The 142761-nt window shown below is 45.4% G+C and overlaps 1 protein-coding gene across 15 annotated transcripts; it reads right to left on the bottom strand.

Moving 5' to 3' along the window:
- Window positions 1–30244: 30244 nt before the first annotated feature.
- Window positions 30245–138107, bottom strand: SCML4 (Scm polycomb group protein like 4). Of its 15 annotated transcripts, XM_028104119.1 has the most exons (9): window positions 137895–138107; window positions 101081–101292; window positions 85832–86046; window positions 70046–70175; window positions 67660–67860; window positions 63124–63303; window positions 44354–44644; window positions 34024–34169; window positions 30245–31467 (listed from the first exon to the last, which is right to left on the bottom strand). In XM_028104119.1, the coding sequence occupies exons 2-9, from the start codon at window positions 101115–101117 to the stop codon at window positions 31342–31344; spliced, it is 1326 nt and encodes a 441-aa protein (XP_027959920.1). In that variant the 5' UTR covers window positions 101118–101292; window positions 137895–138107; the 3' UTR covers window positions 30245–31341. The 15 variants fall into 15 exon arrangements, 12 of the variants coding, with proteins under 12 accessions (XP_027959920.1, XP_027959928.1, XP_027959922.1 ...); XM_028104127.1 differs by lacking the exon at window positions 85832–86046; XM_028104121.1 differs by lacking the exon at window positions 101081–101292.
- Between the last annotated feature and the right edge of the window lie 4654 nt (window positions 138108–142761).

Raw genomic sequence — 142761 nt, 5'->3', positions numbered from 1 at the left:
GCCATTTGGTTCAGCATCCCCTTCACATACAGCAGTTGGATTACGCTCAGGACCAAAGGCCAGGCATGCAAGAAGATACTTTTGTACTTATTGATTCTTTAAAAAAGAGTTTGTTTTCATGAAACTTTAATTCACTTTTTCTTCTTTTTCTTTCTTTCTTTTCTTTTTTTCTTTTTCTTTCTTTCTTTCTTTCTTTTCTTTTTTTTTTTTTAGCTTTTTAGCTTAACTGCTACACATCTTATCCCTGTTCTTTGTGAAATGCTAATCCAGCCCGGGGTTTTCGTTTTCCGGGTGTAACTTTTCAGAAATTGTATATCTGCATAGCAACCCAGCAAGGGCTGCCTATGTCACGGTATCACATGTCAGAAAGATGAAAAGGACTCCAAATCTAAGCTCTCTACAAACTTGGCCCTCCAGTCCTGCAGCAGAGAGCTCGCTGGCCTTAATATAAATGGCAGGAGAGCCATTTCAGGGCCAGAGAGGTGCAAACTTTTATCTTGTTGATGACAGAAAACGACACATGACCTCAGCTCCGCTCGGTGGGGACGATCAAACCAGAAACAAAGGCCGTATTTTCTTCTGCTCTCGTCCCTGCTGTCAGCTTCCAAGTGCAACCTGAGCCCGGATTCCGAACCCAGTGTCCAGATTAGAGATTGTTGACTCAGATTTAGTGGTGAAACGTGAGCCCGACTCTGTTGATGGCAGGCCTTGAAGGAGCAAGTTTACTGAAGCCAAAAGAGAGATTGTGTGTCAGACGAGAGCCTGGCTTCTCTTTATCACAAACTTCCTGATCTGCCTCTGTTTTAATAGTTTCCACCGCCACCACCACAAGAGAGACAGAGACAGAGAGAGACACAGAGAGAGACACAGAGACAGAGAGGAGAGCGAAGAAGCACCGCCCCACCCCCACCTTCTCAGTGTCATGAATCAGGAAATTAACAAGTGTGCGCCTGGCCTTCGCTGCAGTCGAAGACAACGAGCTTTTGTGCTTCTTACTGGTGGCCAGCACTTAACAAAATCAATGGAGAGCTCCACTCAGAAAGGATGAAAAATGGGGGCTTGATCTTACCGTTTACAAGGATATTTCCCAATACTCAGGCACATGGCTTTTATGAGGCTCAAACATGGCTTAGAAACTCGCCCTCTCGGTCATTAAGAGAAATCATTATAATTGCTTTCCCTGTCTCTGTCTCTCTCTCCATTTTTACTTTGGCACCCTCCCGGCTTTTCCTTGGCTTCTGATTTCATCCCTCTTTTAGATTCTCCATGCCTTCAGTAATTTATGTGCAAGATATTTTCCCAACCTCCAAATGTTTTTCCATTTGGCAAACCACGTCTCTAAGCTTCCACACAATGTAGCTGCAGAGTCCATTTATACTAGAAAACATAAGCTTGGTTAATGGAAAAGCCTACCACGCCAGTGTTGGTGACCCTGGGAGCCTGGGCCGCAGCGTGGACAGAGCCTCCAGGCCACCCCGGGGATGCAGGGGGGTGAGTGTCGGGGAGGAGTGTCCTTTCCAGGTTGCCACAGATGCTTGGCTTCTACCCTCCTTGTCTCCAAAAAGGAAAGAATTCCTTCCAAGCCTCTCTCTCATATAGCTCTTGGAAGCTTCAGGGCACCATATGGAGAATCATTTCATGATTCTCCTGATGGCTTTTACGTGAGCAGCTACAAATTTGATGGTTTCCTTCAGGTCTGATATCCCTATAGTACCTGCTATGGATTGTTGGGACTAGGTACTGAGTATGTTAGTCCCGTGCTGTTCTTGATAGAAAAGAAAACCCAGAACCCCTTTTGGTAGGAGACACTGTCACTTTGGGAAGTGACAACTGGGGAGGGGGTGGGATGGGGTGGGGCATGCCTTTCCAATTGGTCATTAGGGTGCTTTGCCCCAGTGCCTTTTTCATTCCCATGTCATGGATTTAGGACCGAGGTAGAAGTTGAAGTTAGTGCCTCTTCCCCAATGCAGTGCTCATGGGCTTCTCCCCAGGGCTCTTAATAAGCCAAGCCAGGCTGGGCTGCCCCGTGAGATACAGCAGGGGGGCTGGGGGTGGGATTTACGTCCGGTCACTCGTCGGGCATTTCTAGACAGCACTTTGGCCTCTAAAGTATGAGCTCTAGTCACTGAGACGCCAGTACCTTTTCTTCCCAAACAGTTGTAATGCAGTGCTACAAACTCCCTGCATCTTACGTTTTTAAAAAGGTGGCTCGTGAGGTGATTGACCCAATGCTCTGTAGATGTAATAAGTAAATCAAAGGCAAAAAGAATCATTCTAATAAGGATAAGACTGTAGACATGTCTTTTTAGGGTGTTTATTTTGCTTGGATAGCATTTCCTTAACTCATTGAATTTCTTTGGCCCTCTCTGTCGGTGCCAGGAGGGCAGAGGTTGGTTAATATGTTCTATTGACCATCAATGAGTGAGGAATCAAGCCCTTGAAGTGTTTCCCAAGCACGTCTTTAGAAAAAAGAGAAGAAAAGAAAGGCCATAAAAATCATAGTGCTAAAGATTGGTTGGCGCTGGGAACTCATTCACTCGGATGTATTTTTAGGCTTTTGTTTATCTTTCTTGATTGATAAAGTAATTATCAAAATGCGTTAGAAAATAATAGCCAACTGGTGAGAAAAGGAACAGTTGGGGGAAGCGAAGCAATGGAGGAGAAGCATCCACAGACTGTACTTTAGGCTTTCCAATGAAACCCCATGAAAATTCATCTTCTCTTTTGCCTTTCCCTTCTTTGGGAGGGGCAGCTGGATAAAGCCCCACCCTAACCCCGCCCCACGCCCCATCACACAGTATCTGATGAATTACCCCAGAAAGGCTGCCCTCGGCTTCCCTTCCCTGAGTTCTCCTCCTCCTTTCCTCACCTTTCCCTGTGCCTCTCCACTCTGAAGTCTGCCACAGGCCCACCAGAACCCCAGCAGATGTTTGTGTTCTACGGGCCAAATGGGAACCTGAAGGATCAACCAAATATCAGCCCCGCAGAGAGGTGGAACGAGGCCATCTGACATTAGAAACACAGAACACCAGTCCGTCCAGCAGGCTGGGTCTTCCAGGGAGCAGGAGGAGGGCCAGATAATTAGCTGGCACAGGCTGCCTATTGGCCCATTGCTCTGCCTTCTGAAGAGCACACAGAGGTCTTTCACGGAGGCTCGGGGAGGCTGGGTGAGACCCTGCATGGGTCTACCGCCCCAGCTGGCAGTCCTGACCCACGATGGCCTCCCCTCATGCCAGAGCACCATGTGGCACCCTGACTGTGGCTCTTGGCACAGGAATGAACAGGAGGTTAAGCACCACTACCATTGGTAGCTTGGAAGTGCCATGTGGCTCAGGAGACATCCCTGCCCCCCACACCACTGCAGGACCAAATAAGAGAATGGACAGAGTCTGGGGGTACAGATGGAAGATCTAAGTTTCTGTTTCAGCTCCACAATTTACCATTGTGTGTTATTGGCTGGATTGGTTTTTAAGGTCTCTGAGGCTTGGTTTCTCCATCAGTGACATGGAGATGATAATACCTACTTTGGGGGTTACTTCCAGGATTAAATGATAACATGTATGCTAGCTCTGGAAAACTTCTCTTCCCTCAGGCCCAGTCCGTACCTTTCCCTGCTCTGCTTTGTCTAGCAGGGGACCCGGCCCTGGCTATAGTCAACCAACGGGAACGTGGAAGGAGGGAAGGAGGTATCCCCTTCCTTCTCTCTCTCTGCCTCAGGCCGCTTCTCCAGCAGCAACCTCCTTTCCTCTGTGACTAGTCTCCCCTCGAAAGCCCTTGGCATTGCAGCTTCCACTACTCCTCCCTTTGTGCCTTCAGCCTCAGGGTTACCTCGCTGTCCCCTGTGTAACTGTTCAGCTCACCATCACCTGTGCAGCCAGTCCCCTTCACTGAGTTGCCTTGCATGAAAATGGCTGCGGTGCTATCTGTTTTCCTGGTGGGACCTTGGTTGATAGAGTGTGCGAATGTACCAACAGGTCACCTGCCTGCATGGAAGCAGGCCCCCTGAGGACCTCCTTCCACAAAGGGCACGGGGGCAGGGCTCCTCCCTTGGCTCTTCGCACCCAAGGCAGCAGATCCGGGACTCGACCCACAAGGCCCGGATCTTCCCGGGCCAGTCAGTCAATCTGAAACAATTTCTAAAGAGGTTCTTCAGCTTGGGGAATTATGAAGACAGAAAAGAAATAGGATAAGAATTATGAATGCTTTTTCATCATAGATTAGTTTAAAATATATACTTTAATAAAAAAAAATATCCAGGGGCCTTCCGGTATGCCTTCCATTTACTCTCGGCTGAGGAACATAGAGGTGATGGGGTCTAGTCTGCCTCGGCTCTCCTCGGTTTGCTGACCTTTCTGTGTGTCTCCCGCTGTTGCACACCAGCTAGTGTTTTCTTGCTGCCCAGCCTCGTCCGTCGTCCCGGGTTTCCGTGAGTGAGTGTTGAGTTGTGTCATTGTACCGCCGAAAAGGGCGGTGTCTGTGGAGCTGCCTGCTCCGTCCCTTCCCCTGTTTTATGCTCGGCCCTCAGCGCTGTTCTCTCAGTCTGCCTTCTATCTTCTGGTTCTGCTGAGCTGTGGGAATGGAGAAGGTTGTACCTCCTTTTGGCAGGAAGAGTAACTTCCTCGTTGAGGTCAGGATTGAAAATGAATTTCCCCATTGGGCAGAAAGGAGGAGGTTCACACTTCCTGTATAGGGTTATTACTTGGCCGCCCCTCCCCTGCCTGTGGCAGCTCTGGATCTGGACTGGTGCGCTTAACCATTTCCTGCCCAACGGGGGGGGGCGGGGGGGGGAAGGGGGGAAGGCTACAGATGCGTGCGGGAGCTGTAAAGTGCTTTCTGTGTAATGAGACTTTGTGGGCCATCGCTCTTGGGTATTGAGCTATTTGCACTAGCCCTGCTCCTTCCCCGGGGGGGGGGGCGGGGGGGGGGGAGAAGTCAGTGCCCAAGATGTCCCATGGGAGCAGGAAAGCCGAGTTCAGAAAGAGAGGGGCTGAGGCTGAGGAAGATAGGACAGCAGTGCCCTCGACTGAGGAGCATACTTATTACGTCTTTCTCACCCCCATCCCCACAGGCAGAATTATGTTATTTCATCTCAAACAGATAGGCCTTGAAAGACATTCTTTATAGGTAAGTCCTCTCTCCTCTCCCTTTCTAGGATTCATGTCATTCTTATTGAAGTAACCAAACAACATGGGAGCATTTTAAACATATCTGTGACTTCACATATGACATTTGGCACTGAAGTGTAGAGTTGGGAGTCCTTAGGTTGGTACATTTGTACACCCCAAACCTCCTGGATGGCATTGCTGTGACTTACAAAGTCATCCCTTTCTCACAGGTTCCTAAATCATCAGTTTAGAGCCAGAATGGACTTTACTGTTCATATGGCTCAGTGCACCCACTTAGGCACATGGAGGAGCTGAGGAAGGCTGAGTAGGTTGCCAGATAGCTAGCGAGTGGCAGAACCAAGATGACAACCTGGGTCTTCATGGACTCTCAATCCACGGGCCACCACGGCAATGAAAACTGACTACAGGTTTTGTAGCCTTGATGGGGGTGAGCTGTGTTCCACGGAAGTGAAGCTCAGAGAAGATTAATGGTACACTGGTAAATGTGTAACTATGGGCTCTCCGGGGGAGAAACGTGTACCTGTACATACACAAGTGTAATATAAATTTTGCTGATATTAAGGGTGAGTAGCACACAATTTACAAAGAATAGGAAATATGCAACACTCTTTGTTATAAAGTCCATAGACCAAATTGATTCGCTCAGAATTCTTTTGTTGATTTTTGCTGAATTCTTGTACCTATACTTGGTTGAAATTGCTGAATGGGTGTTCAGTGACAGTTTCCTGTATGTTTTAACATGAGACAAAAGTGCAAGCACAAAGACATAGGCTGGAACTTTGCTCATTCACCAATGACATGGGTGACTTCTTTTCTACATCAGATATTACTTTTCATATACTGGGAAAATATTTCCTCAAATTTTTGTGCTATCCACAATGTAACAGCCATAGATATGACAATGCTTTTAAGGTTAATTCTCATTATTAACATTTTCCATCACTTTCTTAAGTCTAGACAATTAAGAGAATAATAAATCAAGCCCTGATTTCTAGCATATGCTGATTTCCATGGTGTAAATTTTTTCTTGGCGTGCAAAAAGTGGTTTTATTGAAGCCTGGAGACAGGACCCATGGGCAGAAGAGTTGCTGTATGGTGTAAATATTTTCACTACAATCAATTGCAAGCTAACAAAGTGATGCCACTGAACTTGGAGTTGGCAAGATCCCATACACAGTGGCACCTCATTATATAATATTTCCACTATTTAGATACAGTGGGTATAAATAACATCAGGAGGATAGATGATAGCATAATGTAGTAAAATAATTGGGAAATGATGAGTTCGGGTATCTATTAATTTTGTTTTTAACAAAACTTATTTAATTATAATGTGTATAATTTAATTTTTAATAATTCCTGTATTTAACAAAATATTCCTGAAAATGGAGAATCAGCTCCTGGGAGCTGATAGGAGGAGCCCCCAGCCCACACCAGCAGCTTCTTCTCGGTTTCTGCCCAAGGCCACTGGGCTGAGGCCAGGGACAGTGGGCATCTGAGTAGAAGGCTGGGGCAGAACTCAGGCTGAGGGATACAAGGGTGGATTTAAGAACAGGGATCAGATCGCAGGTAGTAAGTAACTCAAGGTGGGTTTTTGGGTACGTCTTTCCAAAAGCTACCAGAAGATAAAGGGGGAAAGAGGAGAGAAACAGGAAGGAAAATAAGGACTGCTTTTTAAAATGCCTTTGATTAAGAAAGTGATTTGCTGACAAAAAATCCCAGGCCGGCTCTTGTGGACATCCGCAGCCCTGCCATGCGAGTGCAGGGATGGACGGTCCCGGCCCCACCCGTGGGCCCTCCCTCCGTGAGGACCTGACCTCTTACTGCTTTGGAAAGAGAGGATGAGATTACCAGAGCTTCGGATCCATTTTTGGATCAAATGAAAACGGCAGGCTAATCCTTGGTGCGCTGCTCTCCTCTTACAGATGCTGGCTTCCCTGTCGGGGCGGGGCTTCAGGGCTCTAAGCGCCCGGCCCCAGGACTGTGGCTGAAAGTCACACGTAGCTCACGGTGTGGGCAGAGCCGCTCCTGACCTCCGTCAGCGGCTCCTTTTGTGCCCCTGGTGAATCCATCTTCCCAGACAACGCCAGCGTCCCTCCCCTTGTGGAGCCTTCAGGGATGAAATTCCCAGGCACTCCCCACCCCCCACCCCCCACCCCGCCCCTCCGCCTTTCTGCCCCAGCATTTGTTGTCACTCACTATATCTTTTTGTTCACTTGTCCATGTTCCCAACAGGACTGTGGGCTCTTGGAGGGGAAGAGTCTTCTCTTGTCAGTTCCAGGTGCATACTAGGTTCTCAATAACTCTTAGACACTGGATCACCTTGTTCAGTGATTCTCAAACATGTGTATATGTGAATTACCTGAAGAATGGGTTCAGGGGCGCCTGGGTGGCTCCGTCGGTTAAGCGTCCAGCTCTTGATTTGGCTCAGGTCATGATCTCAGGGTCCTGGGACCAGGTCGTGTTGGGCTCTGTGCTCAGCGGGGAGTCAGCTTGAGGATTCTCTCCCTCTCCCTCTGCCCCTCTCCCTGCTCATGCATGCGCTCTCTCTCAAATAAATAAATCTTAAAAAAAAAAAATGGGTTCAAATGCAGATTCTCAGACCGGAGAGGATTCTCTCTCCCTCTCCCACTGCCCCTCCCCCCACTCATGCGCTCCATCTCTCTGTCTCTCAAGTAATTAAATAAATCTTAAAAAAAGAAGAACAGGTTCAAATGCAGATTCTCAGGCCTCAGGTGAGCAATTATGAAATCTGGGTCTTTAATTAAAGATCAGGTGATTCTGATGCACACATGTTCACAAACCACACTTAAGAAATACAGATTTGTTCAAACTTTTCATTTTATAGGTGGGGAAACAGAGGGCTGGAGATGCAGTGACCTGCTTCAGGACGCTTAGCTACTTAGTGCAATAGGACATCATGGTGCTTTGAGATAGAACTGTCTTAAATTCTTATGATGTGAATTAAGCGAATCACAGCCACACTGATGATTACTATTAGGAACATTAAAAATACTTTGAGCTAAAATAATTGCACACCACATCTTAAGACAGTGACAAGACTCTCTGCAGTCAGATGCCTCTACCATAAGGGTACTTACATGGATGTCAGAAGGTACCTTTCTGCCTATTAGGAGCAATGTCTCCTTAGAAGTTGAAGTGTTTTCTTGCTGACGTAAGAACAAGTCCCTCAATGATTTCTGCCTCTAAAGTGTCATTTGCCTCCATGGCTGTCACAAAAGGCCTTTTGGGACAAGCTCCATTTCCAGCAGGTGTCCCCTGCCCACGTTCTGAGGCTCAGCTGGCGGCAGCAGACACAGGGCCCCAAAGTAGATCCAGTGTTCAGGTGTCTGGTTCATGCCTATTTTTATGAGCAAAGCCTTGTTTCATCTGTCAGTTGTTTGGCGAGGGCCATGCACGCTGGTTACTGCTTTGGGCAGCAGGTGCCATCTAGAGGGCCCTGTGACTGCCACCGTGGCTTGACAGGAACTAGGCAGCCCGGGCCCTGCGGAGGCTCTGCAGTGACCCACTAAGGGTTACACCAAAGCAGCCCTGACATTTTGGGTTTAGAGGAGACAGTTGCCAGAGGAGCCCGGGAAGGACAGAAGGAGATCTGGCTGGTTCCTAAAATTCAGCCTCCTTTCTTGGTGTGACTCTGATGGGAAATGAGCAGGAACTCTGTTTCTCGGCCGCAAGGTGTCAGTAGTGGGCTGGCCAGGTGCTAGCTCCGTGCGCAGCCCCAGGAGGAAGCTCCCGCGCACAGAGAAGGGGTCGCCAGTTGCCCTTTGAAATTTCCTTGTTTGGAGAAAGTGCCTTTCTTATTAGTAGCGGCACCCTGATTAAGTTACCAAAAGACCCTCCCTTGGTCTTGCCTGTGGACTGACCACAGATCTCTATCTGCCTGCCGAAGAGCAAAGCCGCGGCTGCAGGGCATCTCGACCAAGCCGAACCGCACGTGGAAGAGGTCGGCACAGGTGGGGATGGGGGGTGACGGCACAGAGAGCAGTGATGTACAGTGTGGAGACAGAAGAGAGTAGGACGGTTATTTTTTAAAAAGCTGGACATGAGTTCTGGCTTGTTTTCTTACTAGCTGTGAATTTGGAGTCTGGGTTTGTTTCCTTCTCGGTAAAATGCCATATTCCCCATTTTTCAAATGGCAATAGTCACAGGATTGTTATGTAGATCAAGGGACACAAAATGATTTGCAAACGATGAGGTATACTACCTGCACATGGGTGCCGTTGTTGGGGCTGGGCTTTTGGCCGGAGCTGTGTCACGCGGCTTCCTCCGGACTGGAGGGACAGACACCGAAGCCGGAGAGGGGGCCAACTCTGCTCCATGTGGGTCACCGGAGTCCCCTGCGTGAGCTGCCACCATAAACTCCTGATCTGGCCTGATAGAGTCATCTTCCAACAAGATTCTTCCTGGATGCCTTTCCATGGCTTGGGTCCAAGCAGAATGCTGGCCATGACCACTCACTCTTCCTTCTTCACTGAGTCTGCTTTTCCATATTGGAAGAAGATGAAATGCACATTTCAGAATGTAAGTTTTTCCTGCAGGACACTATCCCCAATGGTGGAGTGATGGAGAAAAATATTAGATGAAGTCAGGGGATAACTGAGTAACATACTGATTTATAAACTCATGGAATGAAATGAAGGCGTTTTTTCCACTGGTGGGTTATTTATTATGTCCTACCTGGCCAGATCCCAGGGTTGAAGAGGATTTGGTTCCTGAGCAATAGAAATAGCAGGAACCAATTTTCTCCATTGCTCCTCTTTCAAAAAAAAACAGAGCTCAGCTGAGGCTGAAATATAGCCGGTCATAGACCCAACTCAGGACTCTCCTGCTCATCACCTTATTGGGGTGAACAGGAACCGAGGCCCAGGGGTGAGGCTGTTGCCACGGGTCACTGTGCTGTGGCCCATCCCTTGGTGGAAATGAACGACCCTGGAAATACCCCATGAAAAACTCTGGTGGGATTTCAATTGTAATTTTACTAAGTTATATATCGATTTATGGAAAAGTGGCACCTTTATGATACAGAATTTTTCCTTCATGAACATGGTGCTTCTTTCCATTTCTTTTCTTTATGTTTCAATAAAAAATTCTGTTTCTTTGTAAAGACTTTGCACATCTTATGTGAGATTCATTCCTAGATAAATTATAGCTTTTTATTGCTATTGTGATGGTATTATTAAAAATATCTACATTTTCTAGTTGTTGCTGGTACATAGAAAAGTGTGTGTGTGTGTGTGTGTATTGATAGCGATTAACTGAGGCCTTATTACTTCTATAGATAGTCAACTGCTTTGGATTTTCTGTGTAAATGATCATATCAACTAATGCCAATATTATTAATTTTTTCTTTTTGATCCTGATATGTTTTATTTCTTTTTGTTTTCTTACAGTACTGACCAGCATTCTGAGGTCATCCTGCAGACAATGATTTGTTTAGGATTTGGGGGGTATAAGTCCATAAGTGAGATTAGTTTACAATTTTCCTTTCAGTCTCAGTTCTCTGCCCCTAAAATACAAGGGCTGGGACCTAAGAAGCCAGGAATACCTTCATTTATCACTAGGGAAGGTCAAACATGCAGGTTACTGCCTTTAGAAAAAAGGGATATGGTTAAGAACAGAGAAGCAAGGGGAGGGAATGGTAACCATGCTGGAGAGAAGGAGGGGGAGTTTGGGCTAATTCAAAGTGAACCCCCAGCCTACAAAACAGCTGCAAGAACTTTTCTCACTTTACTGTCAAGGTCTTCCCCACACATCCCTTAGAACAAGGGGAAGGAGAGACACACTTCATGGGGAGGCACCTCCATGCTGCTTAAGAGACTTGGTTACAGAATAAGTGCTCTGTATCCTATGTGCATGGGGTGGGCACTTAGTTTTGTTTCCTCTGTCTTCCTTCCTCCCTTAGACTTTCTTCCTTTAGAGAATTGCTCCTCCATGCCTATGTCATCGGTTCTGATGAGGCCACCAGTCCCTTCATGCTGCCTCATGCCCCTCGACAATGGTGGGCGTGTGGCCCAAGCTTGGCCTGCTCTCTGGTCTTAATGATCAGTGCATATGGTGGAGAGGGGACTCAAGCAGATCTCATCAGAGTCCTTCATGAGATGAAACATGCTGATGGTGTTAGTGGATCTACCTTCCTTCCTCTTGGATCCTGAGCTGGCAGGGCTAAGTCTGGAACTGTCCTCCCTGGTGGAAGGAATTTCTTTTCTTTTTTTTAAATTTTTAAAAATTTATTTATTTATTTGTTTGTTTGTTTGTTTGTTTGGAGGGGGAGGGGCAGAGACAGAAGGAGAAGCACACTCCCCACCGAGCACGGAGCCTGATGCAGGGCTTGATGCAGGGCTCAATCCCAGGACCCTGGGATCATGACCTGAGCCAAAGGCAGATGCTTGCTGACTGAGCCACCCAGGTACCCCTGGATGAAGTTTCTTGAAGGAAGAATGAGATCAACAAAAAGAGAGAAGCTGAGATGGAAAATGGAGAAATAGTCCTGCTGCTGGACTTTGAGTCCCTAGCTCTACCTCTGTACCCTCCTGTTAGATAAGCTGAACGTGACCCCCCCTTTTGGCTTAAGCTACTTGGAGTTGCACCCCCTGACTTACTCATGAAATCTGAATGAGGTCAGGAGTGAGGGTAGGGAGCTGCTTCTGTGTTCTCGGTACAAATCCCTCTTGTAGTCCGTGCCGTGTACACTCGGGTGTCCTTTTGGTCATTGCTTATTGTGTTTAGAAGAGGGTGATACCTTGCAGGGGTCCCTCCCTCAGGGAGGCCACTGTTGCCAAGAATTATTTAATAACGGAGTGGGCTGGGGGAGCCAGCTTCCAGTGAGTGGGAGCTTTGTCTGCCACAGAATGCCCCTGCACCCCGACCCGCCACGAGCCCAGGCACGCTGGTGTGCCGCCGGGTTTACTGTCCAATCGTGCACACTACATGCAGAAGACCCAGGTGAGACCACGAGGGGTCATTCTACAGGGTAGTGATTTCTGTTCACTTTTTCTTGTGATGCTCAGTGTGGTTTTAAAGTTGCGTGATTTACCTAAGGCCAAAGAACAAGGTTTCTTGAAAATATCTTAATTTTTTCTGATAATAAAATATACAAACAACACTAAAAAAACTGCAATAAAAACTAAGCAAATAGCTATAATCTAAAATCCCATCACCCACAGATCAGCAGCCTTTACATTTGGGTGTGTATCTTTCCCAGACTTACTGCTATCCACGAGCAAGCTTAGAAGCAGAATCCGGATCAGAATTGAGGTCTCCTGGTGCCTTCTGAGAATATTTGTTTTTATTTATTATGACATATTTCAAATATATGATAAGTATTGAAAAGTGTGGTTCAAAAATCTATGAACCAAAGGTCCACACATAACAAAATTAGCATTTCTATATTTACTTCAGATACCTTTTGTTCTAATAAACACAATGTTGCAAATTTTTGACACCCCTCCCCAATCCCTTTCCTCTCCCCTGGAGATAACCAATATCCCGAAGTTGAGAGTTTCCTTCCCATATGTGTTTTATACTCTTTTAATGTATGTTTGCATGCTTGAATTAAATATGGTATCATTTCTGTGTTTTTTAAAGATTTGTACAAATGATATCAATATGTATATCTCCTTCAGCTTTCTTTATTGCACTCACCATTATATTTCTGGCATTTATTCATACTGATACATCTATATCGTTTTAGTTACTGTATAGTATTCCATGAAATGAATATATCAGAATTCATTTATCCATTCCCTTGTTGATAGACTTGGAGGTTGTTCCTCTGTTTTGCCATTCCAGTGTTACCATGAATAGATTGTTCTCACCTTGTGAACATCTGTAAGAACTTCTAGAAGTGGAATTTTGATGTTGTACTATAGGCATATTTCCAACTTTATTAGATATGATCATATTGCCCTCTAAAATAGTTGTACATTCTGAACCAGATGTAGGTACTGGCCACCCAAAGCCACACATGCTACTTGGATTTGGGTTGGCGGGACTCTAACTGCAACTTGTGCTGTCCCATCTGTCTTGGGGCCACGAGGCTGTGGCTGCCTCCACCACTGCCACGGACCAGGGGCCTACTTGCAGGCATGAAGTGACAATGCTCACTTTACAATGTTTATAAAGGCAGCTGCGAAGGTCCCCGGCATCGCTATGTGTCTGCCCACTGCGGCGCGCCTCTCTTACCCCTTCCATCCAGAGCCCTATTCCCGCTTCCTTGAATCTGAGCCTCGTGACTTCTTTGACCAAGAGAATGGGCAGGAGTAATCCTGTGTGACTTCCAAGCCTTAGCCTCTTGTCCCCCTTTTGGAATATGATGCTGCCATGTCAGAAAGCCCAGTCTGGCCTCCTTGAGGGTGAACAGTCGAGTGAAGAGAGACACCCTGCCACCGGCAGGCAGCAATTGCCCGACATGTGAGCGTGGCCATCTTGGACCAACCAGTCCCAAGGGAGCCCCAGGTAAGCCAGCAGATGACTGCAGCTATGTGCATCCCGCCCCTGGAAAGACCAACAGAGCCCCTCCCCCGAAACCAGCCCAAACTGCTTGTGAACAGAAGAAGTGGCTGTTGGTTTAAGTCCTTAAGTTTGAAGGGGGGGTTGGTGCCCCAGCCATAGACAACTGATGCAGTGCCTCTCCCATGCCACACTGCCCATTTCTTGCCTCTTAGCTTCTGCTATGGGGCTTTCCTATCACTACTGAGATGCAAGATACTAGGGGAGCCACTTGATGCCCAAAGAGACGCAATCCAGAAATGGCAACTGGCAAACTGGGACCAGTGGGAGATGGGAGTCAGACACGAACTCCCTCTCCCTTCTTCCCCTGGGAAGGACTGTTTGAGGATGGGTGGTGTCATATGGTCTCTCTGAGATAACCCTGCAGGACTGAGCAATCAGTTCAGCATGGAGCTGTGGCCAGCTGGAAAATGCACCTCCTTGTATTTGCTCTGTCTCTTGCCCTCTTTCTTATCTTCTCTTTTGCTTCCCTGGAATTCCATTCTGCAATCAAGTCTTAGCCTATAAGCTTTTGCTCAGCCTCTGTTTTCTAGGAATGGGGACAGAGAGAGTTCCAAGAGTGGTCCTAGGAAGCAGCCCCTCAGGGTGGGATTTTGGAGTTGAATTGCCCACCTGTCTGAAGGCAAAGCGCCTGGTAGAAACCCCTGGTGTGTAGCAGTGCAATGAGGCTTTCACCAGTGGTTAAGAACAATAAAGTAGATGTGGAAGATGAGGCACTGATGAGGCAACATGCCAAGATGGGAGATATGTCTGTGGTTTCCAAATTGCTCCACATTAAAATCACGTAGGAAGTTTTTAAATAACCCATGCTTAGGTCCCACCCCATACCTATGAGATGAAACGGTCTATGGGTGGAAGCCAGGTGTCAGTATTTTTAGAAGATCAGCAGGTGATTCTTATATGCAGAAAAATTTAGGAACCGCTGGGATATGCACTTGCCGTGGCTTTTGACTGATAGAATGAGCTAATTAGAAGGATTGTGGTAGGTGCTGGCTGCTATCGATGGCATTGTGACGTGTGATGAGTGTTGAGGACAGCTACGGCCAACCCACAGCATGCTGGGAAAGCCAGAGCTCCTCTGGTGCGGCCCGTAACTTTATGTCCTGTACCTATGGGACAAACTGTGCTGAAAATCAGCCCCGAGGTCTGATAATAGTAGCAGAGCTGCAAAGTATACTGAATGTGCAGCCTTGGGTCTCGCATGTCAAATTCACAGCGCTAAAAGTGAAAAAGAGTGGGTCCCCGAGACTTGGGATAGGGACACTGATTGCAAGCACCTAAGAATCTTCATGACCAATTCTCCTTAATTCTCCAGGCCAGCAGCAGCAGGCCGCTGTTATGTGGCGTAGAAAAACAGCTTCCCGGGCATCTGGAGACAATGTAAAGACATCTTCCAAAGCCTCACGAGATGATACGTGTACTGCTTCCTGATCTCTACCCCAACCCTTACTGTCTCCAGGTCAATAGCCAGACTCAGGTCTCAACATCAAATGAGGAAATACGGTCCCTGCTTCGGGGGGAAAGTGCTTACACGCCAAGGTTTGCAGGACCTGACTCATGTCTGCTGATGGAAACAGTATGTGCTCATGTGAAGTGAATCTTGAGCAGGTAGACTGAAGAGGAGGGACTGCAGGCTAAATAAGGAAGACTTGATTGCCATCAGTCTGTGTCTCAGGATTCAGTATTCTGGCAAGGATGTTCATCCTAATAGTTTGCTCGAAAGTTAGATATGACAATGGTCTATAGTAAAGGATGGGGCAAATCTACTGCTGCGCTGTGTGTGTGTGCGCGCGTGTGCGTGCATGTGCACTCCTGCTGAGAAGGTGTTTTATCCTTGGCTTCCTTCAGGTGGGCCAGGTGGCAAAAAATAGAATCTCTGTCTATATTTGTGCTTGGCATCTTGGCAGTTTTTAGAGGCTTTTATCGAAAGTCTCTGAAAGATGTAAAAAGTGTCCACCCGGTCTGAGGCCTGGACTGTGAGAGGTGAACATTGCCTAAGACACAGACCCAATCACAAGACCAGACCACCCAGCCTTGGGTCTTCGTGGAGGCACCAAAGGTTTTACAGGGAGACAGGGGCTCCTGCCAGTCCAGCAGGACTTGGTTTGCCCCAGAAATATGCCTTGAGCCTTTCTGCCATGTGCCCATAGAGCAGAGGCGTTTGAGGAATCAGCGAGATGTTTGTTGTGCGTGGATCACCCAGGGCCGAACCTGGCTCAGAAGAAGGGCCAGTTTGTTGCCTTTTTCTCGCCTGCTTTCAGCCAGGGTTAAACAACCACTTTCCCAGGCCCTGAGTTTCCTAAGGCCCTGCCCAGAAGTTTCCTCTAAGCTCCCATTGCATGCTGCTGGTCCAGTGAAAACCCCCAGCTGGGAACTGGCTCATGTCGAGAAACCTGCCTGTTAGAGGGCGTGATGCCGCCCAGCTGCATAATCAAACATTAGGAGCCCAAATGAGAAATTGCAGCTTGGAATTACATCCAAAGCCTCAACTAGCTCTGCAAGTCATAAATCATATTATGTTCTCCGAGAACAGTGGGTCATGAGGACCTCCAGGCACCCCCCCCACACACACTAGCTGTTTCCAGCAGCAGTCAGTGGGAGCAATGAGAAAGGAAGGCAACAACCCATCACGTTCAAAACCTCCCTGCCCCACGGGGGAGGAATTCTGTGTCAGAAAGAAGGGGACAGAACCCCGGTGTCCTTGGTCTTAGCCTTTCCCAAAGCCCAGGCCTCCTTCTGGCCCCCTGGCCAGACAGAGGCCCATTGGGAATTCTTGGAGCTTTTACTGAATGCCTCCCAAAGTGTCTAATTTTAATGAAGAAATCTTTCATCTTCCATTCTGGTTCCAGGAGACAAGTGTGGAAGGAATTTTCACAAGTCACTAAGGCCCTTGGAAGTGTGTCTGCTGGTGGAAAATGTAAGGCTGAGAGACATGCACAGAGATGTTCTCAGTGGGGTGGAGGCCGAGGAGGCAAGAGTAGGAAATAAAACCCCAAGAGAAAAAAATGCTTCAATAGCCAAGTGTGGGAAGGATGCAGAGGTGCAACCGAAGGGGGAAAGTCACTGGAAATGTCTGAAGACTAATTCAGCCAGAAAACACAAAGTCCCTCCTGGGGGAAATGATATGCAGCTCTAAGAAACCCCGCGGCCTACTGGACGCGTGGGAACCGGTGGGCAGGAGCCGGTGGGCGGGGAGAGAAAGGGCAGGGTGGGGGGGGCAATAAATACGCCATCAACCGCTGGCCCGCGGCAGGGACGCTCAGCGCGTGCGCATAACACACACCTCCCAGGAAGATCTTCGAATCCCTCCCGTCTGAGCTTTTTGAGGCAAAAGGAAAAAATCAGCAAACAAAACAAAACAGCTGAACTGAAAAGTGGAGCACTGTGGGGATGGAATAGCAGGACTGCTGGGTGTATATCCGTGAGTGGAGGGGTGGTGCTCGGCGGCAGCCCTCCAGCCCTGGAGGTGGTGGGGCATGAAAGTGCCCCTGCTCGTTATCCTGCCTCCCAGACGCCTTTCCCCGCAGCACCCCTTGTGCTGTATTGTGCTTAAAGGGAAGAGCTTCCCTTGCCTCCCTTCCTGAGGGGCTCCTGCAGCACTTCCCGTCGGCTGCGTGACACACTCACCGCGACACCGCCTCCCCTTCCACATGGGACGTGGCGCCATCTTGGGAGGAGGTCGACGCCGATGTGTTTGGCGCCCTCGGTCCTGCTCTGAGGTTCCCAGGCCCCGCGGGAGGAGTGATGGGTGAATATGTGTGAACGCGCACGGAGGACGTTTGGCGGAGGAGGCTGTGGGGGATTTACACACAGCAGGAGCCAAGGGGTGGCGCGGGGAGACGCAGTTCATGGGCTTCTCGAAGTGCCCTGTGCCGAGATGCCAAGCGAGAGTCGTGGGGGTTAATGGAAGCGGTTTTGGTGAGAGAAAGCAGCTCTCCTGGATCACGATATCACTAAATCACTGGAAAGCCTCCTTCAAGGCTGAGGAGCAGACAGACCAGGGGATGGAGGTGACTTAGCGAAGCTTCTACAAGCCCGTGAATTTAAACCCACCCTCCCGAGTGGGTTTCCTGCAGCTGGTGATGAACAAAGAAGCCATTTCCTACCTGTCTCTCATTCACAGTCCATACAGGCACCAAATGATGAGGGAGAAGGGAAGCGGCAGGCTAACATGACTGAAATATTTGGATCAAAACGTCAGCCTGAATCGCACACAAATGTCATTTTCAGTGTGCTTCTGTTTACCTGGTTTCTGCTAACAAGATACTACTTGTCGATGCAAAATTTTAAGGATGTTATCGTCAGCCTGGAGAGAAAGAAACTGTAATTTGCAGCTTTTGCTAAGAGTGATAACCTTATTAAGTAATGGGATTCACTGATTAACTGCTGCAAACAAAACATCATTGCCAAACCTGTTAGTCTGAAACCAGCAACCAACTGAGCTACCGTTCGGAGCCCCTGCTCCGCCTTCCAATCCCAGGGGTTTTTACAGAAATATTTCTCATTTAAATAGCCTTTGCCTTTCAATGTTTTTTATTGCTCCCACTAACAGGTTAACAGTAAGAAGCTACTCCTAGATGCACATCGAATAAACCTTGGTGAAGAGTTCAAGGAGAAAAGCAATTCTGCTTTAAAAATGCTTTTTTGAATGAAAGGAGTAATGGGAAATCGTGCAAGTTCATTGAGCACTAAAATGAATGGAAGTTCTTAGAGATCAGAAGGCAAGATCTGTCTGTGCTCAATGTCTGTGATGGCGCTTTAAATTCCTATGGGGGAAGTTCTCTTTTCTGGTAACCTGCCTGAGAAGATCAACTCCATTTGATCTTAAAGACAACTCTCCCTCATGGGTTCTTAGGAGAGACCCATGAGGTAGGTGGTCATCTCAGTCTCCGCCATCTAAGCTCAGGGCTGTCAAGACCATGAAAAAGGGGGTCTAGTTATAAATGACTTATTCTACTGCTAAGGCGCAGACTCACGGGCTCTTGGAGAGAGCAAGGGTAGGCATGGGGGAACATGGACCTCAGTTAGTCCAGCTCCCTGGTGTCTGGAAGAGGAAAGCATGTCCGATGGCCTCAGTCGGTCAGTGGGAAGGCCAGGGCTAAACCCCAGGTGTGGCTTCTGGTCCAATCTATCTATCTTCTGTCTCTTACACAGAGAATAAGGCAGGGGCAGTGCACGTACATACACATGGTGAGTTGGGCACACACCTGTACATCAGCTTCAAACCTGACCCTGCACACCAGCTGTACTGTTCCTGCCCTTCAGTGATGGCTGCTTCACACCACACAACAGCTTTAATCCAGGGCGCGATGCCTCCCTTCATCATGGTGTTCCCTCCTTCCTCTCTGGGTCTGTAAGTGTTCAGGTTGCCAAACCTATGTTCAGATTTGGCAGAAAAACCTATCACGTTGACTTTGGGATTTCTTCCCCAGTTGGACCTTTTATAATTAGGATACTACAGTTGGTCCAACAACAAGAAAAAGCTAGTAATGGAAGCTGGATTTTCAGAGCTTGGGTCCAACTATTAGAGGAAAGCAGGCTCAGAGAAGGGGCCCTTCGGACCAGAGTATGCGAGGGCACTGGTAGGTTGGTTTTTTGGGGTGACTCAGGGACTTCACAGACACACGAGAAAGGCTACCTAGTTGGGATCTGTGCTAGAGGAGAGAGGGAGGGAGATGAATTTGGGAATGGTTTTGTTTGAGGCAGGGCAAGTAGCAAGGTTAAATATTTTCAGAATCTATTAAGTTTTAAGCAAAGCAAGGGCAAATAGTGAGAGAAGGTTGTGGGGGTCTGTGCCCCCAACCCTCCCCAAGAGCTGTCCTCAGGTCTTCCTTTGGCCTTACGCAGCCACAGAGAGCTCTGGCATGGGAGGACCCCTCCCTGCCCCTGAATTGTTTCATTGAGAACCATGCTGCCTTTGTGAAGGATCCTTGCAAAGCACCGGGGACAGGCTGGTGGCCTCTGAGAGGGAACTGGCAGGTCAGGGTGAGAGCAGGACCAAAATACAGGAGCGGCCATGACCCCCAAACAGCCAGACTCACAACCACCCCACTGCAGTAAACAGCTGGAATAGGTTTCCAGATTCAACTAACACTGTTCGGGAGGTTTTACAAGCACTGTAATTTATTTCAGTCCTCCCAAGTACCAGTGAAGGCAGCCCTCTTCTTGTCCCTGATTATTAACCAGGAAGGAAGTCCTAGAGGAGAGACTGGTCCAAGAAGACCCTGGGCAGACACCGGGTACCCGGCTCTCTGATCAAATCTACGTTCCTCCCCGGCCTTGGGCTGCCCCCTTGTACTCACTGGCCAGAATAGGAAGGTCAGGGGACAGGAAGTATAGTCAATAGAGAACCCTGGGCGCCTGTAACAAGTCGCTCCCAGCCAGCTCCGTGCCACCAATGGAGGTGCTGCAGGCAGCTGTGAATCGGGACTTTTCAGCCTTGGCTGTCAAAAGTCCCCCCTTTTGAAAGGCTTTTCCTTGCTATCCACCCGTGGGAATTAGGTCTAATGAAATAATAATGAACATAGGGAAGCTGATCAGAGAAAAGATACACAGTCTCACATAAATTCCATTCTTTATTAAAATACAGAAATACTTTTTACAGCGTGAACAGAAAATACTGCATTGTCTTGGAATCTTAAGATTTAGAAATTTTATTGAATCACTCTCAGGCCCACAATACACTGTACTAGAAAAAAATACTGCATCAAAAATAAAAGCAAAAGCACCCCAAAATATTAAAATCATTAAGGCCAGTAGCGTTTACTTAATGAAAGTACACATCTGACTACAGTGTACCTACTGGTCACTATTTAAAGGAATATATTAAAAATAGACCTCTAAATAATGAAAGAATTGACCTGAAGGAAAAAGCTCACATACAATGACAAAAAGGCTTTGAAAAATTAAAAGCACATTTTGATATGGTGCTTATATATAATCGTCTACTTGTTAGAACACCGTACGTTGCAAAAAATGAGCACATCGACCCACTCCTAAAGAACATGCTTGCTTGGAGCCTGCTTACTGCAAAGAGAGATCTGTAAATATATGCGATAAGAATACATACATGTTTATAGACAGATAATTATCTGTATGAACAGCATGTGATGCAATTAAACTAGAGGATAAATAACTTTAGTAAACTACATTTGGAGGCACACGAGGAATAAAATCCAGACTCTAAGTTATGGACACAGCATCTTTCCTCCCCTCTGTTTTTTGTACCTTAGTGTAATGCTCATTTGCATTTAACCTAGTTATCTTATGTTTGCATGCATTGCAAACTGAATTACAGAACCAAATTGCCTATTACAATTTACCATTATATGACACAATTACATAGGAACACTTTGAAGGGAGAGAGGATTGTCCCGATGTTAAGAAACACTGATTACATCATGCTTACAAAGAGCGAAAATTAAGGAGAGGCTCTTTCCCAGGTGACAGAGTTTGCTGCTCTTTGTCTCCAGTGTAAATGCTGTTCCCCATTACAATGAGTTTTATTCATTGATTTCTGGTCTGCAAAATTAGATCCATTGAAATTTTTAAAAAGAAAGAAAAAAAAAAGCTAGGCCCTAAAACTACACCATTTCCTAAGCTCAAAGCTCCACACTCTCCAAGCACTTCTAAATAAAGCATGGAATTGAAGTAATGTTCCAGAATTCCATTATGTCCACAAAAAGTGAAAGCACAATGAATTTTCAAGTATTTAAAGTACCTGTAATACATATACCAGGCCCTCCGTGCACACACATGTGCCTCGGCACGAGCAAATGATGCATTAAACTTTCACTGGATGACCTTTAGCTCAAATTGCTAAACCCAATCATAAATACACACATGAATATGCATACACACACCCTTTTAAAATCTTTAGTTAAAAGGGAGGGAGACCATCTAAGGCAATGTAATCAACCCTGTTTTTCTTTTTTTTTTCCTTTTTTTTTAACCCTATTTTTATTTTACCGAGACAGGGAGATGACCTGTTTGTACCCTTGGTTTCTGGCTCTTCCATGCAGTGCATGGTTAAAGACAGAAGCTTTACCAGGAAAAGGGTTCGGCTGCCACTCTCCCAGGTGGAGAGAGATCAGGAAGCCTCCTGCGTGGGCACAGCAGTGTAGAGAAGTAGAATAAAGACGTGGAAACATGAGATCAACTGAGCCTGAGTTGAAAGAAAGAATCTGACAATAAATCCCTCAACTTACAAAACAAAAGGCATAACATTTCAATCACCATCATTCAATCTCACAGGCTTGGAGAACGTGGAATTTCACTTGCTCAGATGCCCTTGTTATCTAGCAAGAGGCTTGTCAGATAATTACAGCCTGGCCTAGCTAGGAAAACAAAAACCTTCTGGCCCAGTGACGCTTTGTGACATTACAATGGCACTTAATTAACAAAAAGTTTTCACTGTTAGTGTAAAGAAAAAATGGCAACAGAAGACAATTATCATGGAATGATTTTGTTTCACCCATTTTTATTTAGTTTTATTGTGTGTGTATAGAATAAAAAGCTAGTTTATTGGCAAATGTACTTAAAGGAGAAAATATATTAATAAAATTACATCTAGGTATCTGCAGGAGAGAAACGCTGTAATCAACCAATGTCTATAAAATGGAAATATTTGCTATATAAAGCAACTGATCTTTCAACATTTCTGGAGGATGAGATGAGAGGAGCTCATTTTTGTTTTTTAATCCTCAAGTGATCAAAGGTATAGCCAGAGGATGACAGCAAATTAAATACTGTGGTTTCGAATATGATGGATAATAAAAGAAATTAAAGTCCTTCAAATTCTCACACTTAGGCAGAAACACTTTCAGATCCTGTGATGGAAACAAGTCTGACTTCTAGGAAGACCTTGAGGGTGTGTGATTGTGCTGGACAAAGGCCAGGAATAGAGCACCCCCTTTCCAGAATTTTGCTGCCTTTCTCTCTCTTCTAAACCACATTTTCCTTTGAGAAATATATCATTGTCTTTCCCTACCCAGACTTACTATCGCACACTTCTCAGCAGACTTGTGAATGTCTAAAAACAAAACCTTACCCCAGAATGCCTCTGAGATAGGTGATCCTGCCTCATCTTTGATCCGGGCTGGCCCTCCTCATTTACACTGAGGCACTGGCCTGGCTTTGGGCACGGGGGGTGCAGCCAGTGTTAAGTGGGTCTGGACAAAGCTACATGTTCCCTAAAGAACTGTGGAACGATCGGAATTGCTACTGGATGTCAGAGTGACCCATGCAGATTGCAGGAGGCAGCATGGCTGGGAGAAACAACTCATGCTTTTCAAGAGGTATGTCAGATTGTCTCCAGGTCACTTGGCTCTTGACCTTCAGGACTGAATGAGGAGGAATCCCTAGACGGATGGGCATTTGGGCCTGTGCTTAAGGAAGGTTGATGAATTGTATAGGGAGATGTCTGGGTGAGTCACAGAATGAAGCATTTAAAAAGGACAGGACTCAAATGGAAATAAAAATCAATGGAACAGGATTCTTGTTCCCAAACGCAAGGACAGACCGAGAAGGCTAGACCTTGAGAAATGGAAGGATCAAGTGGAGATCAGGTCGGGAACATGACAGAGCTGAGGAATGCTGTGGGCGGGTAATGACAGGACAGTGGAAGGCAGGCAAGGGTCAGGACTGCTGGACCAGGGAGGGAAGAGACTACCTGTTAGTTATTTCTCTCTCCACCCCCGTCTCCTTCCCAAAAAGCATTTGAACTAGTGGAATGGAGAAAAACAGAAAGGGGTAAACAAAGAATCATAGAGGAAGAAGGAAGGAAGGAAGGAAGGAAGGAAGGAAGGAAGGAAGGAAGGAAGGAAGGAAGGAAGGAAGGAAGGAAGGGTAGAAACGAATGAGAAAGGATGGCAAAATCACACTTATGTGGCTTTGAGAAAGAGTTATGGGCCCATGAGAGAAGAGGATAAGAAAGTATCTAGATGAGGTCAGACAGGGGGAGAAGTAGAAGCCACAAGTCATAAAACACAAGAGTGAGGAGCCAGCAGCCGCGCTGGTCTTTGCTGAGAGTAACTACTGTCACTGCCTTTAAAGGTCACTTGGATGCCCCTTCCTTTTCCTGCTGAGGAGATGAGGGTACAGAGTGGGTCATGCAGAGAGCTTGTTTCTTTTGCACTGCCTCATCATCTGCCCTCACAGAGTTATGTGGGACCCAGGGGAGATGACATGGAGAAGGTCCTACACTGGAGATGAGCTGTCCAGGTGTCCCTAATGCTTCTTCCTCCCAATTCCTCTGGATTTGGGGGCTCTAGGTATAAAAACAGGGTCTGTATATTTGCATACGCTCATGATACACTGAGGTTACCATGCCCAAAGATACAGCGAGATTACTTTAAAATGAACATGGTGGATGTTATACATCCAGATGATGCTGCCCTTCCAAGTTGTCTATGCATTGCAGCTCCTTATACCAATGCCTGCCTAATATCTTTAAGTTGAGAAATGAATTGTGGCTGTTCTTGCTCGAAGTTTTGGACCAACTGAGGAAACACACAAGGAAAAGACAAACTAATGAGTATGGAGAGATGCCTTTTAAAATCTCAGATGGATTACCAGACACCACCCCAGTGGCTTTGGCTTGTTCCGAAAAGAAAAAAACATCCACTCCCAAGGGATGATGGGTATGCTTCCAACCACACTTTGAAAGGAAAGTGTTCTGGCTTCTAAAGATGACCCCAGAAGAGATGAACTAAAAAATATCTGGGCAGTGATAACATCCTTGGAACACGTGCCCAGGCTTTTAAAGGTGATTTCCTTGAAGGTGGAATACTCTAAGTTTTGGTGTGGTTATGAAAAAAAAAAAATTGGTCCTATGATTGTTTTACATAACCACTTGGGAAAAGAGAGAAGTCCCAGATATTTCTGAATCTACTCTCAAGGACGGAGGTGGGTAAAGCATGGCAGAGGACAGGGGAAGCTCCTCTTCTATCCATCTCCTACGGGCTGTGTCTTCCCGAACAGGCTTGCTGCCATTGGCATGTATGACAGAGTGGCTTGCGCGGGAGGCCCAGTTTGGTGGACCGGCCCTCTCCAAGGTGAGTGAGGTTCTGGGAGTGCGGGGGTCATGGAAAGAACTTACCTCCCTGTGCAAGTTTACCCATAGATGGAAACCCTACTCACTTGTGAGAGGTGTCACAGATTGTGAAGGAGGAGGAAAAGGTGTTTTAAAAAGTAAAGTTGTAAATACTACCCTCTAATGCTTGCAATAGACCACAAGGCCAATCGGAATGTGAGATCTTAAGACAAAGGGAGGCAAGTGAAATGAAAGTTGGTGACTGCAGAGGTTGGGAGAGCCAGGAAATAAAAGGCAGCATGCTCTGCTTTGGCAATTCTCTTTTCAATAAAGATAATGGGGTTCAAAGAGAAATTAGTGGCTTTTTGACAAAAATATGAAAACTGGTCACACGTGTTCATTCAGTTCATTAACAGGGTGCCTTTTTTTATGGCAAGTGCTATGCAAGGTGCTAGCTAATATCTACTTTTTCCAAGCACCAAGATTTAAGCATTTTTATAGAGAATCTGCTCCATAATCCAGAATTTTACATAAGTAAGCTACATAAACTACATTTTTTATTTAGTTTGGGGTCTGATTTCTAAATCATTGCTAGATAGTTCTTCTGATTAAGACAAAATGTCCCAGAAAGCAAAATCTCCCTTTGCGATCCCTTCTCAAACATCCCTCAATTCCCACTTCTGGTTGCATGAACTCACAAATACACACTCATTCGTGCATGCACATACAAGCACGAAATGCAGCTTGGGCCTGGGGTCATAACTGTGTCACTCTTTCATACCTTCAGGGCAGACCATGTTTATTTTTCTATCATCGATTATAACTTATTTTTATCTAAACTAAAGCTTTCTTAGTTCATCATATCACTAATGAGTACAATTAAGAGATAGGCCCTCAGCGTCTCATAGCATTTTCTTCACAGTTAATGAAGCGCATGGTCTTATAGATCCATTCACACAAGCCTAGGTAACTCACATGCCTGTGTGACCACAGCCAGGTTCACAGCTGCACTGAAGCTTCTCCCAGGACCCCCTTTTGTGCGTGTGTGAGGCCACAAGAATTTCGCTAGTTCTTCACGACAGGGCTGATGAATCTGATGGCCATGACCTAGCTAAGTTCTACATTTATATAAAGTGTCTGCTCCTCTGTCCTCATGTAGCAGAGCTGGGATCTACTTGCCAAGTCGGTTTGTATTATAGGTGCGGTTACTGCATGGGCGAGCTCTGTTAAAAAGAGAAAGATTGCAGAGTTGGCTTCATCTCAAACGTCTGTGTGTGATTCACAGACATCTGTGTCTCCCTGAGAAATAACTTTTTCACAACCAGAGCTGTCCAACAGAGAAACAAGCCACTTCCTATGGGAGTGAACTCCCCCTAATGGGAAGTAGTCGGGCACAGCCGTTTCTCAGGGCTGTGGGAAGGCCATCCAGCACTGCCGGCGGGAGGCGGGGGGAGGCAGAGCCTTCCTGAGATTTGAGGATGCTACATTTATGATGGAGGCAGCGTCCAGTCACACAGGCGACGGGGATAGGGCACTCCATTCGGGTCTGCTCTTGCACGGTGAACTGTTGGGAAAAGCAAGGCACCGGGTGTGTTCCAAAGTAGGATCTAATGGAGGATGTTTGTGTTGGCCTTTTGAATCAAGCATCGGTGCATGGAACCAACTCTAAGTCTCAGGTAATACGGTGGAGCGACAGAGCCGAGCCTGGTGGGCTGGCAGCCCAGAGCAAGTCTGAGTGGTATACTGAGACCCTTTGGACAGAAAGATGCTGCAGTCCCCACACTGGCTGACGTCGTCACTATTTGATCACCTGCTGAGCCACCTCTTCGCCTTTGGATGTGTCTTCACTCCTCTCCTGCCCACATGCTCTTAATATCAACTCTGGGTATGGCATCCTCACCCGAGGAAGGCGTCATTCTTAAGTTCTGCTTTCTGCTTTTCCCCTGGAGGAACTCAAACTCAGTGCTGAGGAGACCCGCCCTCAGGCTCTGTATGTAGGATTTGAAAAGCACAGGCCTGGGGGCCTGCTTGAGGAAGCAGGGTGTGAAGAAGAGCAAATCTTCCTCTAAAAATGTGCTTTTGCCCAGAACTGTTTCTAAGTTAGGGGAATTTCCTGAAGTCTGAGAGAGCCAGAGTGAACGTTCTTCTTAAGTACAGCGTTTTGGTGAAGTCCATGTGTGATAATACCACTGTAACCACAAAGGAATTTACCACAGGAAGTATCCCAGCTGTTGCTTATTAGCATTAGAACAAATTACACAAAGCAAATTGTTAGCAGACATGTTTCCATAATATTTAACTGGTGGCAATAAATAAGCGAGATTCTCTTTCAAGTAAACGTTAGATTTTCAAAAATCCAGCTTCCAATTGTCCATGAAGGAATCGTCTTCGATTAGGGTAAGCAACGGAGGGAAGGACTCCTTGGAAGCTGAGGCTCCCAGAGCTCTTCCCTGGACAGCCCAGCCCGCAGTGGTGCTGGAAGCTGAGCGGCTGTGTGTGAGTGCAGCGGGGCGTCGGCCCTGGGGTGACATCACAAGATGGAAACCGGAATGGCGGCATCTCTAGACGTCTGACCATCTGCGGGATTCACCTCTGGGGTTCTCAAGTGGCCTTCTCATGCCACCGGGGATAGGGGACATAGCAAGACCACAGCAGAGCTGGGCAACCACTCGGTTCTTGGAGTGTGTTTATAACAAAAAATAAACCACATCCACCAACAGGCTTTCTTTTGCTCCTCTCCTTAACAAAACATTGCAGCTTTACAAAGTTCATCTACTCCCTCACAATCCCATGTCTTGTTATCAGAGGTTAGGAAAAAAGGTGAGTCCAATCTCTTCATCCTATCACCCCTCTAGGGAAGAGCTGAAGAAGTGCCCTGTCAGAGCATTTGTCACCTGCTCACATGTATGAAAACCTGGTAGAAATAAAGCAGAATATTTCCATCTTTCAAGACCTTCTGACAGTGACTAAACTCAAGTCCTTGGTCACCTCTGGGCGGTTCCAATTATCTCCAGAGATATGACAAAATTCTCCTCAAGCAATCTCAAAAAATAATTTAAAAAATGACTTTAATTTTAAAAAGTAAGAAAGATTCCATACAGCACATAAATACAAAAATAGGTTATTGCAGCTTCAAGGGTTGGGATTGTGAGAGGAGGTGCTCTTTTATCGTTTTCCTAAGAAATTTATAGTTGGGTCTTCCCTCTCTCACCGGTTTCCTTCTCAAGCAAACCAACCTTAGCTCAGGACTCCTTCCCAATAGATTTAAATAGCGTATTTGGCTCTCCTGAGGAGCTCTTCACTCCTTCCTGATGAAAGGGGAAAAACCTTGGCAGCCCTGCTGGAAGAGAAATGGTGAGAGCCTGGTGAACGCTCTGGTGGGCCCTAAACAAGGCGCTCAAGACGCCTGTTCCCTGCCCTGCGGGCTCCCCGCCCCGAGGGGGCGCTAGGCAGCACCTCAGGGAGGCCGGCCCAGAGCCCGACACCGTCCCCAGCTGCCTCCACGGCGCACCCTGCTGGCAGTAAAGGGGATACCTCGTCCCAACCGCCGAGAGCGGGTTCGGCCTCCAAGTTCCAAACTGGGGAGGCATTTTAAACCAAGCAAACCGAATAGCTGACACGCTCTCAGCCTCTTCCTTAGGCTCTTCCAACCACTGTGTTAGGGGACACACACACACACACACACACCCTACATCTTTTACCTGAAGTCTTCACAAAGGGATTCATGTACTTATGAAATATTTAAAATGAATTTAGGCAATAGAATTGTCTCTAGATTTTTTTTTTTAAGTGTTTAACAGACACGGGTGATTGGAAATGTCTGGACATGAACACACACACTCACACACTCTAATTTGGAATTATGCAAAACTATATCATTATTCACCACAACCTGAAATACAGCTACCGCAGTGGAATGACAAGTACCGTATCCATACGAGTGTGAGGCTCCCGAAATAAGCTCACATTTGGACGAGAGTGACACACATGGCCTGACTCTTTAAGGTCCATTTAGAGGAAATGGCCTGGCATGTTTTACATTTGCTGAGCTATTTAGCTGCTCGGTTTGACAAGATTTTTGAAAGGGGTGAAAATTAATTATAATTGCAGTATTGCTACAATAATTTGGTTGGCTAATTGCATTTCAGTGCAAAAACAGGCAAGGAGGAATTTCCTCCCTGGGTTATTTTCTGATATGGCAGATTCATTTTAAGAGTAATGAGATTTTTAAAAAGTCAAACCTTAAATATCATGGCTTCAGCAATCTGTCCTGCTTAAAGTTTAATGCAAAATGAGATCGCACCTCCGTGAGAGCAGTTACACGTGAACATGGATCCAGTTTTCTCCTAGACTTGAGATGAAAAAAATCTCTCTCCTCCGAAAACTACTCAAAGTATCTCTTTGACATTGTTTGGGGATGATTTTAATTTGGGAGCACCAATGTTTATGCTTTTGTAGTGAGCGAGGCACTGGTGAGGATGGGTAGGAAGTTTTGAAAGTCTCTCAACGAGGTATATGTTGATGAAAGAGGCATGACGAGTTTCAGAGGCCTGAGCAAAAAACAGCGGATGGGCTGTCATGGCGTTTTCTGGATCTCACCGTTTTCACACTGGCAGCTCTGAATACATAAACTAGCCGTGGCCTTTTGAGGGGACTTATCTAACTCCAGACCATCCATGAGCACTCATAATGAACAAACTTTGAGGGGCAGAGTCATTTTGTCACTTTAGAATCTTGGAAGACTCTGTCCCCGAGGCCTGATTCAAGGTAGTATTGTCAGGTGCCGAAAGCAACCGACACTAAGCCCTTCCACAACCTGATGACTCAAGCTCAGTTCGGTGAGCAGGGGTAGGACATGGTCCTCCTTCCCGCCTCTGTCATGCTTTAAGTCCAGCCACCATTTGTGTGTCTGAAAAAGGATTTTGCTAGGATGTGCTTTCTCAAATATTGCTCATCAAAGTGGGTCTAACAGCATGGCATGGAATCTTCCTTAGGGTCTTCCTCTAAGTTCTAACTGATTTACAGAAGATCAGTATGCAAATCTAGCCTGGTTGGCCTCAAGGCTGCACAGCTCCTGTCCTGCACAAGGGCACCCGGTTGAGGGGGAGGGGGAGGAAATCCCCCCCCCCCCCCCCGCTCCGTTCATCACCTGAGACCCCCCCCTGCTCGGCTGCATCCCCGGAGAAAGGTGTGCTTTTTCTAATTTGCATTTGGGCCAAGGGAGGCCCTGAGTTTTCTTTGATCCTCACCCTCCCAGAGATTGCAGAGTCTAGTATTCATCTCCTCACTTCTAACACTGTGGATGTTTTTAAGGAAGAGGATTTGCCCGTGGCAAAGGTGAATTCATTTTGAAAATCTGTTTCCTCTTCAGCAAGGGAGGACGGATAAAAGGAAGAGGGAAAGAGAGAAAGAAGGATAAAAAGAAGAATGGAGATGAGGTTGCCCTCTGCCTCGTAAACTGGGGACGCGTCATCCTTGCTTGGACACAGCTGCAAAGGGGTGAAAAATCGATTTTTTCCTATTACTCCACGACGAGGAAGGAAAACCTATTTGTAAATGGAATTAAACCCAGTAACAGCATGTCCGTGTATTTGTTGAGAACTAGAAAGATTTGCCAGCGGTACAACTACACAATCCAGAAATGTAACAAGAAATCAACACTCTCCCATTTCAAAGCTTATCTGAGACATTTTTCTAATTTTTTAAAAGAAACACCCATGGGCTAAATGTCACTAAGACTCTTCAGCGTGCCAACACATCAACACCCCGGTAAGGACTCTGAAAGGGAAGGAACTCCAAAGCTCCATCTGGGAAGAACATACTTCCACATTTTTGCCTTTGCTGCTTGGGCATCTCAGTCAGTCAATAATGACTGGATATGAACTAGAACATTCTAGAAGATAGTTTCTTCCCCAAGTTGCAACCCGTGGTGCTGACTGTGGAAGAAATTCTCCATGTCTGTGTAGGCTAGATCTTGCTCACAGAGACCCTAACCGGTCCGCTGAGTACTAAATCAGCAGGCTGCTGCTGGGAGGGTCCTGAAACTTCATTAGCAGTCTGCCCTCTAGTGGGACAACACAGTACTTCAGATAACTAGGAATAGAAAAAGATTTTTTTCTTCTCTTTCAGAGAGCAAAAGAATTCAAGTTTTCCAGATAGTGCAAGGTGAGGAGGCATGTTTCCTCAGAAGACAGCTTCCAGAGCTGAATTAAGCAAGGCTCACAATGACAGGTCCCTGGGGCAGAGTTAAAGACAGGTGGTGCTATGGTGGAGTCCCTGTAGAGACAAAGGTCTTTATTCTCACCTCCTTGGAACCCTCCAGGGTTCTCCGTGGTCTGTAGCACTGGGTTCCCTGATCTCTCATCACAAAAATAGGACCCATTCTCAGAGCAACCAACCTATCAGAAATGCTAAAATAATAGGCTTTTCCATTATTTTTTTGGCAAATCATTAACACAGAAGAGCCTTTCAAAAGGGCCATGTTGAATTTTTTTTAAAAGGCAGAGATGCACAAGGTTTAAAAAAAGACCCAGTCTTTGTGGCTGTTATTTTTCAGGAGAGAATCCATTTTGTGATGGTGGCTGGATGTTGGTAAGGCAGAAGATGATCTTGAGACCTGTTGTCTGGATTTCGCTTCTATCTTTGTAAAAACCTTCAGAATTTGGCTTGCTTCAGTTTATCAATATGGTAGCAGAGTTTCAGCGCGGGTCCCAGTTTCAGACCCAAGTACTTCATGATCATGTCGCTCTTCAGCAACAAGAGTGCATTGCCATCAATCTCCTGGTGGAACAGGATCAGAAAAAAGAAAATCCAGAAGATGGTCAGATTTATCAAACAGTGGCTATGGTTAACAGGGGGTCAGGGGATGAGGTAAGGGAATATGGATTCACTCAGGCACACATTCTTTTAGTCCCAAGGCAATGTCTTCTTTTAAAAAATAGAGCAAACAAATACTGTGTTCCTCTTCCCATAATCTCCCTGAGGTCATATGACACACTGGATTTTTCATATTCCTGCTCCCAATTGAAGGAACAAAACATAAACCCCAGTTATGTTCCCAATATGCCCCCTGTGATGTTTATCTCCTTATCTGCTTTAGGGCTAAAGGAGCAAAAAGTTTGCAATGGACTTAATGTTTGTGTTCCTCACCCAAATTCAAATGTTGCAATCCTACCCCCCCCCCATATGACGGTATTTGGAGGTGGGGGTTAGCCCAAACTAGAAGGCAGGTCAGCCTGAGTTCAAGCCCCAGGCAGATGTGACGGTATTTAGAGGTGGGGACTTTGGGAGGTAATGAGGTCATGAAGGTGGAGCCCTCAGGGATAGGATTAGTATCCTTCTACAGCAAGATGGCAGTCTGCAACACGGAAGGAGGCTTCTCACCCTGATCTTGGACTTCAGCCTCCAGAACTGAGGAATACATTGCTCTTGATCATAAGCCAGCCGGTCTATGGCACTTTGTTATAGTAGCGTGAACAGACTAAGACAAAGCGTCATCCATCAGTTGGACCCTGAAACTAGCAATTACCCTTCGATCTCAGGTGCTGGGTATTCTGTCCATCACCTTAATCTCTTGTTCTTTTCTTGGTAAGCCCACCGACCTTGAGCTGATTACCAAATTGCTAATTACACTTCAGGAGGGATTTCAGGTGTTTGGCCCTGTTAATAATACCAGGTGGCATACAACTAAATAATGCATCTGCTTCATCTCGGGGTTTAGCCCAGTGAACTACTAAGGGGATGCTAGCCCCTTGAGGTCGTGGTCTTGGTATTGTTCCCATTTGTCTCTGAAGATGGTAACCCTCCAGAATGCATGTTCAATTCATGAACCTAGTAAGGCTCGGTTTCCTCACTCACCTATACTGTTATTTTCAGGCCACAAGAGACAAAGATAGTTTGAATGCTCAGGTCGGGGGAAGAGGCAGTTACAGGACTCCTACAACTATGTGAGGGCCCCCCCCGCCCCTCTCATGCATCTAGGCTGCCAGCCAGAAGCACCCACTTTGTATCACTCACTCTCTGTGTCGTTGGCAAAATGGCAGAGTGGACCAATCTCATCTGTGGACCTGATCTTCTCTCTTACCCCCACCTCCTAGACTTCCACCGTCCCCTACCACTCTGGAAGGCAGCCAGACTCCTCCCACTCAGATCCGTCTCAACGTAACCCTCTGGGGTGCTTATTCTCAAGGCCCTGCTGTCCAGTGACATCAGATATATTGCTAACGAAATGTGAGTGTCGGGTTAGAGGAGGAGTCTCCCCAGATCTGAGAATATGGTTTCTATGCCAGAATCGCCAAATTCAAGTGAGAGACAGGAGGATATCGTGGTAACTGTGGTAGGCCAGAATGATGCTCCCTCGCTTCCCCCCCCAAGACATCTACATCCTGCTCCCTGAAGCTGGGAGTACGTTAGGTTACCTGGCAAAAGGCAATTAAGGTTGCTAATGAGCTGGCTTTAAAATAGGGGGAATATCCTGGATTACCGGGTGGGACAGACAGTGTAATCACCAGGATCCTCAAAAGTGGAAGAAGAAATCAGAAGAGAGAACTGGAGTGGGCAGCCTGGGAAGGACTCACTTGATGCTGCTGGATTTGAGGACAAGGGCCGAGCCATACAGGGCCAAGAAATGAGGGTGGACCCAGATGCTGGAAAAGGCAGGGAAACGAATTCTCCCTAGACTTTCTAGAAAGTAATTGTCATCCCTGCAGACACCTTGCCCTCAACCCACTGAGACTCTGGTCAGACTTGTGACCCACTGAACTGGGAGATGATAAATCTGTGTTGTTCTAAGCTAGGTGTTCGTGGTAACTGGTGATAGTAGCAACGGAGAACTGACATAGTAAGCTGGGCAGATGCAGTATTAATTACTACCTACCTATTTTTTTTCATTTACCACATTTATGTATTTCGGATTCTCCTAGTTTTGTGAATACATGTGAACTGAAGGCTAGCTACAAGCCAGGCACTGTGCCGAACACCTGACGTGCGTTTTCTCATCGAATCCTCCAAGCAGCTTAGGAATCAGTGCTATTACAGTCTGCCTGGCATATTGTAGGTGTGCTACAAATGTTGAATGACCAGCTGGACGGATGGATGGGCAGGAAAGCAGGCACTCCTAATAAAGGTCAAAACGGGGGAAGAGATGGGACAAATACCCCTTCTTAAAAACAAAACTATGTGGTTGTTCTGCTCTGAGCAGCCTGTGGCTCCATCTGGCCTCCCCAGCGCTTAGTTTAGCCCACCCCCTTCTACAGCCCCGGGGCTGCCTGACCCTCAGCCTTCGTGCAGCCCTCCACCCCCCTGCCCCGTCCCGGGCCGGGCCCACCCTGCGCCTACATGCTTTCTGAAGAGCTCCACGTGAGGACCCAGAGCCTGCGGGTCAGCGTCCTTCACAAACCAGACCACATCCTCCACAGTCCAGGTGGACGGGTTCCTGCTCCTCGGCCGCCTGGCGTCCTGCCCGTCGGGGGAAGGGCTCGAGGCTGGATGGGTGGGCACAGAGAAGAGCATGAGACACGGGGACGAGGGCCTCCCTGCTTCCCCGGTGCCACCTGCTCCCACCTGGCCCAAGTGACCTTCTGCGCCAGAGGAAGTCTGGAGTGGCTGCTCGCATCGGGAGCCTGGAGCACGGGGAGGCCACTTCTGGAGGCAGAGCCTCCCATCTGTGCAAAACTCCTCTGTTCTCCCAGGGAGTAACTTGTTAGAAAATGGATCTCCTTCAACAGGCTGAGATTCTGATCCACGCTCGAGTTTTAAAAACCCCTCCTGCTCAGCTCTGTGTCAGTGAGCCCCGGGCCTCCTGTAGCTGGGTCCTTGGTGACCAGAGAAAGCTGGCTCAGATCAGTGTCCCTGTGGGCCCCTGCCGCGCTGGGGGGCCAGAATGAATGCAGCTCCTCCCTGCCTCCCCGGGGACACCGTGACCATAGAGATGTGGCCAAGCTGAGGTGCATTTGGGTCCTTGTTCGGGGTCTCTGCCACCCACGCTTGGAACCCCTGTCTGTGAGGGCCCTGAGCAGAAAGGAGACGTGGTCTTGCTGCTGCAAGCGTGCCCTGAGTGCCTTCACCGCCCCCCTGCTCTTCTGAGCACTTGCTCCAATCTACCCCTCAGCCCGGGAACCCCTTGACAGCCAAGGACCTACTCCTGTGCCTGGTGTGTAGCTGGTCCTGGAAAAGCGATGACTGCATGAGTTGCACTGTTGCATCCGTGAGTCTCCCACATGGCAGGTTAAAAGGTGCAGGACAAGTGAAGGCAGAGGAAGGTAGTGAATCAGACACCTGCACTATTTAGGGATTGACTTTTTTTGGTATGCCCCAGATTAACTCATCCTCCTTCCCCTGCACCAGCTTCTCCCCCTGCCCCTCAGGTTTCTGAAACCACAGTGATGTCTCTACTTCTACCCCTATCTCTAGCATCCCTTATTCGCTCCCCACATGAATTATTCTAAAGCTCTTAGAAGGAAGCCTCTCACATGGGATCCTCCCTTCCATCCTGGTTCCCCTAGCTGGGAACCTCTTACCCAAACCCCTGCAACGGTTTTCTATGGGCATCCTTGCCCTTGGATCGCTTCCTTCTAGAGCAAAACTGTCTACTGCCTCAACGATTTCCCCAGACCCAGCTCTGTCCGTGCCCCTTGTGAATGTCCCTTGCCTATGCACTGACTCCAGAGTCCACAGTCTAGCTCAAGGTCAAGGACTCTCTTTGGTCTTAATAATATCTTTCCTTCTGAGACAGAGGGGAAGAGCTTTGGTGCCAGAGAGACCTAGGGACAAATCCTGGAGCTGTTCATTGCTAGCAATTTGACCATGACTCAGCTCATTGGCTGTAAAATGGCAACGCTGTCCTCCAGGAAGGGCATGTGTCAGGACTGAAATGGGATCAGACACAGCCCTAGAGCTACCGTGCATCAGGTGCTCCCCAGAGGGAAGGAGGCACCCTGCCTGCCTCCACTGCCCTCCTGCACAGTCCTATCCGGGCACGCCGACCAAGTGTCTCCTCAGCTTCCCTTCTCTGTCTTTAGTCAGTGCTTTCTGCTTTCCTCTAGAAGCACTTACCCTCCCCTTTCCATAGATGTTCCACCGGCCATCAAAGCCCAGGCAGACCCTTCCCAGGCAGCGTGTCTGTGTCCTGCCATCTGGATGTCACCTTCCTCGGCTTTTAACCCCACACCTTTGTTCTAAGATGCTTTCCACAATTGCCTTATACTGCAGGTATGTATGTCTGTAACCTCCAGTTAGGTTTAAGTTTCTTGAGGATGATCATTTTCATTCCCCCCAACCCCACCCCTACCCCATTCATTCCATAAACATCTACTGAGCGTCTCTTCTGTACCAGGTCCGGGGCAAAGTGTTTGGTGAAAAACAGGATCCTCTCATTACAGGGTTTATAATCACTGGCTCCTCCCCAATTCGAAGTAAACGTGTTTGTAAATGTGGGCTCAATATACTTTGTAGAAACAGTATAACTAACTCATACAAAAGCCTTGAGCAGATAATTCTTAATCCTATTTTCAGGGCAGAAGAAAGCAGAGGCTCTGAACAATGAAATGGTTTCCCTACAGAATAATTCTATGTCCAGAAGCCTCGGCTTCCATTTCCCTCCTCCAGTCCCAGGGTGCGGTGGTTCCTGCTGTCTCTTTCTTGCTCCTCTTTTTAATGCGCTTGAGAAGGAAGGGCACAGTTCTCCATTAGTGCTGAGCGAAGTACAGCATCGCATTTCCAAGTCTGCCCTAAAATTACAATGGTTTGCTTGAGAATTGGATTTACTTTGAGATTTCCCCTGCCTCTTCCTTGCTGGACCTGGAAGGGTCCCCTAAGGTGGGTTGGCATGGGGCATTTTGCCGGGAAACTGTTAATGCACCCTGGAGCCATCTGAATGCCGATGCATGCTTATTAGAGATGATTTCACTGCATCTAAAGACATCTGCACTCAACATGGGGACGAGGAATCACGGAAATCACGGAAATCGCATTCGCCTTGGAATCCGCCCCATCGGAGCTTCGGCACTAATCGGGGTGATAATAGATGCTCTGATTACAAAGGCTGGAAGTCTTTCGGTGCCACGAATGATTTTAGAGTGTTCTGAGCAGAGGTCAAATCGAGTTTCCTGTATCTGACAGGAAGGGAGAATACCAGACCAATTCACGGCATCGTCCCGGGGAGCCTAAGCTCCTTGAGCAAGGTCAGGGCACAACTTTGCCAGGGGCCACGGGGGGTGGGGGGAGGTTAAGCAAGAGGGGCAGGCTTGTCTTTATGAGGAGGCTCTCCAGGTGATGGCTGTGGACGGAGGCAGCCCAGTTGGAAAGCGGTCCGCTCCTGGCGCCCGGTGCTTGCTGTGGGCATTTTTCACTTTTCCAGGATGGAACGGCAGCAGCCGGGCCTGGCTTGGGAGCCTCTCTGAGGGGCCTCTCAGTCATACAAGACAGAGAGCAGCAGGAAGCCCGTCACACCTTGGGAGTTGCTCAAGATCCAAAGCACATAAACTCGCTGTAGAAGAAAGAGAAATGGAACTTTCCAGTGGCAGGTTTGTAAAACCTTTGCAGTGATGTGTGCTCACAAAGATAATAAATACGCCAGCCCCCCTCCAGTGGCTGTGAAGGTGTCAGGAAGACAGATGTGTCCGGCCTGACACAGCCAGGCCAGGCGGAGGTCACTGGACAGCAGTAAGACAGGAGGAATGTGAAAAGAATCTTGCTCCTAAAGGACCAGGGCGTGAGGAGTGCTCACCAAACACCTTCCTGGGAAGGCACCATTCTCCAGCTCAGGGAGCTTTGTGTATGTCATGTACCTTCACTGGAGCTGCCAGAGACAGTGAAGAGTGAAACCCAGTCGTGAACGGAGGTGTAACTAAAGATGGCGGTGGTTGTTTCTAAGGTTGACCTCACAGGCACCAGGAGCAGAATGCCTGTGAATCAGTGCTTAGAGCAACCCCAGGCATTGTCACAGCCCAGGTCCTTGCACTGCTGTCTGTGAGTCTCTGTGTCTCACACATGCCCACAACCACACACATAATCTCCTTTTGCTCGTTCATAATTCAAAGAAAACTTTTTAGCTAACAGTATAGCCATGTGGAAAAATGGAATGAGCAATGAGCTGGGAGTCAAAAGTCCCTACCACCCACCGGCTATGTAAGCATCTTTGTGCTTCTCAGGTGTGAAATGAGGGAGTTGGAGTTGGAGGGAATCTCTAAGGTTCCTTCCATCTCTGCTGCTGTTTTGGTCCCTTTTTGCCACAGGCTGTCGTGCACAACACCAAGGGAGTTACTCTCTCACATACCAGAGAGCCTCATCAGTGTGTCCACATGCAGAACACACTGACTGAAGAGCCAACAGCTAGGCGTGTAGCCCTGTCCAGGCCCTGATCATTCTCAGTGGGCTTCGGTTTCTTCATCTTGTTTCTCAAGAGTATTGTAAGAATCAAGTGAGTATGTGGCCTTGGGCTGGAGCCTGACGAAAAGCATCTTGAAGGGAAGCCCATGAGTCTCCAAAAGGGACCCCTCCAAAAAGTGTCCTTCCTCAGGCTGCTTGTGAGGCCCTTTGGCCCTCTCATCCTCTCTAGCAGCTGGATCTGGGTTGGGAGGGATGGAGGTGAAGGCAAGGGGACAGTACATGTGTTCTCAGCTCCTCCTAATGACCTGATCCCTGTAAAATGCATCCTTCCTAGAAATGAGGCCATGCAGAGTGTATGAGGTACCCAGGCTAGCTGGGCAACATCAGACAGCTTAAAACAGTGTTGTTTTTGTTTTTCTGTTGTAAGAATTTTTAAGACTCCATGAGGTGAGAAAGATAGACGATAGAAGAGAGCCTGACTAATCCTCAAATTTTAATCAGATTTTTCTTTCTTTTTTTTTTTCTAAAGATTTATTTATTCGTTTTAGAGAGAGTGTATGTGTGCAGGGGTGGGGCGGGGGAGAGGCAGAGGGGAAGGAGACTTCCTACTGAGCAGGGAGCCCGAGACACACAGGGCTTGACACGGGGCTCAATCTGCAGACCAGGAGATCAGGACCTGAGCTGAAACCAAGAATCCATGCTTAACCGACCGAGCCACTCAGGTGCCCCTCAGGTTTTTCCTTTATTCCTTCAAGACCAGCTGACGCGCTGTATGAGAAGAGAGGACGCCTGTAGAGACAAGGAGAGACCACAGGCCTGAAATGAGGCCAAATTGGGCTGGACCCTTCTCTACCACCACAGACACTGTGACCTCTGGGCAAGCAACCTGACCTCTGCTGGGAAGCTTCCAGCCACTCCTTCTCTCCACTGCCTCTTCCCAGTCAACTCCTGCTTCCCTGTCTGGCTGGCTCCACTGTCACTTCCCAGGGAAGCCTTTCCCACCTGCCTGGAGTAGGCTCAGCGACCCCTCCCTAGCCCATTCTCTCAGAGTGTCCATACTTTTCCTTTGGAGCAATAGTTTCAGTTGTCATTAAGTTTGTGCAATATCGTTAATGTTTGTCTCTGTGGAATTGCACACTGTCAGAGAACAGGGCCCCCATGTGTCTTGCTCACAGCTCCATCCTTAGACCCAAGAGGATCCCTCAGCATAGTATACTCAATAATTATCTGCTGGCTGAGCAAACTCTCTCCTAGACTTAGTTGCCTCACCTGTCAAACACCTACCATGTTGTGAGGATTAAATGGGATAATGTGAAGCATTAAACAGTAAGGGATTAACCAAAAGGTAGTTGCTATTCTTCTAATTGTTATTGTATGTCATCCCGTAGTGGCCAATAGGTTTGTCTTCCTAAAGTCCATGGCCATCAACTTACTTTCCTCTTCAGAAATGTCTGGCTCTCACAGACTAAAGCCCAATCTGCCTGACATGGACCCCAAATCTCGCAGCGTGATTCCCCTCAGCAGTTCTGAACAAACTCTCTTCTTTCCCCAGAATGAATAAGCCCTTGTCATGCCTTCACCCACTTGAAACTCCTTCACATAGAGTGTGGGCCCCATTCTCCTTTTTCTGACTGGGTGGTCTCTCTGTCTGTCACCCAACACCTCACCCAATGAAGCAAACTCTAATCCATGGGAAGCATTTGGGTAGTAAAAACAATGTCATATTTACTTCATTTCTTGATTCTGAAGCTTGGACCAATTGTGGTTGGGAATTCTATAGCATGGCCTATTTAATGCAAGAGTTAGGAAGCTTTTGTCATCTGAAAACTTTATAGCTCTTGGTGCTTATATCTAGGATGAGAGACAGGGAAGAGCTCTCAGATTTGTAGTACCAGGAAAAACCAGGGAAATGTGAATATGTCCCCTCAGAGCCCACTGGCATGGCAGAGGCCATATGTACAAGACACCAAGACAGCAGGAGGCCAGGGTTAGTACTCATGGGAGAGAAAAGGCTGAGAGGTTTGTCACATCATCCATCTCCACCCTCCTGCCTGCAGCCCCATGCAGTTTTCTGGCCTCTGTGTTTTAAACCATTTTGATTAGCACCACAGGGGAAAATCCATTTTTAGGTCCCTTCTAGGGTTTATGACTTGGGTCAAACCCTCCTAAAGAGGTACAGTTTCTTAACACCAACTACTTACACTTGGGATGCAATTCCAGAGCAATAATGGAGCAGTTCCTTGGGCGGAAGGAAAACTTACCAAGCCTCCAGAGGTCCCACAGCAGGTGCCCAGACTGGCAGCCAGGTGACAAATGGGCAAGAGGCCAATGGTTTTCTCTCCTACTTTAATATACTGCCACTCAATTCAGCATGGCTTATTTCTTTGGGTTCCAAATGTGTTTAACTGTGAAAACTCGGTTCAAGCAAAACATACGCAGAACCCCACTCTGCAAATGTGAAGAGGCCCTGGTTAAAGAGGGGGGCATTGGAATCCTGTCTGTTCCCATCTCCTCTTCCCTAGCCCCTAGAACCTCAAAGGGACCCGCTGAAGCCCACTGAACATAGTTTGAAAATGCCTGGGGTAATTTTGAAAGACGCAGGCTTTGGAGCCAGTTAGAGTAAAATCCTGGCTCCACACTTGAATGACCTTATCTTGATCTTCATTTTCTTTATCTGTACATTGTATAAAATAATACCCACTATAATAATATACACATACCATAATAATAAATTACAAAATATAACTTATAGGAAGTCATAAATAATGTATGGAAAGTGTCTGGCTCATAGTAGGTGCTCGATAAATAGCTATTTAGTAAATGCCTCAAACAAGCAGGCCCCTCTTCTGGGACTATGGAGGATTCAGAGATGAGCAAGGGACCTCACAAAGCTGAGGGTCTGGTTCCTACTATGGGACAGGAAGGAGGAAGTACTAGAGATGAGGGAACAAAGTGCTACAGAAGGAAATCGAGGGAACGAACATTTCTAATCGGGAGGTGTGGTTGAGACTGTCGCTCGCCTCGCCAGTATCTTTTTTCCCCACTTCCTCCTTTGTAACGGAATCCCCGATTTCCAGCTGGGATCATGGTTGCTTAGAACGAAACCATATTTCCCAGTTTCCCTTGCAGCTGGTGGCCACATGACTACGTTCTGGCTAATGAGAGGTAAGCAGAGTGGAACCCTGTTTCAGAGAGTCAGAGGGGTCGGCACTGCCCCTGTCCCCTTGTTCTCCCCATCCTCTTCCTCCACCTTGATGCTAAAATGAGCACAGCTGGCTGGCTTTCTGGTATCCGTGGTTCCATTTAGCATACTGGTTAAAGGAATCTTTGGAGAATTTGAGAGTGAATGTACCTACAAAGGGTAAATACTTTTATTCTTCTTCAATGTAACACAGTGGCTCAACAATGAACTTCAGCTGCTACATCCTGCAGCAGTTGAACTCTGAGGAAGCTGGGTGGCTGTGTGATTTTTGAATATTCCACAGCCCAAAGGGGTCCTGCTAATTATGAACGACTCTGATTTGCTGGGTATAAAAGTTCTCACTAATATTTCTAAGTCGTTTAAGAGATAGTCAGTATTCAGGATACAGTTAGTGATTTGCTTGGAGTGGAAGGTAGCAGGCACTGGTGGGCTCCAGCTCTCTGATTTTACCCAACATCCTGAGAAGAAGTCCTGAATGAGTGGGGCTCTCCCAGGGAGCAACCAGAGCTCTAAGGAGAGGGCTCTCTCCGAGCTGGTTCCAGGGGAGGGTCCGGGCCTCCCCTCAAAGCAGACTCCTTAGACAGCTAATCAGGGTATCATTCCAGGAAAACAAAGGGCTGGGGGGCGGAGATGAAAATGAAAGACAAGAGGGTTGTTGAAGCTGGGATGGAAGGACATCCCAGGATTCCTCTAAGAAGAGGCAACAGGGACTAGGGGAGGGAAGCTACCTTGAGATCCCTTTGAGGGGGTCCAAGATTCCCCTCATCTAGGGGCACCAGACAGACTGGGATGGAGCAGACAATTCTTCAGCTAGTGCTAGAAGTTCTCTTCATCCAAATCATGCCTTCTTCTTACTGCTTGAATCCTACACGTAAGACCTAGGGCCTGATACTCCACCAACTTGAATGGAAGAGAGAGTAAATATCTCCTTTTGAAAAAGTGTTAACACTCTTAGGATTATGAGTTGAGTCAATTCAATCAGGTGATGTCCTATGATCACTGCCCTGAGAAAATGGGAATTGGGTTGAGGAGAAGAGGTTGAGAGGAAGAGACACGTGAAGGGCAGAGGGACACCAAGATGAGGGGTTTGAGAACCAGGGGCAACATGGGGGCACTGGCATCATGATAGGGGCACAGAGATAATGAATGTTTACTGAACTACTCTATACCAGATGTTACACAAACTCTGGGGATAAGCCTAGGAAACAGCTGGGGCCCCCTCTTTTACTTTAAGATGTTGATTTGTGCCAGATCTTGTTCTCTTCTCTTGTTCTTAAAAATCAGGTGGAACAATGTCTCACCTCTTTGGAGAATGGGTTCTGCCCGCTCAAATCTTCTGCCTGGCTGATAGCTCTATGTGACAATGTTGGGAAGTAGTCTGCAGGATGCCTCTACATTTGCCAAGAGCCCCCATGGCTGAGGGATTCTGTGCTCTTCCCCTCAGAACTGCCTTTCCCTGTGTTTCCTGCCCACCTTTCTATCCTCAGCCAGGAGAGGCTTGTGTGGGATGGGGGGAGGTCCTTCAGGGGAGCACGTGGAGGATGTTGGACCACACAAAATAGCTCATCACTGTGGCTTCACAGGGCTACTGGTAGAGAGAGCCACAGCTCAGAACAAAGATGTGGCTTGCCAGAGAAGACAGCCAATCCACTGGGAGGCTCCAGAGGGGCAAGATGAAGACTCCCCGACTCCTGGGCCTGGGGACTCTTCTCTTCAGCAGTTTTCAGGTGCAGAGCTGCTGGGCTGTGATCTGTTGAGAGGTGGGCTCACATGATCTGCGACTGCTAATGTTTATTGAGTTCTTATCATGTCCTTGGTCTTGCATTAAATACACATATGAACTTATTTAATCTTCCCAACAAACCTATGAGGTAGATGCTATTGTTATCATTCCAATTTTACAGGTGAGGAAACTGAGGTACAGAGCAGTTCAGACTTGTAAAAGGTCAATCAAGAAGTGGTGGGTCCAGGATTCCAGCCCAGAGCATCTGGCTCCACAGTCCATGTGATTATCTACTATGCTCCACAGCCTTTGTTCATTAATGCAATACTGAAGCTTGAAAATGATTTAAAAAAATACATAATTCACAATGGATACCAAGCTGTCCCTAGAATGAGAGCAATTTCATGCATTGCATTCCGACAAGGTATCTTTAACGGGTGAGACAGAGGTAGTATTACAACCAGCACTGTGGAAATATTTAACTCTGCTTCTGTCCACATATTTGTATCCTGCATATGTCACCCACTATGCAAGAGAAGATGCTTTACCGACATCTGGTTCTTCTTTTTCCTGGCACAGAGTTGACCTACACCTTCCAGAGTCCCTTACAGTTAAGTGTGGCAAAATGGCCAGCTCTTGCCAATGAAATGTGAGTGGAAGTGAGGTGCATAATTTCTAGGCTCTAGGGAGGAGTGTGTGCCTTCCCTGCTTACTCTTTCCCTTTCTACCCGCTACGTGTTGGGGGCATGGAGGCCACAGGGGATAGCAGGGCCACAAAATGGACAAAGCCTAAGTCCCTGAACTGGGATGCATCTACCAACTGAGAGCACCCACCTTGGACTCTTGAACAAAAAATAAATTTCTATTGCATTTGAGCCACTGTACATTTTGGAGTCTACTTACTCCTACAGCCTAGCCTACTCTAATATACCACTTTCTTTACTGTGGTCAAAGATTGAAGTTAATGGCCTTTAAAAACAACAAAAACCGGGCGCCTGGGTGGCTCAGTTGGTTAAGCGACTGCCTTTGGCTCAGGTCATGATCCTGGAGTCCCGGGATCGAGTCCCACATCGCGCTCCCTGCTCAGCGGGGAGTCTGCTTCTTCCTCTGACCCTCCCCCCTCTCATGTGCTCTCTCTCTCTCACTCTCTCTCTCAAATAAATAAATAAAATCTTTAAAACAACAACAACAACAACAAAAACCCATGAAAGTGCTTCTGATTTCCCAGTGTTCCCATGTTCAGACAGCACAGTTCCCCCCCACCCCACCCCCTTCCCCCTATGTAGTGATGGGGTAGTGATCCCAGAGCAAGGGCCAGGGAGGTTAAAACATGGGGAAGCCAGAGCATGTAGTGATCCCAGAGCAAGGGCCAGGGAGGTTAAAACATGGGGAAGCCAGAGCATGCGTTACATTACCACATCGGTTTCCTTCAAGAGAGGTCCTGTTTCTCTTGGGGCTGGAGCCTGGGGGCCTCAGTCCAGGTGCCAAGGGGCCTCCAGAGGACATGGGGCTGGAGCGGGGACCACTGGCCGTGGTGGCCAGGCCTCCCCCAAGGTGGCCATCTCCAGAGTTCTGCCTCTTGCAGTACAGCGAGGAGGAGGTGGGCAAGGAGCCCCTGTGGCTAAAGGCAGAGGCAGAGGGGTCCACGCTGTAGCGGTTCATGCCTACAGGGTTCACCAGGCACTCCTCAGTGGTGGCTGTTTTTGCTAAGCAAGAAGGCAGGACAGAGAAGAAGAGATCAGAGAGCAAGTCAAGAGGCTACCTGACAGTCTTGGCAAATGTTTCCCCAGCAGCACTGGTGCCACTATCTGTGGGGATGAGCGATGAGAAGAATGGACCCCACATCATAATCCCAAATAGTTCACCTCTCAACAGACTGAGACACTTGCCTCACCAACAAAGCATATTATAGTAGGGACGGGAGATGAGCCCCTGTGTGTTCAGAGGAAAAAGTGATTATTTTAGTTATTGATGACTTGAAAGGAAAATTCAAAGGTCTTTCTCCTTCCATGCAGTCTCTACCAGCTTGCCTGAATCTCCCTGCTCTCTTTTCTCTTTGCCCACCAACACTGCCCTCCTCACCCGGCCCGGGATGCTTTAGAGAGATCAAGCAGGAGTCACAATTTCCCTGAGTTAAAGAAACAATTTGACCTGGGTGGTGACACAGGGGCAATGGTGCTTCCTCCCCAACACTTTCAGTCCCAAAACACATGAGGGTACTGCCCTTCCACCAAAGCTAACAAACTGGGGATGCAAATGCTGATCTGGTCAACCCCAGGGTTCTCCCTATCAACTGCAGATGAGAGATAAAGAGCCAATCAAAAGTGCAGGGGGAGTAAAGGCCCTAAAGAGTCAGCCAACCTCATTGTCAGCTCCCCTTTGCCCAAGTAAATCATGACTTTCTACATTTTTAAAGCTCAACCTCAGCCTGTTGAACTCTGTCTGTGAGCTATACTTATGGCCAAAAGGTGTGGGGTGTTTTGTTATATTTTTAAGGACAAAGTTTAGGGGAATTATGGGGATAGAAAGAGGAAGAAAAATATCTTAGGAATTCCTTCTCTTCAGCCCCTCCCATCCCAGACAAGATTGTATGTGCGTAGTCCCATCAGTAATCATGTCTATACCACATATGGTCAAAACAGATCTTGACATCCACAAAGAAAATGTGCTAGAGTAACAAAAACCAATGGATCCTCCAAGGTTAGCAATGGGGAAACACATTTGAGGCCACAAGATCCAGATGTCTTCTTCATGTATGAATTCTTCCCATAATGTAGATATTGAAAGATTAAGACTTGATTTTTAGGGGAGCTATCAATTCTTCTCATAGATGGGGATAAATATGAAACTTGCCTGGAAATAAAAGCCATTGCATATGGGATGTCACTAAACCAGCGCCTAGAGCAAAATTTATAGCTGTAAATACTTATATTTAAAAAGAAGAAAGATCTCAAATTGATAACCTAACCTTTCATGATAAGATAGTGGGGCAGGGCGGGGAGAACAAACTACACCTGAAGCAAGCAGAAGGAAGGAAATAAAGATTGAAGCAGAAATTAAGTAAAGACTGGAAAAACAATGGGGAAAATCAATGCAACCTAAGCTGGCCTTTTGAAAAAAATCAACAAAATTGACAAACTTTACCTAGATTGGCCAAAGAAAAAAGAAAAGAGTTAAATTACTAGAATCAGAAATAAAAGAGATGACATTGCTACCAATTTTATAGAAACAAAATGGATCATTAAAGGATACTATGGACAATCATATGCCAATAAATTAGGTAACTTAGTAACTGACAAATTACCAAAACTGACTCAAAAAAATACATAGACAATCTGGGTAAACCTATAACAAGTAAAGAGAATGAATTAGTAATCAAAAGCTACTCACAAAGAAATCCCAGGCCCAGAAGTTTTCATGAGTAGATTCTACCAAGCATTTAAAGAAAAATTAAAACCACTTCTTTACAAGCAAATTAATACAAGGAAGGGATACTTCCCAACTCATTCTATGAGGCCATTATTACCCTGATACCAAAACCAGACAAAGGCATCTCAAGAACAGAAAACTACAGATTAATATTTCTTATGAATATGGATGCAAATATCCTCAACAAAATGCCAGCAGATCAAATCCAGTAACATATAACATGACTTATACACCATGACCAAGTAGGATTTATCCCAGGAAAGCAAGGTTGGTTTAACAGTCAAAAATCAATAAATGTAATACACCATATAGATAGAATTAAAAAAGAAAAAGATAGTACAATTGTCCCAATAGATTTGACAAAATTCAATGTCCTTTCCTGATAAAAAACACTCAACACACTAGGAATAGAAGGGAACTTCCTCAACTGGAGAAAGTGCATCTACAAAAAACTTACAGCTAACACCATAGTGAATGGTGAAAGACTGGATGCTTTCCCTGCTAAGATCAAGAAAAAGACATGGATGCTTATTCTTATGACTTCTATTCAACATTTTACTGGAAGTTCCAACCAGGGCAATTAGGTAAGAAAAAGAAAGAAAGGGCATCCAGATAGGACGGAAGAAATAAAACTATCTATCGCTTGTATGTAGAAAATCCTAAGGAATCCATTAAAACATTATTGGAACTAATAAATGAGTTTAGCAAGGTTGCAGGATACAAGATCAATATACAAATATCAACTGTGTTTCAGATTAAACAATCTGAAAATGAAGTTAAGAAAACAATTTCATTTATAATAGCATTAAATAGAATAATAAATGGAGGAATGAATTTAGCAAAAGAAGTGTAAAACTGAAAACTCCAAAGCATTGTTGGAAGAAAGTAAAGAAGATCTAAATAAATGGGGAAAAATCCCACGTTCATGAATCAAAAGACTGAATATTAAGATGGCAATACTCCCTAAATTGACCCACAGAGTCAATGTAATTCTTGTCAGTATCTCAGCTGACTTCTTCATAGAAATTGACAAGCTGATTCTAAAACTCATGATTTTCGAGGGACCAAGATGAACCAAAACAATCACGAGAAAAGAACATAGAGCCTTCACACTTCCCAATTCCAAAGCTGACTACAGAGCAACAATAATGAAGACAGTGTGATTGTGGAATAAGAATAGGCAAGCAGAGCAATGGAATAGAATCGAGAGTTCAAAAATAAACTGTGTCTATGTTCAGCTGATTCTCCACAAGGGTGCCAAAAATCATTCCATGGGGAAAGAAAAATCTTTTCAGCAACCAGTGTTGGAACAACTGGATATCCACATGCAAAACGATGTCATTGGACCCTTAATTCATACCATATACAAAAATTCATTCAATATGGGCCAAAGACCTAAATGTAAGAGCAAAAAGTTACAAAACTCTTAGAAGGAAACATAAGAATAAATCTTCATGACCTTGGATTTGGCAAGATATTCTTACATTTAGCACCAAAAGCATGAGCAACACAAGAAAAAATAGGTAAATTGGACTTTATCAAAACGTAAAACTTCTGTGCTTGGAAAGATAACATCAAAAAAGTGAAAAGATTACCCATGGAATGGGAGAAAATACTTGCAAATCATATATCTCATCAGGGACTTGTTTCCAGAGTGACTCAATAAAAGTCAATAAAAAGAAACCAAATTTAAAGATGGGCAAAGAACCTGATGAGACCTTTCTCCAAAGAAGATATACAAATGGCCAATAAACACACAAAAACATGTTCCCCATCATTAGTCATTGGGGAATGCAAATCAAAACCACAAAGAAGTGTAACTTTCCACTCATTTGGATGTTTATAATAAAAAGTCAGATAATAACAAATGTCACTGATGCTGTAGAGAGACTGGAACCCTCATACACTGCTGGTGCAAATATAAAATGGTACAGCCTCTTCAGAAAACAGTCTGGCTCTTCCTCAACCAGTTCAAACTAGAGTCAGTCACTCTACGACCCAGCAATTCTACTCCTAGGTATCTATCAAAAGAAATGAAAACATATGTCCACACAAAAATTGGTACATGAACATTTACAGAAGCACTATTCACAATAGCCCAAAGGTGGAAATAACCCAAAAAGGCAATCAACTGATGAATGGATCCACAAAATGAGGCATATCCACACAATGGAATATTATTCAGGCATAAAAAGAAATGAATACTGATAACTGCTACAGCGTGAATGAGCCTTGAAATACTCTGCTAAGTCAAAGAAGCCAGTCACCAAAGGCCAGGGATGAAGTGATTCCACTTATATGAAATGTCCGGGACAGGCAACTCTATAGAGACAAGAAGTCGATTAGCGGTTGCTGAGGGCAGGGGGGCAGTGGGGAGAGAGGGTGCTGGCTAAAGGGTATGTGCTTTTTGAGGTATTGAAAGTGTTCTACCATTGTGGTTGTACATTTCTGTGAATATACTAAAAACCACTGTGTTGCACTCTTGTATGATAATCTCAATAAAGTTGTTTAAACAATTCACTGCAGAAGCCTGGTGCTGGGTCTGAACACATTCTCAGGAGTGTTGTTATACAGGCAAGTCCGGCCAACACCACTTTGGCCACCATGACACAAGTAAGCTGAGCAGCCTCAGTGTACGCATGCTCTGTGCTTTCTGCTTCGTGGCCCGGGGATGCTGTAAGTGGTCTTCAGGAACCTGGAACGCCACACCTGCTCCTTGATGACCTCTATTGCATCTCTTCCATCCGGATCAGAAGACAGCAGTATGAAGTTTCTAAAAAGGCCCAGGTTACAGAGCTATGTACGAGGCTGCCTCCTGAACGGAGTGAGGAAGAGGCAGACAAACACTGAGCACCTACTATGGGTTAGCACCATTCCAAGCCAGTTAGCAGTAAGGCTGTCTTCATATCCCCTTTACTGGAATGTTCTCAGTATCGGAGATACTAATCGCTTCTGTGTTCCTAGTGGCAGGTGCCTTGGTGTATGTGAGGAAGCTACTCACAGTGTCTGGCATACAGAAGGCACTCAATAAATAGCTATTGAGTAGACATTTGGGCCACTGTTAGCAGTGAGGCGGCCATTACACAGAATATGCATTACAATACAGATTAGAAAGGATTATCGTGGATACATGATAAACAATGATAAAAAAGATTTAACTAAAATATTTGTTCTGTTTATTAAATATTTTAAATCGAGATTAAATATGTCTACGTGGTTCTGATAGTGGTAAGGTAGAGAATGCAGACAATTCTCCAACCTGTAATATAGCTGGAAAATACAGATGCAGATGAAAGATCATCATCCTATGACGACGTGCAGAAACGGGGAACAAGGGAACATGGACTTCATTGGTTTAAAAACTGCTGACGACCATGAGTGAGATCAAAGGTAATAAAAGCCAGCTTCTGGGCTGGGATCCAAATGAATTCATCAAAAAGTAAAACCGACTTGAGAGACCATTAGGCAATAGCCCTCTACCCAGCACAGGATGCACCCATTATTCCACAGGCAGCAGGTGAACAACCATGGAGACAGATCCGCAAGCCCCCCACCGCTGCTCTGCTTAGCCTGTAGCTCCCAGGAAGCCTGGGAGTGAGCAGCATGTTCAGGTGCACAAACTAGGGTGCCGTTCAGAATTGATGAGACACATCTGCTCAAACCTGGTTAAAACAGCCTTTTCCTCACCCTTATAAATAGGGGTGCTGACACTTACATCATACCGAAGTGTAAAAATGACTGATATCATGCAGGCCATCATCATTCACCTACAGGACTGAAAAAGAGACTGCAAAGAGCAACTAGCCCAGCATTTCCCCAAGTGTCAGGTGTGTCCCACTGGTGGGACAGCACATGATTTTAGGTGGGACTTTGGTGTATTCATTTCCTAAGGCTACAGAAGATACCATAAACTTAGTGGCCTAAAACAGCAGAAACACATTCTCTCATAGATCTGGAGGCTGGAAGTATGTAATCAAGGTGTCGGCAGGGCCATGTTCTTTCTTCTTCTTCTTTTTTTTTTTTTAGATTTATTTATTATTTATTTTGGAGAGAGAGAGTGGAGGGAGGGGCAAAGGGAGAGAGAAACTCAAGCAGATTCCGTGCTGAGCGTGGAGCCCAACGTGGGGCTTGATTTCACGACGCTGAGATCATGACCTGAGCAGAAACCAAGAGTCAGATGCTTACTGACTGCACCCCCCAGGTGCCCCAGGGCCATGTTCTTTCTTAAGACTCAAGGGTAGTATCCTCCTTGTCTCTACCTAGTTGCTGGTGGTAGCCAACAATCTTTCACTGTAGATACATCCCTCCTATCTGCCTTCATTGTCACATGGCATCTTCCCTGTGCCTCTGTGTCTGTTTCCAGAGGTCTTAGGAAGACATCAGTCATTGGATTAGGGCCCATAATCCAGTATGACCTCATCTTGATTACATCTGTAAAGACCCTATTTTTTTTTCTTTTAGAGAGAGAGAGAGAGTTGGGGTGGGGGTGGGAGCAGAGGGAGAGGGAGAGAGAAAATCTTCAACAGGCTCCATGCCGGGTGCGGAGCCTATCTCACAACCCTGAGATCATGACCTGAGCTGAAATCAAGAGTTGGATGCTTAACCGACTAAGCCACCCACGCTCCCCAAAAGACCCTATTTCTAAAGAACGTTCTATTCACAGGCAGAAAGTTAGGACTTGAAGATGTATCTTTTTGGAAGACACAGCTACAGGGGAACATGATTTTTTATAGTCATGTACTTTAGTGTTATAGCAATAAAATATAATTAGCCCATCAAACTATGATTTCACCGATACGGTATCATTGCTTAAAGTGACTAAGAGCTAAAGTTAAAAGAAATGAATCTGTTCAAAGGAACATCTTGAGTAAACACTTGTACAATTGTTATATGGACATAGCAAAAATTGTGAAAGGTGGTGTATTAACCCTGGAATGCACTGAGTTAGTACCAAGCCCTCTTTTCAGGCTGGGTGGTAAATAAGGAAAAATAAATGAGCCTCTTATTTAAAAGCTTCCTGCAAGAGATTTTACAATCTCCCTCACAATTAGCTCATTGTACTGCAAATCTTACCGCCTAAAATTTCCTCCTTACATCTACCCCCAATTCCTCTTGCTTTAGTTGAAAAGATGACTGCTGGATACATCACCTTTCTACTATTTAAAACTATGAAGTCATCAACATACAGGGAGAGAAATTGTGGGTATGCAGAACCCTTAGGAACTAAGAATTTCATCGTGTGACACATGGATTATTGTGTCACCACCACTAAAACCACCACTTAAAGTCTGTAAAAAGAAGGACCAGATCCGTACCCGAGGAGGGAATTGCACTTTTCAGCGGTTTTGTGGCTGACTGGTGAGTGAACACCAGATGGGGCCAGCAGTCTTGGGATTGCCAGGCACGAGTGCCCCGTGCAGATCCAGCCCCTGTGTACAGACTCGCGACCGACCACAGGGCGGACAGGTGAAGACGTTCCCCGGTCCTTTTCTCCCGATTTCTTAGAAAATCGCTTCTCATCTGAAATGAGCTTGTCATCCTGGCACCTCTCATTAAACAAGAGGATCCAACCCAGCCTCCATGTAAGGCCATTTAATCTCTGTGGAGAACATCAGCTCAGCAAAGTGGGATGAGGGAGAGGGGTCTCCTGCACTTTCTTCTATAACCTCCCTGCCTGTATACAAGAGACAAAGGATGCTGCTTGGAAAATCATTACATCTTCCCTCCAGGGAAAGGAATAATCTGCTCTTGGACTACCACAGAAGCAGGCTTAAAGAGAAAGGCAAACACACCCATGGCGCCATCCAAGACGTCTGCCGCATTTTTAGGGTTTCATGTCTTGGGAACTTTTCAGGGCTTAATGTCTTGGGAACTTTTCAGGGCTTAATGTCTTGGGAACTTAATGTCTTGGGAACTTGGGAACTTGGGAGAGCCTGGTGTTCCTTTTTCACCATTGCTGCTCTGTGAACTACGTTTTCTCCCAGCCGCTGTACAGAAAGCCTGCCCATTAGTGAAGCCAAAGAACACTCTGGAAGAGTTCAAACCCACTGGAGCCTCAAGGGACAGCCATTTGCTTCTGAATTTGAACTGTGTCTAAGCCTCCCTGTCTGGGAAACAAACTTGAGGGTCAGGCATGTGTGGGCACCTCCCTCCTCCCTCACCTCTGCAGAGCCTTCCAGATCGCCCGCCTGATAAAGCCCGTTCCCGCTGCAGCTCTGGAGGGTCTGGCAAGAGCACCTGGAATGTAGAGAAGGTCCGAAGAGAAGCAGGAAGAGACAGAGGGACAGGAAGAAGAAAGCCAAGAGCCAGAGAGAGAAAGTCCCAAAGCAGCAAGAGCAGCACAGCGAGGAAAAGGGGGGCTCACGTGTATAAAAGTGCAGACACTCCTGATGGAGTTTCAGTTCAGGCTGCGGCTGACCCCTTGTCCTTTAGGACCCAAGACCGAACTGCTCATAGTTGGGTGAACCTGGCCTGTTTATTTTATCAAAAAAAGTGAAGCCAGCACTTTACTTGGGTTCTTTAACCAAATGAAGCCCTGAAAAGCAACAATACGACCATCTGCAAAATTAGTCTCAAATAATACCTATTCGTGCAGTAATGAGCCCCAAATTCCAGAGTCTTAGAAACGATTCTTTTTCAGTACGGACCGTTCTTTCCACCAGCCTCTTTCACACACGTGCACACACCCACCCACACCCCCGGCTCCACTCCCACCTTATTTCCCCACACCAGCCATAACTTCTCAACTGAAGGAGCAGCTGCGGCACACAGTGAGCCCTTTCTATAATGGGCGCGGCCACCTCCCCCCAGGCCGGGAGCCACTGCCTTGCTCTGGACAAATTGCCCGCCGGTCTGCCCAGGCCAGCGGGCCACACAGCCCTGCCCAGGCCGGCAAGAAAGGCAAACCACTGGGTCAGTGGCCACAGCGCTGCATGTGTGAACAGCTTGGCTCGGCGGCTTGAGGAGATGGCAGCTGCACAGATCCCAGCCCTGAAACCCAGATTCCGAAAGGAAGTAGCCCCGTGGGCCCCCTACTCTGCCGCTCCAAGAGCGACGGCGAACCAGGTGCCACCCTCTGGGGGTGCAGCCAGTAAGCTCCCGTGGCAGAGAAAGAGCTACAAGCGGGGAAGCAGAGCGCAGAAGGGGGCAGGAGGGAGGAGACCCCGGGAAACAATAGCAGGTCCCCAGGGGGGCTGCCCTTCCCCTCCTGAGGGGCCATTGCTTCCTACCTTGCGTGGCGGCCTCCCGCCTGCACCCCTGCTCCTCTCCGGCACCGGAGTGCCCAGCACGTGCTCAGTGCCACAGCGGGAGGCAGAGACCCTCTAAGGACTTCGCAGTGGCAGAAATCAGCAGATTTCCTCTCTGCCCTCCAGGCTGCCTCTCCCTGAGGCTCTAGTGGAGGTTTGCGGACTTTCTTTGCTCAGGCTCAGTCCCGCCCTGCGTCTTGCTCAGATAAGCTCATCATGTTTTCCCTCAGGGCCCTCTGTGGCCTCCGGTCCCAGCCTTCCCGGTTCAAAGGGCACCAGGCCACACCACCTAGGAGGCCTAGCATTTCATTCGCTTCAATTAAATTTTCCATTAACTTGGTCTCTGGCCAGTATAGATTTTTCCCTTTAAGCTTGTCTCCAAGTTCAGATCACTCAGCCCTCAGAATCAACCTTATGACTCCCCTCTGGTCCATTTAAGTACATTTATATATTTTCTCCCCTAATGAGATGCACAGAAACCAGCCATAATTTTTAATGCCTGACACCTGAACTTCGGCAGTCCTCTCAAATGTTTCTGGTTTGCCTAAGACTTTGTTCTAAGTCTATGGGTTGATTTCCTTCTGTGGAAATTTTGCCCAAACGCAATTTTGCCCAAAGTCAGCCGTTTGGGATAATGAATGCCCTTTCGGTCTCAAGAGGAGAGCTGGTTCCAGAACACTTCCCATATGGTCTTGCAGCTTTGCCATGCCTCTACTCCAAGTTCTTATGGCAACTCCTAACAGGTGGAGGAGGGTGAAGGTAGGGGGGCACCTTCTGCAGTCATGCTCTGTTTCCTCAACAGCCCCACCCTTTTTGGTCTTTCTAGAACTTCAGGGAAATTAAAAGTGGTCCTCAATCAGGAAAATGTTGGAGTCACCAGAATAGAGGACACCTTGTAAGTTTTGGTTCTAAATGGACATCCTGACTTTCAGGGTAGCTCATGATACTTTCCAGTATTCCTAATACTAGTAAAGCAAGCTGCCATGTTGGGAGATGCTCTGTGGAGAGGCCCGTATGGCAAGAAACCAACAGCTCATGGGAAACCAACAACCACATGAATAAGCTAGGAAGTGGATCCTTTCCTAGTTGAGCTTTGAGATACAGCCCGGTGTGAGACCCAGAGCCAGGGGACCCAGTTAAGCTGCACTTGAACTCCTGATTCACAGAAACTGAGATAATAAACGTTATTTTAAGCCACTAAGTTTTGCGGTAATTTGTCACACAGCAATAGATAACTGATACAGATGGGAAAAGGGCATTTGCTTCATTTCTCTTGACTCCGCATGTCAGTTTGGAAATTACAGTGATTGATTCAGTCACAGCGAGGATGTATCTACCATGGAATACCTGTTCAGTTCTCTGCCAGAAAGTTTATGGGATTTTTTTCAGCAAACGGTTTACTGCTTATGTATGAGACCCAGACACTACCCAGTAATAGGAGAGAGTTCAGGAAGTTCATCTCAGAGTGTTATATAGTGACTTAATTGGAACATTCATGCATTTAACAATAATTATTGAATACTTGTGCTTCCTCAGTATCTACAGGACTCAAAAGAGAACATAAACATAAGCCTTGCACTGCAAAGAGTTTCAGTAAATCACTGAACATTGAAAAAATCGATTTTAAACTCCACAAAACTCAGGCCTTTTTCATGAGTTTAGATGTTTCCCCTTTAGCTCAATTTTTTTAAGATTTTATTTTTTTAAGTAATCTCAGCACCCCATGTGGGGCTCAGACTTACAACTCTGAGATCAAGAGTTGCATACTTTACTGACTGAGCCAGCCAGGTGCTCTACCTAGCTCGGTGTTTAAAATATGTACAGATATTATAATTTAATGAATGATATAATTGGAAACACAATAAATAAATTTTCCTAAATGAAATAATGACGCCCAGGGGCAGAACTAAGATTAGGAGTCCTACCCTGGCAAACACTCCTCATCTTATGCTCTAGGAACACTAGCTGGGCTTCCCCTGGACCTAGCTGTCTGAAAATACAGGAAGGCCTCTGTATTTGCTGTGGACCTGGTAGACACTCCTCTTTGAACTTTTCCATCAAAACTTCCTCAGAGGATTCTTTTTTTTAGATATATATTTTATTCATTTATTTGACAGAGAGAGACACAGCGAGAGAGGGAACACAAGCAGGGGGAGTGGGAGAGGGAGAAGCAGGCTTCCCGCGGAGCAGGGAGCCCGATGTGGGGCCCGATCCCAGGACCCTGAGATCATGACCTGAGCAGAAGGCAGAGGCTTAAGGACTGAGCCACCCAGGCGCCCTCTCAGAGGATTCTTAACACCTGAGCTTGGTATTGATACTTTGTTCTCCTCCCAAATGACTCTCTTTCGAGCCTAACAGAACAGCGCAGTTTTGTGAACGTGGCCTCTGGCTGTGACAGGGCAAGCATAGCTCTGAGATATTCCAATCATTGACCTGCACTGGGAGACAAGCAGCTACAAGGGAATCTTGGTGTAACGCACCTTCCTTCATTGTTGTGGGGGTTTTTTTTGTTTGTTTTGTTTTGTTTTTTGCCTCCATCATTCCCCATATTATTTAAAATATTACGTTGAGGGGTGCCTGGGTGGCTCAGTTGGTTAAGCGTCTGACTCTTGATTTTGGCTCAGGTCATGATTTCAGGGTCATGAGATAGAGCCCCGCATCGGGCTCCAGGCTCAGTGGAGAGCCTGCTTGAGATTCTCTCCCTCTCCCTCTCCCTCTGCCCCGCCCCCCCAAATAAATGAATAGATCTTTAAAATAAGATACCAGGTCAAACTATGCCTAATGTCTGGTGGAGCAGGCCACTCTGTGTGGGTTTTGTAAAAATGAGAGAGCTCTCTTGGTGTCCGGAGTGATGGCCTCGGTCTGTCCTGTGTATGTCACCGGGCAGGAATGTACCCAGAGCCCAGGGACAAGGATGAAACACTCCTTGGGGCCAAGATAGGAAACCCAGAAGGAGAAAAGAGAATTGATATAATTGGAGTACACTTTCTTCCTGGATTTTGCTAAATGGTGGTTGGGGTTTGTTTTGTTCTTTTACATCTTTGTGAGACGAAATGACGCAGGTGTACCACAAGCCATTTGTGAGAATCCATTGAGTACAGTCGGGTTTCTGAGCGGGGCGGGGGGGGGGGGGTGGCACACAGGATGTACACGCTCCCGAGCAAGTGTGGGTAATAGGATCCTACCAGCAACTGGCTTGGGAGGGAAGCAAAGGGTCAGGGAACAGAAGACCTGGGCTCAGTCTCCTCCCCACTGTGGCCTTCTCTGTGGCTCTGAACAAGTAGCCTTGAACTTGCAGGCTTCAGTGCATCCCAAATGGGAAAGCTCACTAAATGTTTGCTGACTAAATGGATGTTTCTATGTCAAATAACTCGTGGCACTTGATAAACTCTTTTTCCTTTTAGAAATAAACAATCTGGGGTGCCTGGGTGGCTCAGACGTTCAGTGTCTGCCTTCGGCTCAGGTCATGATCCCGGGGTCCTGGGATCGAGCCCCACATCGGACTCTCTGCTAGGTGGGAAGCCTGCTTCTCCCTCTGCCACTCCCCCTGCTTGTGTTCCCTCTCTCGCTGTCTCTCTCTCTGTCAAATAAATAAAATCTTAAAAAAAAAAAAGGAAATAAACAATCTTTCGGAAAGATAGATATTCCCTGTACAGTCATTCTCCATAGAGCTATCATATAAATTTGCAGTTCAACAAGGAAGCCAACTTGATCTCTAAAGGCTGCGTACATAGGCTTAACCATAATGGAGCACTTAGCACTTAGCAAAATCCAGGCAGAAACTGTGAATGTCTGGTCCGCCACTAGGTTCCTGGTGCCTGGCTCAAAGACCACCAGCCAAGGACGAAAACATCGAGCTTCAAGAACAAAAGTCCTTCCTCATCTCCCACCCCTACCATCTGTGTATCGAAAAAGCTACTCGAGAAAAAGTAAACAGTTTGTTCCCATCGTGTTAAAACTTCAAAGGGCAGGAAACCAATCACTAAATTAGATCTTGCAGAAGGGTTCAGCTATCACATTTGTGGTTTCCAGAGATCTCCCCTACTCTTGGTGAGCAGACAATTTGTTCTGTTGTGTTGCATAGAATTCAAGCCATAAATATTTGCTACAGATTCGTTACATCTCAGGCTCTGCTCCCCAAATCTATCCAGCAGGGAGATGAGATCTGGACACAGATTCTTGCAATATAATGCAAAATTAGGTGCCACTGAGGATGTGTAAACATGGGTCTGGGAGAACAGATGGACGTCTTGGGATTTGGGGAAGCATAAAAGACGGCAGGGACCCTGCTATGGAAGGTGGCCAGGCCACACTGGGGACTTTGCCTGTCGTCATTCTTGGCTTTCTTTCACCCCTTCTCACCAGAGCAGCAAACCTCCTCTTTGTCACCTGGATTTGCACACCTGCCACCTTGCCTGATCATTCCACCCCTCTGCTCTCCATGGGCATCGGATCATCTTCGGTGGCAACACTTGTACGGGGGCCAGGGGTGTGGGTGGGACGGCGCATTGTCCTAGTGCAAATAGACTTATTTTACTGAAAACCTGAATAAATGATACATTTCCCCAGGTGAGCAGGACTGTGCCAGCCCACGCTTTATTATTCAAAGTGTGGTCGCCGACCAGCAGCAGCACCAATCCACCTGCACACCTGTTAGATACACAGACTCTCAGGCCCCAGGCCAGCCCCACTGAGGCTAGAATCTGCCCTTTAACAAGATGCCAGGTGGTTCCTGAGCACATTTAAGTTTGGAAAACACTGGCGAGTGTTATTTATAATTGAGGGCTTTTCTTTCCAATATTCAAAGGTAAGGTAAAATTTCCCTGTGATCGTCCCATGGCTTCTGACAGAAGCGCAAATGTTATCAAATCCACGTTTCTGCCTCCATTCTCCTAAAGCACCGGAGAGTTGTTCTTCCTAAAACACACACCACATGTGGCTTGGCTGTCAGGTAATAGAACTAAAGGGGAATGACCGAACTTCCCGATTTCAAGCCAAGACCTTTACCTCCCAGATGGGATTCAGGCAGATGAGTATGTAGTCTGGTTTTCCCCAGACACAGGAGAAACATCACGGAAGAAAGTTTCTGTCTGAAAGCTCTGAGGAAGGGATGTGGAAGATGTCCTCTCTCTGTTCCAATGTGACCTGCTCTGTCTTGGTAGCCTCACTTTCACCTCTGGGGGGCCCCTCACTGGGGCTCCTGGACACCTGCTGCCCAGAGCCATCAGCTGCCACTCCAGCTGTGACATCTTGCTCCTACTTCTCTCCTGGGTTACCAGCGTCCCCCCTCATGGCCCTAACAAGTGGACATCTACATTTGTCACCAGTAACGAGGAGGTCACTACCATTCAAGCAGTCCCTTCTACTTCTGTAGCTTTGACTTTTCAAAGTTCCTTACGAATACACCCCACCTGACTCCTAAGGGAGCTATCTTGTAAGAGTTCCACCTGGCTCTTCAGCTGCCAAGTTCTCTACCTGGGACAGTAGTCCTTAAATCCATGCTTCTCAAACTATAATGTGTCTTCAAAACACCTGGGATCTCTTGTTAAAGAGTGTGGGAGGGCCTCTGAGCTTTTGCCTTTCTCAGGTGATGACAATGCTCCTGACCAGAGTTTGAGTGGCAAGATCTTAGGTTTAATTAAATCTACCACCAGAACCACTGAGAACAAATCTGTATGACCTGCTGGATCAGAAAATGATGTCCATTTTCAGAAAATGATGTCCAAATCATCCATTTTTTGGCCACAAACCTTGTTTCTTTGATAGTTCCTTATGTGTCACGGTTTTTCCTTTTCTTATCATCTCATTAACTGTCTTCTGGAAATGCTCTAATGAACATTGACAAACCCTGCAACTGTGGCACCAAGCCTGATAGGTTACAGCTCTAACTGAACAGCACTGGGGCAGAGAACCACCTGGTTCAAATGAGCTCAAGACTGTGCAGTCGTGTTTAGGAACGATGTGGTTCTATGGAGGGATCTGGAGCCTAAAATCAACCAAGGCCTCCATCCCTTCCCTTTTGTATGTGCCCTTCTTGCCACAATAGAGGGCAAGATAAACTAAGTCTTCATTTGAAGTGATAATAATTTGACGTGTGACCCTTTAAGGGAAATTTGACAAGACAATCCTAAAGAGGCGATGTCTTAATCTAAAGGCAAACTCTCTACTGGTGTCATTTTAGGCTCCATGGCAGATTGGTGGAAAAGATATGTGGCAAGGGGGCCACTTAGAGCCTACAGTGACGTAGCTGCTTCTTTTACTTTCCCTGAGGCTCCCAGACACGTGAGAGGCACTGAACTCAGTTCTGCAACACCTGGGGCTTGAGAAACAATGTCCACAAGGTTCGTTGATTTGGAGCAATTCATTTTTTCAAATCAGCCATGGGCTAGGGAAGGGCTCATGAAGACAATTCAAGTCATTGCTTCCAAAGCCAGGCCAGCTAGGAAGGAAAGCACCTTTTGGCTAGAAATAACTGTCCCAGTCAAGGGAAGATGTGAGGCAGTGACACCGCTCCAGGGAAAACTCTGGAACTTCCTCCAGCATGGTGAGCTTGGGAGAGAGTACGGTGGAAACCAAGGCAAGAGTTTCCTCAGTAATCACTTAAGGAAAGCTGAAGGGGGGGGGTTCCTGGACAGGATGTTAAAATGAAACCATTTTAGTTTCAGTTTTCGCTGAGGCTGCAAGACAACAGACACCCCAAGGTAGAGTGAAGTATGCAGATCTTGCAAAAAAAAAAAAAAAAAAAGATGGTGGAAAGCCAGTTTTATACCTATGGGTGACCACCTACATCCAGCCTGCAAAAGAAATGTAGAGGTTGAGAAACAGGTTGACTAGAAGATGAATTATGGGGAGAAATGTCTAGTGTATTACCAAGGGCTTCAATGTGGCCATGTAACTAGCTTGATATCTGTCCCTGGAGCTTGAGAGACACAGTGGATTACTGTTTGATTCCCATGGGAAATCTAAAAGTCTGACTACTCTGATGGCAGAACAAAAGAGAGGTGACTGCAAGGTTCAGCTGCATGCCCAGAATTTGTTTGGGCCAAGGATGTGTAGTGTTTGTCAGGGGCCAGATGTGGGCCATCAGAAGAGAAAGCTAAAGTAAGATCTTTGGGGCATCTGGGTAGCTCAGTTGGTTAAGCATCTGACTCTTGATTTCAGCTCAGGTCATGATCTCAGGGTTGTAAGATTGAGCCCCGTGAAATGCCTGCTTGGGATTCTCTCTCTCTCCCTCTCCCTCTACCCCTCTCCTCCTCCCTCCCCACTCTCTAAAAAAAAGTAAGATCATCTTAGATTCTTTCTGTGGGACTGTCTGGTGGCACAAGGGGGCCTCTGCAGAAAGAAGCTAGAGATCTACCTGCAGATTTGGGGCTGTGGAAGGAAGTGACTGGGTAACCAGCCAGAGAAGAATTATATTTGTCCATGTCAGGGAAAGTGCAGGTGAGAGATGGCAGGGTCACCAAAATGCCCATGTGAGAGCCCTTAGGATGAAGACTCAGCCTTAAACACCCACCAGAACTTGGGAGTATGATGCCAACTCACAGCAGGATCAGTCAGGTAAAAACTCTCCTACCTCTTGCCTCTCCTCCTCCTCTTACTGTGGTCATGAAGCATTCGAAATCATTATTAGCCAGATATGGGATGGGGGGCAAAAGCACAAGGTTAGGTGTGAGGTGGAGAGAAGCCAACTGGCCTGAAGCAGGTCTGAACTGGGAATAGGGAGTAGTAACATCTTTGATTGAAATTTAAAGTTTGATTATTACACTGACCCAGATATATTAATTATTGACTAGAGAATGTTTTGTTACCTGAAAGGAACAAGAAAAGTCACAAGATTTGTCCAAAATTTCATCCATGGATAGGAATGAAGTGGTCCCACAGGATATATTTAAAGAAGAATGGGAGACATGAATTATGCGGCTTTATGATTATATCCTATGGGACATTGCTTGTTCAATGTAACGGTGATTCAGTGGATTGCAAAGTGAAATCAGACCATTCTGCTATTCTTGTTGCAAGATTCACTAGAAGATTCATTAGCTTTAGGATATGTTCCTGAGTCAGCTAAGGCTTATAGGAGAGACCAGATTCATACTGTCAGAACCAGAAGTAGCACTGTGCATAAGCAACCCTGACACCTCATTTAGGAAACAGAGGTCCAGAGATAAGAAAAGATTTTCCCAAGCTTGCACATATAGAGACATCAAAAACAAACAAACAAAACAAAATAAAAACAAAAGCCACAAATGTATATAGTATCTGCTCACATAGACCATATTTAATTAGGTAGCTTTCATTGTGAAGGCCAAATTTCTTCCTGATTCCCAGGTCTCAGGGAGATTAATGTAAAATTATAAACAGGGTTCTTGACAGTATCTAAAAAAAAATTTATGCTAAGAATCTAGATTTATCCTTCCCTGCTGTCCTCTTAACTTTAAAATATAGCCACTCTTATTATAAACATCTTTTTTGTTGAAGGCTCTAAGCCTATCTGTGAGCACATACCTGCAAATGTATTCATTTTTCATTATCTGTAGTGGTCACTCAATACCTCAAAAATTTTCCCAAGCTCATGTATTTGTCTTATCACAACACAAGATGTCACATGGTGCTTGGAACAGAAGAGTGTTCAGCAAATGTTTGTAGAATGACATAATGACTAGATTCCAGTTTCACTGGCTATGTGTTCTTTATATATCAACAATACTGCTTCCAGAGAAAGAATAAAGGCAACATTTCTGGTCATTCTTGGGGACCTGGAATCCAGAGCCTAGATTCATGTTAACTTTTTATGGATTTCCATAACTCAGGGCTGCTAAGTGGAGGTACCTAGCCCTTCAGCACACAACGTGTGGCCCTATATGCCCTTACTGACCTTCCCACCAGTTTTCCTATGCTGGAAAGAGAGTTCCTACTCTGCAACAAAAGGCACTCAGCCCTGGGATCACTTTTCATCCTGTGATGAGAGAGAAACACTAACTCTTACTGAAAAACATATTTGATTCATGGCCTGGTCAAATCCCTGAAGCAATAGACACTCTGTTTATTGACACGGATGGGTATCTGAGGCCCCCAGGCATAGATGAACATAATCCATTTCTTAGCCCTAGTTTCTTCAGGATTTCTTAGTTCCTTAGTGTCATAGTCTTTCAATGACTTAACAATGATGGATAAGTGCCCAAGAGTCTAAGTTAGAGGAGAGTGAAGAAAGTAATTCATTATATGTGATGTGGCCTCATTGTCTAAATTCCAGTAACATAAGCCTAAAACCATAACATCAGCTCTCAGTAGCTGGAGCAATCTCTTACCACTACAGCCTGGGTGGGGACTGTCTGGGTACCCTCAGTCCTGGCTGTTCCTGACCTCTGCTGGGGTTGGGGGTGGCAGAGAGGCAGCCTGGGAGCCTCCAGCAGGAGAACCCTCGGGAGCTCCCAGGAGGGCAGGAACACCTGGGACCACCTCCGGCACAGGGAAGACAGACGGACAGAGCCTACCTGACTCCATCCTACCTTCCTTCTTGTCCTGGGCTTCCTCAGAGCCACTGGAGCCCCTAGGGAAAGGCTGGTGGCTGAAGAGGTCATCACACAGGAGGCTTCGGCACAGCTTGGTGAGGAAGCGGAGGACATAGCTGACGCTGTTCACCACAGGCAGGCTCCGCAGGTGCTGTTTCCCGTCGAAGGACGCCGAGACTGGAAAGCCACAGAGCCAGCAACTCAGAGTGGGGCACAACAAAGCCACAGGTCTGTGGGAGGAGGTTTTCGTTTGTCCAGCTGTGCTTTGTTTTTAACTAAGCTTTATTCGGATTTCACCTGTTTCTTCGCTCAATGCCCTGTTTGTGTTCCAGGATCTCATCAGGAGCCCACCCTAGGTTTAGTTGCCAGGTCTCCTTAGTCTCCTCTGGCTTGGGACTGGTTCCCGGTCTTTCCTTGTTTTGCATAACCTTGACAGTTTTGAAGAGTACCGGTCAGGTATTTTGTAAAATGTCCCTCAGTTTGGGTTTGTCTGATGTTTTCCTCATGATCTGACTGGGGTTAAGGTTTGGGGGAAAGAAGTGAAGTGCCCCTCTCATCACATCAGATCAGGGGTATGTGATGTCCGTATGACAACACTGGGATGTCAGCCTTCATCACCTGGCCATATAGGGTTTGCTGCATTTCTCCACTGTACTCTCCATATTCCATTCCTTGGAAATAAGTCAAAAGATCATGCCCACACTCAAGGGCGGTGGAGGGATTAAGCTGTACATCCTGAGGAAGGGAGAGTCTCTATATCATTTGGAATTCTTCTATAAGAAAGAATTGTACATTCTCCTTCATCCATCCATTCATTCATTCATTCATTAATATCAGTATAGACACAATATATTTATTTTGTACTGTGGGTTATCTAATACTATGTTATTTATTTTGTTGCTCAAATTGTTCCATCTCTTGTCTTTGTGTCCCTGTGACATGCCTCCATTTTTTTTTAGCAACTTTTTGGTTACTGAAGCTTCACTATGTTTCAGATTCATCTTATATTTTCCCTGCCCTGCCCTAAAATCAGCTATTTCTCCAACAGCCCGGTTCCTTGTTCCTAAAGAGTGATATTTAGAAACCAGGATTTGGGCACTGGATATGCTCATTGCTACTGGGGTGTCAGTAGCTCTGGGTCTTTTCAATGGAGAGAGCTAAGAAATATATGCATGTATACAATCCTATTAAGATTATGTCTCTATTTTTCTGTCTCTATATATACATATATAGAGAGAGAGAGAGATGGCTAGAGCTAGGTCAATCAATAGATTGATAGGTAGGTCTAGATCTAGATAGAGATATCCAAATAAACCTGAGTTTGTGCTGAGGTCTCTAGCTCTAATCCAGGATCACAGAATTCAGGGTTCTTTCTACTCTTCTGGGGAGGAGTCTTTAAAAAGAACAATAACCTCTCCATAGTGATTCTAGATGAAATTTGATTTCTACAGCATTACCAGAACTTAGAAGAAACATGTTTCTTCCAGCATGTTCCTTTCTGTAACTGTCCTCACAGCCTCTCTCACCCCATGAAGCTTGCATACCAGCTCCACTGTGAGGAACAAAGGAGCAGACCCTAAGAGGATATTTTGCTCCCAGCTAGGCCTCAGCCACTCATTGTCAACACCTAGAGGGCAGCCCTGTTATTCATGTTTTATCTCCCAAAGGCAGGCACATGGCAGAGGCTGGGGCAGGGGCAATACCAGAGCTAGTTTTGATTTTAGAACTAAAACAAAACAAAACATTTTAATTAGAAATCAAAAGAATCCATTTTTTTGTGTGTATAGCTCTTTATAGTTTGACAAGAGCATTCATATCCATCACCTCATTCAGGCCGCCTAACTATCTGGTGAGGACAGTAGACAAGAGGTTATTACCCCATGTTACAGAGGAGGAAATTGAGAAGAAGGCGTAGAGCAGTTTTTCTGGCTCATGTGGCCTCTAAGTGGCACTTGCCTGTCACATTAATACTCCGCGTGACTCTGGGAGAGCCGGCAAAGATCTTGCCCACGTGCTCACTAAGGGGTTTATCATAGCCACTCAGACGCTCTGGAAATTCCCTCTTAGTGTGAGCATTGCTGTTGGCCTCCAATATTTTAGAAGACCCAGTGTGATGGAAACTGCACCCATAGCAGTAGAGTCTGGGTCATCGGGTCTGTCCCATAGATCAGTGTGCATACACTCCCAGAGGTGCCTGGAGGGGCCACCTCCTAGAAGCAGACATGGCATTCGTGACACCATAAGGTCTACTCCTCTGGGATAGTGTGGCTCAGGCAGAGCATGAGGGTTATGGGGTACTGCAATACTGCTCCTTTAGCCTTTGGGGTGGCCCTGGGCACACCCATGGCAGTCTGGTTCCTTTAGCCCACTGTGCCAGCACCAACGTCACCATTTTCTGTGTTGTGCCATGGGAACGTTGAGAAAGCAGTGCCCTAGGATTAGGTTCTAAGTACAGAGTGGGGGAGTCTATTTCTCCTTGAGTCCCTCCCTGAGCCTGGTGCTAGCTTGGTGCTATCACAGCCTCGCTGAGCTTCCATATCACCATCAGTAATGTGAAAGACCACCTTGCCACTTTGCGACCTCAGGGAGGCAGCATGAGGAGTCCCCCTGTGCTACTGCATTCTCCAAGACACTAAGACCAAGGGCTCAGCTCTGGACTCCCTGGGAATCCCTCAGCCAAGGGAAAGTTGGCAGCAGGGCTCTGCCCAGGCTTGTGTTGGTGCCAGGCACTGCAAAACCTGTTCCCAGTGCCAAGGGCCCTGAGGCCACAGAAACGCTGAGCAAGAGAGCAGGGGAAATAGCGTTGGCTCTCCCAGCTTAGGGAGAGGGAGCACAAAAAACTCAGATGGGATTTGCTCAAGAACGTGGGCACACAGTACAGGAAGAGCTTTCTCTTAGCACCATGTCAGTGTCTTGAGCCCTGCTACTCAGCAAGGAAAACGACAAGGCCTTCAACCTCAGAGGGCAGCCCAGGTTTGAGAACCTGGCTCTCAGACAAAAATCGGGCGAAGAATGGCCAGCAAGCTCTCAGAAAGCTGACAACAAGACTCTCCTCTTGGCCTCTCTTGGTGCAGTACTTCTTCCTCCTGTCTCTGCTTCTGCTAAAGTTTCTTAAAAGTCACCCTGGGTCAGACACACACACCTGGACCTTACCAAGTTCTATTTTAATCAGTTACCAGCGAGTCAGACCCAGCTTCCCGCTTAGAGGGAGCTCTAGAAGGTGGGCAGAACCAATCACAGCTGGGGAAGCTGTGTTGGACAACCTCCCCACCCCCAAGTCCTGGGGATCAAGGGTTAAAAAAAATGCCCAGCGGCATTAGAGGCCCCCCTCCTGTCCCCTCTCTTAGACAGCAGGCAGGGTCATTCATTTGCACCACCCCCATTGCTGGGGAATCTTCCTGCTATTCCCTAGTGATATGGAGGCCATGCCCTTGATACTGGGCCAAAGAAGACACCAGTCTGTCCCCTTGGAATTAAGACACCTTGCAAAGACCTGGTGCTCCAGGGCTTAAGGGCAGGTGGTGACAACAATTGTCTAGAGAGCCTTGGGGAGCGTGGAAAGAACCTCTGGAGGCAAACATTTGAAGGGGGCAGAGCTCCCAACTCTGCCTCTCACCTAGGGTGACACTGCCACTCCCACTGGAAGCTGCTGGGGTGGGGCTGAAACTGGAGGATGGTGACAACGGGAGAAGGGACTGACCCTGAAGCATCTTTTAAAAAAGACAACAACCTAGCCCTTGAGAGGTGCTTGGGACCATAAGCTTCCCCACTGCTCAGGGTGCCATGAAGAAAGAATGAGGCAGAGTACAGGAGAATAGATAGTGACAGGGGATGATATTTTACACAGAGTGGTCAGAATAAGTCTCTTGGATAAGGCGCCATTTGAGTAGAAACCTGAAGAAAGTCAAGGAGCAAGTCACACTTGGATAGCTGCGGTAAGAGCACTCCAGACAGAAGAGCAGGTACAAAGACCCTGAGGCAGGGGCATGGCTGGAGATAGCAGAGGGAACAGCAAGGAGGTCACCATAGCTGCAGCAGAGTGGGGACTCAAGAGGAGTGACCAGGAGATCAAAGAGGTAGCTGGAGCCAGGTCACTTAAGGCCTCTGGGTCCTCGTAAAGACATGGGCTTTCTCTTGGAGTGACATGAGAACCACTGAGGGTGCAGGGCAGAGGAGGGGCATGATCTGACTTCAACTTTTAAAGAACCAGAGTGGTTGCTGTGAGTGGTGAAATGTGGCTGGATTCTGGATATATTTTAAAGTTAGAGCAATAGGATTTACTGATGAGCTGGAAGTAGGGGGGGTTGTGAAAGAGGATTCAGATGTTCAGTCTTCTTGTCCAGGTCCAGAAGCCTTTTCTCCTCAAGCCCAGAGAGAGGCCTCCAGCACACAGGCTCATTTAAGGCCCTGGAGCCCAGCAGATGGAAAACAGACTCTGGCTACAACCACAGTCCCCCCAAGCCTGATTATGGCTTCTTTCCTCTTCAGAGAGACACCCATGCCCTCCTCATACAACCTGCCCCAGGGCCTTACCTGACACCATCTCGCCACCATAGCCCTGTTTGACCAGGGAGAAGACCAGCTTCTGCTGGTGGGCACAGTCGATGCACGCTTGTACGGCTTGCTGCAAGACCGCCGATGGCCTCTCAGGCCCAAAGCGCTCGGGGAGCTGCTGCAGCTTCCTCCTCTCCAGGTACGGCCCTGTGTTGGCTTGCTTGTTGATGTAGAGGCAGACTGTGGAAACAGAGACCCACAAAGCCCTCAGCATCAGTCACATCAGACCAGGGGGCTGTTCCTGTGTGTGGTGGCAGGGGGAGGCTCAGCTGTGCCCCCTTGGCCCTCACCTTGAGAAAGCTGAAAAAAAACAAAGGTGGGACTGATTCCTTCCAACCTGAGAAGTACAAGAGGCAAAAGAGCCCATCACTCCCAACTTCCAGGGCCCACTCTCAAGAGAACCCTTGGTTGGAAACAGATAGACAGGTGGGTCCCCTCTGATGTAGTCAAATCGGAATTGCAGACAATTATGGAGGTCCGTGTGGACCATGTGTATAAATGTATTTCCATACTGGGCACGTACACATACAAAATCTTCCCTCCTCCTCCAAAGGAGCTGTTAAGCTACACATAATGTTTGCCAATTTTTTTTTTGTTAACTTTCAGTGAGTAAAAAAATTAAGATGATGCTGATTACACCAAAGACTATATACTCAATGAATTTCTAAGGAGAGTGCTATGTATAATCTCAGAGATATTAAGTACTCAGCTGCCCATTTAGGTGAGCCCAACCAACGGTCCTCACACTTTTAAAGTCATATACCCCATCGGTATATATGAGCACATGCCCCAAATGTGTTTATTTATTTGTAGGATATATACGTTCTTGACTGTTTTAATATATTGCATGCATTTTAAAACGTAACCAAGAAATAGGAAATTTTAAGGGATGAAATAAAAATAAGTATTAATGGTAGGCGTCACATTTTCTTCCCTATGGCAACGACTCCTCATCTATCTCCCCACCCCCCGTCCCAGGTTATGAGGATCTTACCTTGGGGGTCACTAGGGCAAAGAAGTGTTCAAAAGGGACTTGAAGAAGAGACCAATAGGCTATGGGAAGGATTAAACAGTAAGAACAAAGGTGAAGAAAGTTAGTTTTTATTGAGCCCCTACTCTATTCCAGGCACTTCCTATATTTCCTCTTGTTTGAATCTCAAGACAGGCCTGGGAGTGGGATATGATGACTTCCTTCACTGATGAAGAAACTAATGAAGAAATGAGGCTTAACGGTTGGATGGCTGCTCTAAATTCTAAAGTGTAATTAGGGGTGCAACAGGGATTTAGACTCAAGTCTTTCTGCGGTCAAAGCCTGTGCTCTTTCCACTCCACCAGGCTGCCTTCTCTTGTACTCATCCCAGATGATTAAGGAAATCTAATCAGTAAGAGACCTTCATGCCAGGCACTGTGCTGGGTAGGCCCTACAGATTCGCGGGGTCCCTGGCTTCACAGAGCTTGGGGCCCCACTGGGAAGGCGGAGCTACTCAGAGCCCTAGAGGAAGCCAGGTGGGACTGTCACTTCAAGTCACACTGGGGAGGTGCTAGGAGGGCCAATCCTGGGGACCCTGGCAGGGAAGTCAGTGAAGGCCTTCTGGAGCAAGGTACGCCTGAACTGAGATGTAAGGGATGAGAAGGGTGACCAGAAAGGAGATCATTCCAGACAGAGGGAAGGCAGTATGTTGAAATGCTATGGGGGAGCTCTAGGGACTGAGAGGAGAGCAATGAACTGCGGGGCTCTGTTGGCCACATAAACAAGTTTGGTTTTTACCTAAGAGCAATGGGAGCGAAAGTGAAAGGATTCGAGCGGGATGGGAGTAGGGGTGGCTTGTGATGAGGGGGACAGTGTGTGTGTGTGAGAGAGAGAGAGAGAGAGAGCAATGCCATCCTACTGCTGGTACTCTTATGATAGAAATGTTTGTTGGTGGACACCCCATAAGAAAGACTGGACTGAATTCTACTCTGACTGGATTGGAGACACCAGGTGGGATTAAGGGAGGTTAGGGTCCTTAGGAGATCTGGAAGCACAAACACAGGGATGCAAGCTCTTCAAGGTAAGCAGGCTCACTCTTGGTGCAAAGTAAACGTGGCTCTGAAAAGAAAACACTGGGCCACCAAACCACCTTTTCTAGTCCCACCCCAAGGCAACCAGCTGAACCAGAGATGCACTGAAAACCAAGTTTCAAGTAATCCTATCTGTGAGACACTTAAGCTAATGTTCTCAGAGAATTTGGTCGTCCTCCCTGCTGTCTAGCTAATAACTAAATCCTTCATTAGCGCTATCTCACTGGCAGCTCTCCAGTTCACAGAGTAACTGCTAGATGGCAGGCTGGCCATCACAGCCTTAGAGGTCATTCAGCTGACCTACCTGTGAGAGCCTGTGGGGCCGCCAAGCTGGGTATGGTGGCTGCATCCTGAGGGATGGAGCTGAGGTCGGGCTCCGGCGTGCTTCGCGGAGGTGAGAGGGCTAAAGGAGTCATAAGAACCCGAGACTTGAGCTGCAAGACAGAGCCCATTTGGTCAAGGAAAATCTGGAAATGCTCTCTACACTTGCCCCCAATTTTTCCTGGATATCAGTTAACCATTTCTCCTCTATCATGTTTCCACAACTTTCTATTGTTCAGCTAAGGGGCTGAACTTCAGATTCAAGCTCACAATCAAGATTCATGTTTGGGGTCAAATTCAGAGATCAGCTCCACACCCCACCCTTACAGTGGAGCCACCCAGGAAATGACTGGTGTCAGGCAGTGAGTGTGGGAATACAAGAGGTATGAACAGTTGAAGCCTATGAGCCTTCTGAGTGCAGAATGCACGGTAGGGGACAGTTCCCAGGCTTCGAATCCCTAGAATCCTATGGACAGGGCTTTCCCAACAGCTACCCAGGGACAAATGCCGAAGCTCTCCTTAATCTCTGCTGAGCTTTCAGCTCACGTGGATCACTGGACCCTGCTAGAAAAGAGAGCAGAAACCGTTCCTCCAAGGGGCTGCCATACTGCTCAGTGTTTATTTCCTACAGCAGAAACTATCACGGGTAGCCCGAGTGTGGACATGAGCGTATTCCCTGGTGGTGAGAAGCAGCTGCCTTGAAGGACTCATTTGAAATCACAGATGAGGAGCTGATATTTGCTGTTATGGAATAAGATGGAGATGACTGGTTGGTTGATTGTGTCAATGCCAATAAGTCACTCTCCATACCAAGGTTTGACAGAAAATTGTCTAATCCTTGTTCTCCACCAAAAAAATAATGAATAATTCAGTCACTTCATCTCTTCACCCCTGACCTGTGTCTGTTCTCTACTCCAGACCGATTAAATCATTCTTTGGGAGTGGGACCAAGGCATCAGGAGTTTTAAAAGGTACTCAGATGATTCTAATACGTAGTTAAGGTTGAGGCCACTGCTCCGCTGCTTTTCAAATTTAAGGTGCAATCAGTCACCAGGGGGTCCTATTAAAATATAGATTCTGATTCAGGAAGTCTGGGGTGGGGCCTGAGATTCTGCATTTCTCACAAGCTTCTAGGCAGTGCTGATGCTGCTAGTCCGTGGACCACACTTTGAGTAGCAAGGGTGTGCATTCTGTTGTTAATATACAGGCAGGCCCCACCCCCCTATACTGAATCACCAATATAGAGTTGATATTTAAGGCCATGATAATGAGTGAGCTCATCAGAGAATAACAGAAGGAGTATAGATGGAGAAGAGAAAAATCAAGCACCGAGCCCTGCAAGACTCCAACGTGTAGAGTTGGAGAGATGAGGAGGAACCAGCAAAAGAAACCAGGAAGGACATCCAGTGGGGTAGAAAGAAAACTGGGAGAGTGTGGTCTTGTGGGAGCCAAACAGAGAAAGCATTTCATGAAGGAGAGAGTGGTCAGCCATGTCAAAACCTCTGATCAAGGAAGACTAGAAGTGGCCTTTAGATGTAGCAACTTCTCAGCAAGAGAGGTGGTAGTGCAGAGGGTGGGCTGAGAACCTGATTGGAATTAGTTCAAGAAATAACGGGAAGGGAAGCACTGGGGTCAGGAGTTAAAGTCAAGTCTTTCAAGGGGAGCCAAAAATTAGCTATGGCAAGGAGGAAAAGTCGGATCAAGTTATTTTTGCCCCACAGTGAGACACCACCTCACACCATTAGGATAGCTATTATCAAAAACAAATAAAAAATAATAAGTGTTGGCGAGGTGTGGAGAAATCGGAACCCTTGTGCACTGTTGGCAGGCACGTAAAAAGGTGCAGTATAGCAGTTCCTAAGAAATTTAAAATAGAATTGCCCAGCAATTCCACTTCTGGGTCTATATCCAAAAGAACTGAAAGCAGAATCCCCAAGAGGTATTTGTACACTCATGCCCATAGCAGCACTATTCACAAGAGTCCACAAGAAAGCAACTACCAATGTCCATTGACAGATGAATGGGTAAACATAAGGTGGTATATATACATAAAGGAATATTACTCAGCCTTAAAGAGGACGGGAATTCTGGCACATGCTACAACACGGAGGAGTCTTGAACATATCTGCTAAGTGAAATAAGCCAGTCACAAAAAGACAAATATTGCATGATTCCACTAATTTAAGGCACCTAGAAGAGTCAAGTTCATCGAAACAGGAAGTAGAACAGTGTTTTCCAGGGAGGGAATGGGGAGTGGGGGACAGAGTTTCTGTTTTGCAAGGTGAAGTTGTGGAGATCAAATGCACAACAATGTAAATATACTTAGTACTGAGCCGTACACTTAGAAATGGGTATGATGGTCCATTTTATGCCATGTGTCTTTTACCACAATTAAAACATTAAAAAAATCTTTTAGTATATATATATATATATATATATATATTTTTTTTTTTTTTTGAGATGGGAGAGACATGCTTGAATGTTGATGGGAATAATCCAGCTGAGAGGGAAAGAGGGATGAGCCAGGGGAGTGCTTGGAGACCTAGCGGCATCAGGACTTTGAGAAGGTGAGGGGGGTGAGATGTAGTGAATGGAGGCGGGTGGGTGGGAGGGCTGGCTCAAGGCCATGGAGAGAAATGGGGACCTTTCATCTATTTTATTGCAAAGCAGAGTATAGTGGTCTGGATTGGGGTGGGGGGGAGGATGGATGTGGAGATGGGAACTTACAAAAGGTCTCTTTTGACGGCTTCTAATTTCTCAGTGATGCCGGAAGCCTGAGTGTGAGGATGTAGGAGGGCGTGTTCATGAACTAGGAGGGGAGACCAGTGGGGAATAGGGCGTGGCTGCTGAGTGTGCAGTGAGATGTGGGGAAATGAATTTAAATTCACTGAAATGAAATTTAAAATGAGATCAGTCAAAAGCGAGCACCCGGGTTGCACAGGGCTGTATGGGTGCAGATTCTGGGACTCTGGCAAGAGACCAAATGTTAGTCAGGAGCTACAGTTAACAGAGATTTCATCTTATTCTGTGTTTAGCATTTGAAAAATTAAAGGGTGCACCATGTAGCTCTGCTCTGCTAAATACTATAAAAACAATCTCAAAGAAACATCAGTGGTGAGAAGGAGCAGACAAGAAACCTGCTCTGACTCAGTCACCATGACTTTGGCATGGTTCCCTCACCCACCAAGTGTGACAAGAGCCAGAGTTACCCTGCCTGTCCTCCCAGGTCGCACTGGCCCCTCTGCCAGTCCTTCGAGGAATGATATGCTGCCCTGCGTGGCTTGCAGTGGAGAAGCTGGTAGTGGCAGTCCCCAAGGACTGTGGGCAGCAGGCTCTAGAAGGACCTTGGCTAAGTCCTCCACTACAGGCTTAAAGCCCTCCAACCAACATACAGATAATGATGTTGGTGGGGAAAAAGCAAGATTTGGCAAGTCATCGTTTTTCCCTCTGTGGTCTTTAAGTTAATCACACAAAGATGCTCGCAATCCTTCCCTAGAAGGATGGTGATATAACAGCAGTGATGATGGTGAGGGTAGCGATGGCAGCGAAGACTTAGATTGCCGGACAGTTTCCTGTTCATATAAGCATCGTTAACAACCCTAACATCTAATGCTTGCTCACTATTTTAATATTTATTAGAAAAGGATCTGTTTGTTGAACCCACCTCCAAGGAAGTAATACAATTATAGTTGACTGTTACCTCTACCCATCACTTCTGCTCAGATAAAGCAATTGAAGGAATTAGAATAAGTCAGCTGGTTGCAGCTCAAACCTTCGGCATTCATCCAACCCCTAAAACAACTGCTGGGACTTTTGAACAAAGAAGAAATCTCATGCAACTGTGGGTGGTATATGACTTTTAAAAATTCTTCTTGGTAAGAGAATAGATCATCACTAGGCATACCTTCGACCTAGCATGCTGAAATTTTCAGCTCATTGCCTAATATAAAGGAGAAAAGCCTGGCCTAGGAAAGGGAGTCACATATGATTTTAGAGGGCTCCTAAAATAGAAATGAGCCCAGTGGCTAGGAATGTCCTATGGTGCGATGTGGGGCCCCTCTGTCAGGGCCTCTCCTACATGTGGAACTGAGGAGCTCCCAGTATCCCCCAACATACAGGGATGCTATTCTCTGGCAGGACATTTGTCTTTGCCATTGCTGGGTTTTTTGTTTTGTTTTTGTTTTTTTTAATTTTTTGTTGTTGTTGCATTTTGTTTTTTAAATGGACAAAATAAAACAAAACAAAATTGCTGGGGTTTTTCAAATTGCTTTTTTGTTGTGTTTTGTTTTTTAAATGGACAAAATAAAACAGAGCACTCCTATCTTGGGGCGCCTGGGTGGCTCAGTCTTTAAGCGTCTGCCTTCGGCCCAGGCCATGATCCCAGGCTCCTGGGATCGAGCCCCGCATCGGGCTCCCTGCTCGGCGGGAAGCCTGCTTCTCCCTCTCCCACTCCCCCTGCTTGTGTTCCCTCTCTCACTCTCTCTCTCTCTCTCCCTGTCGAATAAATAAAATCTTAAAAAAAAAAAAAAGAATACTCCTATCTTGGTTTCTAATACCATTCTTCAATAAAAGGAACAAGGGCTCCTTGGAGAAATGGCTGATTCAAGGACAAGGGCAGGAAATATACAAGATGAACCTGGGGCATCTTGTCCCAGAAAGTAAGAGAATACTAAGCACACAAACACACACAATGGTGAGGGTAGGTCATAGAAACACAGGAGTCAACTGAAAGAGCTTCCAATGTCCAAATCTGGAGCAATGTGAGCAACAAATAATGAGTAATAGATTATGATTCAAAGTGTACAATAAATATCCATGACTCCCTACTGACATAAATGAATGATTGACTAAATAAATACATGGAGGAGAACAGACAAAACTCTTATGCATAAATATTCCAAATAGTTTATTGTGGAGCTTAACATCCCCCTCCTTAAGTGTGAGCTCCACATAGTGACTTCCTTCCAAAAGGACGGGATGGAAATGTGGGGAAAGTAACTTTGCAGTGGAGAAACCCATCAAACACCACTTCAGGCAGGTGATCAAGGTCACCATCCACAGTGATAAGCCACGCTGATAGTATGCACACTTGACATGGCATGACAGGAATGACACCTTACCTCTGGAATCTTCTTCCCCAAAACCCATAACCCCAGTCTAATCATTAGAAAAACATCAGACAAACCCAAGTTATAAACATTTTACCAAACACTTGACCCATACTCCTCAAAACTGCCAATGTCATCAAAAACAAGGGAACGCTGAGAAACTTTCACAGCCCAGAGAAGCCTAAGGAGAGGAGATGACTGAATGTTAATATTCTGGCTGGATCCTGGACGAGAATAGGGAAAAACTAATGAATCTGAATAAAATATGGGCATGATTAAATAATGATGTGTTATTATCAGTTCACTAATTGAGACAGATGTGTCCTAGTAATATAAAATATTAACGATAGAAGAAAGTAGGTATGGGGTATATGAGAATTCTCTGTTTTACTTTTGCAACTCTCCTGTAAATCTAAACCTATTCTAAAATATAGTTTGTTTTCAAAGTATTAAAAACAGGGTCTGGCAGGGGTGCCTGGGTGGCTCAGTCGTTAAGCGTCTGCCTTCTGCTCAGGTCATGATCCCAGGGTCCTGGGATCGAGCCCCGCATTGAGCCCCACATCGGGCTCCCTGCTCCGCGGGGGGCCTGCTTCTCCCTCTCCCACTCCGCCTGCTTGTGTCCCCTCTCTCGCTGTGTCTCTCTCTGTCAAATAAATAAATAAAACATTTTAAAAAAAACAACAACAAAAAACAGGATCTGGCAGAATAAACTGGGTAAAATGGAAGGGAAGAAGGGAGACAAAGCTTCCTTCTTGGAAGCATAAGACTAGAGAGAGATTAGGTGCCGGGACGCCATGCTCTGACATATACTGGCACTAATCCTTGGCCTTCAAAGCCAACAGCCTTGCACAGATGCTGGCAAAGTTGGCACCTTCACCTCAAATTCAAAACCTCAATCAAAACGGTGTGGTGACTCCTCATCCAGGGCGTGGTCACCAGCAGCTGCCCAAGGGGCTGTGCTTTGCTGGAGTAGAGTATCATGGTGGGTGAAGTAAAAGAGTAGAAGGTCGGCCCCTGCCAGCTGGCATCTCCACCAAAGGGGGCTGGAGAATGTGGAAGCAGCTCATCTTTCTTTTCCACTGACAGATCCAAAATAAGGGCCTGGAGAGTTTCTTGCTCCAGCTGTCTTTCTGGGAAGACCTTCTCTAAGACATTTGCTAGAGAACCACTGGAAAGAGTTGGGGAAGGGGAGGGTCTCTTCGCAAACTGAGATGTGTGGCCAGGGGCCACTAATGGAGAAGGGGTTAGCTAGTGTAAAAATTGAAGTATTTTTCTAGAAATATGCCCGTGTGGCAGAAACAAGTACTAACTAAACAATGTTTCATACATTGATAGCAAGAGGTTGATAATCTAAGGACAAAGAATGTGGTTGAGGGAGTACGATGTGTAGAGACTGCCTGCATGCACATCAGCAGAGATGAAGCAACTAAGCTCGGGATGGCAGTGGGCACATACATTGGAACACTAGCATTTGGATCTGGGCTCAAAGTCCAGCACAGACACTCAGCACGAAGAGCTCTTATTACTTAGGATTTTGGAGCCTGCCTTTCCTTACCTGTGTGAGGATAATAATATCCCCTCACAGGGATGTGGCAAGATTTAAATGTAAACATTTAGCATAGGGCTAGTGCAAAGTGAGGACTCAGTAAACGTTCGTATTACTATTGCTGATAGTATTGGGGGAGGGCACGACGAGAAGAAGAGCAGCCATATTTCCTCCCCCCGAGAGATGGACACTGAGAACTGGTATGATTTCAGTCATCAACTACACATTGCTGATGCCTGGCAGGGGAATGGCTGGAACACAGGGCTCAGAGACAGGACTGGGGTTTGAATCCTGGGTCTGCCACCAACTCACATGGGACTCTGAGCAACTCACTCAGAACTTCTGGTTCTACTTCACCTTCCAAAGCCATGAGATTGGGTAGATTGTTGGCTTCTAAATTCTCTTCTAATCCATAATGTGTACATACCCTGCATTAGACTACTTCTGAAAACATTAAAGCATTTGAGACAAAACCAGTGTCAGTGCCACATTTTGAATGTCGATTAGAAGAAATATGCCAGCCTAAATTTCTTTGGAATTCTATCTCTAGAAATATAGAGAAGTAGATTCTTTGGATCAGTTGAAAACAGCCACAAATGATGGATAAAATGTAAAATTAATGAAAGTAGAGAGGAGCTGACAATTTATAAAGAATTATCAGGCCAGGGACACCCGGGTGGCTCAGTCAGTTAAGCGTCTGACTCTTGATTTCAGCTCAGGTCATGATCTCAGGGTTGTGGGATGGAGCCCTGCATCAGGTTCCACGCTCAGCGCGGTGTCTGCTTGTCCTTTTCGCTCTGCTCCTCCCCCCTCTCTCAAATAGATAAATAAAATCTCTCTCTCAAATAAATAAATAAAATCTTTTAAAAATTATCAGGCCGAAATATAAGTGAAATCTAGGCCTTGGGAATTGGTATGGGGGTCAGGGCTCATCCAAAGGGCTATGACCTCAGGGAAGGATGAGCCAGTTGTAAACTTGTGCCACCTGCTCCCCACCCACACCTGACAATAAGGAAAGCTGCCTTAATATTGGGGTAGGGGAGTGTGCAGATCTCTGAACAGATACTGCTACAAGCCATATGGTAATCCAATAAAAAACAGAGTGCTTAACTTTCAATGAGTAGAAAAAAATTAAATACTAAAAAAAAAAAAAAAGTCCAAAAGAAGGCAGGACAGGTGGGTAAAAGGAGCCTAGAATGAGTGGGACAGATAGAATACACGAAATAAGATATATATTTAAATCTAAATTTATCCGTAATTTCTTTAAACATAAGTGGACCAAATGCCTAGTTAAAAGACAAAGATTATTATATTACTGGACATTAGGGGTTGAAATGTGTCCCCCAAAATGAGGTTGAAGCCCTAACCCACAGGACCCGTGAATGTGACCTTATTTGGAAATCGGATCTTTGCTGAAAATCAAGTTAAAATGAGGTCATTAGGATGGGCCCTAATCCAGTATGACTGTGTCATTAAAAGGGAGAAATTTGGACAGAGACAGACGAGTATAGAGGGAAGACAATATGAAGACACCGGAAGGACACCATCGACGAGCCAAGGCATAGACCTTGATCTTGGACTTCCAGCCTCCAGAACTGTGAGACAATGAATTTCTGTTGTCTAAGCCACCCAGTTTTTTGTACTTTGTTACAGCGGCCCTAGGAACCTAATATGCCATATTTTTTTAAAAAATCATGTTCATCCTCCCCTCCATACCTCCCCACCTTTATTTGAGGATAGTTTTGTTCATGTCCCTGCCATAGCTTTCCTTGGGGGCACATTCCTCCTTTAGACTCACACTCTTTCTCCACCCAAAACTCCCTCAGGGTTCTGAGGAGATGCTGTGGGGAGCAAAATTAGGGAAAATTGAATACCTCACTGTGTTTAACCTCAGACTTTAGTCTAAAAACTTGCCTGTTGGAAATGCAAATCAGCTCCAACAAGAAGAAGTTCATAGCCAATGACCTAATTCCATTCCTAGGAGTCAGCCTGTTTCTGGGTCTACCCATACCTTTTTCTCCCTGCACTTGGAGGACAGATTAAACACCTAAGGGATGGAGGGGCCGTTATCCTTTGATTAAACACCTAAGAGATGGAGGGGCCACTATCCTTTGGCCTTGAGGCCTGCTTTGGCAACATGTCCCTCAGTTAAAGCTGAGAAGGTAGCTCAGCTTATTTTGAACTAAAACTTCTGTGGGATAATAAAATTACCCCAATACAATAAACTGCCTACATGACAATGAAGACAGAGGGGATGCCTGAAGGCAGGAGGGAAACGGGCCGGCTCTCTCATGCCTTTCAGAGGTGCAAACAGGGTGGGGATAGGGTGAGGAATCTGGAGCTTTCTCCCACCATCTCTGTGCTGGGTTCAGATTCTCCTCTGGAGCCAGAGAACCCCTGAGACTGGTAAAGAGCGGAGGTGAGGGCGGGGAGTGGGGGGGGGGGGGCTTTGCTGAGGGCCAGGAAGATTGGTTTAGTTTCCTCCCAGACAGAGGGAAGCTGAGAGAGGAGACGATGAACCCAGTACTCCAGGGTACCAGGAGAGAAGAGAGAAAAGGGAAAACACAAAACACCATCACGGGATAGAGTGAAATTCAGAAAAGTGGATCTCCCCGTGAGAATTATTTAATGGAATACTGTCCACTATGCCCTGTGACCCCCAACAATCTTTAGTAGAGACCACACATTTCAAGGAATTCGTGGTGTGATTGGGTTTCTTACAGAAACTGGTGAGGAGGCCAAGTTCTCTGCATCGCAGGCATGGGGTCCACGCCGTAGATGGGAGAGGAAACAGGGCGCATCCAGGTACAGGACTGTGTGCTTAGGAGTACCCAGAGCAGTGGGAGGTTGGAGCTGGCTTATACTGGGCCATGAGGGATGACTTGCAAGTTATTTGTTAAACCCAGTGATTGCTGAACATTAAAGTATATATACTTACAGAGTCTTAATTTAAAATACGTTAAAAACAAAGGTAATCGATACTCAAAACTCATGACTTTCTAATTATTTTGTTATCGCACCCCTAGAGACGTACAGAGGCAGGGGTGTGGGGCCACATATCTCTGACCAACACCATGCTTGGGGCTGTCATCTTGGTGCCTTGAAACTGGACATGATGGGAATATTTATACCTTGAAAATTATCAAGTGCTACAAATTAGGGCTGAAGTTACTCTTGTTGACTTACAGACTTAAGAAAGTGAGGAGAAAATGTTAAAAACACAAATTAAACTTCAAAGTGTGCCTTGTCTACGGCTGTTACACCATGAATAACACAAAAAACCGAACTACTTTCGGTTTTCACAAACTATCATCCAGTTCAGTGAAGAAGTTCATCACATTCTCAACAAACGAGCAAAATTCCAACATACAACTTCACTGTTTACTTTTCTTTTACTTCTTAGCATAATTGAAAATATCAGCTAGCATTCATGTTGGAGTTACACTCAGAATGCTGGTGGGGAGGGGGTACATTGGCCAACACAGCACCGCCTCCCACCCACTACTGAGCCTCAACTTTGGCCCTTGCTCCAGCCTGGGGTTGGGGGGGTGGAGGGTCACAGGAAACCACAGGAGAGACAGTCCCTACCCGGAGTACTGTACCCCATTCAGCCTAAGGGAATGGCCCCTGCATTGTTTTGCTTGGGTAATGATTTTCCCCATGCAAGGGGCATGCCATGCCCACCATCAGCAAGGGGGTACCTTGAAGATCAGCGCAGGAAGGCTCATTAGATAGCTATTCTTCCCTTACATACAATATCATGCTACATTTGACGTTCATAAATATGACTCCAAGACAATACAAGATCGGGATAATCAAAGAATCGTGGAAGTCAATTCAACAGTTCTAATGAAAACACATTGTAGAAAGAGCTTTAAGCAAGTGTTGGAACAAATAAAACCCTTTCTACTTAAGTTTGAACATTCTCTTAATTGAGATTTTTGTGAATTTGACTTCCTTGTAACACAATGCCAAGAACACATACCTTTTTTGGGGGGAAGGGAGGTGGGGAGAAAAGGTTGGCAATAAAAAAGAGGGAATAAAACATACTGTGGCATTACTTATGTTTATTAGAAAATCACTCTCTTTATAGAGTGAATCTTCTAGTTAACAGAACACTGTTCTTTAGGACGCCTGGGTGGCTCAGTCCGTTAAGCTTCTGCCTTCGGCTCAGGTCATGATCCAGGGGTCCTGGGACCAAGCCCCGCATCGGGCTCCCTGCTCATCAGGAAGCCTGCTTCTCCCTCTGCCTCTGCTCCCCCTGCTTGTGCTCTCTCCCTCCCTCTCTCTCTCTCTGACAAATAAATAAATAAAATCTTTAAAAAAAAAAAAGACTCTTCTTTAAGAACTTAGCAGAGGCTGCTGGTTAATCCCCAAAATATCCATGCCCCCTTTCTTTATTAGTGGGATCCCTGAATTTTAGCTGGCCACCTGAGCACCAGCATTGCATTTCTCCATCTCCTTTGGCTCTAAGTGTGGCCAAGGGACTAGGTCCAGGACAGTGAGATCCAAGTGTAAGGGGTGTGTGCAGCTTTGAGGGTCGAGTCCTTGAAGGGAAAGACATGCCTCCACTACCTCTCCCCCCATCCGCTGCCTAGACTAGTGCAGTAGTGGGAACTGGAGGGTCATTTTAGAGCATGAGGTAGAGATTTGGTGTTAAGAGTAACAGAGCAGGGGCACCTGGGTGGCTCAGTCCTGTTATGCATCTGACTCTTGATTTCAGCTCAGGTCATGATCTCAGGGTCCTGGGATGAGCCCCGTGTTATGTCAGGCTGTGCGCTCAGTGGGGAGTCTGCTTCTCTCCCTCTGCCCCTCCCCGGGCTCACACCCTCTCTCTCTTTCTCTCTAAAATAAATAAATCTTTAAAAAAAAAAAAAAAAGAGTAGCTGAGCAACAACAGAGAAGGAGCCTGAGTCCCCAACACCGTGGAGGCATCATATCACCCTCAGCTGCTTCCCGGACTTTAACATGAGGGAAGTTAGCTTCTACGTTCTTTAAGCCGCTGTTGTTTGGCCTTTGTTACAGCAACTGGACTTGTATTCCAAATGACACAATTGCCAACATGTTAGAACATGTTAACCATTTGTTTTTAATATCTTAGGGATGATATTCTTTCTAAACATGTTACATTTTTCTAAGCTTATTAAACAGAGCAGACAGAACATAATTTACTCTTTTTTGGAAAGAGTAAATGGGAAAGCATAATTACTATTCTGAACAATAATGCAAAGAGAGTGCCAAGGTCAGTAAGTGGACTCAGGCTGTGGAACTTGGTTCATTTATACCTAATTCCTGCCATTTATCTCACTCCCCTCACTATCAGGGATCAAATAAGAAAATACACACAAGCTGCTTTGGCCCAGAGCCTCAAACACAGAAGTGCTCAGTGAATTTTACATATGACTGTTATTGCTGCTATTATTATTATTACTATTACTATTATGTAGAGGGGACAAACAGCTATTTTTAAAACCCAGCACTTTTTTCTTCCTGCTTCAATCATACTCCCAACCATAAAGACACAGAAGCTGGAAATCCCACTGTTCGGTGACATTATAATCAGCTGCATGTACAGAACAGAAGCTACAGTTTCTCCTTGATATAGACTCTCTCTCTTTATCTCTTTAAAACAACCTTAATGGTCTTTTTAGTCATGAAATATAAGGAAAATCTATCTGTTGACCTTGTGTTGTCTCTGAACTAAACCAATAGCAGATGCTTCAAACTGAGATGTAAATTCAGTTCCATAATGAAGAAGGCTGTTTCCATGTCAGTCAGCATATGGCTCTTCAGAGAAAATATGATGTGAAGAGGTTTTTGCTTCCTTCGACTGGGTGACAAGGGGGCATAAGGCCATCAAATGATGTTCTTACAGCAGTGAGCATGCCCCAGCAATGTGGCTGCAGGCCTGGGCCAAGAGACATGCGCAGATGGCCCCCCCCGGGGGGGGGGGCGGCATGACCTATGAACTCTGGGGCGCTGACATCTGACTACCAGTTGAATTCTTCCTTTTCTGCCTGTAATTCACTCATATTATTCTCAAGACCCAGAGAAGGGGTTAAATATTACAGCCTGTGTTAGCTGTGCCTGGGTCTTAAACAGAGAGGCGTGTGCCCATACTTGGACCAGAGAGAGTTTCCACATGTGCTTGACACAGAGGTGATTGGCAGTGCAGTTTGGGAGAGCACCAGGCAAGAAGTGACAAATGGCAACCCGCATAGACCTTGACACAGTCAGCACAACCAGGCATCCTCAGAATCTCCTGGAAAAGAGCCTTCCGAAGATTCAAACACTGATTATTTTGTTATGACAATATTGTTAGCATAAATATATCATAATGATGCTATTGACATAACAATTATTATTTTATAATATTGATCATATTCTATATTATTAATAAAATACCATTTAATTATAACAAAAATTCTTATTATGTTTATTCTGTGTCCAGAATGTGTGTGCGTTCTTCTTTCCCAAAATATCTTCCGCTTCAAATCAGAGGCCATTATATTGCTATAATTGAGCTTGTAAGAAATGTACCTATGATAAAGGTAAATAGACTCTGAAGGAGGGCTTGGAAATGTTTTCTTAGTAGTAAAATACAAGATCTTTAAGGGCAGACCAAGTAATATCTTATTTCGCTTGCTCAGGATTTCTTTTTTAACAACTCTGTCTCCCTAACTGTATCTCAGATAGTTAACATTGCCAAATTTTAGTGGCCATTTGGTAAATGAAATGAAATTGTACAGTTTCCTTGCTGGCTCCCCCACAATTAAAACCTTTTCGTTAATGGTAAAATGGGGCTTCTGGGTCTCAGAAATTGTCAGAATAAAACTGGAGAGACCTAATAGTCGCCAAATTCATTTTGCCAAGTAAAGACATTTTTAAAAATTACCAAATCCTGACAACATGCAACATTTAATAAAACACTTTTTAAAATTCCCAAGTTGTGACAACATACGACACTTAAATAAAATATATTTTAACACCAAAACAGTGGGAAGTTTCAGGGGCTCCTGGGTGGCTCAGTCCTTAAGGGCCTGCCTTTGGCTCAGGTCATGATTCCAAGGTCCTGGGATGGAGCCCTGCATTGGGCTTCCTGCTCAGCAGAGAGTCTGCTTCTCCCTCTCCCACTCCCCCCGCTCGTGTTCCTGCTCTCACTGTCTCTCTCTGTCAAATAAATAAAATCTTTAAAAAAAAAATAGTAGGAAGTTTCAGAATAAAGGAGGATCCTTTGGGTGGAATCATTGTAGCTTTATGAAGATTTTCACATGGTTCTTATTTTTCCTGCATCACCACGAGGGAGTCAGCACTTCCAGCAGAAGGCACCTGGTTTGGAGTCATTCCCAAACACCAAACCCACGGCCTGGGGAGCTGTCTGGGAGCTGCTGGTCTGAGATAATTCCCACACATTTCCCCAAATACGTGGAAGGTGGACTCGAGGAAGAGCTGGGACCTGTTGTCCCTGTGAGGTATGGGCACGAGACCTGCCTGCCATGTTGTAGGACCCCGATTGTCAGCTAACCACCCCAAAAGCTTTCTTCCTGCCCCGAGGTGTCTCTATGTGTTAGGAGCCCTGAAAACTGCCCCTTTTAGGACACGGGACAATTGCCAAGTCGGGCTCATTCCATGGACTGAATTTCCATTTTTCCTGGCCCTAGAAATGCTGTGTCTGTCGGTAATTTTCATGCTTGGGCCACAGCTCCCAGGGGAGTAGGAGAAAGGCCAACTAGGAGAGAGGAGTTTTCAGCGTGTTTCCTCAGATCCTGGATTTGCTCCCTGGCTCTATCAACTCTCTGTTGATAGAAGGCTGCCCTGCTCCAGCCTTCCAGACCCAACTCCCGCACCTCAGCAATGGCACAGGTAGCCAAGCTGGGAAGACCCGCCCCGTGCCCGCTTCAGAGACACAATCTGAAGCTGACCGAAGCTGATGTGCCCATGAGAAAAAGGAGTCTCTCTTTGTTAGAAAAATAAGCAGTGACAGAAGATTCTACTTCAGGAGATGGCTGAGTAAAAGCTCCTTTTACTAAAGCCCATGACCCCCAAATAACTTGGAGTCACCTTCCCCCCCACCTACCAGTTTTATTTTCCAGCAGTTGGAGGAACTGCAGAGAACTAAAGGGATAAAGGTTGAATTCATTACCAATTCTTCCGGAAGCTTAGTCTTCCTGCTGACCTGAAATAATTTCCATACATTTTCCTAAATATATGGGAGTTAATTGCCAATTTGCATTTTGGTTTGAGTATTCAGATCTCAAGATGGAAACATAAGCTCTTTATTTCAAGAAAAATAAATGAAGGAAAACTTCTGAAGCTCATTTTCTAATGCCCAAAAGGCTCGTGAAGAACAAGCTCAATAGACTTTCTTTTCTAGTAGCCTCTTCAAAAACCTCTGGGAGGAGAAGCTCTCCCTCCCTCGGTTCAGATTGCCTTATGTGATTGCAATTACATCCGAGAATTTCTTTTCCACCCCCCGCCACTCCAAACTGTTAAGTCTTCAAAGGGTCTCGGGATTTTAATTCTGCCTGATAGGCCTCCTTGGAGCCAAACTTGACGTCAGCACTTCTTATAAGCAGGAAACTATGAATTAACACCCCGAATTTTCGTGATGAGTCCCCTTGTTGGGGCTCTGTTTGGGAAAGCGCTCCTGTGTCCTTTGCCACGAGCCTGCACACATTATTAATTCAGATGTCTCAGGAACATCATCTGCTTCTACTAAAACCAACGACGAAGGAGTTCTGGAGAGTGGCTTTGAGCGCCGCCCTAAGAGGCCCGGTTAGGGGAAAACGTGGTGTCTGAAACACTAATTTAGATGCGAGGCTTAATAACGTGTGTTTAGCTATGACCCTAAAATCTGCTCGCCTTACAACTTTCCCCATCTGGTGCAATTTGCTTTCTCTGCTTGTAAAAATGCACACGACAGGGGCCGCATGCATTGTGTGCCGGGGGAACAACGAGGCCCTGTCCGTGACGCGCTTGCCTGAGAGAAACCTAGTGCCCGGCCGGTCGGGCCCCAGCTGTCAGCCCTTCCCTCACAGCGGGCAGGGGCCTTCCGCCCGAGCACGCGTGGCCCAGCCCAGCATCACCGTGGAGAGAGAAGATGATGGAGCCGTACCTTGTACCCAGGCTTCCGCCCTCTTTTCTTTGGAATCTTCACTGCTGGCAAAGAGCCAGCTGAAGCGGAATAAAGGTTATGAACCGCCATCTTCATAGGTGTTGAGTGAAGCGGGGGTCGGCCTCGCTTTCTCCCCGGGATCCTCTGAGACTGCATGTCTGCTGGTGCCAGTCTTACGGAAGGAAGTGACCAATCGCTCACAGGCAGAAGAGGAGCTAAGAATTAGTCCAGACACAAAGCAAAACAAAAACAGAAGGGTTTGTTTGGTTTGCGAGGCAAACATGTATCCAGTTTGCTGGTTTTGGCCATCCCTAATCCTTTATCGGAGGGGAAGACCAGATACGAGAGAGCCAGGCACCACAGTGCTGTCGCGCTCCTGGTAGAATTTCCAGGAGAACAAATTTCCACAGGGCTATGATGAAGTAGGGGCGATCCTGGCTAGGGGAGGAGAACATCGATTCCCAGCTCCAAACACAAGCAACAAGGCGGCTTCATCAGTGTGTGTCTCAGTTTCCCCAGGTAGTTTAACTGTGAGGTGCTACAATAATAGTATTAAATAAATACAACCCTCCTCTCACATCCACTCCTGTCCCTTTGGTTGGGTTATAAATGGGTCTGACCTTTAGTTTTCCTGTGAAAGAAATTTGACAATACAAATGAATTGTATTAAAGTTATGTCCCTTGGGGCGCCTGGGTGGCTCAGTCGTTAGGTGTCTGCCTTCGGCTCAGGTCATGGTCCCGGGGTCCTGGGATCGAGCCCCGCATCGGGCTCCCTGCTCGGCGGGAAGCCTGCTTCTCCCTCTCCCACTCCCCCTGCTTGTGTTCCCTCTCTCGCTGTGTCTCTCTCTGTCAAATAAATAAAATCTTAAAAAATAAAATGGATAGAGCCCAAATAACAAGCAATAAGGGACTAGTTCATATATCTACAGAATAAAACAGTCAACCAGTTAAAGCCTTTAACAAAACTATTTCAATAACAGGAGGTTGAGTGAAAAAGCATCTCATAAATTGCACATAAAAATTATCGCCGCTCTGCAAAAATTTATGTGGTGAAAAAGTGAAAGGAGACATGCTAAAATACCACCGATGGCAAAGATGGTGGGACTGTGGGTAATTGTTCGCTATGGACACATCCTTTCCCCCATGCAGATACCCCACATACGATAATATTCGTAGCATTAAAAATACTAATAACAAGCTCCTTCAGGTAGAGTTGCCTAAATCTTGCAGCAAGAGGTAGTTGATCGACTCCAACCCAGAGAACACAGTGGTATCATGAGCTCAGGGGTCAGATTTCCTTGAATGTTCAGGACTGTGACAGGTGGGACAGAACATTAGACTCTCATGCAGGAGGGATGTTCAATGATAAAATGTATGTCTGAGCCTTAGTGGTAGCCAACAGTGGAAATGAGAAGGTTTTGCTCAAAAGGCTGCAGAAAGAATCGGGAAAGGTGATGGAAGCCGTCTCTACAGTCTCTACCCTTTGGTCTGGGCAACACTGCAGGAACCACATTGCTTTGCTCAGGAAGGAAAATATCAAATAGTGGATATTTGGTATCTGAAAACATGACCGGAGAAATTGGGGCATCTTTTACAAATGTCAGTTCACTTTGTTAATTCTTTGAATTAGTAGCAGTATTCTTTCCATAATCTTGATTGCTCTTGGAAATATCACACCTAGTACATAGAATTTTAAAGCATAAATTTATTGTTATATATTTCAGGTAGCTAGACAAGCTGTTGTGGATGTCAGTTTTCCCTGTTTTTGTATAAGAAAAATACCACATCTCATTGATTCTAAGATGCATGTTTTATCACTCATTAACATCTCTGAAATCACAATGCACCCTAAAGCACCATAAGCACATCAGAATTCCATAAGGAGCATTTTTTCTTTCTTAGGGTACATGAAACAGTGAGGTGTGCTATTATCAAAGGCATCTTACAGTCAGTGAATCATGATCAATGAAGAGAAATCCATCAAGATATGAACAAAGCTACGTTCCTTTTCTAGACTTGGTGTTAGGACTCCACAGTGCCAACAAATACCCCAAACACTCATTTTCAAAAAAGAGGCTTCACAAAACATCGAAAACCCACCAAAATTCATTCAGTAACATTTTTGCTGTGCAGAACTTGATCCGAGTCCCATTCTGAACTCTCATGATCAAGTTCTGGCTTCTGCATTATTGGTTATCTTTACATATATTTGGGGAACAGACTTTTTCTAGTCTAGTACCTGTTTTTCTACCTTTCTACTTTGCTTCTGGTGAGGAGGTCAGCAACGTATCTAACATTAAGATCAAAAGTCAGTCAGAGAAAACCCAGGACCTGACAAGGCATTGAATCTCTTTGTTCCTGCAGGTGAAGGTTTATTCAGCTGCAGTCCTTCCCTGGTGAATTGTGCTTCTCTGCTCTTTTAGATTCTCCCTCACAAACATCTTCTTGTTGAATAGGTTTAGGGGAGTAAAGAAAGGGTAACAAATTAATTGGCATATTATCTTAGGAATTTATGTCACTCAAAATTATACTGAACTATCCCCAAATTTCTCAGTACATTAGAAAAAAAATATTTCCTAGAAAAACAGTCATCTTTTTTTTAAATTTTTTTTTATTTATTTGAGAGAGAGCAAGAGAGTGAGCGAGCACAAGGGGTGGGGAAGAGCAGAAGGAGAAGCAGCCTCCCCGCCGAGCACAGAGCCCAATACGGGGCTAGATCCCAGGACCCCGAGACCGCGACCTGAGCCAAAGTCAGATGCTTAACTGACTGAGCCACTTAGGCACCCCGAAAAATAGTCATCTTTTATTTTTTTTTATTAAAGATTTTATTTATTTATCTGAGAGAGAGAGAATGAGAGATAGAGAGCACGAGAGGGAAGAGGGTCAGAGGGAGAAGCAGACTCCCCGCTGAGCAGGGAGCCCGACGTGGGACTCGATCCCGGGACTCCAGGATCATGACCTGAGCCGAAGGCAGTCGCTTAACCAACTGAGCCACCCAGGTGCCCTAGTCATCTTTTAAACTGGGCTTTTCTGTTGTTCTACTTCTCTTTCTCTACTGTGAGGGGAAAAACAGGACTTGTGCCACTTTCTATGTCCTCACTTCTGTGGAAGTACATCTATCTTAGGGCATGAAGGACCTTTCCTGAAAACTAAATCTGATTAATGGATTTCATGCTAGTGGAGCAGCAATGAACCATTATTGGAGGCATACAGAGCTCCACAGTATTTGGGGAGACACTTGGAGATAGGTCATCCACTGATCAAGAAGATGCGATTTTCACATCAATACAATTTTAATACACAAGTAAATGCGATGTTAAGTAATAAGACAGAGACTTTTAAAAACTGAAGAGGGTATTTTAATTATGGGGATTCTCTGAAAGTCTCCTTGGAATAATTTTCAAGATTTGGGGGAAAATGCTTACAAAGTGGTTTTAATAACAGACCCAGACACTTTGGAAATGTGTGACAAATTGTGACAAAAACTCAGGGTACCCAAAAATCTCCCTTTCCAAAAGTAAGACATGAACCCCCCAAAAAAAGTAAACACAGCAAAGATTAATACTGAAAATAAGGAAGGGTCCCAATCTTGGAATGCAGTGGAAATAAGACAGATGGGATTTTTTTAGGGAGAATATAACCATGGAAGATAGACAATGACAATTTATCCGATGTTTAATGAAAAGATTAAAACTAATAGTAAAGGAAAATACTCAAAGATATATAAGAGGCTGTCTTCCATAATGAAAAGGTTCTCTGTGTCTTAAGAAAAGTTCTTTAAGAATGTACAACAGCAAGAAATCCTAATGAAAATGATACACCCAAAAGAAAAAAGGAAAAAAATCTCTAAGCACTTCGGCAGAACAAATAGATCATTTATAATGGGAAAAATAAACAAGCTAGCTCTCGATAGCACCATTAGCCAGAAAAATAATGGAGTCAGCAGAGTGACCTTTTTTTCCAGGCGTTTATAGTTGCCACAATTCCTCCCACCACAGGGTCTTTGCATATATAGTTCCCTTTGCCCAGAATGCTCTCTTTCTTCTCCCTTGGTTTACTGCTCTCATTCTTCATCAGTTAGGTCACAGAAGCTTGTCCTGACCTCTCATTTGAATTCCTGAGCCTAGAGTTCCTCAGCTGTGACACGAACCCGCTGCATATACAGCATCCACCATGGAACCTGGACAAGGGAAGCAGGTGGGAACATGAAGACAACACCACCTGCTGTGCCTCTGGTCTAGGAGCCCCTTCCTCCCACCGTGTCCATGACATGGTAGTAGGCTGACTTATTTGCTTGCAGAGATTAAAACTGCAGACCCTTCACAGTTCTTCATGAAATTCAATAAGAAGTAGGACTTACATGAAGAAAATAACATTTTAAAAAATTCTACTTATGCCCTAAAATAAGATTCAAATAAATAAAAAAGATTATTCTGTTATTAGGCAGACGGATACTTCTAAAATATAATTGTCACCTAAATCATTCTATAAATTAAGTACAATCACATTAAAAATCTGAACGGACTTTAGGAAATGAAGGACAAAACAAAGGCCCATTGCTGGGTGAGGGGGGGGCGGGGAGGAGAAACTTGTTCTCCCGGTTTCTAAAATGTATTATAAAACTCTAACAATGGCAGCAGTATGGTACAGAGATAAGCCATCAGATCGATGGAAAAGTTAGTCCAGAAATTAAACATATATTAAGTTGCCATTTGTTTGAAATCTAAGATCATGTGTCATATCAGTACAGGAAAGCTCAATAAATGAGTTGTGGAAAACAGACACTTAGAAATAAATAAAATTTCAGCTGTATTTGAGCAAAATTAATTCTAGAGATATCTAAGACTAAAATATACCTTTAAAAAAAAACAAGAAGTACTGAAGACAATCCGGGTCAACATTTATTTATTTATTTATTTATGATTTTATTTATTTTATTTGACAGAGAGAGAGAGAGCACAAGCAGGGGTAGTGGCAGGCAGAGGGAGAAGCAGGCTCCCCAAGGAGCAGGGAGCCCGATGTAGGGCTCGATCCCAGCACCCTGGCATCATGACCTGAGCCAAAGGCAGTTGCCCAACCAACTGAGCCACCCAGGCGCCCTATTTATTTATTTTTAAAGATCTTATTTATTTATTTGAGACAGAGAGTGGGGTGGCAGCGGCAGAAGGAGAAGCAGGTTCCCCGCTGAGCAGGGAGCCCATCTCGGGGTTCGATCCCAGGACCCTGGGATCGTGACCTGAGCTAAAGGTAGATGTTTAACTGAGCCACCCAGGCACCCCTATTTACTTATTTATTAAAAAGATTTTATTTATTTATTTGTTTGTTTGTTTGTTTGTTTGAGAGAGACTAAGAGGAGGGGCAGAGGGAGAGGGACAAGCGGACTCTGCACTGAGCATGGAGCCTGATCCCACGACCCTGAGCTCATGACCTGAGCCTAAATCAAATTCAAAGGCTTAGCCGACTGCGCCACCCAGGTGCCCCAAAGGTCAACATTTTAATACTCTTGGGTTGTGGACAGACTTTCTTAGTACGTTGAAAAACTCAGGAAGCAGAAATGGAAAGATTAATACACATGACTACATAAAACTCAAATGCTTTCATACAGTGAAAGTAAAATCCTGAAGAAGGGTTAAAACAAACGAAAATCTGAAAAAACTGTTACATAAGGGACCAATGAAAGGTAACTACAAAAAACTCCTTCAAGGGGCACCTGGGTGGCGCAGCTGGTTAAGCATCAGACTCTTGGTTTCGGCTCGGGTCATGATCTCAGTCCTGGGATCAGGGCCCAAATTGGGCTCCGAGCTCAGCACAGAGTCTGCTTGTCCCTCTCCCTCTGCTCCTCCCCCACCCACCTCTCTCCCTCTCTCTGTCTCTAAAATAAATAAATAAAATCTTAAAAAAAACTCCTTCAAATTATTAAAATACAAATAAACACTGAAAGAGAAAAAAACGGGCAAAAGACACAGATAATTCAGACAGAGAGAGAAAGGAAACAAGGAAGGAAGAGAGGGAGGGCGAGAGGGAGGTTAAAGGAAGGGTGGGAAGGGGCGCCTGGGTGGCTCAGTCGTTTGGGCGTCTGCCTTCGGCTCAGGTCATGATCCCAGGGTCCTGGGATCCAGCCCCGCATCGGGCTCCCTGCTCTGCGGGAAGCCTGCTTCTCCCTCTCCCACTCCCCCTGCTTGTGTTCCCTCTCTCGCTGTCTCTCTCTCTCTCTCTCTGTCAGTTAAATAAATAAATAAAATCTTAAAAAAAAAAAAAAAAGGAAGGGTGGGAAATAAATGGTCAATTATCAAAAGAAAAGATTCTAAACTTTACTGGTGACCTCCCCCAAAAGTACATTGAGACATCATTTATCGCCGATCAGATCGCTAAATGTGAATAACCTAATCAATAGTTCATGTTGGTGAAGGGTAGGGGAGCAAGCATTCCTATTTACTGTTGGTAGGGGTGGAAACTGGCTAACGTTTCTGGAGGACAATTGAAAATCACTTAAAAACTTCCACAAGCACACTTCCTAAGCCAGCTGCGTTACTCCGAAGGCTTTATCCTAAGAAGATGATCTGAGGAGAACACAAAGATATATGACCAAGGGTGTTCATGGCACATTGTTTATAATAGCAAAATACTGAAAGCAATCAAAATGTCTCTCAAACCATTTTAGTTAAGTAAATTATTTCACATTCATAAAATGGGTATTTTATGAATAAAATATTTCACATTCATAAATTGTAAATTTAAATATGTGTATATGTATACATATGCTCCAAGCATATGTAGTATGATTCTATTCGTATCTCTTTATGTATATAGCTATAGATAAGCCTGCATGTATTAGGCACAGAAAGAGGTCTTGGAAAGATAATCATCAAAAGGCTGATGGTAGTTGTCTCTGGGTGGAAAGATATTCAAAGATGTTTTTGCTGTCTTTGTACCATTCTGCACTGTTTGAATTTTTAAAACCATAGGCAGAAAAACACTATTATAAATAGAAAAATAAACAATGAGTGAATAATTCTCATTGTCTGGAAGGGTTTTTGGGGTGGTTTTCTTTTCTTTCTTTTTTTTGGGGGGGTGGAAATTTGTGTTTCTTTAGATGGCCTTTTGTTTTCTTGTTTTCTCATGGTTTTGGCTCCTGAGCTACAGAACTTCACTGGCCACTGCTTTAATGTCGTAAACAAATTGTGACCAAAAAAAAAAAAAAAAAAAAAGGACTTTAGGACCAAAAATAATGGAGAAGTTTATTTCAGAGCTAACAAGAATGCCATAAATAAGGGGCATCTGGCTGGCTCATTCGGTAGAGCATGCAGCTCTTGATCTCCAGGTTGTGAGTTTGAACCCCTCATTGGGTGATGAGATTACTTAGAATGTCATAAACAGATGGTGGACAGGGAGAGACAACCAGCTCTCAAGAGAGAAACAGCTCACTGCCCGTCTCTTCCTTGATACCACCTCCCTCCAGGCCCTTCCACTGAAGGACCAGGTGGAAATTGGGTTGCTGCCCTCCCCCAGTGATTTCCCTCATCTCCAAAGACCCTGAAAGACCTCAACTGCTGTCCAAAGACATCCTTTCCATGGACACATGATCTGATACAACTAAACACGTACATCACTTGAGAACTCTCAAAATCCTGGAGGTGTTATAGGATACCTCTGAATTTCTCTGCTTTCAATTGCAGACTTCAGCGAATACAGACTGCCTTAGCTCATGTCAGATTTGGAAGTCATCTTGGAGCAAAGAGCTTTAGTAAACATAAAAGATTCTCTCCCTAGAACAGCCTCATCCTCAAGTCTATAATTCTTCAAGTTATAAACCTTTCAGCAGTTGTCAAATCCTGGCTTGACATATTAAATCAAGTGATTTGCTGCTGTTTTCCTAAATCTCCCTCTCTTATCAAAACAAGGCTTGGCTGGAAATATTACGACTGAACCAAGAGAAACTAAGATCTGGTCTAGGAACTTCCAGATGACATTCTACCTGCTAGCCTTGCAAATCTAATACATATAAACCTAGGTCCTGGCTAACAGTGCTTCGTCAAGGTAAGGAACAAAGAATTACCAAATCCAAAGCAGACACCAATCGCACGGCACCATTGAGTTCCCTAACTCAATCCTGAGGCATCTATTTGTGCAGTCACTCCTTCATTCACTCCTTCGGGTATTCATTCATCCAACAAATATCTATAATATGTGCAGTGAGTGTCAAAATACTGTGTGAGGCACTTGGATTACAGATGAGAATAAATAAAAGACACCTCCTAAGATACTCACTATGGAGAGCAGGTAAGTAAAGAGGCAATAATAAGATGCAGGATGGATGGTCTAACAGAGGTTTCATGTGAAATGCTAGAAGAGCACCAAGGAGGACAGAAATCAGTTCTATTAACAAAGTTGTAAGGAGTGGTGGCAGGAGAAGCCCACACGGGTAACACTGAGCTAGGACTTTCCCAGGCAGAATAAGCTAAATGCACAGAGCTGGTAATAGAGCAGGTATGTGGAGAGGGTGGGCCAGCCAGACCGGAAGCAGGATCGATGGCTTTCTGTTGCTTCTAAAAGCTGTGAGAGGAGGCAACTAGAAAGATGTCTAAACTCCTAATGGACTCTAAATTATTTCCTTCCATTAACTGTATGGCATGGGTTCCTATCCTTGGTGTGATGCTCTTTCTGTCATTTCAAAAGTACGACCACAATCCTATCTTCTCTCATTCTGAGGCACCATATTGAATTCACCGTAAGCTGGTGTAGCCAGCAGCCTTGTACACACCCTCATCCCCACGGCTTCGCAGGCAGCCTAGGTGTGTGTGAGGTCATTTCCAGGGAGAAGGATGTGCCTTGGCATCTGTCTAAAATTCTGCCATTCTCCAAGGTGGCCCATCCGCTCCTGCTTCAGAGACCTTTCCTTCTCCACACAGCCACCTCTCACTGCTCTGGTCGCCTTTGCCACGACCGCCTGCACCACCAGTTGCAGCAGGCACCAAGGCGACGACACCTTCTACAGTTTGCCCATGGTTTCCTGCACATAAATGATCTCTGCGCATTCCTGGAGGCTAGGGGGCCGTGTTTCACATGTCGCTCTGCTCTTCACAGCACCTAGTGCAATACCGAGCCCACACAGTGCACCTGACACCTGCGGCAGAATCATTCACCACCGCGTCTAGTCTACCCTCAGACCTCGGCTAACAGTCCACAGCTGGGGTCAGAGGTGTCCTCTCATATTTTTAAATTTTGGATGGAAATAGATCAATATAATAGAACACTTTGATGGTCAGTGAAACCTTCATACCATAAGAGGGAGTACTGTCCCTATAATCTGTTAAATGGAGAAAAGGAACTACTTTTTTTTTTTTTTTTAATATGTTACTTATTTGACACAGAGAGAGAGCACGCACAAGCAGGCTCCCCGCTGAGCCCAATGCGGGGCTCGATCCCAGGACCCTGGGATCATGACCTGAGCCAAAGGCAGACACTTAACTGACTGAGCCACTCAGGCGCCCCGAAAAGGAACTTCTTAATACACCTTTTCCTCAATTCTGACAAAAAAATTGGGCCAACAAAAGCCAAAGCCAATGTCCATGTGTACTCACTCCTAGCACTCACATTTTGCTTTCTGATACTATTCTCCTTTTTAAATAAAACCAAAACTACTTAAAGATAGCCAATTCCATATCTTGGGGAGAGAGAAAGGTTAGGATTAGCTTGAAACATCTTTTATTACCAGAACAAGGATGATTTTAAGAATATCAGTGATGGCGCTAAGAGGACAAAGAAGCAAGTTATTCCAATTTATGAATCAATAATAACAATGACAACAGCAATGGTAATATGATGAAGCAACTCTTTGTGAAAAGGTATGAGTTCTTTGTGATACTCAGAAACCTAAGGTAAAGTGCACCAAGCTCTAGCTGCAATCATTTTACTGCAATGGAAGGGTAAATAAAATAATATATAATTAATTTTTGTTTATTTTTTAAAACATGGGAGAGTTTATCCATAGGTATTTTATTCCATTAATTACATACTGATATGCCCTTTTCTCTACCTGTTGAAATAGACGAGGGTGAGTACAAAGAAACTGTAAATAAGCCAACTTGTCCTGGAAAAATGGGAACTGACCCAGGAACAAAAGGGACTGGTAAGTCCCAGTTGTCTGACAAAATAACCAGGTAGAAAGCAGGTTCAGCAGAAGGTTCAAAGGTGATGAGTCTGTTAAATGTCTTCAGGGTAGCTGTAATGTGCAGACTTGTGCCCTCAAGGCCCGGAAAAGAAGTTTCTAGATGTGTCTAGCACATAGAGGGCGACTTCAGGACATCGGTGTCTCCCAACTCTGCTATTGGGTAAGGTGTGGGGGTGGGGGTTGCGGGGCGGTATGGTGCGGTGAGGAGGGGGCTTCGGGCCTCCTGTAAGCAGCCATCTGTGGTGAGGGCAGACTCTAAAAGTCCATCAAATCCATTCCACCCTTGGCTGAACTTACAAAAGCCCCTCCTCTCCGTCACGCTGAAACCTTCGCTGCACCCAGTAAGGGTGCAGCTGCCAGGGTGACGGAGAGCCAAGATTCGCATATTTAAGGGGCGGGAGGAAAGATGCATCAAGTAAGAGCAGAGACTATGCCCAGGGAAGTGGGGAAAATACCATTCCAATCTGCAGGATTTGGAAAAACTTTGGAACATTTGAAGCATGAGAGATAGGCACACCAGAGGTGTGAACAATTCACTGGCAGGGTAGCTGCTCAGCTGGAGCCCGAATCTACCTATTTTCTGGGACCCGCCTGACCCCTCAGCGAGCAGGAGAAGAGAGGGGCTGCTTTTAACTCCAGCACTGCCATCTGGGCCCACGGGCCTGGGGCGGCTCCTCAGAAGGTGAGTGTCGGAGAGCACGGGGAAGAAGGTGCCAGGCCCAGGAGAGACTAGTCACCACCTCTTTGTTTCAGGTGCCCATGTCTTTCCTTTAATCAAGACCCCCACACTGACAGCCCCCCCCCTTCAGGTGCTGTCCCTCCAGAAGACAGCACTCTGGAGCTCCGGGGGGGCTGGCCCTGGGCCTGTCTTCCTCAGCTCCATCCCTCACCCTGCCCCTGCAATTCTCTGTGTGACAGGGGCTGACCCCCCTAAGCAGTTTTCCAAGGCTGCTGTGACAGCTGGCTGCTGGCTGGATTGCCCAAAGGGAGGTGCTTGTCTGAGTTTGAAATGTGGTGGTTGGCATGGGTGAAGCCAGAGAACCTAACACCCTCTCACTTTGCTTCGCTGAGTCTCTGCCAGAAACTTCTCCCCTGAGGTAACCTGGTTTGCCTTCTGCAACACCACCCCTTCCCTCTGTCCCTCCAGCCTAGGGGTGGTGGCACCCACGGAGACTGTGGCTAATTGTCCAGTCTGCTGTTTTGGCTCTTTCATCACCGTTTCCCTGCATTAAATATTCAGTGTCTTAAATACGAAAGAGGTTTCCTAGTTAGAGCCCAACAGACATACGTGGAAAAGGATGGCATCTGCCTGCCCTATAATCAGGTCAGCTAATGACCCGACAGAATGGGAACTTTGTAAAAAAGCCTCCTTTGAGAATCGCTTATCTTCTCTGCTCTCTCAAAGGATGGAGTCTGTCCACCTGTGGCCACACCTGGGGCCATGCCCACATGCAGACACATGGGTTGTGAGAAGAACGTGGGGGGAGGCAGGAGAGAGGATGCTCTCTGCCATTGCTGTGGTCAGCAGAATCATGGCTCTATCTAATGAGAGCAAATGCTCTTCAAGGTAAAGGTTGACATTTACACAGTCACATGTAGAGCATGCTATTACATGGTAGCTGGGGAAGACACATAAATATACACACACATAGGCAGGCATATATGCTTCTACATGCATAAAATATCTCTGGAAAAGTTTAAAGATGGTAGCAGTCATCTCTCGGAGATGGGGGTGTGGGAGGGCTGGGGTCTAGGGACTGGAGAGGGAAAGGGACTTTTCTCCACACACTGGTTTCCACCTTTTGTATCTGGTGTGTATTCAAAAACAGAAAAACAAACCAATAAACTCAATCTATAACCTCTTACTCTAGAGAAGAGAGAATGTGGCCCTGTCATCTGCTGACACTGATCAGCGGGGCCTGCTGTACCAGCATGGAGGATGGGGGAGGGCCCGGGGCTCAGACACATGCGTGTGGCCTTTATCATGTGGCCATGGTTGTGCGCATTTGCATTGGACACCACAACACCAAATAACCCCGAAGACTTGACTGATCAGATCCGCAACCATTTCAGTGGGTGTTCACAGTACATAAGGCACAGTATTAGGTGCTCGTGGAAATGACTCCAGACTTAGAAGGCTGGCTTCCAGTCCTGGCTCTGCTCCTAATCAGCTGAGCAATGGAGACAAGCCACTCAGCCTCTCTGGGCCTCTGCACAGGTTTAGATCTCTAACCTCCCTGTTGAGCAAAACTGATGGATTCAATCAGTGAAGAGCCAAAAGCCCTTGTTCAATTCAGACAGTTTCTTACTTACATAGACAGCCAAAGCAAGAGGAGTACCAATTCCCCAGTGTCCCTTGTCCCACAAAAGGAGCCAGATGACTGCATTCAGAGAGGTGTGGCACGTGCTGCTGAGGAGCCACCAGTCTGCAGAGAAGCAGTCTTAAAGTCTGCAGCTGTACCCTGAAGGAGAGCCAAGTGAAAGCCCCACAGCTCATAAGCACCCAGGAGGCAATCAGAAATTGTCCTACAACAGCCTCCTGGGCAGATGGGGAGGTGAGTGGCAGGTGATCTGGAAGCGGCTCCTCACAAGCCTCCCATGCTGTCCTGCTCTGGGAGGGATTCTTCCTGGATTCACAGGGATTCTGCCAAGATTTCCATCAGCTGCAGTCAAGCCTTGCCTGTGTGGCCTATGTGGAGATGTGCAGTCTCCAATGCGCCATGGAGGAGCTTGCCCTCTGCATTCCCCTCCTGCTCTGAGAAGCTTACCACTTAGAAGGGGAGAAGAGACAGCTGTACGTGATCTGCCAGGAGGACAGCTCTGAAGCAATGCGTGTCCAGGTTCAGAGAGCCCAAGCTCAGAGAGAAGGGGTCCTATGGGGCTGAAGTTCTCGGCGCCACAGGGTGATGAAGTGAAAGCCGGAGCTTGGGGCCTGCTGGCTCCCCCACCCTCACCAGGTTCTTGCAGCCTGGCACTCCCTGAGGGAACTTGTGCACCCACCTCCCCCTTTGCTACTGACCCTAGAGGACATCCAAGCTGAAGGACTGCCCTGTGTGCAGCCCCTGGAGATTACCCCCGTTACCTACCCCATTCCAGAAGGCTTTCAGGGGCTTGAACATGATCATGAAAGTGGCCTGCTTCCTATCTGAATGAGAGGTAGAAGGAAGGAGAACTCAAGGTAAGTCAGTCACAAAGGTTCTCCTCAGACACCTCTATTTTGGTGCCTCCACTCCCGGTTTTCTCTAAGGCTGGAGTCAAGAAAGTAGTGTTACCTGAGCTCTGCTCAGCTTTTCAAGAGAGCCCTATCTCTAGCCTCTCTTCAAAAAACATCAGCTTCTGCCTGAAATGTGAAGCCTTTCCCCTTAGCTAGGTGGAAAGGAGTCACCTTCAAAGACTTGTGTGCCTCATGGACGTGGCTTCCCAAAGGGTCCCTCCCCACCGCTCTGCCTGGACAGAATGTTTCTGTTCTACATCCTCCTCTGTGACCGTGACTGAACAATGTCTACCATAGCACCTGCAACATGTCATTCCACTTATTTGTATACTTGTCTATGTCTTCCAATATACTCGAGCACCTTGAAGGAGACGCTATGTCCTGATCAATGTAGTCTGCCTGTTTCAGCGTCTGGCACATCTTAGGGACTTAACATATGTTTATCAAATAAATGATGAATGAATGAATGAATGAATGAATGATAAGCAACCCAAACCCTCTTCCCAGATCCTTTCATTCCCCAGCACTGAGGCATATCAGGATCCAGCCCAGGGCACTTGCCTCCACCAGGCTCAGCCCGAGAGCCGCTTTCCAACAAGGCCACTCCAGCAAGACCGTAGAGCACCGCATGCTGCCAAGAGGGGCCTTCATCTACTTCATCTCTATTAATTTTCCCAACAACTCTGTGAGATAAGCATTACTGCCCTTGGTGTACAGATGAGGCTCTGAGGCCCAGAGAGGTTGCGTGAGATGGCCCATTAGTGGGCAGAACTCAGATTCCACCCCAGGGCTCCTTGCACAAATCCCTCCAGCTGCCTCCCAGAGTCAGCCCTGGGTAGCACATAAGGAGCCAGCAATGGGGCTGGTTAGGGGGACAGGAGGGAAACCTGACCCTTCAAGCCACACCTTCATGTCTTCTAGGACACAGAGAAGAGGCACTGATACTAAGTGAAAGCTAGGTGGTTAAGACAACCCAATCAACTTGCTGAGGCCACGATGACTGGATGGAGACAAGAGCACATTTATTGAATCAGCACCTGCGACATATAGATCGACCCAAGTATTTCTAAGGGCTTGTTAAAGAGTAGTCGCAGGTAGTGTAGGGCAGCACTTGCTGGAAGATGCTCGTCTCTACTAGGAGCTGGGGCCCTCGGCTTTCTCCAAGCTCACGTCCTGCAGTGGAAGGAAAGGCACTTTTTATTGCAGCTACAAGTATTTCTTTCTTTCTTTCTTTCTTTCTTTTTTTTTTTTTTTTGCAAACCACTATTTCCTGTTTTGTTCTCTATTTATACTTTACGCTTAGTTTTGAGAAAGCACTGGTGGTTTGGGGTTTTGGTTGTTTCTAGTTCAGTCTTTATCTACAAAACCAACTCTCTTTTTGAGATGATTTTCTGTAATGTAAACCAACAGTAGACTTAGATTCTTTTCAAATACTTTGCTAAGAAAAATTCCTCAAGCTTTAACAATAAAACAGTAGGATTCAAATAGCACAAATCACAACTCTCCGAGTCAGTGCTTCAGGGAATGGGAATCCATTCACCAGCCTTGGGGATTTGTGAATTGCCCAAGGCTTCTTGAGGCAGTCACCTTTCCAACACAAACATTATCACACAGATTTCCAGGCACGCGGTTGTTCATACTGAAGCATAGAAACGTGCTATAATATCTTCATTGTGATACTCTCTGCAAAACTTTGAAGTGCCTGAGACACAGGGTTAGTGCTATGTAATGAGTGTAGCGACTTGGTGTTTGCCCTTGAAGAACCCACTGTCTAAGAACATTGCACACTTTGGACCCAGGTATGCAAGGTACAGTGGTCAGCAGAGAACAAATATGAAAACAACCCAAGAACTAACACCCTCACCTCTTGTGCAAGTCAAAGAGAGATGCCTTTTCGACATGAAAGGCAAGAGCAAGTGCAGATTATCTTGAAGCTGGTTTTATTCCTCCATACTTGGTAACTGAGAGCCTTGCTTCCCCAACAGGAAGGACCAGGCTCCTGAGGTTGAGGCGTCAGTGAGGGCAGAGGTGGTCAGGGGCCAGCAAGCAGGGATGAGGAGAGCCGGCTTTGAGTCACTGTGGGAAAGAAATAGAGCAGCCGTGTGACTCTTGGGCCTGTGTCCTGACCTGGCAAACGGAGACACCAGCACTCTCCAGGATCATACCAACCACCAGGCTGCCGTGAGGATCTGATGAGAAAATGGCCGTGAGAATCCATTGTAATCTGCAAAGCCCCACGTGACATAAATTACCGCTGTTGCCAGACAAATAATTCTTTTCTTTTGTTCCCTCTGTGAAGAACAGATTGTCAATAGGAACTCTGTTTCCCAACCAACTTGCTTGCAGGGACCCCAAAGACCACACACAACAAGAGCCCTCATTTGTATCTACCACGCTGAAGAAGTCCACCCAAATGCATCCAGAGAACGCCAGGCTCCTCGTCGCTTCCTGTGGGGAGTCCTAGAGTCCTGTCTCCCGCCTAGATTAGAACCTCCCCTCATGGGGGTGCAGCTGGGGATGGCAGCCTGGCATTGGGAGGTTCCATGGCTCTCGAGAAAGCCGGGAGGCTGAGACGCGGCGTGGGTCACCACGTGTCGCCTGCACACGCAGGCCCTGCGCCCTGGCTCGCTCCCCCTCTTCATGTCACAAAGAAAAATCCCAGGGGCTTCAAACATTAGGAGTGCCAGCTCTCGCCAGGGCTAGAACAAGCAGTACCAGCAAACTCGCCCCGGATGGTTTTTGTCTCACTTAAAGGAAGGACAACGAACTGCAGCCCTAATTGGCTGCTGACCGCCAAGGATCACAAAGTCTTCAGTTATCCTGGGAAGCATGGTCCCAGCGTCATCCTGTCACGGACACCGCAGGCAGGTCGCTGCTTCTCTGACCAGCGTCCCCTGGTGGCTCCCTCGGGCCTCATGGCACTACAAGACCAGGGCCCAAAAACAACTTCTTGGGCCCTCAAAAGGGAACTGCTGGCCAGAAATGGACTCTTCCCACCTGTTTCATTTGACAAATGTTTTCTGGGCACCTACTGTGTGCCAGGCCCTGTGCAGAGCCCACTGGGGACGTGAAGATGAGCCCAGAATGATCCCTTCCGCAGACACTCCCAGGAGGAGGGAAGGGAAGCAGAGCATATAGGTCACCACGTCTCCTTTCTTCCAGCCCTTCCCCATGTGCAGCCCCTCCCCCCATCCATGGGCATGCACATGCCCACATGTCCCCTTCCGGGGGACCCCCACAGCTGAGTCCTCCACGTCCGTGCTGTCAACACACAGCTTCTCGGTCTCAGTTCCCCCACCCCCACCCCTGGGATAGCTCTGAGCCTGGTGACACTCGAGGTTCACCCGAGAAGGTGAAGCCGGCATAGCACACATGCAGTCCAGACAAGGAGGGCTGGGCAATGACCACAAAGACAGAGCCTCTGTCGACCAGGCCTACCAGCCCATGGCAAAACAGCCAGGTTTACCTTTCAGGTCTTCCTGGGGCAACCCCTTCTCCCCTCCAACAGCGAAGCACCCCACCCTTGGACACACAGGCTTCCCAGTCGCTCCAGCCCTCATGGGCGACTTGCCTCGCACCCGCATCCCCTTGCTTCCGGTGCTGTCTCTGGTGGACCCAGTTAGGCCCGGGGCCCTGCTGACAGGACCAACAAGGCGACAAAGAGTAGATGGATAAACAAATGGGCTGATAAAGCACATATACATGCAGACATTATGTTGTTAGATTCTTACTCACTATAAGCCTTTAAGGCGAGTATTATTGGGTACCCCCACAATACAGATGACGAGTCTGTCAGATCTCCATGGATGACAGCTCAGAAGGGCTCCATGTCTTGTCAGAGGCCACACAGCTAAGGCCAGGCCAGCCTGTCTCTTGTGGCCAACAAGATGTTAGCTGCTGAGACCCGAGGAGGGTCATCTCCCAAGGCTTTTTTTCCTGGCTGAGAGACGCCTCATTTTAAAAGCTGACCACACCCTGAGACAAGTGGATGACGTTACTAGCGCTGTGTCTGGGCTGGGTAAAAGCTTCTGCGACCTCTTGCGGCCTTGCACACAGCAAGTCCCCAATAAATACGCTTTAATTGATAAAAAGAAAGGGAGGGAGGGTGTATTACAACAATGCTCTTGTGGTCTTCCACTTCTTGGTTGCTAAAGGAAAGGTCAGAAAAGGAAAAACTAACCAATCTTCTGTCCTGCTTCCCTCCAGTGGCTTAATAGCATAATTTTCCAAACCGTCTCCCCTCTCCAAAGGCCTCCTGTGGCCATGTAACGACAGTTAAATCAATTCTTAATTAGCTTTCAAAGTTTACCTTTTGAAAACCTGTATATATGAATATTTATTGAACACTTACTAGGTGCAAGGCATTTGTGCCAGGCCCTGGAGATACAAAGGGGCATCGGGACAAGCTTGCAAACAGAAAAACACCTGCGGCCGACAGGCGTGCCTAATCTAAGACAAACCTTTCATGCCTAAGTGGAAGAGGCAGGAAGAAGAGTTTCAGCAGAAGTTAAAACACAGAAGGGGCTGACAGTCACAAAAAGCACTAAAGAATGCAGGGAGGTGTCATTGGGTTAATTCTTCTTTTTCGAAGCAAGAAGAACAGGGACAGAATTAACCCACTGCTCAAAATAGACTGGGGAGTTCACAAGTGGCAGTAACTATTTGTTTCTATGTGTTTAGCACCCAAAAGCAAAGGATCTCAAACTGGAAGCCACAAACCCAGGACAGAGAGGAGAGGCAGGGATATCGACAAGCTGCACATCACTTCAATGAGCTCAGATCTCTTCAGGCTCAGACAAAACATCCCCTGAGTGCAGGAGTTTACACAGAGGGTCTCGGAGCTGCGGTTGGAAATTGGAATCATGGACGGGAGAGAAGCACTAGAGGAACAGAGGGGCATATTTTATCCCAATTTTCGAAACAGATGGGATTCTGGATGTGGAAATTAATGCGCTCTTATGAAAGAAAGTGCTCATCACTAATACTAGAACATTGACTTTCTGAGAGCAAATTCCCCTTACGTTTAAGGCTTACCCTAGCTAGGTGTACTTGTGAGAGGGCGTGGAAATTCGGCTGGAAATCAGAGGAATGCCATCACCATGGTCTGTGTTGGTTACCACAAAGTATTTGACACAATCTCCCAAGATTATTTTATGGATCAAACAGTTCATAGGAGCAGAAGCATCATACTTTGGGGGAAAATCATAAGCAAGGTTCCAAGTTGCATGACTAATGATATAGCACCAATCTGCTGGTCGCCTCTAATGGTACACCACAGGTCTCTAGTTCCCGTTACATTCTCCCTGGTGATGTGGCTGAAGATTTAGAAGACAGGACTAACGAATAAGCAGATGACACGAGTCTAGGAGGGACAGCAAATGCCACAGATTACAGTGTTGAGGTTCAAAATGTTTTCGTTGGATGGACCAAATCAGGCAAATGGAAGTTTAAAAAGATAAATAGCTAACACCTTGTGCACAGATGTACAGGAGAGATTTGACGGGAAAGGTTTCCTGTGTGAAAAAGATCTAGGAATTTTCATTAATAAAGAGGCTTATTTAGACTATGGGGTGGCCCATTTTAGCAAGAAACTCATGGGAATATAGATCGAGTAGTGTCCAGATCGAGGGAAACAACAATCCCGGTATCTGTAGAGCATCGGAGATTTACACTTGTGTCCGGGGCAAGAATTAAAGGAAATACTGCCTCCAAAATGGGGGAGAGTGCGGCAGATGGAGACTATCCTTTTTGGAGCTGTTGAAATAATGGAGGACGTTTGACCTGGAGAAGAGACCGATTATTCCAAGGCAGAAGCAGGATAACGCTATCCTAGGAGGGCAGCCTCCTAGATGGTGCCTGGCGATCCCCATCCCCTGGGTAGAGCATTCTCATACTGAGCCAAGAATTTAAACTGGGGACACCTGGGTGGCTCAGTCGGTTAAGCGTCTGCCTTCAGCTCAGGTCATGATCCCCGGGTCCTGGGATCAAGTCCCACATCGGGCTCTCTGCTCAGCAGACAGTCTGCTTCTCCCTCTCCCTCTCTTTGCGCTCTCTCTCTCTCTCTCTGTAAAATAAATAAAATCTTTATTTAAAAAAGAATTTAAATTGTTAATTAAAGGGATGATGAGTCAGAGTTCTCATTATGTAAGACCCAGCCTAACTCAAAAGCAGGAAAGCAACAGTTAAAGTGCAGCAAGAACTGAATGAGACACTGTGTTACAGCCCGTGGCTATTTATTGCACAGGTCAGGAAGCCTCTGCCTGCACAACCTGAAACAGGCCAGTAAGTGCTGAATAACTGCAAGACAAAACATTTGGATTTGTCCTCATTGCTTCGAAGACTGTGTCTTGTTCAGGGTGAATCCGATGGAATCCCGATCTTTAAGCTTTCAGCAGTTCTGTCGCTTGTTGATAGGTTGAGTTGCACCTTGCTATCTGGGAAAAATTCCAAATCCTAAGAAGCCTAATTAAGTAAATACATTAGAGCCTATTAAAATAAGGAGGTCAGTATAGAAAAAGAAAAATATTTTATCCATCCCAAACATCAATTCCTTTTATTATGGTCTTATTTTTTAGGGTGGTTTTTTTTTTTAAGATTTTACTTATTTATTTGCCAGAGAGACAGCACAAGCAGGGGTGAGCAGCAGGCAGAGGGAGAAGCAGGTTCCTTGCCGAGCAAGGATCCTGATGTGGGACTCGATCCCAGGAGCCTGGGAACATGACCTGAGCCAAAGGCAGACACTCAACCAACTGAGCCACCCAGGCGTCCCTACTATGGTCTTATTATCAGTCTCTTGTGTTATATTTCACGATAGATTTTAAAGAAGTATCTTTGCTATGAGACCTGAAGGGTCGAGGTAGTCAATCAAGATGAGACAAAAATGTGATCATAGCAGACTGGTTGGCCCAAAGAGGGTGCTCAGTAGATGCTTATTGAATTGGTTTGCTTGGGATTGGATTGAATTGAACAGATTTAAACCGAAGCACTCAGGATGAGGCATTTAATAAACGTTCATCTAAGTGAGCTGGATGGCAAAGTAAATCCTGGTAAATCCACAACCCAGAACACAGCTCAGTTCTTTAGAAAGACTAATTCTCTGGTCCCAGGGCAGGCCAGAGGGGCACATTCAGCCTTCTCTCTGTGTGCTAACAGGGACAGATCTTCAGGATTTGTTGTTCCATTAGAAAACAACAATATGAAGTAGCCAAAGAATATGTACACTTATCTCAGTTGTGTGTTATCTGAATGTATACTAAAAAAAAAGCATATATTTTTCAGAGCATATTTTTAATTTATTGATTAAAGTCTACTTGAGTATACACCAAACAGATTGCTGAATACTTAAAACTTTATTCTTTGATAACTTAATGAGTAGTATATTCACTTCCTAGTGCTATCATAATTAATTACCACAAACGTGGTAGATTAGAACAACAGAAATTTATGCTCATATGGTGTAGGAGGCTAGAGGTCTGAAGTCAAGATTTCAAGCAAGGTTGATTCCTTCTTGGGGCCATGAGGGAGAATCTGAGAATTTGTTGCATGCCTTTTTCTAGGTCCTGGTGGTTGCCAGAAATCCTTGGCATTCCCTAGCTAGCAGTCCAACATCTCCCCAAACTCTTCCTCCGTTGTCACACGGCCTTCATCCCTCTCTGTGGTCTCTGTATCTCTACATGGCCTCCTCATAATGACTCTAGTCCTAATCCAGGACGACCTCATCTTAACTAATTACATGTGCAAAAATCCTAATTCCAAATAAAGTCACATTCTGGGGTTCCAGATGGACATGAACTTTGTGAGGATGCTATTCAACCTAATATAAGTAGTATGCAACAACCTTTCATTTTTTTAAAAAATTTACTTATGTATTTGAGAGAAAGAGAGTGAGCGAGAGAGAGAGCACAAGCCAGGGGGCAGAGGGAGAAGGAGAAGCAGGCTCCCTGCTGAGCCGGGAGCCCAACGCAGGGCTCGATCCCAGGACCCTGAGATCATGACCTGAGCTGACGGCAGACGCTTAACCAACTGAGCCACCCAGGCACACCTGTATCAACCTTTCAGTTAGGGGGAATACTGTCTTTTACCTTATCTGCTATGGTGGTGTATTAACTCAAATATGAATTTCTACAGAAGTCTTTTGCTGTCATTTAAAGGCATTTTGCAGGGCACCTCGGTGGCTCAGTTGGTTAAGCATCAGATTCTTGGTTTCAGCTCAGGTCATGATCTCAGGGTCTGTGGATGGAGCCTGTTGTCAGGCTCCCTGCTCAGCAGGGAGTCTGCTTGAGGATTCTCTCCCTCTCCCTTTGCCCCTCTCCCAGCTTGCACGCGTGTGCGCTCTCTCTCAAATAAAAATAAGTAAATCTTCAAAAAGTAATAATAAAATAAAGACATTTTTCTTCCTGTATCCTCTGGGAAGATGAAGAAGGTGTGATAGCCCTTCTTGTAATATTACTCTTTTATCCCCAGGCTAATTTGTGCAAATAAATTTTCCATTTAAATTTATATTTTCCAAATAAAAATATTTGTTTTAATTGAGGTATAACTTATACACAGTGAAATGCACAGGTCTTATGGGTACAGTTAAATGAGCTTTGATAAATGTATACACTAATGTAACTCATATGCCTATCAAATGTAGTTATTTTCGTCACCCTAGAAAATTTCTTTATGCCTCTTTCTAGTCAACCCCACTCCTTCAAAGGCAGCCACTGTTCTGATTCCTTTTTTTTTTTTTAAGATTTTATTTATTTTTCAACAGAGAGAGATAGCGAGAGAGGGAACACAAGCAGGGGGAGTGGGAGAGGGAGAAGCAGGCTTCCTGCTGAGTAGGGAGCCGGATGTGGGACTCGATCCCAGGACCCCAGGATCATGACCTGAGCCGAAGGCAGACGCTTAACGACTGAGCCACCCAGGCGCCCCATTGTTCTGATTTCTATCACCACACATTAGTTTTTCTGTTCTTGAGCTTCATATAATGGAATCATACAATTTGTACTCTTTTCAGCTGACTTCATTAGTTTATAAACCTATTTTTGCATATACCAGAAGTTTATTTCTTTTTATTGCTGAGTGGTATCCCATTGGATAACTGTACCACAGTCTGTTCATCCATTCACCTGTTGATAGCCATTTGGATTGTTTCCACTTGTAAGCTATTTTGAATAAATCTGCTAGGGACATTCAGGTATTGAGTCCTTTGTGGACATGTTTTCATTTTCTAGAGTAAATCCCTAGGAGTGGAACTGTTGGGTCATAGGTTAGGTTCCTGTCTAACTTTGTAAGGAACTGCCAAACAATTTCCCAGTGGTTGCACCATCTTCACAGCACCAGCAGCACAGAGGGGCCAGATCCTCACCAACATTGGTGCTGTCAGTCTTTCATTTCAGCAGTTCTACCAGGTGGAATTTAATTTGCATTTCCTAGATGAGTAAAGATGTTGAGCAACTTTTTATGTGTATATTGGCCATTCTTGTATCTTCTGTTTAAAGTGCCTGTTCAAGTCCTTTGCCCAAATATTTATTATTTGGTTGTTAACGTTTTTTATTATTGAGCTATAAAAGTTCTTTATTTATTCTGGGTCCAATTCCTTTGTTAAATACATGCACTACAAAACTTCTCCAGTCCATGGCTTGCCTGCTCACTCTCTAAATAGTGTCTTCTAATAAGCAGAAGGTTTTTCAAAAGACTCCACCCAAAAAAACTGAAACACGGATTCAGCAAAGTCACAGGATATAAAATCAATGTACAGAAATCTGTTGCATTTCTATACACCAATAATGAAACAACAGAAAGAGAAATCAAGGAATCAATCCCATTTACAATTGCACCAAAACCCTTAAGATACCTAGGAATAAACTTAACCACAGAGGTTTATTCCTGTACTCTGAAAACTATAGAACACCTATGAAAGAAATTGAAGAAGACACAAAGAAATGGAAAACCATTCCATGCTCATGGATTGGAAGAACAAATATTGTTAAAATGTCTATACTACCCAAAGCAATCTACACATTCAATGTAATCCCGATCAAAATAACACAGCATTTTTCACAGAACTAGAACAAATAATCCTAAAATTTGTACAACCACAAAAGATTTAGTGATTCAACACTTACGTATAACACCCAGTGCTCATCACAAGTGCCCTGCTTAAAGCCCATCACCCATTTACCCCATCCCCCACCCACCTCCGGTCCAGGAACCCTCAGTTTGTTCTCTATAGTTAAGAGTCTTTTAAGGTTTGCCTCCTTCTCAGTTTTTATCTTATTTTATTTTTCCTTCTCTCCCCCTATGTTCAACTGTTTTTTTGTTTTGTTTTGTTTTAAAGATGTTATTTATTTATTTGTCAGAGAGAGAGAGAGAGCACAAGCAGGGGGAGTGGCAGAGGGAGAAGCAGTCTCCCCGCTGAGCAGGGAGCCCAATATGTGGGACTTGATCTGTAGAGATACAGAGATCACAGAGAGGGGTGAAGGCCCTCTGGCTGGAGGAAGAGTTTGGGGTGATGTTGGACTGCTAGCCAGGAAGTGCCAAGAAAGCCCTAAATTCAACTCCTGAAACCAATACCACACTATATGTTAACTAACTTGAATTTAAATAAACAAAACTAACCTAAACTAAATTAAACTAAAATCCCACCATGTAAAAATCAGAAAAAAAATAAAATCTATGATTTAATCAAATTAACTATAGTGTTTGGTGTGAGATAAGGTTCAGGATTCATTCTTCCTACACACCGATATTCATCACCCAGCACAATTTGTTGAAAAGACTTTTCTCTCTCCATTGAATTACTTTGGTGCCTTTGTCAAAAGCAATTAACCGTATGAGTTTTAGTTTCTATCTGGACTATTTATTCTATTTCGTTGACATATTTGTCAATCTTTATGTCAATACCAAACTCTTGTGGTTAATATAACTTTATAGTAAGTCTTAAAATCAGGTAATGTGAGTCCTCCAACTTTATTTTCCTTTTTCATGATTACTTCATAATTTACATTTGAATTTCCACGTAAGTGCCAAGAACCTCCTGACAGTCAGTTTGGGGAGAACTGAAATTTGAGTCTTACAATCCATAGACATAGTATATCTCTCTATTTATTTATGACTTTGACTTTTCTCAGAAACATTTTGTACTTTTTGGTGTAGATATCATGCACATGTTTTATTACATTTATTTCTAAGTATATTTTGTTTTTTGATGCTATTGGAATGGTACTTTCACTATTTTCCAATTGTTGCTTTTACATACAAATACATTTGTCCATTGACTTTGTCTTCTGCTACGAAACCATTTCTAAATGACCAGACCTCACGAGGCTTTTTGTACACACCTTTAGATTTTCTATATACACAGTCTGATCTGTGAATTAAAAATTATATTTCTTTCTAATCTTTTTGCCTTTTAATTTTTTTAATTTCTTTTTCTTGCCTTGCTATAGTAGCTTGAACCTCTGGGGTAATGCTGAACATAAATGATGAAAGAGAACATCCTGGCTTATTCCTGATCTTAGGGAGAAATTTTCCAATATTTTATGTTTAAGGGTGGTATTATCTTTAGGTATTTACGCAATGCCATTGATCAGATTGAGAACGTTTCTTCTATTTTTAGTTTCCTTACAGTTGTTTTGTTTTGTTGCCATGAAGGGACATTAAATTTTGTAAAATGCTTTGTCTCCATCTATTGAGATGATCATATAATTTCTATCTTTTATTGTTATTGTGAGGAATATTGATTTATAATGATCTTTTCTTATAATATCTCTGTCAAGGTTGGAAACAGGTACGATGAATGGCCTCAAAAAACAAGATGGGAAGTCATCTCTCCTCTTCTATTTTCTCAAAGAACTTGTGTGAGACTGGTATTATTTCTTAATTAAATATTTGATAGAATTCACCAGTAAAGACATCTAAGTCGGAAGTTCTAAGGTTGTTAATTATAAATACAATTTATTTAAAAGATAGAGAACTATTTTGGTTTCCTATTTCATCTCGCTTCAGATTTGATAAGTTGTGTTTTTCGAAGAGTTTGTTGAATCTACCAGCATAAATTGTTCATAATACTTCTGTATTATCATTTTAATATTTTTAATATCTGTAGAGATGTCCTCTCTGCATGCCTCTACTGATAATTTGCACTTTTCTCTCTTTTTCTTAATCAATCCTGTTAGAGAGTATCAATTGCATTAATCTTTTTAAAGGACCAACTTTTGGTTTTGTTCATATTTCTCCATTATCTGGTTTTTAGTCTATTGATTTTTTTTATTAACATATAATGTATTATTTGTCTCAGGGGTACAGGTCTGCGATTCATCAGTCTTGCACAGTTCACAGCGCTCACCATAGCACATACCCTCCTTAATGTCCATCCACCCCGTCCCTCCCACCCCACTCCCCTCCAGCAACCCTCAGTTTGTTTCCTGAGATTAAGAGTCTCTTATGGTTTGTCTCCCTCTCTGGTTTCATCTTGTTTTATTTTTCCCCTCCCTTCCCCTATGATCCTCTGTTTTGTTTCTCAAATTCCTCATATCAGTGAGATCATATGATAATCGTCTTTCTCTGATTGACTTATTTCACTTAGCATAATACCCTCTAGTTCCATCCACGTTGTTGCAAATGGCAAGATTTCAATTTTTTGATGGCTGCATAATATTCCATTGTATATATACACCACATCTTCTTTATCCATTCATCTGTTGATGGACATCTGGACTCTTTTTACATAGTTTGGCTATTGTGGACATTGCTGCTATAAACATCGGGGTGCACGTGCCCATTGATTTTTGCTTTTAACTTGATTGCTTCCTTCCTTCTACTCACTATGGGTTTAATTTGCTTTTCTTATTCTAGCTTCTTAAGGTGGAAGTTTGAGTAATGATTTTAGACTTTTCTTCTTTTTCCGATATGAATATTTAAAAACATAAATTCCTGTCTAAGCACTCCTTTAGCCACATCCAACGACTTCGAGTATGTTAAGTTTCTTCTTTTCATTTTCCATCAGTTTAAAGTATTTTCTAATTTCCCTTATAATCTCTTCTTTAATCCAAGCATATTTGCTGGCTTGTTTTTAATTTTCACATATTTGACATTTTCCTGATATGTTTCTGTTATTGACTTTTAGAACATTCTGTATGCTTTCAATCCTTTGAAATTTATTGAGACTTGTTTTATGGACCAGCTTTTGTTCTATCTTGGTGAATGTTCCACGTGTATTTGGAAAGAATGAGTATCCCACAGTTGTAGGATATAGTGTTCTAAAAATATTAATTAGGTTAAGTTGGTTGATAGTGCTGTTTAAATCCTCTATATTCTTATAAATTTTTGTCTAGTTGTTTTATCAATTACTGAGAGTGTAGCATTAAAATCTGCAACTCTAATTGTGAATCTAACTCTAAAATTGTGAATTTGTCTATTTGTCCCTTTAGTTCTGATGGCTTTTGCTACATGTATTTTGAAGCTTTGTTATTATGGTGCAAATACATTTAATATTTTAATACTCTTTTGATGATTTGACTCTTTTATCATTATGAATGACCTTCTTTATTTCTGATAAAACTACTTGTCTCTAAGTCTATTTCAATGCTATTAATATAGTCACTCCATCTTTCTCTTGATTAATTTTTGCATGTTTTCTCTTATTGATCTTTTACTTATAACCTATGTTTAATTTTTATATTTAAAATGTGTCTCTTGTAGCCAGCAGAGTAAAGTTTTTTGTTGTTGTTATGCAGTCTGTCAATTACTGCCTTTAAATTGAAGTGTTTGGCCAATTTGTATTTATTTATTTATTTAAGATTTGATTTATTTATTTGACAGAGAGAGAGGACACAAGCAGGGGGAGCAGCAGAGGGAAAGAGAGAATCAGTCTTCCCACTGAGCAGAGAGCCCGACGAGGGGCTCAATCCCAGGACCCTGGGATCATGACCTGAGCCGAAAGCCGATGCTTAACTGACTGAAGCTCCCAGATGCCCTGGTCCCTTTGTATTTAATGTAATTATTGAAAGAGTTGACTCTGAGCCTACCATTTAGCTATTTGCTCACTACTTGTCTTTTATTTCTCTTTTCCTGCCTTCTTTTGTATTAATTGGGTGGGTTTTTTTAAGAATTCCATTTTATTTCTGCTTTTGGCTTCTTGGCTTCTTGCTTTTTTTCTTAGTCGTGTTCAAGTTCACTTATCCATTGTTCTTCAATGGCTACTTTGTTATTAAGCCTATCCAGTGATTTTTTTTCTTATGTCTTGTATTTTATTTTTCAGTTCTAGAATTTCAGTTTCCACTTGTTTTTATTTTAGGTATTTCTCTTCTGAAATATCCATCTCTTTTCTTTAAATTATTTAACATGTTTATAATAGTTAATTTAAAGTACTTCACTGATAATTCCAATGCCTGGGCCATCTGTGGATATGTTCTATTGTCTGCATTTTTTCTCAATCATGAGTAACATTTACCTGTTTCTTTACCTGTGTCTCTTTTTTAAAATTGTACTCCAGGAGCACCTGGGTGCCTCAGTCAGTTAAGCGGCCAATTCTTGATTTCCGCTCAAGTCACGATCTCATGGGTCATGAGATCTAGCCCTGAGTCAGGCTCTGTGCTCAGCAGGAGTCGGCTTGGATACTCTCTCCCTCTGCCCCCACTTGTGCGCACACATGGGCACACGTGCACAGTCTCTCTCTCAAATAAATAAATAAATCTTAAAAAAATAAAGTAAAATAAAACTGTACTCCAGGAATGGTGTATAAAAAAATAGTGGCAAATGGAACACATTTACCCAGAGTTGAATTGACCTGGCGCTGAGCTGCAGCTTTACACAGACCGAGTTTACCTGCGATTTGCCCAACTCCCAGCCAGTGCCCTCTATTCTTTGTTTACCTTCTAATTCAACTCTTACAGGGCCCCCAGAATCCAAAAACCAGGAGAATGTCTGAAGCTACCTGATTTTTTTTTCTGCCCACCAGACCCTCCTCCACTGGTGCTGTCTCAGCAAAATTCAGAAAGAAGGAGATGGATTTGTGGTGATTTTGTGTGTTTTTTATGTATGTATTTCTGTGCCACTTATTAATTTATTGCTTCTCAGCAACATATCCATCTTTCTTTGCCCCACTCTGTGATCCTGGGGTAATTCTACAGACTACATTTTGCCCTTGCCAGTTGGCTTGATGCTGGACCCTGTCAACAGAGGGCACTGGAGAGATACTGCAAATCTGGAAGAGAAAGAAGGGATTTTTTTCTTCTTCCAGTGTTTTGTTTTTCTACTTGGTGGCAAATGGATCTGCATGCAGGGGCCCTGGCAGTGTCTCCCAGGGAGGAGGACGGTCCTTGGTTCAGCGGCAAATACTCTCTGATGCATGTCAACACAGTTTCCACCAGAGGTCTGAATCTCAGCCTTTCCTCTGCATCTAAGTTCTTTGATTACTTACTTTTCTGTCAGCTTTAGGGGTAGTTACTGCTTTCTGTAGTTACTACTTTAGAGTTCTCCTTTATCTCTTTCAGTAGGTAACCACCTTTCATACAGTTAACAGTTCTTTATATTAAATCTTCCTTATTCAAATTTCGCCTATGGCTAACGTCTTCTGACTGAACCCAAGGGTCTTTCAGATTCCAATCCCTCCTACCAGCGCACACTGTATATAAAGCCTGACTGCTTTCTCCTTGTCGGTTCTCTGTCTTTTGCAGGTCCACTCCTCCATTCCAGACCCAGGTCACACCTTCAATGGTCCCCAGGCAGCACTATCCTTGAACACACTATTCCCAACTCCTGTAATCCCTTCCCCACCTCCCTTCCTCAAAGTCATCCTTCCAGATGGGCATCTCCATCTGGGAAAACCCCCCACTCCTACAACCTACCTGAATCTGCCCATTCCCCGGGTGTGGAAGCTAGAGTCTTCTGCTATACTTGGGAAGGGCTCATTTCTCTCTAGAATACAGTTCATCAGGTTTTCTTTGCATCCATCACTTTCTGCTACTCCCATTGAAAAGCACTGTTGTTTCCCATGGCCAAAAGTTTTTCACATCCTTCTGCATCCTGACTAGAAGCATAGACCTCTAGGTATGCTTTCACATGCAAAGAAAATTTCTAGAAGGATACACCATTACAGTGCTAAAAACTGAGAAATGTGGAAATGGAGTGAAGACACGAGAGAGAAATTCTTACTTTTTACTATAGTCTTCATGAATTCATTCATTTAGTCAATAAATGTTTATTGAACACCTACTATGTGCCACTATTCAGACACTGAGAATATAGTAGAAACAACAACATAAAGTCATGGAACTTACATTCTCTCATAGAACTTATGTTCTAGTAGGGAGAGGTAGGCAACAAGTAAACACATATATAATAAGCCAGCTGATGATAAATGCTGTAAGACAAAATCAGGTTCAGGGAGCTAAAGCATGATGGCAGGGATGGTGTTATTCCATACTGATGGTCTGGGAAGACCTCTCTCATAAAGAATATTTGAGCAGAGACCTCGAGGGGCTTGGAGAATAGCAGCAGAGATGTGCAGGTGAAGGACGTTCCAGGCAGAGAAGAACGCAACCACAGGAGCCCCGTGGTGGGTGTGTACTAGGTGTGTGACAAGACAGTAAGGATATGGGACACAACGTGACTGGCAGGGGGGCGGAGAAATGATAAGGCAGAGAGTGGGGGGCCAGAGCATGTAGTGCCTTGTAGGCCACTTAGGATCACTGGTTCTTTCTCTGAGCCTGGCAGAGAAATGATCTGACTCACATTTTCAGACTCACTCCACTTGCTGTGAGGAGAGCCCAACTTCGTAGGTTCTGTACTAATTTACTAATTTTCATTGTAAACATGAATATGTGTATGTACAACTTGTATACCTTGAAAAAATAATTTTAAATAAATAACCCCAGCAGCCTGCTACAAGATTAAGTCCTGGCAGAATGCTCACAGTTGCCTGTGGCCAGGCCCCATGGGAAGACAAGATGGGGTCTGGGGCTCCACTTCTCAATGTTAATTTCCACCTTTCAGACTCTGAAAGGGGAGTCCAGAGGAGATAGGAGACGGTATGGGCCAGATGCAAATCACGGTTTGTTTAAGCATTCCAAACAGACCTAATATTGGGAATAATATTAATAATAATCATTATTATTATATTATATAATTAAATATAAAGATAGCAAGCATAAATATATAACAATAAATAATTATGTTATTATAATAATTATAATAATGATTATTATTATTGGAATAATATTTGGAATCAAATAATAATATTTTATACTATGCCTATGTATATGTGTGCATCTGCACACACACCATGCATGTACACATCCATTTAATTTTAAAAATTGGCTAGCTCTATAAACTCCTGCTACCAGAAGGTATTATCCAGTTGTCCCTTTTCTTTTTCTTATCCCTTAAAGGGAAAACGTGTGGCAAAACTGGAGTTCTTGAGGCTGCCGCGAGCTGAGCTGGACACACAGCCCTTTCCTGGGAGGAGACCCTGAGCTGTGAGAGCCAGCACCAGCTCTCAGTGTGGGCTGGGGTAGGGTGGGCGTGGCCCAAGCATGGGCTGGGAATCAAGTTCATCTTTCCCGCCCATCCCATTTCTACATTCCCCACACTCACTGCCTTCACATGCCTTGGTTCCGGCTTGCACGTGCCTTTCCCGTTGCTGGACATGACTGATGGCAAATTCTTCCTAATCTTGAGTTGAACTCTGCCTCCCAGAAACTTCTCTCCTCAGGCCTCACCTCTTACCCTCAGGATGGGAAAGTCCATTCTTCCCTTCCCACGGAAGAATAAGTCTTTATGTTTCTAGAGGAGGATCAAGACAAGACTCACACTTTCGGCCTGCCTTTCTCACTTCACCTCTCTCTGATCCAGACTGAGGACAGGCTCTCACTGATCTACAGACAGAGCTGTCCAGCCTCCTAGGATCCCTTTCCACTGTCGTCTTTGCCTTGGCACATCCTTCTACATGGCTCATGGCCTCATGAGACTCCCTGCCTCGTGCAGCAGAGAGGGCCCCTCCCTGTCTGCCTTCCCATGGCACTCCGTGGGCACTCCCACAGCTCACCCTCCAATGCACAGGAATCCGGTGTGACTGGCCTGGCTCACTTCTCTGTACCCGCAGTCAGACTGAGAGCAGGAACCACCAGGCCTCTCACAGGAGTGAAGATATAGCTGACGCTGAATAAATATATGTTGAGTAGAGTGATTAATTAACAAATGAAATCAACTTGGGCACTTTACGTGACTAGAATCCCATATTACTTTTTTGCAAGTCTTATCAAAGATGAAGAAAAAAGAGGGGCGCCTGGGTGGCTCCGTTGGTTAAGCGACTGCTTTGGGCTCAGGTCATGATCCTGGAGTCTCAGGATCGAGTCCCGCATCGGGCTCCTTGCTCAGCGGGGAGTCTGCTTCTCCCTCTGACCCTTCCCCCTCTCATGTGCTCTCTCTCTCTCATTCTCTCTCTCTCAAATAAATAAATAAATAAAATCTTTAAAAAAAAAAGATGAAGAAAAAAGAAAAGAAGATGTCTAGGCATGTTTTCCCAGCTCAAAGTACTATAGTAGGTATTTTTGGAACAAAAAATAGTCCCTACCCCACTCCCTCCCCATTTCCCCAAGGACAGAGGCCCCTGCCTTTCCTCCTTCGTAGAGGAGAAAGAGAAAAGAATTAATTGAGAGGCACCTGTCACATGCCAAGCCCTGACAAGGTGCCTTTCACCGATCACCTCCCTTATTACTCATAATTCCCTCATGGGGGCAGCCTGCTGTTCCCATTTCACAGATGAGGACCTTGGTGCCACGGAAGCTGCCCGGGTCTGTGACACCACAAACAGAACTGTGGAGATGTGTGCGTGACCCTAGAGCACTCCTTTTCCACAGCCCAGTATGTCTCTGGGAAGGAAAAACAGAAGGAAGGAGCAGAAATGAACAAAGAGAAATAATGGGCAAGTGAAGGCAGTGAGACCACTGTGATAAAAGAGAAAAGGAACGGTAGCTGGAGGAGGACGTAAGGTCAGAGAGAGGTTTTCTCGTCCCCTTCACCTTCTTCTCCTCCTTCCTCCCCCGTCCTCTGCTTCTTCATCCTCTTCCTCCTCCTTCTCCTTCTTTAAATCCGTCTTTAATGTAGAAGAGACCTAAGTGTGTTGCAAGCAAAACAGAACAAGACAGAGAGGTGGCTTGGGTGTTTGAGAGAAAGAGCGGAGTAGATGAAGGTCTTGGAGAAGATGCCTGGGTTGGAGTTGGGACATGGGTAGATGGCTTAACCTGGAAGAGGCGAGAGGGATTTTGCTTTCTCTGATTCATCTGGAAGGACAGGAGGGAGGCCGGCTAACATTTGTCAGTGACAGCTAGAGCCTTAGCAAGGGCTTTGCACCTGTCAACTCAGTTTGTCCTCGCAATCAGCTCGTGCTGGAAGCCTTAGTGTGTGTCCTACAGGTGAGGAGGCAATGGGTATCGGCACAGAAGAGAAGGCTCAGCGGGTGTGAGGGAGAGCACCAAGAATGGAGAGTGGAGGGCTGTGGGAAATGCCTGGAGTTGCTGGTATGGGTATCACCCTCAAAACCACACGGCCCCCCAAAATAAAATAGTTGCTGTGTGGCCCTTTCCGGAATATGTTTGCTGACCCCTCTAGTACTCCATCAGCTCCCTGAGGACTAGAACTGCCTCTTACTCTTTTTTTTCTATTAAAGGAAAGTGCCTAAAATACAGGAAGGCCAATAGATATTAAGGAAATATGAATAAATAAGAAAACATCAGACAGCACCTTTTTCAACAGCATGCTATTCTCACTCATTGTGAGGCAGATTGGAATGGCAGCCTTTTTAAAACAGTATATCCTGCCATTTTGATACCCTCAGTTTAAAAAAAGAAAAGTGAGGGATGGAGCACTGCAGGGATATTTAATACAGCACCTTCAAACTCTGACACTGGACTGATTTTATGGGCCTGATGTTTCTGTTAGCTGCAAGCTGCCAAACGACACCTGAAAACCCCAATTATGCCCAGACCAGCCAAAGCCACATTTTCAACTTGACTCTGTTCTTCTAAACTATAAATTTTCCAACTTAGCTCAGTGAAGAGTGACATAAAATTTCACATATGTGGTGAGCTATTTTATAGGTCCTCAGATCTAAGAGCGCATGGCAGCTATAATGTTGGCCAGGAGACCTGATGAGAAATCAGCCTGGTTCTGAAATATCATATTCCTAATCACAATAAGAACAATGGCATTGAAATGGACAGACATTATCAGAGAGCCTGAGAGCCCAGGGATTCATATGGAGAAGGCCAAGTTTACTTGATAGATAACCATGTATATTCCCATCAGCCTCAGAAGAATGTCTAAGGATGTGCTCCTTTTCTTTCATTTCCTCACGGCATAGAATAGAATTTATCACAGGGCCAAGTGACACAACAGAGAGTCCTATGTCTACCACCTTCTCTACTTTTCCCAGGCAGCTTTTAACTTAGAGGGCCCCTTCTCAACTCAAGAAGGAAAAGACAGTCAAATGAGATTTTTGTTCCTAGTAGACAATGAACAGAGGCTCAGTTGACACTCCATGTGCTAAATGACATAATCAAGGGCGCCTGGGTGGCTCAGTCGTTAAGCGTCTGCCTTCGGCTCAGGTCATGATCCCGGGGTCCTGGGATCGAGCCCCACATTGGGCTCCCTGCTCCACGGGAAGCCTGCTTCTCCCTCTCCCACTCCCCCTGCTTGTGTTCCCTCTCTCACTGTGTCTCTCTCTGTCAAATAAATAAGTAAAATCTTTAAAAAAATCTTTAAAATCTTTAAAAAATAAAAATAAATAAAATGAATAAATGACATAATCATATTAGCTTCAATTTATTGTGTATTCCCTGTGGGCCAGGCAATATACAAAGTGTTGGACATAACTCATTTGCTCCTAATGGCAACCTGTGACCCAGGTGCTAATGTCTGCATTTTCACGGTGGGAAGGTTGGGGCTCAGAGGGGCGAAAGAGGCAGGGTGACCACTGAGGCAGTGGCAGGGCTGGGAGGCAGAGCCTAGGCTGTCTGGACACCAATGGTGTACCACAGAGCCTCGTGTGCGAGGCAGCTGCTGTCCTCAGAGTTTGCCCTAATTGAGAAGAAGACACAATCATACACACACACACACACACAAACACACACACATACACACACACACCAGGGAAACCCCAACCTAAGGAAGCAGGAGATTGAAGTGCAGACCTGAATGGCCCTCCAAGAGTAAATACAAGGGCTGGAGGAAGGCTAGGAGGCTCTCTGGAAGAGGTGATCCTTGGAGGACAGGAGAGCCACTTCTGGCCCTGGTGGGTACTCACCTCACTTTGTCTGTCTGCTTGGCCCGAAGCAGGGTCTTGCCCATCAGAGGGGCTCAAGGATTATTTGTCAAGTTGACTAACAAATGTAAGTAACACCACTAATTGGTGTCTACTTCTCCACCAACACAGTGAGACCCAGTAACCACCATCCAGGGCATAACTGGGTGGTTCTGCCCCTTCGGGCTGGCTTCTGGTGGGCCCACGGTTCTACACCTTGCCTTCCTGGCCTTAGTACTGGGCCTCCAATGCCGGCACTCACTTCCCTGAACCGTCACTGAAGTGGCTGGCTTTCCGTGTAAGTCCCCATCCTAGCCTGGCAGTGGGCCCTTTACCTCCAATTAGTCCCACCATCTCCCACTGAAGCTCCCCACCCTCTGGCGCCAGGACTGAAGGTGAAAGAAATGGGAAGAAGGGCGGCACTGATAGACCCGGCCGTTTCCAAGGCGGCATCACTGACAGAGGGCATTTGCCGTTGGCTTTCTTGGGCTTCCTGGCTCTTTGCCCCTGTGGGGCCAGTAACCGGGCAGAGCTTTGGGCTACACCTCGTAAAAATCAGCCAGTCTGTCTGATGGCAAGAAGGGGGCCCCTTCCACTCTGGGTCTCAGATGCGCCTGTGCAGTAAATATGCATCAGCAACAGGGGATGGAAAGGAGGGAAATTTACATGAGGCTTAGGGGAGTGGGAAATTATTCGGTGACATGTTCTTAAGCTTTTTCTGCTTAATACCCATACATTTCAGGGGTCATGTACGCTAGCAGCTTTTGATTTATGATGTTCTTATTCTTGCATTGTATTTAAGCCAAATTGTGAAAAGGTAGCAAGAGTAAAAAGAGCCTTTTAAGAACGCTTTGGGATCCGTCATGGGGTCAAGCCGTTTCTGTCGATCTTTGCCACCACTCTGTTAAAACCAGGGCTGCAGGTGCTGACAGCCGAGTAGCTAATTGGTGTTGGATGCCAGCCCATCAGGAGTCCTCCTCTTCTCAGAAACTTTTTCTTGCCATTCCCCAGCCCCTGTCACCAGTAAGACCTTTTAATGGCTGCTGAGGGCAGGGAAGGAAATCACGCTTTGGGTAAACTTTGTGGGGCCAGGTCTCACTCTGCTGCCATAGCACACAGATATTCCCAAGACCTCTAATTAAAATGCCTGCAGTTGACTGATACGCTCCTGTTTCATCACCCAGGGGCTGCAAAGCTCCCTGCTAATGCTGAATACAAATTAACAAAATGCTGCGTCAGCCTTTCTTGTCCCGTTTACAACGTTATTGTCATATTTATTACACAATTCCCTGTAGGACACTGGTGGAATATCTAAAAAGTGAGTTAAGCCCTCTCCATGGCTAGATGGGGAAAATGCGTTGCCTTTTCCCTGTGGCACCCGGCACCTTTGCAATTCGGGCTCACAGCAACTCCCCTCCAAAGACAAGTCGACAGGCAGGCAGTATTCTCACTCTGGAGGGGGACGGTCCCTCAAACTGTAATTATCTTCTGCTCATGATACTGTGAAATGACTAGGCTGTTCACTGCTTTTATTTCAAAGAACAGTTCTTTATTCATTTACCAAAATGTAACAACCTACGACACTACCATGAATTAACTACAGACTGAGGGGAAATCAAACACAAACTTCACCCATCACGTTGCTCTAAATTACATTAGCCTAATTGCTTGATATGCAGAATTAAGTTTACTTTTGCACGTCTCCCTCAATTCCTCCCCTCCCGCTTTGTGTCTGGCTGGTGCCGGTGTTTGCTCTTGTCTGGGGGAGACGGTGCAAAATTTTACCCTGAGCAACAGGAAGGTTGAAAGAGGGAAAAAACAAAACAAAACAAAACACCTCTTTAGAATGTCTGACAAGGAAGGAAAGATATGTACTATTACAATTTTATTCTTGGCAACAAGAGGGACATACATCTTGATACCTTCCTTTTTTCCCCTTGCCCACTAGAAAAATAGTCTCAAGTCATGCCACGAGAGAAGGGAAAGAATCTAAATGCTATATAAAAAGGGGGCACAGGGGCAGTCTGTGTGGTGAATCAAGCGCAGGGGAGTGATGTGTAAGCAGTGTCTTGAAAGACACACAGAATTTCATCATGTGGAGAAATGAGGGAAGAGAAGAATTCCAGGCGTCAGGAATAGAAAGTGAAAAAACACAGAAGCTTCGAGAATTTATGGGGAAGGGCAAAGGGCTCATGTGGCCTTTTTCGTTTCTGTTTTTGCATGTGTTTTGTAATATGTCTAATGCATTAATGTCTATGATACATACATCGGGGATGTGCACTCGAGGAATTATTTATGATGGGGAACTTTAGTCCAAACATTTGGCTACCATTGACATAAGCAAGGGAATCCATCTGAGATTTCTAAGCAATTGAGTGGCTAGAGTGTGTGGGTGTCTTACAAGGATACCGTTGTGTGATGCATGAGGTGGGGGATGGGAGGGGAGTTGCAAGCAGAGAGATGGAGCTGGAGGCCACGACTATGGTCCAGGTGGAGGGTGCTGGTGAGGACCTGAGCAAGGCCAACAGAGGGTGGAGGGGAAAAAGGAAAAAGTACAGGAAACTCTTTTGGAAAAGTAGCATCAATTAGGACTTCCAGTTGGAAGCCATGGGGTAAGAAAAGTTTAGGCTTCTGAAACTATTATCTTGGAAGGGTAGCAGTGATAGCTTTCGTGAAGACAGAATAAAGGAGAAGATGTGGGGAAGGGGGCAAATGAGAAGTCCAGCTTTGGAAATGTTGAGTGTAGGGTGCCTGTGAAACACATGGGTGGAGGTGGCCATTAAAACAGTTGAAATTCCTGCCTGGAACCCGAGGAGCTAGCCAAGCAAGCCTTTGGGTACGTAACCCCCTCACATAAGGACCCATCTCCTTTTCTGTCCATATATCCTTCATTCCATCTAGAAAACACAAGGAGTGCCTCTCTAGGCTAGGCCCCATGCTCACGTGGTCAGCAGGCAAGGGCAGTTAATGAGCAGAGGCCATTTCTGGGCTGATAAAGCTGAGCCCTGACACTAGCTACTTAGCCACTGGCCTCTGTCCTGGAGGCTCACGCAACAATCTGGATACCATCACTACTATCAGGTGAGGAACCCAAAGCCATGGGCACTCATTCTCACTCCTCTCACTACAGCCCTCCCCACACTGCCTGCCACATCAGGACCCAGAATCCGCTGGAAATCTTTGGGTGGGGGCACTGGCATATGGATAAAGAAAGTTGCCAACCAAGCCCCCAGGAAAACCACTGGTCCCTAGGTAAGGCAGCTCTTTTCATTCGCGCTTTCTCTCAACACCTGGGACATTAGTCAAACTATGACAGGTCAGATGGTCAAATTCACACCATCAAATATGAGTGAGGAGAGTGTTGCAATTTTATGTTATAAGCAAGTATTTTCAAGCTTCCCCTTGTTCAAGCATCACGCATTGCTCATCCTCAAGTCAGGCATTTTAGGAAAACATCTGGGGCCAGTTGGCAATGACTGTGGCCAAAGGATTCAAGAATGCAAGATTTTTGTCCCAATCCAGTTACTGTCATTGATCCTGGAGCAAGACATTTAAGGCACCTCAGTCTCCTTGCAACAAAGCTTAACTACCTCACGCAGATGCAGCACTCTGAACGTCAGTTTGAAGATTCAGGCTACAATAATTATTACTCATTTTCAACAGGTTAAGCTCTCATGAATTAGAGGAAAATCCCAGATTGAAGAGTTCGTGAAAATCTAGTTAAAAGGATGAAAGTAAGATTTATAATTTTTACTCAAATAGAAGAATCTGTATCCTCAAGACTCTCCCTCCCAACCAGTGCACAAAGCATATTAGGATGTCTGCTGACCACTAGGGGCATCTTATGTCCCGCCAGGAGAGGTGGGACACACAGCAGGAGCCTAGCAAGCATCGGCCGTGGGGTGCTAGCCTATCTCTATCAACACAACACTCCTTGTTGAATTTCAGAAATTTTATGGACTTTGGGAACTTGCCCTGAGATTCCAGTTGTCATTTAAAAAGGATTTGGAGACATCAGAGCACCTACTCTGCCCTGAGGGGAGAGTTAGAACTTTTGTGAGGTACATCCCTAGGCTATCTGGAGTGGGCATAGCAGAAATGTGACTGACCTAACATTAAAAAAAGTAAGTATTTACCAAATCATAAGAGACCATTATGAGGTACATTTACCATTGGTAATTTACGGGGAAATAGATGAAAACCGTCAGATGAAATCTTAAGATAAATATTGTTATACACTAAATTGCATAATTCATCGGCATCCCACAGCTGGCTGCCATGTTTACTGTCAGTGCCTTGGGCTGCCCACAGTTCTACAGCTGCAGAATTCCTCAAAATTTGTATGTTGAAGCCTCAACCCCCAGTGGGACTGTATTTGGAGATAGGGCCTTTAAAAAGGTAATGAAGGTTGGGGCACCTGGGTGGCACAGAGAGTTAAGTGTCTGACTCTTGATTTCAGCTCAGGTCATGATTTCAGGGTTGTGAGATGGAGCCCCACATCTGGCTCTGTGCTCAGAGCAGAGTCTGCTTGGGTTTCTCTCTCCCTCTCCCTCTGCCCCTTCCCCCCAACCTGTTCTCTCTTTCTCTCTCTTCTCAAATAAATACACCTTAAAAAGGTAATGAGGGTTAAATGAGGTCATAAGGGTGGGGCCCTGATCCCATAGGACTGGTGTCCTTATAAGAAGGAGAGATGCCAGGGGTGCAAACGCACAGAGGAAAGACCATGTAAAGACCCAGTAAGTAGGCAAGCATTTACAAGTCAAGGAGAGAGGCCTCAAGAAAAATCAAAGAGCTAACACCTTGAACTTGTACTTCTAGACTCCAGAATAGTGAGAAAATAAATTTCGGTTGTTTAAGCCACCCAGCATCTGGGGTTTTCTTATGGCAGTCCTACCAACTAACACAGACACTGTGAACACATTTTCTTCTTTAGCATGGGAAACAGATCACCTCTGTTTTCGTCCTATAAGTACATAATCAAGATAAATACAACTTGTTTTTATGAACTTACTTTTCTTTTATTACATTTTGTGCTTCTTGTTGTTCTTCATATTACTTCTGAATCAATCTACCTCTACTTCTCTCTCTAGTCCTACCATGGCTCATCATTATGGTGTGGAAGCTTCCATCCCCCCCTCACACAGCTAAAGACAGGTGAGGGCAGTAACGGGTTGCACTGATTTGTAGCACTTTGTGTAAGCTGAGGGCTATCCAGAATGCTCTAATCAAAAGGCATGCACCTAAAGAAAAACATGTGTCTTCTTCCAACCCACTGAGGTGCCCGTCACTGATTTTCTGTTCTGCAATGACACTTTAAGCCAAAGAAGCCAGAGATGAAACTGTTGTCCTCAAGATTTTTATCTTGTTTCTGGGGGGCAGTTTGGACACAAAATCACAGAGAGTGGACAGTGGGTAAGTGAAATTTATGGTGCCACATAGCATCATCTAAGCAAGCATGGCCCAGAGGGGGACGTGAAAATGTCTAGCTGCCTTCATGGCTTGAGCCATGGACCAATCATAGCTCCTATGATGTCATATTATATATATCACATCTGAGCTCCTTGTCACCACTGAGCCAGACTTAACATTAAATAGTGAGACAGGGTATCAGTGACCCTGACTTTCAAGGCAGACATTCTCTCACTAGAAGACTGAGCCTGCTGTGACATACGATCCTGCGTGGGAGCCCGCAGGGAGCCTGAACTGCAGCTATAGAACTGCGGGCGGCCCAAGGCACTGATAGTAAACATGGCAGCCAGCTGTGGGATGCTGGGAAATGGCCACTCCTGAGAGGCAGCCAGAAATCTAAAGGATAGCTCAAACTTCCTCAGAATTAGAGTCACCAACAGGGACATTCTCTAAAAGCTGCTCTGCAAACCAAAGGATAACTTCAAGAGATGTTATGGGAGGGACGCAGAGGATCATGTCCCTATGGATGAATGAGCAATACCACCTGGGATTTTAGCTCTAAACCCAGGGACTAGAGACACAGTCAGCCTAGGGCTCAAAGCAGTGCTTACCAAACTTCCGATCCCTCAGGTACAACCTTTGCAAAATTCGCTATGTCTGAACACCTCCTATGATGGCTAATTTTATGTGTCAACTTGAGCAGACCATGGGGTACTCAGGTATTTGGTCAAACATTATTCTGAGTGTATCTGTGAAGGTGCTTTTGGATGAGATTAACATTTGAATCTGTAAATAAGCAAAGCAGTAAGGCGCCTTAATGCGGGTGGGCCTTGTCCAATGAGTTGAAAATCTGAATAGGATAAAAAAAAGCTGAGTACGAGGAAACTCCTCCACCTGACAGCCTTTGAGCTAAAACGTTAGCTTTTTTCCTGCCTTTGGAGTCAAACTGAAACATTAGCTCCTCTGGGGTCTCAGTCAGCCAGCTTTTGGACTGGAACTATACCATTGGTCCTCCCGGGTCTCCAGCTTGTTGACGGCAGACGTTAGGACTTCTCAGCCTCCAAAATCATGTGAGCCAATTCCTTACAATATCTACCTATCTATCTACCCCACTGGTCCTGTTTCTCTGGAGAATCCTGACTAATACACCTCCTATACCACATTTACTTAATACTTACTAAATCTTTAAATGGCTTATTGAAATAAATACTTAAATCCAAGTTTATGTCATATTTACAAATTCAAATCAAGTATTTGTTGTTACAGACGTAAATACATAAATTAACTGTAAAATTAAATATGCACTTATTAAAATAATAGTCCCCCCGAAAACACATACTTCTGATGGTAACTATATAAGGAACAAAACTCCTCTCATTTCGATTCTTAGCAAATGGAGATCAATATATATATATTTTTTAAAATTTATTTTATGAGCCAAAATCAAGAGTTGGATGCTTAACCGAGCCACCCAGGCACCCCAAGATCAACTATATTTTATAGTGAATCTTAACCTCTTTTTCAAAGTGGAAAATCTTGGGGCACACGGGTGGCTTACTTGGTTAAGCATCTGCCTTCGGCTCAGGTCCATGATCCCAGGGTCCTGGGATCAAGCCCTGCATCAGGCTCCCTGTTCAACAGGGAGTCTGCTTGCCCCTCTCCCTCTGCCCTCCCCCCCATTCGTGCTCTCTTAAATAAATAAATAAACAAACAAATAAATAAATACAATCTTAAAAAAAATAAAGTGGAAAATCTTTCTCTCTTAGGCATCAAAAATAATCCACAATACACACTACAAGAGAAAGAATGCCATTCACACGTGTTTTGGGTATGAGTTAGTACATTTAAAACTATTCCAAAATGTGTGGTTTATTATGTCTCACCATTTTGTGTGTCAGGAATTCAGGAAAAGCTAGACTGCACAGTTTGTCTCTGATCTGTGTAGCACCAGCTGGGGAGACTGGGACGGAAGGACCCACTTCCAAGGTGTCTTCTTCATCCACACATCTAGTAGTTCCATGCTTCTTGCCTCTTTCTCTTCCCCCCTCCCCCAGCCCCACCCTAACGTCTTTTTGTTCAGGGCCTTCCACAGAACTTTGGCTCCTAGCAGCCTTGGGGCATCTACCTCGTCTGTGGTGGCTCAGGGCTCCAAGAGTGAGCATTCTGAGTCCCAAGTGGAACCAGAACACTCCTGATGTCAGTCCTGGAACATTACTTCGGCCACATCCTATGAACCAAGCGAGTCACTTAGAACAGCCCAGAGTCAAGGAGAGGGGAATTAGACCCCACAGCCTCATGGAAGGAATGTCAAAGAATCTCTGGCCATGTTTATTCTTCTACCCCATTTTTATGTACTCAACAAGGAGGAAGTTCTCAGACATGGGATTTCCACATCACAGGTAAAAGTCTATACCATATATCCAAATTGATACAGGAGCAAAGGCATGGGTTTGGCTTTGAAATCAATTACAGAACTTACTGGATGACCTTGAGGCACTGAAACTCACTGCTTAAATTCACTGAATCTTGAAGTTTTGTCTGTGAAGTAGAATAACGATACTTTCCAAGACTATGGTGTGGATAACTAGTACAGAGCCTACATCATCATGGTCCCTTAGTAACTGTTAATGCTTTTTAAGCAAACCCAGAGAATAGTGAGGATTTTACCAAGGTGTTTTTAAAATACTGTATTTATGATAAAACCTAGGCATAATCTGAAAGAGAATGAAACATGATAAAAAGGTCTTCTCAGGCTCAAAGCTACAGTTTTTAGAGAAAATCCACTATAAGCATCTTCACAGAATGTGAAAGATACCCCCGAGTTTCTGCCATGATATTTGAAATGCCTCTACTCAGCAATCCTATAGGGAACTGGCAAAACAGCACCATCTTTCTTAAACTATAATTAATCAGGCATTTGGGGAGGTAAGAGAAAGTGAAATTCATGGCAGGTTGGCATGCTCTGATCCACAGGTGCTCAGTGGTGGTGGCAACACTCCCTGCAGAGGGGCATTTTGGAAATGTGTTGGATATGGTTTTAGCTGGCACAATGTTGGGGGCGGGGTGAGCATTCTTGTACTTGGAGGGCAGAGACCAGGGATGCTGGACAAATGGAGCTGTCCCACATTATGAAGCACTGTCTCACCATATGGTCACACGAGTGAAAATCTCGTTTTTGTGAACCTAGAGTTAACTGCATTTTACATATAAACATATTTCTACTTAGCCATAATATATACTTTATTTTCCAGGAATGCAAATAATTCATAAATCAAGGAAAGACTGTTCTCTGTTTTGTTCAGGATCTCAAGAGTTGTTTACCATTTGAGAAAATCACATCATTGGCAGCAGGGCCAGCTTGTGTTATCCGAGTGGCCCAGAGCACTATTTTAGGCTTCATTGGAGACCGCGGATGTGAAGCACCTGACCACTTCATTATGGTGTCCAGAGCAGGGCGCCTGCACCGGAAGTAATTATAAATTGCTTTGCCTTTATTCCTCTTTATATTTCAGTTATGACATGACACTGGTTTTTCTTCCATTATGAGTGTGGGTGGGCTGTATTATCTCGGAACTTCACTCTGGGATTGTAAACAGGGCATTAAAAATATTTGCAATAAAAATGAGGGTTGAATCTGACCGGACTGAAAGCCTACTGCTTTAAAAGAAGTTCGCTGTGGATCACAAATGCCTTTCCAAGTGGAAACACCAGGGAATCATTTCCTTTCTGGAACCTGCTGGACCTGGGAGCAGCCCAGCCGGCAAGAGCAGCTGGCTCTGAGGCATGAAAGAGCTCTTTCTCTTCAGCCCTCACAGGTGAAAAGACATGGACGCCCCATTGGCTTTTCAACACTGAAGGAAAGACTCAGCAGACCTCGCATGGCCATGTGACCCTCCACAAGTTATTTAACGTAAGCCTCAATTTCTCTACCTGTGTAATGGAGATAAAAATAGCCCTCATATTGACTTCCTGTGTGGTTTAAGTTAGATAAATAAGATAAAGCTTGTTAAGTGCTTCTCTCGGCATCCCTGAGCATATGATGCTCAATAAATGGGAACATGTATTTATTACCATTTGTACAGCACTTTACAGTTTACAAAGCCCTTTCCCATATACTGTTTCCTTTGAACTTTATATACATTAACCTAATTAACCTTCCCAACAACTTCTGAAGTATTATATCCCATGATCTGCTAAAGTTGGGGTGACACTAAAGAGTGGGCATGTTCTTTCCACAACACCATGGTGTCTCCACCCATGCTGACATTATCATTCATGCAATCACTCATGCAACAAATATTTATTGAGTACTTGCCCCATTCAAAGCACTGGGGCTCAGCAGTGGGGACTGACAGGGAATACCATCCCCAGGGAGGAAGGGAGGCCCAGCGTTGCCACCATACTTGCCCCAGGTCACATTGGTGACCATTCAACTGGCTTTTCCCACTCAGAATCCATGCTGCTCCATTGACATTTATTCTCTACATCTCTGAGGACAAAAGTAACCCCAGCAGGAAGTTACTGAAGGAGGAAGCTAGGGGAAGTTCTGGAGGGAAAAATGCCCTTGCTCACAATTGAAGTTTCCAACGGTGGAAGAGGGGGCGGCCTCTTGAGAATGGAGGATGCGCTATCTGCATCCTTTGCAGACACTAGGGAAGAGTCTGAGGCTTGCCCTGGGAGGAAGGCCTTTACAATCCATTCAGTCTAAGAATCTAAGAATCACTTTAAGACCACTTCTTGGAGTATAGCTTTTTGCTTTTAGCTTGTCCCTTCAAATGTCAGATGTTTTTCCCTCAAGTTCATTAGTTTGGTTACATTTTAACCTTCCAGCTTCCACAGAAGGGTGAACTGGCTTGAACATGGTCTGGAACTTAAGTGATTCCATGGTCCCAATGTAAATTCTTCTTATCCTGTCCTAAATCTGTATTCTCAGGAAGAGAAAGAAAACCCCCTGGAAACTGATAATCTACCAACTACACAAGCAGAATACAGGAAATCTTGGCCAAAGGAGAACTTGAGTTTGCTTAACTTTGTCCAGGAAGCCATGTAACCCATACTATCCACTGTAAGAAATCTACAAGGACCAGCCAGGTCTTTGGTTCCACGGAATTTTTTTTCTTCAGGCATGAAAATGTTAAATATATTCCATAAAAACAGTGACCTAACCTGTGCCCAAAAATATATTTTTAAATGATTATATTTCCAGCTTATTCCACATCACTCTGGTCTCAAGCCAATTAGTAGAAACTCAGCACTTGACCTTAGCAGAGATAGGAGCTGATTTGGAAACATGTGTGAGACAAAGTTTTCTGAATGTCCTTTTTTCCTTACTCTGCTAACAGAGAATTTCAGTCCCGGGCGCATGACAAATGACTTCTAACTGAAAGGGAGGGCAATAGAAAGGAAGGACCAGTCCTCTATACTATCACAGATCACTGGCTCCCACACATTGTCACACACATCACACCCAACTTGACTTTATAACTTCAATTCCCTGGAGAGAGTTTATATTCACTTGGTCTCATTAAGGCAACACACAACGGTAAAGGTCTCACTATGGGACCAATTAACCATTTCCATATCTGGCACCAACATAATTGCACCGTACAGTTTGCCCTCGTTATTTATGTCAAGTCCTTAATATTAATTATGTTACAAACACTCAAAACAAATGCTATATTTTCATACTGTGGGTAGTGATTTCAGACACTAGAACTAGTTGAGGTTTCTTTCCCCACTGTTTCTATGCTTTGTAATTTGTGCACCCAAACGTAAAGCTTTCTACACCTATTCACTTGAAGCATTTTTACAAATGAGCTCTTAAGAGGGATACAATCAAATATGCTGGAGCATCTCATGGCATCTGAAAGGGATTATATATTATATTATATTCCCAACATAAGGGGAAATGCACAGATGTCCATGTACTGTATTGACCCCCAAATCTCAAGGCAAACTCCCCTAGCACAGGCAACAATGGCAACAACATGAACCAATGGCACACCTTTCTCAAGACTGAAAAATGACTGAAATCTATTCCCAGAGTAGCATTCTTTACCGATCAATAAGTCCAGTGCCTTGCATGACATTTTTGAGTTATTCTCTTTGGGATGAACAGCATATCTTAATAGCTAATTGTTAGATGAAGTCTTGATATCACCATAATTTCCCAATAGTGAGGGTACCAAATCCCAAAGGACTGTGAAGAAAAGCAGTCAGCCTCTTTTTCAAAAGGCCGTAAAGAATGATGGGGCGCCTAGGTGGCGCAGTCGGTTAAGCGTCTGCCTTAGCTCAGGTCATGATCTTAGGTCCTGGGATCGAGCCCTGCATCGGGCTCCCTGCTTGGCAAGGAGTCTGCTTCTCCCTCTCCCTCTGACCTTCTCTGTGGCTCATGCTCTCTCTCTGTCTCAAATAAATAAATACAATCTAAAAAAAAATGAGAATAATTCCTATTGGTTTATAATAGTTTAGAAATGGCTAGGCCCAAAGGAATTGTTCATTACATGACCTCCAAAACAAAAAGCATGAATGCGCCAAAGTTGGCTTTCACCTTGTGGTTTTCTCTTCAGTTCTTCCTTTCCTTGTTCACAGTTGCCTGTCAAACAGGATTAAAATCCTGCCACCAGCCCCCCTGCCAGCTCGAAGGCTGCATCCAGGGCAGACCCTCAGATTTGGCCTCTGTGATCTTAACATCGGTCTGGTGGCAGGGCGCAGGCTCAGCTCCAGACACCAGGGAAAAACAGACTCCTTGGTGCTTGATGTTTGACACTGGTTTTCTCATCAGAATGATGATGTCCCAGGATGACTTGTGGACAAATGTGAAAGGGAAAAGAGAAAGCCTTTCTTTCCACCCAAAAGGAAATAAACCTAGCAGGTCTATAAGCTGACAGCCGTATATGCTACTGTTGGCCATTACTGAGTCCCATCTGAACGGCATCAGCAGATATAGGAGGGAGAGGGATGGTCAAGTACTCGTTGGAAGGGTCATGGAATAAGTTCTCTCCTTTGGGTTTTATCCCAGTACCTCTTTGTTAGGTGCCATTTTCCGATGGCTGGACTGGGACCCAACGAGGGTAACTCTTTGCTCTGCCAGCCCAGTGTTTGTTCCCAAGTTTAGTACCCATCCTCATGAAAAGCTGCATGTTTCTTTAGGATTAATTTCAAGCCATATGTTTCTGTTTTGAAACTATAACGGCTTTTGCTCTGTAACGATCAGCACAGAGAGAGAAAAAGGGCAAAGGTTTTTGTTACCAAATATTTAGCTCCCAAACGTTGAGTCACTATCACGGGGCTAACCAGAAAACGTCACCACCTTGCAAAGCACAGCATTGACACTATTTTTCCCTGGCACATCAATTTTCTCATAACAGCCAACTCCACTGTTTCTGCATTGTACGCCTTATGGAGAAAGTAAAGGCACCACTCCTCAGCCAAGCCCCTTCCTCAAAGGGCTGGCATAGCCTGCCTGCCAGAGTATGCAGTCATTCTTGAAAATTAGCAACACTGGGACCAGGTTCCCTTTAGCCGATCAGTCAAGGCAGCTGCTGAAAAAGAAATGCACACATGCTTCCCCACAAATGAAAATTTAGGTGGAACATGCCTGAGTTGGTGGGAGAGTCAAGAGAAGTTCACATGGTTCTGTGCCGCCAGATTCTCTCTAAAACACAACTGGTCCAAGAGTAACAACAGCCATCACAGGGACACCTACAGTGTGGATCTCCGGATATATTCCCATTACTCCGGGGCATCACAGAGACTCTGTGGAATGCTTTTCAGCTTAATACAAAGTGAGAACTGCCACAGGGTAATAAATTCCTTTCTGTCCTAAAATAGTAGTCCACAAGGTCATCATTGCAAGATGCCAAGAGGTGTTTTATCTCCTCGGTGGTGGCAAAGTGCCTCTTTTGACTGGAAGGTGCTGACTGATTCTACAATGCACAGCTCCTGCTCGCTGCTCACGTCCATCTCACCCTCCCGAAGGATGTTCTTGACTGTGTTGACGCTGCTAGCTGAACCCAGCAGCAAACTTTATCACCAGCATGCCATCCTAGCCAGGCTCTTGGCTAAGAGAAGCAGAAGCCCACCGATGCTAACATTTGAAGGATCCAGAAGGAGGAGAGAGAGGTCTGACTTCTGGAGGAGTGATTTGCACTCATCGCCACTTGCCTCCTAACCACTGTGGCCAAACAGCATCTGTCATCAGGCTGCCCCTGAGCGTCACCCACCAGTGACTAGCAGCACTGAGGACTGCGTGAGTGAGTGTGTGTGTGTGGGGGGGGTTCAGTGTGGAACCAGCTGCTCTGTAATGCCCAGTGCTCCTGTACCTCTTCAGACATTAATATGTGTGTGTCAGAAGAAGCCAAATCTCAATCGGCCAGGAGTATAGCTAAAATGGCCCTTCTGCCTGCAGCAGCTCTCCTCTGCGTCTCAACCTAAATCTCAGCATCTGACAAACCGCGGGTGAGAGTTTGCAGAAATATTAGGGAAGAACCCTTGCCAGCACTGAAACCGAGATGAATACAACAATGAAAAGCACTTAGAACCTTGTGGGCTTGCAGCCAGAGCCCTCAAACCTAGTATGCGCCTACCAACAAATGCAGAATTCGCCACAGCGATTTATAGCGGAGAGGCTAGCAGAGATTTATAGCAAAGACTAGAGTGTGGCACTCTTGCAGAGGCAGAGGGTTTGGGGGGGGTAGAAAAGGGCAATGAAGAAAGAGAAAGTGACAGATCCCCATGCAATCCAAACATTCTGAGCCACTCCTTCAACCTCAGAAATTTTACCCTGATTTGGCTGATCCTAATGGTCTCTGAACCACATTGGAAGATGTCACAATAGATGTCTGAATTAAAATCCAGTAGATTTGCCGAAAGAGCGATCGTTTAAAATTGGCAGCATTCCAGAGAACTTACTAGGCTGCATACTGCCCAGGGCTGAGAGAATTGCTAATTCCAGAGAAAGTTAATTATCACTTTATTGATAAAGGGGTAATTTTTTAAAGCTTATGGTGTGGCTTTTGTGACTCATTAATTAAAATTTAGAGTCATTTACTAGACACACTGGTGGGCTTCTGTTACATTATATATGTACAAAACCATTTGATTTTTCTCCCAGGGGCTGTTATTAATCCCCCTCATCTCTCCTCATCTGTCTGCCTGCGGAGGCAACAAAAAAACACTAAAAACGTGTAAATCTCAAACCAGCCTTTGGGGAGCTGGCTGAATTAAGATGTCCAAGGACGCACTTAAAGCTCCCTCCTAGACAGGTCAAGGGCGCCCACCCCCCACGAGGAAGCACGGACGCCCGCACCAAAAGGCACGGCTGTCACAAACTTGGGCTCCAAAAACATTAGACCGAATTTCATGCCCTTGGGTGGTGAGATGGGAAGAGAGTCTTTCCTCCCGTCGTTTCTCTTCTCTCCCTCACCGTCCCCGGGTCGAAGCAGGAGGCTTGGGGGTAGAGGAGTGGCGTCAGCTGAAACGGGAGGGGGCTTGGCATGGGGAGGCCCCAGGCGGGCGCGGCCCAGCGTCGCCTCCCGCTTGGCCTCGGACGCGCGGGCTGCGGCGGGCACGCCCCGGGCTACCTGGCTTCAGCGCGCGGCCGAGGCTGCCGGGGGGCACCGGCGAGGGAGGAAAGACGCCCCGCCGAGCTCCGCCTGGGAGCCGCCGTGAGTGCGCTCCGAGCTTCCGCCCGCCCCACCCCTGCCGGGACCCAAGCGTGTCAGGGTCTGTGTGTGTGTGATGCGTCCCCCCGCCGCGCCGAACTATCCACCCGATCTGCAAAACAGCCTGGAACTGAACCCCACCCCCGCCAACGTACGAAGAGGTACCCTTCTCTGAGCGTGCCTTCTTTGGATTTCAGGGAACTTCAGTAATGTTGCCTTCAATGTGTTGGAAGTCTGTGGGCTCCACAATTTGAGATTGAAACATAAATACACCCAACCGATTAGGAGAGGCTGGAGGCCATCTGCTTGTGATTTTCACATCATTGCAAGTTTAAAAAAAATTTTAAATTCGATCTTTGCGCTTTGGGGCATCGCTCGAATTTTTAGAATAAGCCAATACGACTTCCCGTTGAAAAAGTCACGACTTTCATGAATTTTCAGTAGAAAAGTTCTCGCGGCAGGACGACAGCACGTGGGGTTGACTTGCTTCCCAGCAGCTGGTCTGCTAGTCCTACCTGCTGCTGGAGAGCCCTGCGACCCCAGCCCCCAGGGGCCAGGAACCAGAAAGTGAAACTGCTTCTGCTGGTTTCCACTTGCCTTGAAAACACACCACCAAAAGCAAATAAATGACCGAAAGCGATTTACTCTTGTTTCTCTGATTCTTTTCTTTGTATTATCATTCATTTACCTTTTTTTTTTTTTTTTTTTTTTTTTGCAGCAAAATAAAAGCCGTTTTGGTGACACAAAGAAATTTAAACATGTTAAGCACAGAAGAACTGGGGGGTTTTTGTGTGTGGGATTTGCTCTTGTGATTCTACAAAGAAAGCAGACTGATAGATTTGCCAAAATATCACACAGAGACTGTGCACATGCACAGTTTAAAGAGCTGAAGAAAACATATTCACATTTTAAAAAAATATCTGCTTACACACATGTGTTTAAATGGTAAAGATCTGGAGCCACCAAACAAAGTCCCTAAGACTGAAGTTTCTACGTTAACGTTTTATTTGAGTTGAGATGGTCACTACTGTCTTTCTAGGTAATCTTCACTCAGCTGCTACTGCTCAGGAACTGCCCCCTCATTTTTTCAGGCTAGTTCTACCAAACACAAAAAAATGCTCCACACAAATATTGTGCCCCTGGATAGGGGTTTACTTTACCACACTGTAAATTCCTTCATAGTTATTTTTATGCTTTCACTCCAAATATTCTATTTTTTTTTTAAGTCTTGGAAAAAAAACCCAAAACAACTCTGTCTCTCACTCTTCAAAAATGGTTCCTCTGGTTGAAAGAAAAACACAAGAGTGTTCGATTCTGAAGCGCCAGGATCACTTTCTCAAGTACCACAGTGTCTGAGACCAACCAAAAGCCACTTTCTCAGAAAGCTACTGATTATCTTGAGTTATCTGATTACCTTCTTGAGACCGTCACAGAATCTAGAGACAACACCATGAGGCAGCTCTCCATTACTACTACGTGGGAGCGGAAAGAACTTGGACTTAGCACATCAGCTATCGGTCAAATGACTTCCACACAGCTGACACCGCCTTCATCCACTGTCCTGTTCTACTCAGCAAGCAACCTGGAGAGGAAGCTTTGTGCCACCGGGTTCTAGTCACACAACACCCTACCTGGGAAGAAGGTGACTGTATTTGAACTTGGGAAAACTGATCCTGACACTCCATAGACACCTGGGTTTTTTTTTTCCCCCAAAACTAACCAGTACCAGCTACTAGCAGTAAATAGTATTCTCATCTATCTTGATAAATTAAGGGAAAAAAAAACACAAAGACATGTAAAATATTCCACCTGGGATATAAATAATAAAATTCAATTTTAAAAAGTACTCTTGCGAGTTCACAACACATCAATTTTAATAATTAAATTTTAGTAAATATGTTTATCCCAAGACATAGAACACTTTTTGAATTAAAACAAAACAAAAGCAAAGCAAAATCATCATGCAAAAAAGTAAAACAGTTATTTGAGTTCACATTTGGGGAAAAAAACAACTTTCTACATCTTTCAATGCAGAGTTAAAGAGTAGTGAATATGGAGGTGCCCCAAATTTATAAACTATATAATTCTAGGCTACACCTCTTCCTCTCTGAGATCTGGTTAAGAAATCAAACATTTCTGTTCTGAGTAGGAGGAACTGAAGTTTACCTGCTGACCTCAGTGCAGGACACTCGGGCATTGCCACGGAGGTAGGCATGCAAGCCAGACACACTGAAACAGGTCACCTGTCATGCTGACAGTAGAAAGAGAAGGATCCCATGTCAATGGCACACCCTCCGATTGTGCATCTCCCTTACCTACGGCTTGTTCACCAGAGCCCTGATCAGGTTCTTGACCAGGCCGGGAATGTTGACTCAGAAGACAGATGACTTTCGGTACATGCAAACCGAGTATTACAAAAGCTAATCTTCCACCCGTGTGTTAGTAGCTCACAGTGAGACTCCAGCAGCCCCGCTCCCCGGCTGCAAACATCTCATTAGACTAATGCATTCAGCACAGGCAGAAAACTCGATTTACCATAGCTACAGCAATGAATTTCCATTACGATGACAGCTTCAACCACATCATGTCCGGAAAACCAGCCAACCACTGGCTTTTAAAGAACACACACATTTTACATGCAGAAAACGAGGCGCTTGCGTGCGTGTGTGTGTGTGTGTGTGTGTGTGTGTGTGTGTGTGTGTGTGTTTCGTGTTTCCTTCCTCTTAGCAGCCCAACTCAGAGAAATGTGCGGTGTAGCTTTTTGCCGACATGAGCTGCAAGGTAATGACAATTCTGCTCCTTTGGTAGTTACGTCTTTGTAATAACCTGAATTATGTCACAATTGTCAGAGTGGGTGTTTCCAACATTTCGGTTTTCATTACCCCTCCTCTGTTGCCATAGAAACCAGACGGTAACATCATCTCTTTGTCCCAGTCTGCAGCAGTGTGGGCCAGCGCTGGGCTTAGAAGATACTGGGGCTCTGGGGGAGTAAATATTTGACGTTGAACAAACACAACAACAACAATATTCTAATAACATCGCTGTGCGGGAGAGACTGTGTGTTTGCCAGAAGAGTGTTGCCTACACAGGTGGACACAGCACAGTCATACGCATTGACTCGATAGCTGCAGGCAGCGCACGTGGTCAGTGGATGAGCCCGGACTTGGGCTCCAGATCTGTGTGTAAGCGCAGAAGCATGCCTCCACTCGTGACGGCGGTCAGGGCCCACGTGGGCTAGAACGGTCCTCACACAGGAGAAAGGCTACTAGTTAGCCTCCACACCCCATTGTCTTCTTTGTGGCAAATCAATTTATACTGGTAAAGGGACTTGTTCTCCTTTCTTTTTTTTTTTTTTTTTTTTTAGCAAAGTGGAGCAAGACTCCCCATCACCCATTTCATTCAGCCCATTCTGGAGTATTTATTATTCCCAAGTCTTTCCTACAAGATGAAACATCCATTCAACCAATATGTGGCCACCCACAGGCTTACTCCTGGGGATGAACAACAAGCAAATTTAGCAAATGTTTAGGACTAACCATGAACTAGGGCCAATTAAGGCTTAGGCCACAACTTGGACAGTTACTGAGAGCAACAAAAAAGAAATTACAGTTTGAGGTTTTTCTGAATATATACACAGAGTCACATTAGAAAGAAATAAGAAATCTTTCTCCTCGAATTATGAACACAGGAAAAAATTAAAATTTTTTGAAGTCAAAGCATTGTACTTATTGAACAAGAAATAGGGGCGCCTGGGTGGCTCAGTCGTTAAGCGTCTGCCTTCGGCTCAGGTCAGGGTCCCAGGGTCCTGGGATCGAGCCCCGCCTTGGGCTCCTTGCTCGGCAGGAAGCCTGCTTCTCCTTCTGCCCCTTCCCCCACTCGTGTTCTCTCTCTTTCTCTCTCACTTGCTCTAAGTAAATAAAATCTTTTTTTAAGAAAAAGGTAAAATTAACTACTTTAGTTCATTTAATCATCTAATTTTGTTGTTCTGCTTTGTGTGAGAGAAGGCAAGTTTGGTAGTTTTTCACTTTGGTCATTTAGTATAAGTTGGTTTCAGTAAAGGAGAAGGAAGGGAAGGAGGAAGGAAAACAGGACCCAATGGACGATCCAATTGCCAGCACCTCTGTCACAGTGGTTGTGTGTCTTGTGCCCAAGGCCTCAAGCACAATCCCACAGGATGATCAGCAAAGCGCCTCAAGTGGTCTGGGACGCTAGATTTAAATAGGATAAATCTTTCTTAAATAATCAAAATAGTTCTCAAATCCTGTGGAAGGAAGGAAGGAACGGGATGGGGCGGTGGGGGGAGGGAGGAAGGAGCTTGGCAGAATCTGCCCCAAAGAAAGGAGCTTCCGGTTTTCCTACCTAGCTCTGGGAGAGTCTGTGATTCTGATCCTTCAAGTCCACACTTCCTCACCTCCTCCCAGAGGTGCTCTTGTGGACTGTCCTTAAGTCGAGTGTGTCTGGGATACAGGCGTTGGCATTACAGGTCAGCTGTGCAGTGAGGCTTAAAATGGAAGTTAACTAAAAGATGGCTTGCTTAAAAAATGATAGACAGAACTGATAGATGATAGACAGATAATTGATAGATATCTACTGGAATTCCTTTTTTTTTTTTTTTATGCACCAGGACTTTGGCCTCAAGAAATTAAATCCATGTTTGTAAAAATCCTAAATGTTTTTAATTCCAAGCAAAAAATTAAGTTAAACATGTAAGGAAAAGAAATTTGGGATGGCTGCATACAAGCCAAGGGGTATGTTAAGCGGCAAAGGAGTCCTTCCCAGTTAACATACCTCTCAGTCTTGTGCACCCCTGGGCTGCAATCAGGATGCTTAGTTGTGCCACGTTGCTAATTTTCTTTGGCGCTGTGGTTACATTTCTGTCTCCGACCGCAGGCCGCTTGCTCCACTCTTTCCACACAAATGCTATTGGGTTGGCGGTTAGAAAGAGGCAGCCAGAGGGAGCAGGTTAATCGGGGGGCATCCCAAATGCAAACCTACTCAAAGTGGTATCCATTTGAAGAGTAATCCCTGTCAGCTGCTGGTAAAGAGCTATGGTTCCAACACAAGCATCAGGGGACGAGAGCTGTGTCCTGGGCAGGGGTGTCAGTTCTGCTGCAAAACCCAGCCATATTAGCATAATACTTGGGAAATTAATTAAGTAATTATTATTACTAGGGAAATACTATGTAGGAGCCTTTTTCGTAAGTTGCCTCTTTTGTAACAACCCTATGAAGTATTATGAGGGCCATCCCCACTTTATAGATAAGGAAACTGAGACAGGGATGCTAATACATTGCCCAAGGTCACACAGCTCAGAAGTGCTGGATAGAGGATTGACCCAGCCAGTCTGTCCCCAAAGACACATGATTCATCATTTGGCCACATGGCCTCCTTGGCACTACACCTGTTCCAGTTCTGCCATTAAACCAAAGATATTGGTCAAATCACTGTTCTTAAACAGCATGGGGGGACAGGGGTAGAGGACTAGATCATCTTTGTGGTCCCCGATGGTGCTGACATTCTACAGCCCGATGAACTGCTTTATCTGCAGGGCTGGAACAGGCCAATACTTCGGGTTGTAGGAGAACTCAGGTGTAGTTGTGGCTATGGCCATGACAACGACCAAAGGACAAGATGCACCCTCTCTCTCAGTAGAATAAGACCTGGCAAACCAGTGCTTTGGAAGCCAGTTTGGGATGGGGGGAGCGGGAGAGAGCATGTAGAAAGAAGAGGGAAGTCATAAAGGCCGAGATTCCATTCCTGAAGTAGCAAAGGCAGACCAGTCTCCCACATTCACGAGGCCACAAGACTTTGCTTCCCATCACTCAACACCGACTTTTCCTTACATGTTCAAGAGTTTCAGAAGTTTCAGGGTTACGGAAGTCACGAGGCTTATGTCACCATTTTGCCAACGTGGAAATCGAGGCAACAAATGATTAACCTGATGAGTCAGACAAGACAGGTAGAACAAAATGTGGATGCCAGACTCCTGGGCTCCTCCAACCTGAGTCTTTTTCAACCCAAAGCCCCACCTTCCACAGGGCCAGATTTCAGTCTAAACCATGCAAGCAGGGATCTTTCGAAAACAAAAACAAAACTATTCTTCTTAGTAAAGGTAAATGGGAAATAACTTCAATGTCCAATAAAAAAGAATTGCTTAATGGGGGACCTGGCTGGCTCAGTCGGTGGAGCATGTGACTCAATCTCAGGGTTGCGAGTTCAAGCCCCCCATTGGGTATAGAGATTGCTTAAAAATGAAATCTTAAAAAAAAACAGAGAGCTTACTTAAGTAAGTGTATCATGTGTCCACACCATGGATTATACAATGTAACTACCAAAAAGGATGTCATAGAAGAACACTTAATGACATGAAAAAGTGCTCTCAATATAGAATTGCTAAAAAAAATTGTAAGTTACAAAGTAATATGCAGAATAGAATCTTACTTAGAAAAAAATAATAATTTGCAAAATGCTGGAGATATGTTAACAGTCATGTTCTCTTGGTGATAGGATTATGAGTACTTTGTATCTTCTTAATCTTTCTTTTTTATGTTTTCTACAATGGAAGACCTACTTTTTGGTGATAATAAAAAGTTATGTGAATCAATGGATTAGCAACAGAATTTTTCCTATCACCTCTGCAAACATATTTGCTTATAATTCTCATAAATCTTAAGTCTCAAATTTCTTTTTTTAAGCAATGAAATCAAAACAAAACCTCTGCCTGGTGGTTGGTTGTAGGCCACATTCAGTCACGGCCTTAAAGCAGTGTTTCAAGCATGGAGACTGCCCCCACCTCGCTAAGTTGTCCTTGCTGTCCTCCACCCTGGGTCTTACCACCTTCTAACACCTTTAAGCCACACTGGATATTCAGCACAGCTGATACAAAATCAGGGGCAGACGCCCCTGGCTCACCCAAGGGCTCCGTGGGGTCCTCTCCAGGCTGGTAATACTCAGCCTTGTAAAAGTAAAGCCACGTGCTTAAGACGCCAGAGGTCAGGGAAGAGGGGAAGGTGATGGAATTAAGTGAAAATCACTCTGTCCAAGGAAAAAGTGAATCATTCAAGCTCTCCTGGGCCTAAAACATGGTTCCTTTCAGGTGGGGCCTCCTCTCTTTGTGGCTCTGGGCCTGTGGCCCTGGCTGATATTCAGGGATTGACTTAGTGGAAATATTTGTCTCAAGGT

This window comes from Eumetopias jubatus, unplaced genomic scaffold (genome assembly GCF_037043125.1).
Source record: "Eumetopias jubatus isolate StellerSeaLion01/CBP00866 unplaced genomic scaffold, mEumJub1_p1.0 scaffold_6, whole genome shotgun sequence".
In the NCBI taxonomy this organism is placed as follows: domain Eukaryota; kingdom Metazoa; phylum Chordata; class Mammalia; order Carnivora; family Otariidae; genus Eumetopias; species Eumetopias jubatus.
Note: the sequence above shows the minus strand (reverse complement) of the source record. Positions and strands in the feature narration are given on the sequence as shown.

Bases quoted from the DNA above. Each gene is read 5' to 3' on its own strand.
- SCML4 (XM_028104118.2), bottom strand. From the start codon at position 137,794: ATGCCTACCTCCGTGGCAATGCCCGAGTGTCCTGCACTGAGGTCAGCA. The intron at 86,047-137,745 runs GTAAACTTCAGT...ACTAATTCTTAG, and splicing joins TCCTGCACTGAGGTCAGCAG to CTCCTCTTCTGCCTGTGAGC. The intron at 70,176-85,831 runs GTACGGCTCCAT...TCTGTCTTGCAG, and splicing joins GGCGGAAGCCTGGGTACAAG to CTCAAGTCTCGGGTTCTTAT.